This window comes from Corvus kubaryi, unplaced genomic scaffold (assembly GCF_017639235.1).
Source record: "Corvus kubaryi isolate FWS band 111438036 unplaced genomic scaffold, C.kubaryi_AGA036_p1.0 37266, whole genome shotgun sequence".
In the NCBI taxonomy this organism is placed as follows: Eukaryota; Metazoa; Chordata; class Aves; order Passeriformes; family Corvidae; genus Corvus; species Corvus kubaryi.
Genome location: NW_024581081.1, coordinates 4,663,800 through 4,807,978, shown reverse-complemented (window position 1 = coordinate 4,807,978; position 144,179 = coordinate 4,663,800). Strand labels below are relative to the sequence as shown.

The window sequence follows — 144,179 nt, the reverse complement described above, 5'->3', positions numbered from 1 at the left end:
CAGTGAGACTGTAGGGGGGTCCTGACTGCTGACCAGCTGGAGTCAGAAGTTAGGAGGAGTATCACAGGCTGCAGGCTGAACCAGAATCTGTACCAATTTTTCAAAACTTGCTGAGAAGCTATGAAATACTCAGATGACTTGCCAGTGCTGAATGTGGTCCTGTCTGCACCTGCTTCTGCAGCATACAGCAGGTGGCAACAAAAGCAGCTTTATATTGGAGTGTTGGTGACATAGATGTACAGATTGTGTCTGAAAATTGATTCACTAGGTATGATGGAGTAACTTTGACTTTCGTGGGCCCTTATGGAAGGGTCCTGAGATGCTTGTATAATGCAGGTAATTCCTGCCTCTCATGTATTCACCTTTCTCCATTCCTGCCACTGTCACATATTGATTCACTGCTGGAAGACAAGTCTTTTCCTGCTTGTGACTAAAATGTTATCACAGCAGGCTAGGGGAGAGGTAGATGTTGAAGAACATTTTGCCAGGATCCTTCTTGTTCCCAGGAGGAATTTTGGAGAGGGTTCTGCCTCGCTAGGGTCTTACACTATGCTACGGAGCAGTGACTGTTGCAGACACAAGGAATATGTTTTAATTTTTTATTTTGTTGGTGGGAATACTGTGGAATAAAGAATTCCTGGAAAGTGAAGGAGACAGCAATACAGCAGCTGTTACAAAACCACCTACCCACATCCTTGTGCACACAGGGACATTTGCTAAGCTTCTGTTCTTTAACTTCTAAGAAGAAGCTAAAGGAGAGAAAAGTGAAAAAAAAAAAAAAAACACAAAAAAACCCACAAAAAAAAAGACCCAAAAAACCCCCAACAACAACAAAAAAAAAACCCAACAAAAAAACAACAACGTAGAAGGAGAGTGAAGAGTGAGCAAAGATTCCTTCCCCAAATGAGAGACCAAATCTGTTCAGTGAGTAGCAGACTCTGCCTCTGGCCTCAATTCTGCTGAAACACCCCATATCTGGCAAATTGTGGGCTGTGGCTACAGCTTTCCCTGCTGCCAGTACATGCACCACAGGTCTCACCTCTTCAGTGCTCCTGGTGGCAGGTGATGCAGTTGATCTCCCATCCCAGCTCTTCTGTGCCTCTGTGCTTCTTTCCAGTAACTGGGTAGTGACATTCAAAGGGCATTTAGGACCACAATCACTGCAAGCCTCTAGTGCTCTGTTAACTTCAACTGGAGTTATCCAGTGGGGATCAGAGAGATTAAAAGGGCTGAGAAACACAGTATTATATAAATCTTATTTCCTTATTAATAACTTCAAAAAATTGTATTCAAATAAGCCAAAAGCATGGAGAAACAGCCTTCATGTGTTTGCCACTTGCCAGTTAGAAACCTCTGTGTGCAGTGATTTATAGTTTATTGCCAACTGCACTGTCATCAAAACTTGAAATTATTTTATACCAGTTTTTGAAGATTTTGAAAACATTTGGTTTTGGTCCGATGGGACTTCTGAATCTTTTGGGGGGTTGCTGGTTTTGCTTTTTGTTCTTTGCTTTAGAATTGCAAGCTCCATCCCTTCCATTAACCTCCCTCACAACTTGATATCATCATTTATGCAAATATAAATATTATTTTCCATGCTTATAAACAATTTTTCTTGTTATGAACCAAAATCAGAAGGGATTTCTCCATCCTTCAAGGAGCCAGCCTAGGTGGGTTTGGAATCCCTCTACTGGAGCTTGAGGTCCCCAGCTAATTCTGAGCAGTTGAAACTTAGAAGGAAAGTCCAGCTAAAGTTTCAGTTGGTTTGGGTATTTAACCAATCACATATAGGCTCAAAAACCTAGTAAGGCTGTTCCTTTACTTCTTTTGACTGTTCAAAGAAGGCAAACTTTTAACCACCTTGTTCACTCATAGCTTCAGTGTCTATATGAGATTACCCATGTGGATTTGTCCCCAAAAAGAAAAGCTACAGAAAACTTATATTAACATCCAAGAATACAGCAGGAAATGGAGTTTTAAGCATGTATATAACCTTATTTGGATTGTGCATTGTGAATCAAGCTAATTTGTACTTTGATTAAGTTTTTTATGACTGTATGTGAAAATGGTAACTTTTGGCATAATACAATTATTTTCTGACTTTTAGTCTCCCAAAACCACTGAACAAAAACAATGCCACGTGAAAATAATTTTGCTATGAAAACAATAATATTTTAAAGGTTGAAGGTAGATACCAAATATGGCATGAAACAAGCTTTCTTTTGAGAAAAGTTGATTACCACTATTTTTGTCACTGGAATAAGTATTTTCTTGTTACTACTGTAACATAGAAAACCATTTTGCTTTTTACATTATTTGTAGCTCAGTCAGTCACTCATGTTAATAATGACAAAGCTTCTGGTGATAAGAGCTAGCAAAAATATAAGTTATTTTTAGAAGTATAAACACGTTTTCTATAAAATATATCCCATTTTCAGTGATAAAACTTACAAACATGACTGTTTTGAAATTCCTTTTTTTTTTTGGGGGTGGTTTTGTTGGTTTTTGTTTTTTTTGGGGTTTTTTCAAGCACAGAATCCCCCAGGAAATTTCAGTGGAGTTGCAAAATTCACAGCAAAATGTTTGATTTGGTCAAAAAAGCCTCTTCAAGATTAGATTAAGCTATTTCAAGCAGTTTTACTGTAGACTCCAAATTGTGTCTTTAATCCAATATAAACTCTGTTAAATGAAAGCCATCTGCAAGTTGTATCATTGTTACTCCTCACCCCATTCCTATTTCTGCGTGAAGGATCTCTGTATTGGCAGTTACTGTGAGTGGCCACTGGTTTCCAGCAGAAGCCTCATAGTTAAAACGTCAGTCCAGCAGTTGTGACTTTCTGCTTTTTGTTGCCTCTCCTATCAGCTTGTGCTGCATGGTTGAGCCTGTCATGATCACTGTGCAGCTCCTTTTGCCCATCTGATAAGAGGATATTGTATCTGCCTGCCAGGTGTGTTGTAGGGACACAGTACTTAGTGTTTGCAAAGAGCTTCTGCCTGCAGAAGGGCAAAATTTCACAATGGAGTTGGAGCACAGACTCATATAACAACGCTTAATGCTTCTCCAGGCTAAAAAGTTTTGCTCAGGCTACAGTGAAATGAAATGATGGCTAAACTAATTTAAGATCACCCAAAGTCTTTGTTTCCTGTCTTGTGCCATGTCTCACAGCCCACTAACTTGTGCTAGGACCTGTTGATGGGACCACACTGTCCTTATCTATACATTGACCTGAATGAGAAACTCTGTTGGCGAGAGGAGACTTATTTTTAACTAGGTACGTTCCCTGATCTGCTTTCAGCATCTTCCAGAAAAAATCAGAGTGCAACAACTGAAAGGGCAGTGAATTGCAGTACACAGGCAGGGACAAGCAGATGAAATGGGCAGGAGTCCTTAGATTGACTTAAACCCCACCACTGAACTGTACCTCAAAGAGGCCTTCCCGTGCTTGGTGCCTTCACCGGGCTTGGTGCTCCACAGTAGTTATTCCCAGCACACTAATAAAATGCCATGTTGCAAAATATGCAAGAAAGGTGGAAGAAAGGAGTCACAGTGATTCCCTCTGTGGAGCTGGGAACTGGGCACTGGAAGTAAGTGGCTCACCGGAGTGGATTGGACAGCAGTAAGAGAGCAAATCTGAGTGCAAGTGTCCTGCACATTGATTAGAAAGCCCATTCTTCTTTCACGCTGCAGTATGCATTTTAGATACATTTCCACTCCTTCTGCATCTAAAACACAGCTCTGACTCCATTTTAATTGAAATTTCCCTTGAGTGAAGTGCTGTGGGTGCCCTGGCAAAAACTGTTTTACAAGGACTGGGGAGTCATGTATGGTACAGGAGTATGAAACTAAAGCAGGCGAGTTTAATTGGAAAAGAATTTCTTCTTGTGTGCACTTAAACTCCCACAAAGAAAAGGAGTCTTTGAAATAATTATCTCCATATATGTTGCCATTATTACAGAATACTCACATTAAAAAACTATGAGAACCTGTGAGAGTAGGTTCACAGTGAGCTTGTCTTGTGAAGGGAGCTTCAGATGTGTCCCCAAGTTCTTCTCTGGAAGACTGAGGATCTGGGCTGCGTGTATTTCTAAAGATATTCCTCCAAACGTTCCGAAAATCTTTTTCATGTTGCTGGAGGTCCGAAGGAACAGATCTTGTCTTTCAATTTGCTGCATTTCAATTTTTCTCAATGTTATTTGTGAATTTATTTTTTTTTTTTAAATTCAGGTGAGTCTCCACATGTCTGAACAGGTGACTCTAGGGTCACTTTTGTGTTTTAGTGGTTATGCATAGTTGTCTACCTCTTAACAGCATTTTCCAAGAGTTTTTTAAACAGACAAGGGCCCATATAGCAGGAACATTAGGCAATCCTCCTCTTTTTCCTTATCCCATCCCTCAAGTGAAAAGAAAAAAATGTTCATCAACCAAAGACACAAATGGTAAATTCTTCACATCACTACAATATGCTGCTGACAAGGAGGTGTACTCTTCTTCAGGAAGGGGAGTGCCTTCCCTTCCCCTGACAATAAAATGACAGCTCTAATTACCCCACACATTTGTGATTTTCTTTGGAAACTTATTTTGACACATGCAGAGCCAGAAATTGGAATAGCTTAAGGGAGAAAGGAAACCTGTCACAGATGTGAGTAGCAGAGCAAGAACAAAAGACTGTGAATTTCCTCTTTCCCACTACAGATCTCTGTGTTGCCATCTTTATTTCATAGCAAATTAGGGAAGAAGAAATTCCTGAAGCAAAGCTTTGTCTTATCAAGTGTGATAACATCTGACAAACTGTACAGATCTTCCCCACTCCCTTCTCCTCTCTTTTGCAAAGGTTGGGGCTGGGCTAAGGACAGAGTAGCAGGTCATTGACCCGTTAGCCTCCACGATCATTTTACCCCAGGCCCTGAATGATGTCTGCAGACAGGTCCATTGGGAAAGAGAGGCAATAAGGTCACCACCTCCCCATTTCCTTTTCACCGCTATCTCTGCAGCAGCAGCTTCTCTGGGCTTGACTTCTCCATGAGTAATTGATGTGTTGAAAGTTAAGCATGTGCTTAAGTGCTTTGCTGGAGTGGGGCCAGCATGTGCTGCACCTGGAAAGGTCTAGTCCCAGGCAAAGGAGGGGCTGGCTCAGAGCAGCTGCCCCTCTCTCCCCATGAAGCTGCTGAGAAGGCAGACTTGCGAACCACCTTTTACCTTGGGTGTCTTGCTGCTTGCCCAGTGCAAGGAGCTGTATGCTACCCATGCAAAATCTGCAGAAATACAAATTCTTTTAAAATATAGAATGATAGATGATTTTGTCTCTGATGTCTTAGAGAAATGAGACATTTATCCTGATCTGTGTATGTCTGGTTGTGTCTGACCACTCCTCCTGCCCCATCTCACAATGAATCCATTGATTGATTTGATAGAGGAATAATGATCTCTGAGAAAGTTAAGATCTTCCAAATTTCATTAAAGTAGCCAGCTGGAAATAGATGCTAAGGCAGAGAAAGGGTCAAGGTATTGTCCAGCTGCTGAAATATCAGAATCATCTTCAATTATATGACATGTCATTGGGAAGACATACAGTCTCAGTGCTTCCAGAACAACTTCTGGGTCCTGTTTGCCCTAAATCAGAGGGCAAATAATTAATTTTATATGTTGACCTGACTCATAGAGCTGGAACTCCTGGAAAAAAAAAATGAGAATAAGGTACGTTCTTAATTCCCCAGGGTCACTAATAAAGCCAAACAAAAGGGGGAAAAGTGTATAAATTCTCCCTGTTTGACCAGTACTCAACAATATTGTGCAAACCAGGGTAGTTCTGTGCATCATGCTAATCAAACAGCTTTTCTGAATTTGAGTAAGGATTATATGCAAATTTTGTGTTAAGGAAACAAACCAACTAAAAGATTGCTTTAAGAACCTACTTTAACATTTTAACATACACTAAGTGATTCATTCAAGTGCTCTTCTAGGAGGCTGAAGAACACCAAGAAGAGAAACAGAAAGACTGAAGTTACTCTTACTGAAGCAAACTTGAAAATAGCTTCACTGATCTTTTACTTATGGAAAATGCAATGCAATACAAATTCCTTGATGCTGCTGAAAAATAAAAAAGTGTTTTAAACCTCTCTGAACAGATCAAATGCAAACTCAAAGTCTACATTACTAGAAATTGATAGTCAAGTACTTATATTGTTTTCATGTTGTCTCTTTTTAGAGAGAAGATACTCAGGATGGTTTTGCCAACCTCATAACTTAGGTTTCCGTGGAAGTACAGTAACCTTTATGAATGGTCAAAAGAAGCTTTGGCAATTTCAAGAGTTGGAGCAGTGAGAGGTGACACCTTTGGTGTCTCACATGGAGCGGGACATTACACCAACCCTTCCTGTTAAAAGCACCAGGAATATCACTGTGGTTTGGTACGTTTCTGTGAAAGGCCAAGTGCAAGGCTTCAAAGGCCCTGGGAGAATCCAGGTGCTCCTGCAGATGCCAAGCACAGTCCAAGGGCCAGTGCTGTGCTTCAACATCATCTGTGTGATATTAGCTGGACCAAAAAATGGGGATTCATTCAGCCACTTGGTCTGTGGAGCAAAAACGTGGGAGCAAAAATAATCAGTTTTCTAAGGTTTGTTGAACATAAAGCATGCTTGAAATAAACTGTAACATGTAGCTGTGATATTACCTTTAATTGCAGAGTTGCTGCAATGAGCAGCTACTTCTCTTCCTCTTGAAAGGGAGGCAGAAGTGGAAGCAAACATAATAGTGTTTCCTTTTAATGTTACTTCTGTGTTCCTCAAATATATAGATAAGCCAGGTTCAGCCTTTGATTTCATGTCTAGGAGTCAGGGGAGACAGAGTTCTAAGGTAGATATGGGCTTGATCCAAAGTCCTCTGAAGTCAATAGCATCATTTCCACTGCCCATGGTAAATTTTAGATCAGGATGCATAGCTGTAAATAAGAAGATTCATTTGAAGATGAAACATGAAAATTCATGTGAGGTAAGTAAGCACAAAAGAAGAGAGTGAAACTAAATGACATTATCATTACCTCATAAAGTATTAATAGGAACTTATATTTTTTAAAGCACTGGGGGTTTTTTCTAGTTTCTCCCTGTGTTGCGTTGCCCTGCAGAGCACACATGGCACACTGCAGTGATTATATGTCTTAAGCCTCTGGTACCACTCACTGAGTGATAAAGAGGTCAGAGGGGGAGTCTGGGTGATGATAGTGGAGAGAAATGTTCCAGAAGAAGACTTACAAAGGGCTGTGAACTGTAGAAATTCACTCTCTCACTGTCACCAGCTATTAGCAGGGCCATTAATAATACAAGTTCCAGTGCATAGGTGCATTAGCTGCTGTCATGCTCTAGTAATGGACCTTCCATTGGACAGAGTGATCGGTGTCTTTATACTAAAGGATAGTAATACACCCGTACAACTTCTCTGTTCCCTTCACTCTGACTTGCAGAGGGAAAAGAGGCAGTTCACACGCACTTTTCTGAAGCAATCATTCCTGAGAGGTTTTTTAACTCTTTTATGCGCCAGACTTTCATATTGTTTGGGGCAAGTACTGTACCCAGTCCTTTTAACACTTCTGCTTTCAATGTTAACATACTACATATTCTCCCTTTAGGAGTTGGAAATACTCACTGTTGGGTTACTTTTGTTTGAAACTGAATCATCTGATACTATTTTTGTTCTCAATTGCATGATTTCTGTCCCAGAATAAATTGCATAATTTGTACTTAACACACACAGTGGACACTTCTCAATACCTTGGTGGTAATTCAGCTTAAGGCTTGCAAATGGGCCTATGTAAAGCCTCACAGCAGAATACCAACTTTTGAAACTTTGAAGCTTAAATTATGTGAACTGGCAACACTAAAAGTGTCCTATGCATTGACCTGGATAGAAAATTGCTGTCAAATTCAAATGAACCTTTAAAACATATTTTTATTAATTATTTATTTTTGTTCATAATTCAGCACGTTCCGTTGACAGAGTATAGTCCATTCTCTAACCAAAGCAGGTATTTTTAAATTGTCATTATAATGGTTTATTTTGATAGATTTTAAAACATTGTAACGAGAAATATGTTTTCCTTAGAAGAGAAAACTGTCATTTGGCCCTAGAAAGAAAGAGAAATAAGCAACTTGGAACAAGGCAATGATAAAATGCAAATTTGTGGTTGAAATAGAGAGATGTTTGGCATATTTCTTTGTGCATTTAGTGAACTCAGCAGAAAACCAGCCTGTAAAAAACCCCATGGCATTCCTATTTCTGTCCTACAGATCCTAGTGTTGATAACCTGAGCAGAAATACGAAGCTCCAATGGAATCTGTGAGGATATATTACAGTTCTGTGAGCAACTAAACTGAGATTTAATTCTTTGTGGGAATGGACCAATTCATGAATCTATTTCAAATTCCAGAAAATCAGAACTGAAAATATAATCCAAGAATCTTCTCTAACTGCAATGAAATATATATGCTCATGCCATTTGCTATTTCCCGTTGACCTTTCAGCCTTTCCTTAAACATTGAAGTGACTGTATTTCACCATCATGAATGCCCAGAAAAAAGGAATTAATAAAGTTGATTGAACATTCTCCCATCAGACTATTTAAAAAAATGCATGTGCAACAGTTCTTGCAGGAAATGCTTTCCTGTTTATCAAACTTAGATAACAGCAATTACATCATATGATGCCAGAACCCTGTCACAACCAGGCTCAAATTTTTGCAGATAGAAAATTTATGGAAAACAAGTTTTGAAGCAAGTACATTCAGAGGAAAGTATCAGTGTGAAAACTTCAATATTTTTGTGGGTTGTCTGAGAATCAGAAAAGAGGTCCAGAAAATTAATATTTTGTATCTTGAATAGTTAGCAAGCATCTAAAAACACAGAGTGACAGAGGAAAAACTTAGCTGGAAGTTTTTCTGAGCCTTTCCATGATGCTTGTACAGGCATGCCTGGAGCACAGTCTGAACTTACTGTTGCTGTAGTTTCCATCTATCAAACACAGGGAATGTCATGTTTGGCCATGGCAGAGGCATGGAGCTGGCACAGCAAGACAAGTCAGCAGATAGAATTTCTGTGACTAAAAGCAGTGGAAGCCTTATGGCACAGCATTTACAACAAATAAAGCTTTTGTGTTTCGTAAGGGGGGCTAGGATTTGATGAACAGGGGAAGCTAAACACTTCCTCTCATATTTTCATTAGATTTTGACCAAACACCTGGGAAGAAACCTTCCATGTATTACTTAAAATTGATCTAAATAAGCAAGACAGATATTTAGGTCTGGTGACCTGATGAGTAAAGAAAAAAGGAACAGGGATGTCCCTGGAAGGAGGCATTTCCTGACAGGAAGTCAGTGGAATGATGGTACATATATGTGCTTGTGCCTGCTCTCCTTGGGTTCTTTAGCACCTCTCCATTATGGAAAGCCACAGAGAAGAATCTGCTGATACTGCAATTTTATTTTCTCTTAGTTTTAGCTCAAGCATTTAATACTGATGACACTGTCTATTTTTCTTAGTTAACAAGGCAGGGTCTGTTCAATCCTCCTTTCACAGAAGCAGTTGTTAGAAGACAAAACCATGCCTGTCTTCCTCCACTTGATCTAGATCCTCTCTTCTTAACTGCTGTGCTGTATGTCATTGAAAAGGGATAGGTTAAATACTCTGCCATATACAGTACATGACAGTGCTCGAGTGAATGCTGGCCAAGGGCTAGAAAGAGACTTTATGTCTGGATTGCTACTTTATAGCCAAAAGCAAGCTCCATATTTTGATTCATCATATGATCCTCCTACTTAATAAGAAATGAGAGAGCTCTGTTGTGCTCCAAGCTAGAGGAAAGAAGACAAATATTTTCCTTCTTATCCTGGAAGAAAAGTAGACTGTCTTTCCACATGCTCTCTTTAACCTTTGCTGTTCACCTTTTGGTCCCTCAGCTTATTATAAGAGCTCAATTCCTCTTATGAAATCACTGTCTTATGTCTTCTGTTTGTCTGGGCCTGTGTAATGTCAGATGCTTCAGACTTTCAGGATGGCCAGGATGAAATCAAATCACAGCTTTCTCAAGCTACTCGCTCAGACTCTCTGGCTTACACAGCTGCCATTAAATAACCATTCTTTGTGAAGCTGTTAGTCCAGTACCAGTGACTGGGGAAAATCAAAACAAAATAACACTAAGTCTTGTGGTCGTGGAATGACATCACATGTGTTTGGTGTCACACTGGGCATGTTGAGTTGCAGTTTATTTCCATTCAAGTGGCTTCTTTGGCAGTCATGATGTGCTGATGTGCTGTTGGAAATGATTGTTCAAGAGAAGTCTGTGGGGATGATATTAATGAGTGATTCAGCAAGACTCAGACATTTAAGAGTTGGCCATGGTGAAGGAGAGATTATGTTTAAGGAGAGAAGAGAAATGAGGAAAGAACATGTAGTTTATGGAAAAGATGCAAACATGACCAGATGAAAGAAAATAAGCTGAGAAGAAAGGAAGTACAGAACAGAAGAAGAAAGAAGAATGATGGAATGGCACCAAAACCACCAAGAGCACAAGGACTGACACAGAAGCATTAGATCTTGCTGTCACTGAGATACTCAGAAGAGAGCAGCATACTCCTACTCTATAGTAAAAAAGCCAGAAGGAGAATGAAGCAAAATGCTCTTTTTCAAGTGGTCTATGAGACATTCATCTTGTTTACAGACCCGGACCCTGATTGCAGGTTTTGACATGAAACAACACAATTTATTACGGAAAACATTGTTTTAAGCTAAATTCATGTTAATTATATGAATTTATCTCTCACTAATTATAAATTAACTATTAATTAAACCCTAAAAAATTCCAACTATCAAAAACTTTCCAGTTTACCTCAGCTCACCTTTAAATCTTTTTTTTTTTTTTTTTAATACAACATCTGGTCTTAGCTGTGTATCACAGATCTTGATATTCCCATCTTATGAAAAATTGCATGTCATCTGCTGGCTTACCTCAGTTATGGTCTGGACACCTACAGAGTTGATAGATGGTCCTGTTGGCAGCCCATGTGGCACGTAAGTGCCTCTCATCAAGCATGATTGAGGAGATCTGCATTTATCAGTCTGCAGCTCTTTAACCTGCTAACACCCATTCTTAACAGGATAATTTTACACTTGAAGTAACTGGGTGAAAAAAGACAGTTCCTAAACTAAATTAGAGCAAAAAAAGCTCCTAAACTAAACTAGACCACGAGGTCACGTTGTTTTCTTAGAGTGCTTTGATCCTACTACAACAACTTTGAACTCTGTTTTTTCCTTCTCTGCAAAGGTATAAACCAGAATCTCAATTTCTCTGTCACTTCTCTGTAATAAAATTTATAAACCTAGGAACTAGAAACAGAAAAAACTTTCTAAATCGCAGAACAGCTGAGGTGGGAAGGGGAGTTTTAGATAGCTCTGGTTCAGCCCCCCTTCTCAGAGCAGGGTCAAGAGCAGCTCACTTAGCACCATGAATCTGTATCTTTTCCTTGCATCTGCAAAATGAACAGCCAATCCTGTGACTCACCTCCTCCAGAAACCTTTTTGGATACGTAATTACCCACCCATTTCAGCTGAAAATACTCCTACAAGTGGGTGAACGCAGAGCTCAGCTTTGAGCCCATTGCTGGGAGAAGGCAAGACAGATACCAAACTACCTCCCAGTCTTCCTCTCTTTCTTTGCAGAAGATCAGCAGGGATAGTCTTTCACCTGTCATTCTTAGCAGGGACATTTCATCATGGAAATGCCTCCTACCTACTCACCAGTAGGAGATCTGTCTGCCTGTGAGTATCATTTCCTCCATTGGTCTGCCTATATCCCAGCCTGTTGATTTTTTGGGCAGGATACATGGTTCATTTGTTTGCTCAGGCCCTTGCCTGAGGATGTGGTGGTGAACATGTCTAGTTTATCCTGGAGGGGACTCTGAGCTAAGCTGACACAGATCAATAAGCCATTTGTTTTATTTGCAAATTTCTAAGGGTAGCCAGAGGCTGTCTGGACACATTTAATAAATAATAATAAAAAAAAAGTAAATAAAATCCACTCCATTTCGTTTGAACTTAATTGGCATAGGAAGAACTCACAAGGGAGCTATGTAAGGTTTTATGGGGGGTTATTTTGACAGAAGCCAACATTTGTCAAAAGACAGAAAAAAACCCCAAACCCATTGCCAGAACTTTGTTTCTTATTCACGCTGTTCTTCTACATTACAAATCAGCAAATGATGAAATCCAGACATAAAGAAATACAAGGATTCATTTGCTCTGAATATAAATTTGTGTTTCTTTCTTGTCACTCTAATTTTTCCAATTCAAAATGTCTGCAATTATTTCAGAACACATTTAGACTGGAAGAATAGAGGAAATAAGGATATCTAGGATGCAGGGGGAAAGTAATAAGGGGGAAAGGTTAAAAATTTAGAGAAAAATGAGTGAACAATGTTAGGTGTTGGAGAGGCATGGCTGTTTTTCCATAGGCTTGTTGCTGGGTTGGTATGCTCTGTACTAATATACTGTCTTTCTTATTCTCTTGTGTCTTAAGTTGTATCAGTGGTGTTATATCAGTTACGTAAAGTTTGCAGCTAATTAAAGAAACAACATTGATCAGTTTCAGTACAGCAGACCTTTTTCAATGTGGGAGTCTTTAGCTGAAACAAGATGAGAGTTCTATCACTTTGTGCCTACAAAGGTGATCCTAGAATAGACAGCAATTTACTGTTTTCCTTCTGAATAAAAGATGCCATTCACATAAAATTCATATATTTGTACTTTAGTCTGTATTTATAACATGGTTGTCTTTTTCTTTTATTTCTTTGCGACCAGTAGACTTTTCCTGAAATGCAAAAAATTTCTTTTTCCCTGTCAATTTCTGGGAGCCTTGCTGGGCTGCCTTTTCCTTGGGCTGCAGTGACATCTAGTGCTCACGCCCTTAAGGCCAGAGAAGCCCGTGCTTTTTGACTCGCGGGTTTCGAGTATTTTCTTGTTCTTAGGGAATGCCGAACAGCAGTGTCAGCAGTCGCACCGCTGTATTTACAGTGGATTGGGTCTGCCGGGGGGGGAGGCGGGCAGCGAGAGTCCCTGCAATGGGAACTTTTGTATGCCGTTCTCTGTTGAGTGAGTGCTGGCCGAAGGGGGTCGGGGCAACAGCAGCTTTGTCTCACAGCTGGGATGTTTCTGCATCTCAGCTCAACATGAAAGTGACATTTGGGTTCCTGGCTTAGGGAGGCCTTCAATAATAAAAAAGGAAGAATTTAGAGAATCTCTAGTTCAGTTTATCATGATGTTTACAAAGTAGTAGCCCCAGCGGGATTCACTTAAGTTCTTGGTCATGATTTTTCTGCCACTGTATATGTCCGACGCTGGCTAGTGAGAAGGATCCTCAGAAAAAGCAGGACACCACTAACCAGCTGGTCTTTTCCATCTAACATCTATATAATCCACAAGAGCTGCTGGGTTTGCAACCAGAGCACTCAGTGCAGTAAAACCAATGGTTTCCCCTCTCCAGCCCAGGGCATACATTTCCATAATTTCCCTTCTGCCTGTCTCCACCAAGCAGTGCTGTGCAAGTCACCAGGAATTTGCCCAGAGCAGGCAAAAACCAACAGGGTCTCTACTCTTCCAAAAAACATTACAACCAAATTCAGGACCTCTACCTTGCCACCTTTGTTTCCTGCTATTAACAGGTGGCTGGTATCCTAAAGAGGAGGAAGGCAGGAGCACTGTAGCCTGTATAAAAAAATCATATAATCACAGATATACCATAGAAAGCATCTTCCATCTGACAGAGCAGGCAAGTCACACTGCAGGGCACTCTCTCAGTGTTACCGCAGGAATTTGCCTAACCAAGCTCTGCTTCTCTTCTATAGAAACAAAATCTCAGTGCAATATGTTTATCTCCCATGGTCAGGTGCCATTTCTTCTGATTCTGTTGTTTGGAATTAAAATCACTTCCTTCCCATGAAATTCCCTCAAAGTATTGTTACTTCATTAGTAATTTTTGATAATATAGTAGTATCTGGAAACTGGGTAGTATACCTTCAAGTAGACTGTGAACCTACTATGTGCTCTTGCATTACCTACCCAAACATCAGAGAAACAACCATTCTTGCCTGTTGACATTTTTTGTAAACTTCAACTGTGCTCAGACCATTTGCTCACACCCTAAAATTCTGAGAAAGGGACGTACTGGCCCACATCCAAAACAGGGCTCAGCCTCTCAGGAGGGCTTCTTTTTCCCCACACTCCGAGACTACTGGCTCCAGAAAGCTGTTCTGGGTTTGTAACCACCTTTTCCTCTTAGCTGGTTTGAGATGATGCCTTTTGCCACTGGTGGGTCTGAGAAGGATCTGGGCAGCTCTTAGCCGATCATGGCAATTCTGGAATCTCAGAAGGGCCCTGGAGCTCAGCCATCACATCCATGATCCTCCTGGTCCTGACTGTAGGACCTCTAACCCCCACTACCCATTTCCCCATCACACAAGTGTGGAGATGTATCTCAATTCAGACAAAAATACCCACTGCTCTGCCCCACCCCTTGCAGCAAGCATAAAATTCATCATGGCTGTGTGAAGCACACAGATACTCCTCACCTTTCACCTTCAACTGATAAACCACCTCAATACATCTGTGGGAGTGCTCCTTCCCATGGAGGAAGACCAACACATCTGTTCTTACACTGTTTCAGGTGTCAAAAGTTTCAAAACCAATTTGAAAGCCCCTTTTACTACTATGATGCTTCTACAAAATCTGTTTCTTTTTTGACAGCCTCAAAACTCAGCCTAGCATCTGGAAGCCAAGCTGCATTCCCCTGGGCTTGGGACTCCCCTTCTTAAATGTTTGGCAGGGCACTTGCTCCTTTTGTGTTAACCACTGCTGCTCAGTGCCTGATTGCCTCCCTGCATCTCCAGACAACAGCAAGGGTTGCACAGGTGTGATAAGGCACAACTTCTAACAAGGAGCAGCACCAACTGCTTCACCTACTTCACGTCAACTACATCTAAATGGTGGTACTGCCAAACCTAGGATGTTCCGAATGGGGTCCCCAGGACATGTCAGAGGGAATCCTTTCTTCCAGCCATTACTGCCCCCTAAGCATTGCAGTGTCTGCCATGTACATGGAAGAGGTTTCCAGCCTGGCCAGTCAGCAAACTAGAACCCAGACACCTGCATCGAACATCTCAGCTGGAACATATTAACAGCTCTGTGATCCAAAAGTAGCAGAAAGATCCTGTTTACTTTTCATGTTGCCCATGAAGAAAGAGATAGGGATGTTTTAAAACTTTATTCTGCTAACCAAGGGAAGCAAAAGTGACAATGAGCCAGGTGGCTATGACGAGCCTCATAGCAATCGCCTTTCCAGAAAATCCTATTTCCTTTCTGAAAGGGATTTCAGCCCTCATTCTCAAAAATAGTGATGCTTCTAATTCCAGTGGTTGTGGAGGAAAGTGAAGAACATATTTTAAGTGTATCATACAGCATCAAAAACTGGAAGGCGAAAGATACAAATACCTTTTTAAAAATAAGGACACAGTCTAAAACAATCTCTTCTTTTTGAAGACTGAATAATTAATTTCATGAATTTATGCTTTGTGTTATTGGAATTGTCAATTGTATTAGATACCTGTAAGAAGGAGATCTGAGAAGAAATGCATTTCCCTTCTCTTTTTATTGATATAAAGCAAAACACCTCTTTGTAACCTGGAAGTGTTGTTTGCCATCTCCTCCAAATTAGAAACAGTAGTTCCACAAAATGATGTTATGGAAAATAAGATATGGGCAGGTTTACTGCTTGACTTGCTTGAGTTCTGCTTCACTCTAGGGCATAAAGTATTTTTGTTTCCCAAGTGCTAACTGCTTATCTTTTCTGTGCCAATCTCCCTGGACATAAATCACAGATAAAAATTAATCAGTATTGTGAAGCTAATTACATGTTCCAGCCTTAACGATTTTATGTTCTGTGATTTACATAACTCCATGAACTCTTCCTTGAGCACCACAGATGTTCAAATCTGTGTAAAATACACTGGACATTTTTCATTCAATTGGAAGCATTGTTTTAGATTGTCCTGCTTTGGCCTCAAAGGGCTTCAACTGAGCTGTGGCAAGCACTTGTCACACAGAACATCTGGAGATTAAATAACATCCATGATGTATTTTTTCAGTTCTTGGCTGAACAAGCTGTACAAATGGCAGGCTCCATCCATGGGGTGAGAGTTACTAGCTGCCAACGATATAAGTGTGCCTTGGAGAAATCTGGTTTCACCCCTAGAAAAACCCTTGCTTGGGTATTTTAGATTTATAAAGCACCTCATTTTCTGTTATCTAATGCTATATATGATAATCAGATATGGCTACAACATGCCCTCCAGTATGGGATTGAAAAATAAGATCCATCATGATTAAAATTTAACATTTTCCATTGCCAGCACAATCAGTTTTTCTTGGTGACAATAATAGCACAGAAGAATATTCTCGGTCCTTTCAGCACAGAAAATCCTGCCCACATGTTGCACTATGATGCAGAAGACAATGAGAGAATATATGCAAAAATCCTCTCCAACATTTCTTTTTGCAGAGTACCCAAAAGTGTGAGTAGCTATGCTGTCTCCTCACAGCTGTCTTGGGAAAAAAAAAGAAAAGTTTGTAAAAAAAGGCATGTAAATACTCGGTGAGATTAGTAAAAATAGTACAGTCTGTGATTGCTACCCTTGTCAAAACTTGAAAGGGAAAATGTACTCCTTATTTCATTTTTCCTGGTATGGCTATTTAAAGCTGCCTGATTGTTTATCAAGATGTATCTAACAAGTCTTTTCATAGCTGTGTGACTCCTTTGCCGCAGAACCACATTTATCATGCCACTTTTTGTATTTTGCATTTTTAACATTTTGTTTGCGTTACTCTTGCACTAAATGAGGAAAGAAATGTTTGTTCACTTTGGGAGGTACCATCTGGTTTGAGTTTAGTCACGAGGAGGGGAAGAACGGGTCTCCAGTAGAGAAGCAACTCAGAGTGCCAGGCTAGAAGAGGTCTGTCCATGCAAAACCACCCCACCGGCCCCATCACATCACTCAAACACAGCTCACACACGGCAAAGGAGCACGGAGGGCTCCGCATTCCCGCTCCCACCAGCCTGGCTCCGGAAAGCAGTCAATCTCTTCTGCCCTCTCGTGTGCTTTTGCAAACATTGCCGCAAACGCATCGGCAGATGTGCAGGTTATATTGTTTCTGCCAGAGCTCAGAGAAGGCAAGCCCTTGCTGAAATGAAAATGCCACCAGGTTAACAAAGAATCTGGAAGCGACACTAAAGGCCTCTGTCCTCCCCTTTTGAAAGTAATGCCAGTCCCTAAGACACAAATGAGTGCTGTCTGTTGGTAGGGTGCACCAAGAGTCACACCTACTAGAACCACTATCATCTTACTGGAAGCTTGGCTATTTCAGCAGGCTCGTTTCCCCAGTGGGCTTGTGCCCTCCTTACCATGATTGCTGATGAAGTTGCATGTGCACAGCACAGCTGAAATCTCTTCCTTTTTTGTGTTTTCTCTAATTTAAGAATGTCCTAATTTTTTTTTTTTTCTGCAAGCATTTAAAAGGGAATTTAATAGGAAATTCTGTTCTTGTTACAGAATTCGACAGAGCTGACTTTTTAAAAAGCAGTCAAAGACTCCAGAGAGGATGTATTTCCCTCTGTTTTTACAATAACTCCTATGATTCTCCTGTTCATTTTATGGAATCCTTTGTTTCATCTCCATATAATTCAAGGAACACCTTCTATATTCCGTGAGAACTACCATCTTTTAAAACTGGGATAAAATGAAAACTGCATTGCCTACATATTCTATCCACCCTTGCTAATAAGTGGATTTATTAATACCATGAAAACTTTCATCTGGTAGGCTTAGTTACAGCACCAGCAAAAGCATAGCTGCTGCAGTGCCAGTGGGGACCAGAAGTTGATTCAACCCATCTAAAACCAGACTCACCCTTTTTATACTCAGGGGGATTTATTCATTTCCAGTAACTATAGAGAGGGCTTATAATGCTGCCCCAAGTGCATGTTACTCAGATAATCTTTAAATGGGACAAAACTGGAACTCGTGTGTGGAACTGCCCAGCTCTTCTCAGCATAAGGCATATCTGAAAAACTGTGCTCAGACACAATGCTGTGCAAAACATAGTCTGGCTTTCATAAGTGGCCTTTAAATTAAGTTTCTGTGGGAAGTCTGTAAACTTCAGTTCAGGGAAAAAAAACTGCTAGAAATGGGAATTCCTTTTTTTTCATCCTTGAATATTTTTCAATATGCAGAGAAACCCAATAATTATGCTGTGCTATATTAACCAACACATATGCGCTATTTCATGTGCCTTTAGTTTTCAAATGTCTTCCCCACAGTGCCCTAGCCTCCTGCCAATGTTTCCCTTCAGGCCACCAGAAGATCCTGCTTCCCAGGTTGGCACATTTCTCCTCAGCCCAGTGCCAAGAGTTTAGAGCCAGATTGCAATTACCAGAAGAGCTGTTTCGAGCCTTTCAGTCTCCAAGTAATTCTGAGGTGAAGAAAGCATTTTAAAAGTGACAGGCTAAATAAACAATTTCAGTAAAACCAAGATTGTTCTTCTGGGCTTGTGTAGGCAGACCAGAATTAGCAAGCATTTTATTGTAGTGAATGCTGCTCTGGTGAATCAACACTACATGCTTTGCAGAAGGTTTGTAAAAATGATTAGCATTTTCAGCTGTTTCCATCTGGAGAGATCCAGATGGAGGCTCATAAAGATCCCTCACATTCCAAAAGTGCTGAGTATGAAGGAAAGATGAGATCTAACTATGAAGTTCAAATGGGCTGTACATGGTTTCAAGAAGCCCCAGGGTTCAGAGCCTGTTAAAACAGAAGAACTCTTGGGTTATGTCTTGAAGAAAAGTTTGGGTGTATAGAGACCTTTAAGACAAAAATGGAGTTGTTTCGCCTCTGGGGTTAGGCAGCACCTGTGTTGTGGTTTACAGGAGGAAAAATATTACACTTGTGTACTTTAATTCTTGCTTAAACATAATTCAAGATATTAAATATTTCTTCTCATTCAATAAGTCACATACAGCTTCATCTAAAAGCAATCATAACATTCATGGAGTTAATGGAATTTCTCAACAGAATATAAAAATCCAACTGATTTTTTTTCTTCACAGAAACTTTGTGTGGTATTAACCAGTAGACAAAATTCTAAGACTCCAGCTCAGTCCACCAAGGTCATATAGAGCAGGTCACTTTTGCATAGCCTTAGTGAGGAAAACCTAGAATTAATATCATGAGGAGTGTGCAGTAACTAATTTGTATTGCTCAGCTGATAAGCTATGATTCGCAACATTTTTTTTAAATATGGCCCATTTTCCCATAACATAACTCTTTAATAGATTACACCTGAAAATATCATAAATAAATTGTTGTAATTTTGGATGAGATTTCCTCAGAGGACAAAGCAGTCTCAGGGAAGGGTACCCCCACAAAGTAATATACCAAGACTGACACCTAACAATAAAAGAACTTTCTGCTGCAAGCACTCTCCACTAGGAAAATACCAGGATAAGTAGCTTAGATACTCAACTTTTAGGTAACTGAGCCTAGGTAAGCTCAATGATACTTGTTATCATTCTGTAAATGAATCCACATATTTTTCTATATAACAGGAGCTATGTAAGTATAATTGTAGAGATATTATTAGTACTAAGAACTAGAATAGATTTTTTTACAGCTTCCTACAAAAAATTATCAGCTCACCCTTTCTGAAAAAATATTCCCAAATGTTTTTGGTGTTCTGAGGGTATCTCTTTCATAGCTTGGAAACTGGTCTTCTTGGCAGATGCTTCAATTTTCACTAGTCAAGGAGACACAGGGAATTCAGCTAGCCCTCTCATTCTCAGCATCTGATAGTGATTCAGAATTTATACAAAAATTTATACTTATTTATTTATTTATATTTTGGCTGTACCTTTGGCAGAGTTCCAGCAGTGTAGCTGTAGCCTTCACAATTTTCCTTGAGTGGGCTTGCCGTGAACAGGCCTTGGGACCCAGCTCCACTGAGAAAATCTAAGAGGCAAAATAGGAAGGGGAGCAGTGGGAAGAGCTTTCTCCTCATGCAAGGCTGTTTTGTAAGTACAAAATTATACCAGTGGGAAACACTGTACTACCACCAACTTTCAGGAAACTCTGGTAGATTCACTGACGCCGCTTATGATTCTGTATTTGTTAGAGTAAGTGTTCCAGGAAGACACAGGGTCACGAGCCAAAAGCATGTTTCCCAGGAAACTGACCCCAGTGGACAGGGAGAGACTGAACTAAGGAAGCAGGATGACAGATGGTGGGGTAGCATCCCCTATGTGCTCAAAAATTTTTCAGACTTTTTGAAGAAAACACTTAGAAGACATTTTTAATCTGTAGTAAAGCCAATAGGAGAGAACATATGCAAGCAGTAGTTAAACACTTTTGCCAAATGCATATTTCATGTTACTGCAATGCAGTTTTCAATTCCATCTATAGGATCCATATTTTATAGTTAACTTTTCATTCCAGTCTTATAATTTAAATTCCATGACAATATGTTTGATATTAAAAAAAAAAAAAAAAGCTATATTGGGCAAAATTTCTTTCCAAAATACCGTATGTATCTTAACATAAGATACATCAACTAGTCTGATTTTAAGAGCTGTTTCATGCTATCACCACCTACTGATACCTATAAAATAGGTAGAAAATAAATGCTCTGTAATTTTGAAAATTAGGTCACTGACAATTCATACATGGCCAACATATTCCAGACAATTTAGGAAAGAAAGTGAACCTCTAGGGCTTGTCCTGATTCTGTCAACAGACTGGGGATTTACATCTATGTGTAGATGTGCATACTTTGGGTGCCAAGAATCATTACAGAGAGCACTGGACACATGGTTTGTAATAAAAAAATGCTTTTATTTGTGAAGCCCGTCTTCTTTAGTATGCTCTTTGCTTGAAGTTAGGAAAATTGCTCCTTTGCCAAAGGATTTAATTAGAATTATGTCATATCCAAACCAAATTTTTAGTGTTTCTAAGTGCATTTCAATGTATATGTTAAGAGCTCCTGCCAAAATATTTTCCAAGAAAAAAGGCTTTTGACTAATAGAAACTTTATGCAAAATTTTCCATTTTTTTTCCCAAAAAAATGTTTTAATATTTCAATTTTCAATAAAAGCCAATAACTGTATTGCATAAATATGCATTATTTTAATGTCACTTGAAGGAACAGCAATTTCCTGGCCATTTCTATTTTGAAGCATCATTGAACTGATCTTAATGGGTCATTATGACCTGCAGTACATGATTTCAGTAATACTCTGACTAAAAGTTGAAATATGCTTTACTTTAAATAACATTAACCCCACCTCCTTTGATTCCTCATAGCTTATTGACTTTAGATATTCATCACTGAAATGCCTGTTTCACTCAACTGCATAGGCAAGTCAATTCCCAAGCCAGTGTTGAAGAGAAAGAAGTATTCAGGAACAGTGAAAGCATAGATACATTAGGTAGAGAGGAAAGGGTTTCTTCTTCTTCTTCACCACTACCTTCCTTTCATAACATAAGATTTATATTCAGCTGTAGGACCTGGACTATGAAGCAAGGATTCAGAAACAGAAGAGCAATGAAGCACAATATCCAAGCACTAGCTGGGATAAATAACAGATTGAATTCTGACTTGTTCCTAGCTCCTGGGCTGTATTTAATTTTCTTTACAGTAAACTATCTATGGAGGAATAAGACAAAAAAAGTATTTTCTATATTAGCTGGATACTCAGAGGTGCTTTATTAGGTTTCAGTCCTGGAAGAACCTTCTGAATGAATTCTTCAAATATTTTAGCATATATGTCTGTGGTATAATTAATATCATCTATGTCTCTAAGTCTGTGTCCTCTTGAACCTTTGATCTCTGTATTTTTGAACATGAGTTCTTTCACGACAATAGTATTTCTCACTGTCATGTTATACCCTTCTCCCCTCAAAAAAATTGCCACTCAAAATTTTTACTGCTCCATTTAATGCAGGTTGTAGTACTCAACATGTCTTTTCTTTGAAATATTTACAAATAGCAACAACAAAGCCTCAAAAATAGGTAATTGATATTTTTTTTCAAGCAAGGAGAATGAATGAAACTGTCCATACTGATGCATACAGTCTTGGTGAAAATTTTTTTCTTTTGATCCCAGGACTTCAATAAACACTTACTGAATCATACAAAAGAAGCATATTTTTTATGGGTTTCTTTTTCTATTAATATAAACAAATCTTCAGGTAATAACACCATTTTGATTGCTCTGATGTTGTGCTTTTCACAGTTTGTAAACAATTACATGTCTTTAAAAAAATAAGGCCTAGAAAACACTGTCCAACAAGAAGTCTGAGGACTAGATACAACCTGTCCTGACGTTTCAGTCCATCCTTCCCTTTTCCTTAGGATCCCAGACAGAGGGGTTCTCTTACGAGTGAACATTGCTCAGGCAGCCCAGATCTGCTTCTTATCAGCCATCAGAAAGTTGGAAGTAGGTAGGAAAGTAGACAGGAATCAGTGAAGAGGGTACAGTGTCTTCCCTCCACCGTTCCCCTCATCACGTTCCCGCTGCAGCAGCCAAAGTGCATCAGCTGGAGAGAAGAAGCTGAAGGCACAGAACCAGCCCCCGTCATTAAACACCGGTTCAGTCACTTGCTAGGAGAGGTTCAGTGCAGAACCACATCTGTGTCTTTGGAACCTTAAAAACAATACATGAGAAGTATTTCAAGGAGGGGAGAATTCAGGGCTAAAGTTTTTTGAGTACTTTTCTGGTGGAAAGACCTATATAACACAGTGCCAGAAAATGCAGTTTCTGCCAAACACAAGTTCAAAATCTGTTTTTCTGTTAATTGCCAAAAAACTAGGCTGGCTTTGGCTACAACTATTTTTACGTGTACATGCTGATAATCAGAACATCTTTCTAGAGAATGGGAAGTACCTTTCCCATTCATAAAGCTGTGAAGTACTTATCCTGGAGGACAAGTAAAAATTGAAATAAATGGCTTTATCTTTGATGTTCTGGACCTAATATGAAAAAAACCCCATAAGTATGCAACTGAGTGGCTAAGAAAAAGATGCTAAATACCCAGAAAATATATATGTTTAACATTTTGAAAATTGTCAATATTGTTTTGAAAAACAATGAATGCACACCTTTCTTAGTAAGATGCTTCTGTAAAACAAGATATAAATTCTGTCTTTTTCAAATAACAATTGAGTTTCTTGGTAAGACAACCAGAGGGAATGCAATAAACCTGAAATGATGACCACTGAACTGGGGTCCAAAGCCCTCCTTACAGAAAGAAGTCCAGTTTTCCCCCCCAGCCCAAAATACTGTGATTTCCAGTATATCTGCAACCACTGCTGCCCCTGGCTGGGTATGAGGGAGAGGGATGCTATATATCAGTGCATACACAGAGTGCTGTGTCCTTTCAGTGTCCCCTGCTCCCTTTCAGTGGCTAGCCAGGAGGTTGCCCCTTTGCCTTGCTGTGCCTGCCCTGCTCTGTGTGAAGGAGGGCCCTGAGCTGGGAAAGTTTTTTGGAGCATGAGGGCATGACCCAGTGGGGAGGAAGCCTGCAGCAAGGGCAGATATTAGCAGATGCCTGAAAGAAGCAGAAAATGACAGAGCCAAGTCTTTGAAGCAAGAGAGAAATTCTTTCTTAGTGACCCAGAGGCACCAAGGGTGCGGTTGTGCAAGACAGCTGGGTCAATCTGACAGCTTGCTGCCACCAAAAGTGAGTGTTTTGTGCTGCTTCAGAAAGCTGGGGGTGTCTGACTAACACAAGAGCTCATGAAAAAGAAGGAGCAGACAACAGTCAGAAGAGGGAAGTAAGCCTAGCCTTTGGGGCAGCCATGAGCTCAGATTTCGTAGGAATATTCAGCCTGCGTGGGGCCTGCTGCAACCCAAAATGCCACAAAGTGCTGCTGGACTGAGACAAAGAATGTGAGGAGAAAGGTCTATTATATTATTATGTTCTCACTCAGAAGAAACTGAGTTTCTGTATTTTAAACATTGACTGGCTAAATGTAAATGTAGCCTTTAGAAATTTACAGTCCTCTCAGTGATTATGGTCTGTCCACTGTGAAAAACAGGTCTAGTTAGGCACACCTCTAAGCTTTGGACAACTCAAGATCCTTTCACAGTTAGTTTAAAGATGTCCTAGTCTGGATTATTTGGGATGAAAGAGGCCAGGGAGCAGCTCCCCAAAGAAATTTGAGGGAACATTTGTCTTTGGCAGGGATGAGTGAAGGCAACAGTAGCCTATGGAGCCACGACCGAAAAAGAATGTCTGTCCTTAGTCTTTGTAAATGTAAGTGAAGTTTATCACTTCACATTGAGAAATGTATAATCACCCCCCAGAAAATACATTTTACACAGGAAATTAAAAACTAATCTGTATGAAAATGCTATATAGTTTCAGATTAGATAAAAACGATTTAGCCTTACTTTGAAAAAGCACAAATGGGGCAAGACATGAGACTGAATTATCTTCTGGAATTTTTTTATTCTCTTTAATGGGACTTGAAGTGAATACAAAGTAAGCATTTTACTAGAAAAAGATAGTTCCATGACCTATAGATGAAACTAAATAAAACAAAGGAAAAATATTTAAAACTGCGTGCCTTAGGAAGGGACTTTCATTATAGTCAAGGTTTGCAGCTTGTACACCCATAAGCATACTTAGGTCAGAAGAAGGAAATCCTTTAAGTAGCGCAACATCAGCTGAAACTGATGACTGTATTTCCAGAAGTAAATCCAAACCAGCCTGGAATGACAATTTAGTCAAAAGGAAATACAATTGACCAATTTCTGAAAAGACATTTTTAAAAAATTGGAAGAATCAGTCAAAAGAAGCAGTCTCCAAGACTAGAAGGATTTAGGTTCCATCCAAGGCATTTACTAGTTTTCAGAAGTGTTTCTGTGCAACCACTGCATTGTTTCCTAATAACCAAATCCAGTTTCATCCTTTTAACCATTGAGAGAGTCTGAGCTCATCTCCCCAAGTCATATTGCAATAATTTGTGTGAAAAAATGTTGTTTGGAAGCCAAAAGCCCTTTCCCTCTGTAGACCTGAAAGTTAGGCTGCATCCCTCTCACCTTACTCATAATTCACCACCACATCATCTAACTGAGTTGAATCTTGACGACATTTTATTTAGAATAAGTCACATAAAGCATTTTCTAGCATAGTTCTTTTAAGATTGGTTGGAAATTTGAGATGCTACAACTCAAACATCAAATTATCTCTAAAATACCTATGATATTTGCATAAGATGATTTTATACCTTTCCTGTCTGAGAAAAAAAAATCAAGTGGAGCATTAAGGGGATGTAATGCAGATAAAATATAAACGCCTTCTTTTTTCTTTTTTCTTTTTTTTTTTTTCCATCAAATATCCTGTTAAGTTGTTTCTCTAAGTGATTTGGAGAAAACGTGAATGTAACCAGTAAAACCAAATGCTGGGACTGAAAGGCATTGGAAGGGAGAGGAAAAGGGTCCAGGAGTCTGGCTCACAGGTGTGCCTATACCTCCACCCAGCACCAAGAAATTACCTACATCCTGCAATGAAGAAAGCCTGTGGAAGCACCCTCTGCCTTCCTCCATGGAACAACCCCTGCTCCTGTGCCTCCACAAAAGTCTGAAGTCGTCACTAATCTGTCATGGATATTATTGCTGTGTTATGTGCAGGCACACAATTCTGTACTGCAGCAGTGGACACTTCATCAAGCAAGAAAGACTCACCCATTTTAGGAAAGCTGGTGAGAATCATATCATCACTTCTGGTTTACAGGGGAGTCAGAGTTTTCAAAGTTTCTGGGCTGGTAAGGGACCTTAGGCTGCAAAAAAACTTTGCAGAAGAAAAAACCAAACCAACAGACCTTAAGATGTCACCTCTTTATCTTAAAAAAAAGCCTTTTGAATATTTCAGTGATTGTTTTCCATTTCTGGTCAGGCTTGCTCCCTTTTTTAACCCTTGTTCAACTTGCAGACACTGAGATTACACACTGTTTTCTGTTCTCTAGATAGCTTTTGATATTGCCATAAGTATAGGGTCTGTACTAAGTAATAGGTAAAAGTGTTGCTAATTCCAAAAATTATGGGTCATGGTGGCTTGCCTCTTTTCATCCATGGAAGCCCAGAACAAGAAGAAGTCCTGCTCTTCTGGAAATGAAACCCTACAAACCCAGAATCATCAGGTTCAAACAAACATACTTCACGCAGGGCAATTTCACGTGGGCAGCTCTTGCACAGACATTTAGAAAATCTGCCTGGGAAGCAGGCTTTGAGTGCCTCTTCAGAGCTGAATCTGCAGCACTCCCCATTATCCCTGTCACAGAGACAGGGGAGGTAGGGCATGGCAGTCAGAGCCCATCCCACTGTCCAGCCAGGTGCACAGCAGAGGGGTGCACTTGGGCAGCCCCAGCCCAGGCATCAGACACTCTCCTGGGGAAGGCGATGATGGGCTGCAGATCAGCCAGGATGTGGGTCTGTGGATGGGTCCAGGTTGGCAGGGCTGGTGGCCAGGCAGGGCAGACTGTGAGGAGCTGAAACCTGACCCTGCTGTGGCATCACTGGAGAAGCGGCTGAGAGCCTGGAACAGTGGTTGACATGGGGTCCTGGGCTGTGGGCAAGGTAGGGGCAGTCCCCAGGAGCTGTGCAGGGACAGTCAGCACTTTGACAGGGACTTAACAATTTCCCAATTTTGTTAATTACATTTGTGGTTGCTGGTTGCTCAGTATTTAATCTTAGTTCAGTGTTAAGAGTCCTGCAGGTAAATCTATCTAAGAACACAGTTCCCTCTTCCAAGGAACTGAATTCTGTTTGTCGGACAGACACTTCCTTGGCTTTTCTGGTTTTCCAAAAGACTGGTTGTGACAAGGGGTCAAGCAACACATTCTGCATAGATGTAGCAAGGACATTGACATCCGCAAGGAGGGTGTAGTGTAAGTGTATTTACACCCTGTGTAGTGTAAGTGTATTTATTGTCAGATAAATGCCACTCTCATAGTTCAGCTTGTTTAGCTTAGGGTCATCAAGGGGCTTCTTTCCTTCAATCCTCCCATTTGAATGTCACAGTTCTTCCTACTTGCCACTTACCTTCCCAGAGAGTCCAACAGGAGCAAAACACTCTAGAAAGCATATAGCTGTTCATTACTTATGAGTTCGTGGCTCTTTGAGCTTGAGAAGTTCCGCCCTTTGCCATACCAATGTGTAGAGTTTGCCAAAGTGTCAAAGGTCTTTCTGACCTGCCGACACTGTGGTAGCCATGATGGCTCTAAACCCAAACTAACATATTCTACCTGTAGACAGACATTTGGTGGTTCAGACCCACACCATATATCCATGTCAAGTCCACTCTGTGCCAGAGGAGAGGCTCTGTGTTGGTGCCTCTGCCTCACCACCAAAACCTGCAGGGGCCTCATTCACCATTTCAGGCCACAAAGCAGACACAAGGATGCCACCAGGCTGGTGCTATGATGTCTGTGCACCATCTCCCGCCTGAAAGGATGGCAGGCATTTACTTGAGGGACACACACATTTTATTTGGTTACATCAATCAAAGTACAAGTTCGAGACCAAGGGCACACCGAAGAATTACCAAATTACCAAGTCCTTGGAGGTGCCAGGTAGTTCTCAGAGGGGTTTCTCTCTTCTCTCATGGGAAGGAAAAATGGGTACTATCCACCTTTGGAGAAACACCTTTGGAACATGACTTGCTGTAATGCTATTCATTTGCTTATTTTCAGGCCTTGCAGTACACATCATATTTTATCTTTGCTGCCATCTTTGTTCCTCCTAAGGACTCTTGAAATTTCCGGAACATTTCTTCATTCTGAGCTTTAGAGAAGAGGTCTCTCCAGTTTCCAACAACCCCTGTGTACAACAAGTACCAAAAACTGAAGGAAGATGCTCCTGAGAGAAAATAATATCTAGGTGGCAATGGGGCAGAGTCATTGACTACACAAGGCAGGAAAGATCATATTTATTGCCCTGAGAGGTCTGATTGCCTCAGAGAGCAAAGATAGCAAAGATCAGAAGCAAAGGCTGTAGCCAGACAACAGGGAGCATTGCTGGTGGGCTGCCTGCAACGCCTCCTTCCCCAGAGGGGGATTTTCAAGGTGATTTTGTGAAGCTTTTACACAGAAAAAGAGGAATCTGATTTTTTCACAAAGGAAAGCTCATTTGTGAATTACTTCCTTTGAAGGGGGAAATTATTTTGTGGTAGGTGGTAGAGAGGAGAGTGGCTAAATCCCTCTTCCTCCAAGGCATGGTGAAGGAAATGGATTTTAAAAAGCTCATGCCTGCAGTATTCAGAAACGAGAGTCTTGAGGTCATGGGGAGCAGGTGGGCTGCCAGAACTCTGACCCTGGTCCCACATCTGTGAGAGACCATCTCTGGGGTCACCACTGATATGTCCATTGAGAGGAGGCATACAAAGCTCTTGCTGAGTAGGCAACAGGAAGATGCCTGTGAGGCCAGCAGAGCAGTGAGCAATGCATTCCCGTGAGGTTCAAGAGTCTCTTGTCCAATCAGCACACCTCCTCCAAAGGCTGACTTTCATGAAGTGCACATGCAGCCTCATCACCTGAACAACAGGAAAGAGCTGCACCATGACCCCTCTGCAATGAGTAACCATGGAGCCCAGGCAGAGTTGGTGTGTAATTTTTGGCATAACCTCACCATTGTTAGCCCCCACCTTTGCACCTCACTTACCTAACTAACCAGGGCTGCCACAGAAAAAGACAGCAATGGAAGCATGGAAGCAATGACTCAGGACATTAAGACTGGCACTCTGATAAGTTTCTCAAACACAGCCCCCAGACCTTATCAACAGCAGAAGCTTTTTGTACAGGTGGCACCAGAGGAGAGAGCTCACCCAGACAGTCCAGTGAGTTCATGGCTAAGTAGAGAAGCATACTCAAAACTCCTTCCAGAGTTCTGCTTCGGAAGGTACATCTCCATTTGCAGAGACTTACCTTTCCGGAAGAGGACGTCCCCAAACTTTCCATGGGTTTCATTGGATTTCTCTTTCATAGCTTTGAAACTGGTCTTCCTGGCAATTCTAGGAAAATCTTCCTCACAAAGGGAAAATCCAAAGAAGGAAGCAATCTTTTTCATCCCCACTATAGGGTCCTGCCCAAAGGAACATAGCACAGAGGTGAAACCAAAAGATTTGACACTGTGGCTGTGGCATGGAGCCAGAACCCTGTGGGAAGCCCAGCAGAGGAAGCTCCCTCCCACAGTGTCACCAAGGAATTCCAAGAGCTCCAAGAGAAAACCCTTCAGGCCAGGAAACCTACACATGCTGACCTCAGTTTCAAGGCCTTTTCTTCTTTCCTAAAATCTATGCTTCTGCCAGATTTAACCCCTTTCACAAATAGGCAAGGTTATCCTCCTCCTAACCTCCATGGGCTTCCCCCAAACATAAATTAGTAGCTCAGAAAGACACACCCTTCTAAAGCAGCAGACAGACTTGCCCCAAGAGTTTCCACTTCCCCACACCCATACATATTGGGAGGAATGCACAACACACTCATCAAGGAAGAGCTGGGTGAAATGCCACACCTCTTTGAGTTCCTCATAGCTTATTGTCATGATTGTCTCGTTGTCAATGTATTTGTTCCATTCCACTAGGTAGTCAAAGTAGGATCCCCAGGCCACTGCAGACAAAGAAGAGGCATAGCTGTCTAGAGTACTCCCCAATACAGGCCCTTAACCAAATGAGAGGAGTCAGCCCAGACAGCTTTCTAAGCGAGGCATTAGAATGGTGAAGGGTGACCAGCTCAACATGTCTGTTCTTTCTCCTGAGGTCAGTGCAGAATGCCCCAGGTCCAGCCACTTGATACTGCAATCAACAAGCTCTCTTGTGGGAAGGGAAAAGTCAGGCTAAAGCTTTCTCATGATTTCTCCATTCTAAGTGAGACAAAACTCTGGTTCTCTGCTACTCCCTGTTTCTGCCATAACAGGGGCCTGTCTGCCTGTTCTGGGAGTGCCTTGGTAAGGTATGTCACAGTATGATTCTCATGCCCAGGGCCCTGTGTATGCCACTCATGTTAGGAGAAATGCCAGGGGAGGTAGGCAAAGTACATTTTCCATTCATGAAGTCTGCAAAGAACTCATCCCAAGAGGTGGACGATGGCAGCGCTGGTAGGTTGTTGCAGAAGTGGTAATAGGAGACAGCTGAGTCCTTGGGGTTCCGAACTAGCACAAGGATCTAGAGGAAGAAAACACATAATCTGACTGACCAAAATGCCATCTTCTCAACACATCACATACAATCAATGAATCACAGAAACATAGTCCATCACTAGACCATGACCATAAGTACCAGATCTACATGTCTTTTAAATACCTCCAGGAACAGTGACTCAACCACTTCCCCGGCAGCAGTTCCAATGCTCAACAATCCTTTCTATGAAAAAAGTTTTTCTAATATCCAGATCTAAACCTCCTCTGGTACAACTTGAGGCCATTTCCTCCTGTCTTGTCACTTGTTACTCAGAGAAGAGACCAAGCCCCACCTGGCTACAACCTCCCTTTAGGTGGATGTAGAGAGTGGTAAGGTCCCCCTGAACCTCCTTTTCTGCAGACTAAACAACCCCAGCTCCCTCAGCTGCTTCTCCTAAGACTTGTGCTTCAAACGCTTCACCATCTCCATTGCCCTTCTCTGGGCATATGTCAGCACCTCAATGTCCTCCTTGTAGTGAGAGGCCCAAAACTGGACACAGGACTTAAGGTGTGTCACTCACCAATGGGAAGTACAGGGGGACAATCCTGCTGACCACACTGTTGTTGATCGAAGCCAGGATGCCATTGGCCTTCTTGTCCACCCAGGCACACTTCTGGCCACTGTTAATCAGCACCCCTAGGTCCTTTTCTACTGGGCAGCTTTCTAGCCACACTGCCCGCAGCCTTTAGTGGTGCATGGGATTGTTGTGATCCCCATTTTGTAGGACACAGTATTTACCTTATTTCACCTCATACAATTGGCCTCAGCGCATTATCTGTCCAAATCCCTCTGCAGAACCTTCCTACCCTCCAGCAAATCAACATTCCTGCCCATCTTGGTGTTGTCTGCAAGCTTACTTGTCCACTAAAATTCACCACACTATACAATTCTGGTCTAATCCCTTTTCTTGAGCAAGAAACCAGAGCTTTGGCAGATCACTTGTTGCTAATGTGAGCTTCAGGCTGAAAAGAAGAAGCTTTTCAGTGATTCCCTTGAGACAGTCCTGACCTAGTTCCAATCCAGAGAAATTAGTTCACAGTCTACTGGACAGGAGAGCCACAAACACTCTGTAAATATACCCTAGCTTCTCTCTGCAGTAATTCCCATCTAAGATTATCTTGGCCCCAGCCTGTGGTGGGCTTTCCACAGGTACCCTGGTTTTGAAGGCAAGTTAAAACAGACAGAATTACTGTTTGTCTTGCTCATTTTTCTGCCACAAACATGGAAGCATCTTTCTGAAGGAGACCTGAAGAGGCAGTGACACTCAGCAACAAGCCCACCAATAGTAACCTCTTGAGTTGGCAAAGTTGCTGCTGGGAGAGGATGATTGTTCACAGCCTTGGCACACAGAGCTGTATCTTCAACCTTGGAAATGTGGCTGCGTATTGACCAGCTCAGGTGAAAATGCGGAAAAGACATCTCACACAGAGGAAAGCTGATTTAGGGTGGAAAGCTTTTCCAGGGTGAGGCAAAGAGAAGACTCACCTTAGCCTTGCTCTGGAAAATGGATGGAGGCAGGAGATCAGGTCTCAGATGGGTCACTATAATTCTTCTGGAAGGCAGCTGCTTCATCCTCTTTAAAGAAAGTGGAAAGAAATGTGACAGGACAGAAGTAGATTATTCAGTGAGTTGTGCCTTTTCAGTAATTGTGGATTATAAGAAAAGGTGAGACCAGAGAAGTAGCTTATCTCTTGGGAAACCCACAGGGATGCACTGTAGGTGGTTTAGGCTTCTGCCAACCTCTGCCACCAAGCACCATTTCACATGACACAGGCTTGAAGACAGGACACCCAAGAAAAAGGTCTTACTAATCAAACTCACTGGACCTATGGCAGGAGGGCCCTGTGGCTTCTCAGCCCTGCCTCCCCTCCGAGGCCCTTGTGAACTACGGGCAGTAGCACATGCTACTTGTGCAGCTCACAGTTGTTGTTAAGGCTCTAGACTCTCCATTACCTCTGAGATCAGCCATTGTCTTTCAGCTATTACTACCTATAGGAAGAGCAGTGACAATATTTTCAGTTCCTGCTTACCTCATATATCCCGGGATCCCCAAATTCTAGACGCTGAAATGTCTCTAGCTTCTTCTCAGCATTTATTCTCTCTTTCATTTCCTCTTCTGTATATTTGGCATCTGCCAATTCCTTCACCATTTGTTCAAGCCAATTGGTTCCTGAAAGAATAAAGACACCAGTAGGACATCCATTCAACTTCACTTTTTCCCGTAAACCTTACTGATGGCATCCTGTCAGATTGGTTTCAAGTGAACCAGTTTGGCTCAGTGTTGTACTTTAACCTTCCAACAAGAGTGTGTGTGCTGGTTTTGGCTGCAATGGAATTAATTTTCCCCATGGTAGCTGATATGAAGCTGTGTTTTGGATCTGTGCTGAAAACAATGTTGATAACACGGAGATGTTTTAGTTATTGCTAAGCAGTGCTTACACAGTGTCAAGACCTTTTCTGCTTCTCACACTGACCTGCCAGAGTAGGTTGCAGGTGCACAAGAAATTAAAAGGGGACATAGATGGGACAGCTGACCCCAGCTAACCCAAGGAATATTCTCTCCATATAGAGTCATGCTCAACAATAAAATTTGAGGGAAGAAGAAGGAAAGAGAGATGCTGAGAGCTACAGCACTTGTTTTACCATGTCACTGGAGATGGCTGAACATTTGATTGCTGCTAGGATAGAATGAATTCCTTACTTTGCTTTGCTTGCGCACATAGCTCTTGCTTTACCTATTTAACTGTCTTTATTTCAACCCATGACTCCCCCCACTTTTACTATTCTGTTTCCTTCCCCCACCCCGCCAGGGGTGAAAGAGTGAGTGGTCCTGTGGGGCCACTGAGTTGACCTGTGAGTTGCCAGCTGAGGTTATATCACGGCCCTGGATAATAATCAACAAGGGTATGCCGAAGGTCAACAGGGGCAGAGCTATTAAGCAAATACTGTGAAGTGCTACCCTGCTTGCTTCAGAATCACATCCCATCCCACAGCAGAAGCAGACCTCTATTGCTCTTTTCAACTCTGGTACTTTTTGGTTACCTCAGACTACTCCTTGTGGAAATTACTCACAAACTGTGTGTCTCCCAGCACTGGGCCAACTGAGTCATCTTTTGGCTGTTTCTGCTCTCCTTCCGCAGTGCTGTCTTTGGGAACACTCTGTTCCCTCTTCCCAACCAGCTTCAGCTTAATGGTCTCTTCACTATTGACAGAGTTCGGCCTCATTCCCAATTCCCAGCTAGGCTTCTATAACTGGCAGCAGAAGGGTCATCAACCCAGCCACCAGACCATCACGCTCCTGACACCATCTTTGCACCAGGCTTAGTTGTCTCAGCCTCTGCAACCTGGCAAAACTGTGGGTGAGGGACTGGGCTCAGAGAGCCAAATCTCAGTTTTCAACTAACACCTCCTGCAGTGTTTAGGTGGATCCTCACGCATATAAACCATTTCTGCCTATGTTCAGCTCTAGAGGTTGCACACAAAGGTGATGTGATAAGAATCAACTTCCTCTTTTTCTGCAAATGACATATTAAGATATTTCTGTAAAGTCAATAGGAAAAAAAATTAAGGAGTCTGAAATGCCCACAGTGAAAGAGAGAGAAAATATGCAAAAAGCCTTGTGGCATTCATGTCTTTCCCTCCATTTAGATACAAAGAATCACCTGCATTCTGCTTTGCAGTAAAAATATGGAAACCACACTTCTGCTCTCATTAGCAGGATATATTCCCTGTCTTGCTCTTGCAGAGAGTAAGGTAACAACATACCTTCTTGCATTAGCAAGTGTGGTTAAAATATCAAGGGATGTGATTGTCCTGCTTTAGCTGGCACTGGTGTGTTCACCATTTGAATACTGTGTGCAGTTCCTAGACTGAACCAGAAAAGGTTTTGAGAATCTGGAGAAAGTCTGGTTGAATTGCCATGAAATTACTGGGAGCTGGAGCAAATGAACTGCATAGAAAGGCTTGGTTTACTCAGGCTAGAGATAGAAGAAAGAAGCCATGGGAGACTCTCACTGCAGTCTTCCACTACAGGAGGTTATAATGAAGACAGAACCTATCTGACAACAAGGGGATGTCTGACTTCATTGATGTAAAAACAAACAAACACAAACCCAACCTCCAAAAAACCATTATTGTAGGAAAACACTCAAAAGATTTCAGTGGATGGTAATCCTCCATCCTCAAAAGTTTCAAAATCCTTCTGGACAAGGCCTTGAGCAATGAAACCTAACTTTAGAGGTTAGATTTTTGCCCTGCTTTGAGCAGGGGGTTGTATTATTTGAACTCCAGATATGACTTACATGATTCTATGAAGTCTGATGTCATCATAAACTTTTCTCAGGAATTACTGCTGTGTTAAGTTATGGCATTAAGTAATCAACTTCTGGATTGTAGCACTGTGCACTTGACTACTGGTCACGAAGACACTTACCTGATTTAGGATAACCTACTAGAATCACATCATCACTCCTGGCTTCAAAGGATTTCAGAGCTTCCAAAGTGTCCGGGCTGCTAAGTGTAAGTGGGTATAAAATACCTCTGTAGGAAAACAGCGTGTCTTCTGGCGCCAGCTTGTCAGCCTCTGAAAAACATTTTTCCACTATTTCGATGATTCTTTCACTGTTTCTGGTCATGTTTGTATCCCTGTGTAACTCTTCCCAAACGGATACAGGCCGTCTTTCTACAATGCAGAAAAGCTCTACGCAACACACGAATTAAATAGGACAGGGTGTTCACTCAGGGGTGAAGGTGCAAGTCACTGATTAACTCTGTACTCTGTTAACCCCTTTTGGCATTACAGAACTCTATGAAGACTGACAATAGTGATATATGGTCTTTGCTGCAACTGATACTAAGAACAGGAACTATTGGGGCAACAACTAACAGAATTTAAAATGTTAAATTAAACCAAAGAAAGACCTGTAAAGGATATTTCCTGAGATATTTTTAACTGGTGAACAATGCAGTGCAATATGCCAACTGGACAAGGAGCATGTAGTGGACATCTGGACAGTGGACCTCAACCTGGCTTGCTATTGACTCCACTAATGGATACACATCCCAGAATATAGGTTCCTTACAGGCGGTGGCTCTGTCCTGCATTCAGTCACTGTAAGGCAATGTCCAGAGCTAAGGACAGGTGCCACCTAAACCAGACTTCTCCTGATGAAGTACTCACATCTGAGTATTTTATGTCATCAAATCCTACAGGGGGGTCACTTGCAGGTGAAGTTTTAACACTTATGTTCTGCATTAGTGTCATTAGTGTGAATCAAATTCGACTTGTACTACTTCACTTTAGTTTCTCTCTCCTCATGTCCATAATTTAATCTTTGGGTGAAATTGTTCCTAATGGGGCTGTTATTTGTATTCTGAATGACTCATTTTTAGAAGATAAGGAGTGCTGAGGTGGTGAAATAGGTATCTCCACTGGTCATGCCAAGAGAGAGGCAATACAGGAAGGCAAATTACCCTGTGGAGGGTCCTTTCACTCTCTTTCATGCCCTTGAATACAGTATGGGTCTTGTTCAGTACCCATATATCAAACCCTTGTATCACATCCTTGTCTCTTTCTTCATAGATGGATATTAGACACTCAGTAAACCTATACACAAGCTTAATTAGACATGACAAAGTGTCAAATCAAAGTCATAGTTGTAAGACTTGGAAGATTGCCTAAAGTTACCTATAAAGAATAATTTCAAATTATTTTTCTGATCTCGCAAAATGCAGAACCATCAAAATAGACCATTTTATTGGAAATATTTTCTCTACCATTCTAGAGAATGTAGTAAAGTTGAAGACACTGTTCGTATATTATGCTTTCTGCAAGCTTTGTATTTGTTTTTGTTTTCAGCTTTTTGTCCATGTGTTAACTTTGAGTTGCAAAGGAAAATTTCCTCCTGTTTTCCAGTACTAGAGATTAAGGGCATCAAGAAATTAACATTTTTTTCTCTGGTCAGCTGCCTGAGAAATTTTCTTTGGAGCCAGCTTCCTGAATCCTGAGGGATTTCCATCACGTTTCCTTGCCTACATTAATTTTTTGACATGGTAGCTTGCCTTTTCCATTCTTCCACCTTCTTACCCCACTGAATGCAAGGGCCCACACAGTATCTCTGAAGCAGCAAAGGCACATGAGGTTAATGCTCTGAATAACTCTGTCCTTCAGAGTGAGATTGTTAAGTGCACAAATGGACTGAATTCGAGCCTTGGGATGATACAGGAGAGGATAAACTGCAGAAACAGGTCATGGTCTGGTTCTCCATCAGATCAGCAAGGCCAGAATAAGATCTAAGCCTTTTTTTTCTAGAACTGTCACCATGTTAGTCCTTGCTGAGTGTGATTCCTCAGGTCTTTTTATGCCACCTCCTGCCTGACTGATTTACCCCCATCAAGTAACTGTGCCTTTGGCTTCCCTTTTTAAAATACAGTGGTTTATACTTACCTTTACTAAAGTTTTTGTTCCCTAATCTTCTCAATTTGTTATGTTTCAAATTGTTCTGACATTTTCCCTAGTACTTTCAGCCCTCTATTCTGATCCCCAGACTTAAATGTCAGTCGTTTATGATACAGTATATGACATTAGTCTGCCCACCAGTGTTAAAAACAATATTGAATATGACTAGGACTCACCACTAAAGGATATTGCTTTAATTGCCCTCCCATTTTTGTTGTCAACCAGTATATGAATGTGACCATGAGCATACTATTGCAACCAAGTTCATAATATCCATGTAACTAAGTGGATATTCCTGAAAGTACTGCTACTGCTGACAATGCTTCTGAATGCCTTTTATTGCTATTGTATGAATTTCTAAGAACATAAGTCTACTTTCAGTACTTTCATTAACCACATTTGTACAATTACCATCTCCACATAAATTTGTGTCTTTTTAGTCACATAATTTCAGGCCCTCCCTAATGCTAGCACCTCTTGTATTTTCTGTCAGTACCTTATTCAAGAGGTAGGTTATCTTAAGAAGGATCACAAACTGCTTTAACATGATGTATACTCACTATTTTATTATCTTCAAAATGTTTCATGGTTGGTTGCTTCGTTATTTTTGCTACTACATTTCTACGTATCAAGTTAAGGTGATCTATTTTGATTCTTCCTTCTCAAGTTTTTAAACACGGCTATCATTATGTTCTCCTCCAGGCATCTGGTACCTTTCTGTTTTATTACAGATAACCTGTAATTGTTCAAAGATGGTTTACACCAGGACTATCTGCTGCGCTGCTTTTGAATCCATCCATTTTTTCTAAATACTGTATTTAGCATATATAGCTAAACTTCTAGGAACATATATAGCAACTTCTAGCATTCCTATCTCTTTACAAAACTCAGTATGCCCACATATGTCCAGGCAGAACCAACCAGCTTTAGAAGAATGAAGCAAAAAGTCTTTGAATACTTTATTCTTTCCAAGTGTATCTTTTAGTTTTATGTCTTATCTGCTCAGGTGATGGATCTATAAACTGTTTTTTCCTGTTTATAATTCAGCTATACAGAAAGAACCTTATTTTGCTTTTTATTTACAGAACAGGTGGCTGTTGGTCTCTGGACAAGTCTGAAATACTCTGTCTAGAGAGGCAAATACCAATGGCAGTACAATAGAGCTGGGTATAGTAATGTCTCGCACCATCACTCTTGACAATCCCACTATCTCAATAAAGCCATTTTCAAGAGAGACACAGACAAACCGGAGGTGTTCCAAGGGAGGACCACAAAGTTGAGAAGGCTCAGGTACAACCTCATCACAGTTTCCAGTACTTAAAGGGCAGCTACAAAGAGGACAGAGGCTCTCTATTCATGAGACACCACGTGGAAAAGAAAACAGGCAGTGGGTTCAAGTTGCAACAGGAGAAGTTTAATCTTGACATATGAAGTAAATTCTTTACAGCAAGAACAATCATTTGCTGGAACAATGCTTCCAGGGACATGAGAGAATCCTCATCACTGGACGTTTTCAAGACATGATATCTAGATAGAATCTCATCTAGGCTCCCTTTCTCAGGCAAGCCTGTACCAGATGATTTTTCAAGGTCTCTTCCAACCTGGGCTGCTCTATGATCCTATAAAAAGCAGTGCCTCTGAGTGAATCTTGCCTATTAACATCAGCCTATAATCTGAAATCCATCTTGATGTTTTGCAGTCAGAGCGATGAAAAACCTCAAGAATATTGATCCCTATTCCCCTTCTTTCTCCTCCCTCTGTCTTTGATTTAGTTTGTGCTGAATTCATGGAAGATATCATTAGGCTTCCATCATATCCATATTTTTGCCAGTGATATCTTCTGTGAAGGTGTTGCCTGATTTGAAACATTTTTGAAGGAAAAATGATCTACATACTAAATAATTATAAATAGTCCAGAAAGATAGAATTTGGATAGAAAAAAAAAGGGCATTTCCTTCCAGGTGATAGCTACTGGAGCAGGGCTGTTGAGTTTTTGTAAATATGATTAGTTGACATGTTCTTTAGCAATTGAGTGTAGCCAAAGAGCTTGCCATAAAACAAAAGGCCATTACTCATCATTGTCACTGTAAAGGCTGCTGCAATGATTCTTACAGTAAATTCTAAGGTTCTCAGATCACTTGATCTAGTTTTCTAGCACATAGCATTCAGATGATCTGAGTATGCCTTGGAAAGGCACATTTCATTACTCCTCAGGCTTTGCAGTACAAGTCATACTTCAACTTTTTTCCGAGTTTAGTTCCTGCTACATGTTCTTCGAATGCTTTGTCCATTTTCTCATTCTGATCTTCACTGAAAATATTCTTCCAGTCACTTACAACACCGTCAAAGAAGCAAAGAAACTCTTGAACACCAAGAAATGTTATTTTTTATTCTGGAGATCTGTCATTTTTATTGCATTGTACACAGAATACTGTTAATCCATTTTCAGATAAAACATTTTTCTACACCAATATCATTTTGTGAAATCAGTGGAGCTACATATATGTGAATAATCTTTTTTCTATAATGCAAAATAACATAGTCCTCTTTAGGTGACTGTGTTGAAAAAGGCAGCCTAAAGTCCTGTTTCCCTACATCTCTCTACTCCAGTCTGTTATGACTGGCAAAGTGGAAGATAATGAAGAATTGATTAAGAATCATCTTTCAGGAGGCAGAGCTGGGTTTCTGTTTCTTTGGCAGCTTGAGGTTTTATCCAGTTACTTCTTTAATGTAAAATGCAGAAATAGATTCTGACAACCACGTTGCCCTTCTCATGTCTGTGTCCCCTACACTACACTGCAAAAGGTGTTCTCTTTTGTTTCCTCTCCTGTGTGTACCTGGATTCTTGATTGCTTGACTTACTTCCAGTGTGTAAGAGTGAACAGGAATTTGGCAGTGGCCATTTCAGGAGATTCCTATATTCTCCTAAAAAGTGTGGTCACACCACTCAGGCTGAGTTTGGCCCGGTGCTGCCTGCTCAGGTAAGCATCTAATGGCTGGATAATTGGTGATCCAGGCACAGAGGGGGAGAGGAGTTCAGACACTTGACAGTTCCTCCTTCCTGCCAGTCATCTGTGAGCCTCTAGAAGTGGCTCTGCTGTTAGAGCCTTGCTGGGTACCTTCCTCACCAGTGCTCCTTGAATAGTCTTCTCAAGAAAATCAGTGATAACCTGCTTGGTATTAACCTGCAATGCTAATATGAGTGCAAAAAAAAAGAACAAAAGGATGGCCCAAGTTCTTGAGTGACATTTCTACCCGTGAGCCACTTGGAGCTTCCTACCTTTGCGAAAGAAAACATCACCAAATGCCCCATGAGTATTCTCTGAGTTTTTCTTCATAGACTGGAAGCTGCTCCTCTCTGCCACAAACTGAAGCTCTTCCTCAGTCAGAGGAATTCCCAAGAAAGCAGCTATGTTTTTCACACCCAGGGCACGATTCTGGAAAGAGGTATGTAACATATGACATGACTTTCAAACAAATTATGCCTCTTTCCAAGGTGGTTACACTTCCCTATATCTCTCTGCTGGCTGCATATATAGGATATTCATAGACTTCACTAGGACTAAAGCGGTCCACAGTGTCGCTCTTCTCCCTAATTATTTTGGAGGAGATATGAGCTGTCTTCCTATAGATTACAAAGTATTATGCATGATTTACAGGTGAGCAAAAGCTATACTGTTGAATACATAAAAGCTCCTTCCAAAAAAATTTAGTGGGGATTTAGATTTACAATTATTTGGGCTTATATCACAGATAAATAAAAAACGAAAATCATTTTCACAAACAAAATTTTAAGAAGGTTTTGGAGTTTGAATTTCAACTTTTCTTCCCTTAAAACAAGAATCTGTCTCACACAGTTTGAATACCCCACATGAAAGTAATAGTGAATTGGCTAAGGAAAAAATGTCCCTTGAAGTATAAAATATTTGTAGCTACTGATAACCTTACCTCTTTTAGCTCTTCATAAGTTATTGTCATAATATTTTCTTCATCAATGTATTTGTTCCATTCAGAAAGGTATTCAAGGTAGCATCCCCAGGCCACTAAATAAAACAAAAGAATCCTAAGATGAAGCAAAAATGAAGATTATACGAGCTCCTTAGAAAATAAACCAAGTCTTACTCATTAAGTTGTCTCAGCCAAGGGCTTTATTAATCATATCTATGGCAGAGTTTACACCCTTCTGTGGGAATTATGGCTTTTGCTCCAGGCTCAGGCGTATGATGCCATTTGTAAGTAAGAATAGTAAAACTTGTTAGAACTTCAAGAGAACTGTGAGTCCACCCAAAAGTTTTCATCTTGCAGACCATCTTGCAGACTCCCTTAATCCGGTCTAAAACCTTGGTAAACCCTCCCTTCTGCTGGCCGTGTGCTGTGATAGACTCGTAATGTTAAACCAGTGGTATTGTTTTCTCTCTTTTTAATACATTGGACTTAGTCCACTTTTTAATTCACTAGACTTAGTCCTAATAATTCCTTTCATCCAATTTGGCATGGAGGTGATTATATGACTCCATGGACACAAGATGATGGACATGGGAGAGGAAGGGTAAAGAGGACCCAAGACAGAGATAAGGAAGAGCTGCTTCTTCCAGGAAAAATATCAGTCTGTACTACAAGTTAAAGAGTTTGTGAAAGTGCAGTTTTGACGAATATTTATCCTCAAGCAGTAAGACAAGTACAGTAAATTTCAGTTCAGATTTCTAATTCTCTGTCTTTAATCTCTGCTTTTGTACTGGAAACCAAAAAATCCTGGTGAAGCTGATTTACTGAAGTACAAGGGTTTTGAGGCAAAGACAAATCACACAGACAGATGATTCACACAGACAGAAAAATATACTGTACATTTCTTTGTCATGAAATCTGTGAAGAAATCATCCCAGGTCTCATAGGAGGGAAGAGTAGCAATGCCATTGGAAAAATGGTAAAAAGATGTAGCTACATCTTTTGGATTACGAAGCAGTAACAGTATCTAGAAAAAAGTTAAATTAATTATTTGTAGAGAAAGACATAGCAGACTATAGCATTAAAAATAATAATAATAATAATAATAATAATATACTTTATAACTGCAGTTGGGGTTTTCTAATACCTCATGTGCTACTTGCAGAAGTAGCAGTTTCATTCTGCATTCAGAAGGTGCAGTATTTAACTTTGCTTTGGTACCATGAGAAGGTGGTTGCCTATAATTATTAAAGTATCTTTTACAGATGAACCAAATTAATTATGCTCAATACAAGCATAGCTCATAATTTAGGCATCAGGGAAAAATCACAAAAATAGAAATTCTCTCTGAAATTTGACACATCAAAGTCCTCACTTGCAACAATGCCATAAAATTCCTCCCACAGGAAATCATGCCAAAATACATTTTGCCTCTGGAGGATTTGTTTAAGCCCTGCAACTCTCTTGTGGAAACTGCCACAAAGGTGCCAATAAGGACAAACTGAAGTTAAGTGAGATGAATGGCACTATTTAAACAGGCATGTAGAAATGGCCAGGCTAAACACTTAAGTATAAGAGTGATTCTGAAAATTGGCAGAAAAGTACTACACTGGCTTTTAAAAAATATCTGTTGGAGTGTTTGCTTTTAATACATTAAAATGAGCACTCACCTTGACTTTGTTTTTGAAGATAGACTTGGGAAGATTTTCAGGACGAAGATGAGTAACCATAAATCTTGGACAAGGCAATTTGGTCATTCGCTTTAAGAATTGGAAGGAGGAAAGCAGACAGTTCAGTTAGTACAAATAATCTTTTCAGTAACCTATGCTAAAATATTGCCTTGATAAACTTATCAATAGTTATTGGCTGACGGAAGTGCTTCTTTTTTTTTTTGGTGAGAGTTGCCCTGGGATATTATTGGGCTGCTCTGAGTAGCTCTAATCTTCCAAAGCCCCTGAACAATTGGAAAAAGACTATCCATTGTTAATTCTCTGCAGTGATAATTCTCTTCAGTTCTGTAAGACAAGGGATCAAATCTAGAGGTAAGGTACAGATTGGCTATGTGTGAAAGCTGAAGCAGCTCAAGGACTGAGAGAGGGGGTGAGGCAGAAGAGCTAGTAAAAGAGACAAAAGCTACTATTTCATTATTTGACATTTCATGAAGCTCTTCTTAAATACAAAAGATGCTATGTTGAATTTCTGAAGTTCTTGTGTATCTCACGGGTATGTGCTCCTCTCACTCCCACTGAAGTGTTCATTTATCCCTCAGTTTTTGGCAGTCTGAATGAGATTCACCCTGACCAGATGCCACACAAAGAGAAGTGGTAAATTTCTTATCAAACAATGGAATAGTTCATACATTGTATATTCCGTATTTGAAGCATATAATTTTGATAATTTCCATACATATTCTGTTCCTACCTCATATTTCTCAGCATCTCCAACTTCAAGGTAGGGAAATTCTCCTAGTTCTTCATCATTCACATTGCTTTCCCTACCCTATGTTTTCTTTTTAGATACAGCTATCAGGTCATTTATGATCTGACTCAGCCAGTTTGTGCCTGAAAGAAGAAAAACACAGAATTGCTTGTAAAACTTTTAGAATGACCAGAAATGGGTTTGCCGGGGAAGTCAAGAGGTGATAGTACTACCAGGTGAGTTACTTGGCCTCCTTTCATGTGATACAATCCCAGCTGACTACCTGGACAATCACCTCTCAAGGTCCTTCCTTTGCTCCTCATAAGGACCTATTTCTCCAACTTGAATGGTTCAGTACACCATAAATTAACTTGTATATTGTAAACCAACTAATGAAGGAGAAGAACCACTAAGATTCAACTAGGAAAGCCTGCATTAATGTAATAAATTTTATTGTGACAAATATAAGGGAGGCTGGGGTGGTAAACCTGTGCTTTAAAACCTAATGTATTAGGGGTTTTCTGGTGTGCTGGATTATTTTAGGAAGAAAGATGGGTCACAGTACTTCAACACGGGAACTGAACTAGATCTGAAAATTGTGCTGTATGTACTCATTTTCTTTAACAATAGGAAAAAGCTCTGTGAAGTGACATTTCCTATACCCATTTATTATGATTTTATTCAAAACATATCAAAGAGCCTCTATAGATTTCCCATCTTTAATTTACCATTTCCTGACTTCTGGACCCTGAGTTCCTACATCTTTCTCATTACAGTCTTAACAACTGCATTGAAGTGCATAACATTTCTTCAGAAAGAAAATACAGTAAAAAAGCAAAAACTTGACAATCTTGTCAGCTGTGGCTGTCTACTGTAAGGCAGTGAACCAATTGCTGGAAGAGAGAAACAGCTAGATTAAAGTGGATATGAGGCACATCTAACCCAAACCTGTGGCTCTGATGTGGACCAGTGCTTTCAGGCAGAAGGAGCAAATATGTAGGGTAAACATGTAACCCTAGCAAAGATCTCGTCTGATTTTGCAGTAATTAAAGAACAGTGTAATAACTTCAAGGACAACAGAAATATTTTTGATAGCTATTTCCTGACATCTATGTGAAATAAACTAAGGAATATTCAGCATTTGAAGGTACCAAAAGCTCCATTCTGTGTAAAAACATAAAGCTCTTAACTTTACAAATCTAAATGTGAGAACAGATCCTGTAATATCAAGAGATCTAGTTATCTCTGGCATAAAAAACTGTATTTTAATTCTCTCCAGTTTGTGCATTTAACTCCATAACTATTAAAAGTAAAGATAACAAAAACCTTTATATGCTACAGAAAAGAAAATCAGATTGTCTTTCTAAGTCTTTTGGAAAATTTCACAAATAATGTATTCATAATTAATTTGTTGTGCATTTTGAGAATGAAATCACTTTTACAAAATTTCTGAACATTCTAAATAGTATATTCTATTATAAATATATATTATTTCATAGAATATATAATATTTTGCAGTATACAACATACATTGCATATATTTAGTACAAACCTTATTACTTGCTATTACAGAACCTTATTTAAGAAAAAAAAATATATATATTCACCAGATTTAAGGTATCCCGCCAAAACTATATCATCACTTCTGGCTTCAAAAGACTCCAAGGCTTTAAATGTTTCAGGACTGCAAATGGTGATAGGGTAGCGAATTCCTTTGTAAGAAAAAAGCAGTTCATCACGATGCATTGAGTTAGCAGCTGCTACTGCCTTATCTACGAGATCTGTAAATATTTTCTTGGGCTTCTCCATTCTTCTCACACACACAGACTGTCACAATGTGAAGTGCTAGGTAGAAAGAGAAACCCACAGATTGCCCTTTATTAGGTGCTTGCTTTGTTGTTTGAGGTTTTTCTTGATCCTATGGACAATAATTTCCTACTCTTCATGAACCTGTAAAGAAATATGCAGCTCCAGTCAAAGACCTTAAGTAATTTGAACCTTTTGAAATCAATAGAAGTTGAACATTAACAAGATAAGCAGCCAAATGCAATTGCATTCTAGGATAAAGATCTTAGATAATTTTAAAACATCATGCCAAAACGTCTGTGATTACAACACAGAGTTTATGAACAGAATATAACAAAATAGAATGACATGAGTTGCAGACTGGAATTTAAATGTCATGATCAAAATCCTCAAGGTAGTTCTCTTTCCAGTACTCACTCTGCTGGGATTTTCTTTTTTTTTTAGATACATCACTCATCATTCTCACCAAAGTAAGATCAAATGTGTTGGGATTGGGAGAGAAAATGTTCAGTGCAGTAGAGACTGAGCTGTGGAAAGTCCTGAGTGTGGCTGACTGCTCCCTCCAGCTCGTGCCCAGGAGAGCACGTGCACTCCTTGGCTACACTTCAGACTGCACTGCAGAGGTGTGTTTTTCTGCTGGTTACATGAAAATTACTCATTTATACATTTCCTTAATGAGCTCAATCATTGTTTAACAACTGATTAGTCATTAGGGAGTTGGTAATAATATAACTGCAGCTACATGTTCACAGTGATCAGTGTTTGTCATGCACTTCAGATGATGATCTTCTGACTGCACCGACCTCAGCAAAAGAACTGGCTTTAGGCTCAGGTTCAATATTTAAGTCTCTGGCAAGAAGATGGATGGGTCACAACAAAACCGAGAAAATAGTTCCCCCAAAAAATTATGCCAAGCATTTACATGCTATCCTTTCTAATCTCCATCTTTTGAATGCTGCCTGTTGGGCACTTGAAGGAAGAGGACCATGCGTGCTTCTTCCATTTGCTCCCCGGAGGGATTCAAGCCTGGTGCCTGAGGCATAATGCAGTGCTCGTGGGATGATCTAGCCCTACATTTTTACATCAACTTTTTCAGTCCATACAAAATCTTTTATTTCCCTTTCATCTCCCTTTTTTCTGTAAAACTGTGTCAACATAGAAAGACTACCTATGTACAGGCATAATCTGAAACAGGTGGATATCATATGGCCTGATCCATATGTTGAAGGACACCTGTGTCAAAGAGCAGCCAGCTGGCACCACCTGCATCATTTCACTGACATCAGCTAAAAATTGCTGTCCCAAATAGCACCTTTGCTGATTCTTGATGTGAAACTGGCCACCCTAGCAAAACAAAAAGCAGATTGCTTAATTTTTCTTCCTTACCTTCCCTTGGCATTAAACTTTCATGGACTGAAGATAAGAAAATATGTTTAATTGGGTTTTTTTACCTGCTGGCAAAAAAATTAGTTGGGACAGTCCTCCCGTAAGGGTGGAAAAAGAGGGAAAATGGTATGTAAATTATCAGTGTCTTTCATGGAACAGCATAGCATTGGAGAAGGGTTTCCAAAATTCAAAAAAATATTCCAAAGAAACTTCCGGAGGATTTCCATTGTATCTTTGCAAGAAAGGGTAATAAGCCAATTATTTCTGGGAGGCATGTTTTATCCTTAGGAACCAGCAAAAAAACCCAAACCCTGTATTAGTGGAGGAAAAAACAATTAGAAGACATAAGTCATGAGGAGGGATTTTGAAGGGAATTAAATTTCTTGGAGAAAAAAAAAGAAGCAGGATCAAGATTTAGTAATGTGAGCCTTTGCTACAGCCATCCGCCATGACACCTGAGCTGGGAGGTGGGAGGAGAGTCCCTCTCTCCATCCATGTGACACAAGACCCTCTGATCCTGCCAAATACTGAACCCAGAGACTGACAGAAAACATCGCTTGATTTAAAATTCCTAAGAAGCAGCTTTAAAAATAGGGAGATTAAAAACAGATTAAAGGATTTGATTGTCTCCAGATCAATGGTATTTGTTGTTCAAGCCACCACAGTTCCTCTGAAGGTTTCTGACTTCCCATGCTTACCAGACCTGGTCTTTCCTGATTGTGGAGCTCTGTGGAAGGAGGCTGGTGACTTTTCTGTGATAGCTACAGGAAACTGTCAGCTGGCCCTTTCATTGTGGACTGATCTGCTTATGCAGATCCATTCCCTGTTAAATGAAACAGCCTCAAAAAATGAAGGCCTCAAAACATGTTCTCCCAAGTGCTGAATAAGAAGACGTATGTTTTTATAATTGTTTCTATGATCTGCATTTATCTCAGTAAAACTCTGGAGAAGGCTTCCATAAATTAGTCCTCTAAAATTACCTACTCCGTTTTAAGACAGATCCATTAAGACAGATCCATTCAAGAAGGTACCTTAAAACTCCCCTGATCATTCATCTGCAACAACAACAACAACAAAAATTCAAAAAGCAAAGCCTTCAGGGATAGGGACATTCCCTGGACTTCTCTGAATGAGCCCATGAAAAGCAGGGCTTAAAATAGAATTGGCTCTATAATGGAAATGTCATATGTGGCATTTTCCCTTTGAATAATTTAGTGTGTGTCTGATCAAAGGAGAATCAAAGCCTCCAAACAGAGCCCAGGGTGGTAGGATGCCTTAGGTTATGTGATGAAAGCTTGTCTGCACACCCACAAAGGAGCACATTAAGACAATGAAGGGGGAATCGAAAAGGTACCCTGCCCAGACACTCCCATGACATCAGCTCATCAAAGGCCTGTATCCACAAGCCCAGAGGAGCTCAGGCAGAGAGGAACACAAGTTAAGGACTCTTAAAAAGGGACTGGACCCTGTGCAGGACCCTTCCACAACTGTTCCAGGAGAGCTTCAGACCCAGTGTCCTGGTGTGAAGATGACCCATCAAAATGATCAGTGCAGAACCTTTTGAAGACTGGAAGGGGCTGCTGTCTTGGGGTATAGACACATTAAGAAATGCAGGGGAACAGCCTTTCATGATTGCACTTATTATGTCAGGATTGCATGATAGGTATGAAACAACGGCCACTAAACAAATTATTTACCAGCCTGCATGACATTACTAATGTTGACTTTACAGTATAGGAAATACTGAAACAGAGATGAAAAATAACTAATCCTCAGTACAAGATCAGGGTTGATTTTCTTGACTTCTCTAAAAAACACTTTGGGCCGAAGGACTAATCTGTTGTAAAATTTTCTAGGATTCTCCTTCATCTTTTCTTCTCCTCTTGAACTGTAGTCTTTTTTGCGATGGTCACCTTCCCTGACCAGATCAAAGCTCACCACAGCATCATATTAGACCACTATAGATTGTCTACAGAAGCATACCCCTGCTCTGTCTTTCTGCTATCCAAGATTTCCCACATCTCTTCTAAACTTTCTTCTCACAGCTTTTTTTGGGCTCAGCTTTGCTGTCTCTGGAGAGTTTCCATTCTTGTAACCCCCTCTCTGGAACAAGGTAGGAAAAAAGCAATTTTCCACAGCTTTCATCATCTCTATTAATGTATTGGCTAGTTGCCAAAGTTGAAATGGCTAACTACCCTCTCCCTCCTGTTAATACTACACAAACTAATATGAAAGAACAAGCCAGTAAATACAGAGAATGTCATTACACACAGTGCTGGAGAGATAATCGTATACTAGCCTAAAGATGCATGTTAACAATCTCCCCAAACCATCACCTGGTCTCAGTGGGTATGTAGTTAATTTTCTTTCCAGTAGCTGGTAGAGTGCTGTGTTTTGGATGAGAATAGTGTTGATAACACACTGGTGTTTTAGTTGTTGATATTAATGCTTATCCCAAGTCAAGGACTTTTCAGTTTCCCATGCTCTGCCAGCCAGCAGGTGCACAAGAAGCTGGGAGGAAGCACAGCCAGGGCAGCTGACCCAAACTGGCCAAAGGGATACTCCATACCCCATAGAGTGTCATGCCCAGTAAACAAACTGGGGGGAGTTGGCCAGGAGGGGATGATCACTGCTCAGGGACAGGATGGGCATTGGTGAGCAGGTGGCAAGGAATTGTGTTGTTAAGAGCTTGTTCCTTTTGGGCTTTATTCTCTTTTTCTTTTTTGAACAATTATTAGTTATTCGTAGTAATTATAATTTTGTTTTTATTATAATTTATTTCAAGTATTAAACTACTCTTACCTCAACCCACAAGTTTCACCTCTATTTGATTCTTCTCCCTATCCCACCAGTAGCAGGGGAGGGTGAGGAACTGAGTTAGAATTTGTGTGGTACTTAGTTGCTGGCTGGGGTTAAACCATGACACACCAAAAGAAATTTATTTCCTTGCTTGTTTGTTTTATCTGATCTTTCCCAGCTATATTAGTGATATGGATTTTAAAAGTTGGAAGTCTCTGGCAAGAACTTCTTTACTAAATAAATGTGAGGAACCAAGTCAGTGACCTGAAGAAATCATCTGTTGTCTCACTGTGTATCTATACACCTTGACATTAAAAGAGGAAGGGGAAGAAACAGGAAGAAAGAAGCAAAGAAGAATGTTGAAAAACACTCATTGATATTATGGAGGACTTTCTGATTCTTGCTAATGCACTAATGTCCTGTTTCCTTCAAACCTGTCATTAATCCCATTTTGGTCTATGCCCCTCAAAAAATCAAAGCTCTGGAGCCTTTAGTTTAGAAATAATTGTCATTTAAAGCGTAATGAGGCAATACAAACGAGGCTGAATATAAAATGCAAATGTGAAGTATGCTAAATAAAGCTGATTAAAGAGGCATTTGAAACAGGTTATCCAGATGCATTAAAATAATTAGTCTTGTCACATTCTTTGCAAACTAAGAAAGGCATTTTAATTTTCAGTATATGAATTTGAATGCAGAAATCAGGATTATCAATGCAACTTGCTCAGTAGAGCACATGAGACAGGAGTGGGTATATTCTTGCATCTTGGGTCTTAAGCATAAGGTCAAAATTAAGTATTTTCACAGAGAGAAGATAATTTAATTCTTTTTCTGAAGTCATTCTTTGAACTAGATTTTTTTCCACTTGAATTATCAAAGACATTTAGTTTTATTCAAATATCATGGTATTATGACCAGAAAATCATGCAAAAAGAACTACAAAGTGTTTTTCTCTGATTTTTCTTAAAACATGTTTCTCAGTGGCTTTTATTGAGTTCCAGTCATGGCACTGTTAATTAATACTTTAAAAAGTTTAAAGAAGAATTGACAACTAATGGCCTGTGGGCTAATTCAAATGCTAATTGCCTAGCTACCAGGCCAACATGGGCATCACCGATAACAACCTATGATCTTGACCCATGATCTACCAATTCCTTCACCTCCTGCAGCCCTCTGAAGCACCAAGAGATCTGACTGAGCTCCATATGGTGTGTTGTGGAGAAGGACAAGGGCTGAAGCAAAGCTGGGAGGAAAACACAGAGACTTGCTTCCCTTCCCTCCTGCCCTTACAGGGTACGGAGAGGAGGGAACAGGACACTTGAGTTGATGTAAAGGAACAGAGAGGGAAACAAGACTTTGAGCATCTCTTCCTTTGAAATACCTGGTTAACCACTCTCTGGTATCACCACTGTGTGATAACTGCTTTTCTGCTGCCTCCAGGGTAAACTTAGCAGCATAGATCTTTTGGTAGCATCACCTCTAACAAACCCAAGCTCACTCCAACGTTTGTGCAGCACTGAGCCTTAGCAAACAATTTTTTCTAGAAGGACCACATGGAGACCCCAATACAAAGATATCTAACCACTTCCTCAGGGACAAAGCTGATGACAAACAGGCAATTCAAGCCCTGCAAGACACAGGCTAGCAAAGCCATTGTATCAGTATCTGGCTTTCCAGTATGTCTTCTGGTAGCCATACAAACAGATTTTGCAAGTCTGAATACAGGTATCTCACAACTGTCCATCTGTCCTCTCCAGCTTCATGCAGCATCTCATCATTAACAAATGCAAAATTCCTGCACTTTATTTTCTTTCTGAGGAAACCCATTGCTAATGAATACAGAAGATTATTTCTGCAATGATATACATGTCACACTAGCTGAAATTCCTCTGCAGTGCCCAGGCAATCCCCAGAGACAAGCAGTGAGTCCATTTGTGTGCCTGATTGACTCTTGGCCTGCTTCCCAGGAGTGCTCTGCCAAGGTACTCTGCTCAGATGTGTTCACCATGGGCCAAATGTCAAGTGCTCACCATAAAGTTTAAAAAAAATTTAAAACCCACGGGTTTTTTATATCCCCTCATGATTTTCTCTTCTTTTTTCATATGGTCAGCAGGTTTGATTCATTTCATCAATTAATTACTTAGTTTGAGCTGCAGCAGGAATGCTTGGTTCTCATCTTTTCTAGTTAGATTCCATTCAATACCCCCAGATTAATTCCTAGAGGGGAAAGGGGTGTTTGTATTCCACTTGATACACCTGATACTGGACAACTGTCTCTTCAAATCTCCAATATGAGGAACTTTTATGGCTTAGTTATTCAAAATACACAGTACCCTTTGATCTCACGAAAAACACAGCCATAAAACCATGAAAGTTTCTCCCTTCTTTCTATTTCACATTACTTCTTTCTTAGTTTCAAGACTCCCTCATCTTCACCATTCACCTTTGGGATCCTAACATGATCTTTCATCTTTCTTTCCATATTCCCCAAGTCAAGTGTGTTTTCTATACTGAGATTTGCTTCTCTGTATAAAGTTGAAGGGATTTTACATCCAAAACAAGATAAAAATAGTCAGCAGTAGCACAGGTCACCAGACTCACTGATCTATTCATGAAATAAATTTCCACATAACATTTGGAAAAGACAAGATTTCTGTCTCTTTTTAAGTGAGCAATTTATCTCATTTAAGTAATTTTCTGCCAATATTTATGACTGTTCTGCTTCATAGTAACCCCAGAGTTGCTGCCTTTGAAGAGTGAATACAGATATTTAATGAGAAAGCTCCTTTTTTAAAACAGATTTTACCATCCTGTTTTACAGTATTCTTAAACTGTTTATATTTTCCTTGATGTACCAGGCATAGCATTGAGGAACTGCTTTTGAAGCTCAGTCCTCCTGGCCTTTCTCTTCCAGCCAGTAATGGAGGAGTCCTTTATGATAGTAAGATGGCATAGACACCAGTTTCAAATCTGTCCCACCGTATGGCTTGAAACCTGTGTTTCCCATTTTATATAGCGATTTTCTAACAGCTGTAGGTGCTAACTGCATTAGAATTGCTGAGATATAAAAGTCAGTGCAACAAGACAACAAAAATGCTTCTGCTAGTGTAGAGTGCCAAGTTAGTATGTTATTTTTCACTCCTCATTATTTCCAGTGCTGTTCCCACACTTTGTCTCATGACCAGCAGCAGAAGATACTTGGTAACTGGGATCCTTCAATGCCTCAGGAACGAGTAAGGCCACCGACCAGAGGCCATCAAGACTAGCTTTGCTGGATCACCCTTTTCTCCAATGAACTGGTGACATACTTTAAGGTTATGAATGGATTTTACCTGAAAGAAACACAGATAAGAATGATTACTATATCATACAAAGCACTTCAGGTTAAATAGCACATCTCCTTAATGAAGGCCTTATAATACACAGACCAGATTGTAAAGTTGGAAAATATTTCACTAACTAGGTCTTAACTGCCACACTTCCCAGATGAGTTCTCACTAACCTTTAGTAGCTGTTGACTTGGGCAAAAATAGAGTGGTCTCCAGCTAGGCTGACACATATCAAGTAAAAGCACACTGTGGAAGTGGAAGAAATGCAAAAAATATCCTTTCCCCCAAACTTGAATGCTATCAGGTTAGAGAATTGCAGGGTGAGGGAGAAATGAAAAACATAACTTTGAAGAGAGGGGTGAAGAGCTGCTCTGAAGAAATGCCCCCATGAGAGAAGCAATAGATTTTATATATCAAAGCACTCTTGTATTAAATAGCATACTTATTTTTATAAGTATTGAATTTTTAATTAATTGATTTGTGAACTTTATTTACTCCACAGAAATATTGGTGCAACACTGCAAAGAGCAGGTGGCAAAACCTGTCATCTGTTATGTGGGGAACTAACTATTGCAGAAGAATTCTTGCATAAATGCATGGCAGGTTTCTTGGAAGCACTCTCTCCTTGTCTGGAGGGAACCAGCAGGACAAAAGCATTCCTGGGACCACAGCTAAGACAGAGGTCCTATAATAAGGCTCAGAGCCATGTCTTATCTTTGTCTGCAGCAGCCAGCAGCAAGGGAAAAAAAAAAATCTTTCTCAGAATCTTTAACCCTGTTCTGGAGGAAAATGATGCTGCTCAGTCACTGCATGAGCATTGTCGATGCTGAGTTCTGTCAGGTGCCTGCGGAGGTGTCCTTCACTCCCAGGGAAGGCAGAGGTGTCCTTCAGGCCAGCACACTGACCTCACAGCATCAGCGGCTGTTCCAAGCCTTTCTGTGCTTGAACAGGGTGTGCTTGTGAAAGAATAACTGAAGGTTATCTGAGAAGTTTCTTCTGAGCTTGTATGAAAGCCCCAGAGTCCAACACCCTGAGAAAACCTCGGCAGACTTGCACAGTCTGAGCAAAGACACATCCCTCCCACAGAAAATCTCTACCTACCATACACACGCATTCTGGTTTGGTCAAATTTGGAGATATATCCTCTGAGAGAAGGCACAACCACCCCTCCCCCACCAGGTTCGGGAAAAATAAATTTTCCTCGAAGGAAAGTGAAGGAGATAAAACTATTTATTTACCAAACACACGGGAAAAGGATAATAATGCTAAATAATAAAATCTTTTGCTGTGAAGAAAAAACCTGGGCAAGTGTTAGAGTCCTCCCTTTGCTCTCCTCAGAGCTGGGGCTTGGGCCAGGCCCAGGCCCTCTGTGCCCAGTGGAAAGTCCTCCCAATGTGTTCTGATATTGAAGCAATCCATGGAAAAAGGGAAAAATCCAAAATTCCAGGGAAGGAAAAAAAGTTCAACTCTCAGTCTCTCTCCGGAGAAGAAGAAAAAAAACTGAAAAAAAACTGGCTGAAAGCTGGCTGGGAAAAAAAAAGTCACTATCTCTGTGTGACCTTGAACAAGCTGCAAACTGCTTTGAAAAAGTTTTGCTCAGGGTTTTTCCTTCCCCCTCTCAGGCTCAGTTTAAAGGCATAGAAAGCCTTAAAGGCATAGAAAGAAACAAGAATTAATTTCTGGGCATAGGGCAGCGATATGAGATGCACATCATAAAGTCACCCCAAGACAACATGGCATAGCAAGTCACCTTCCGCTCCCAGCACTGCTCAAGTGAGTCTCAGAAAACTGGGACTAGTGCCTCACTTTTGACTTCAGAGCAGACTTGAGCAGAGGGAAAAAGTAGCCAAGACCAAAGTCTAGGGCAGGAACATCTACCCATCACTCTTCCACATTCATACCAGTCGAGTAAGTATCTGCCCAGTCTGTTCCTTACAGTAATGTCTTAATGCGTAAAGCAAACGCTGGTGATTACAAAATATTCCCAACATTATCCAAAAGAGCTGTTACCTGTAGGTGACTAAATGATACCACTCAGTGATGTAAACATCAAAGTTATGGCTAAGGGTCCACCTCCTGCTTCCAGGAGCAAACCTTGTAGCAAGGCAGGTCTGGGGTATGCTAGATGATGTTAGCAATCCATGAAACAAAGGCAAAGCTGCAGTAAACTGTAGCTTTATTGTGTAGTGACAAAACCAACAACAAAAGCAAAATCTACAAATGACATGCACAAACATCATCTGTTTGGTTTATGACAACCAGTTTTATTCGGTTAAAAAAGTAAACCAGGAGGCTCAAGCTGGCATGCTATGCATGATACCTGAAAAAGAATCAGATTTCTGCTGATATAGACTTGCAAAGAAGCACATGGCCTAGCAGGGAATTTACAAAACTCTTGCTCCTAGACATGCATCAATACTGCCCAAAGCTATGAAGCCAGAGGTTGATATTCTGCCCTTAAGAACATAACCATACTTTAAACAGATTGAGCTACTAATGTGTTATGAGCTTCTTTCTTAGCAGTGTTTAATGCAGATTTAATTCAGATTTCAATTAAGTCAATACAAAACGTCCATTTATTTGAAGTGTAATTGTATGAAAGCTTAACTCCGGTAGAAATCTTTTTGCCAAGAAGTAACCTGAACTGATAGTTTTTAGAGAGGTCTCTAGGTGTAAAATACACTTCACTACTCTAAAAAGACTGAGGAATTCATTCATAAAAGGGGAAATTGAATATTCCATTAGGAAGGCATAAAGTGAAGCAGTACTGTTAGATTCCTCTGTGTGTGATTAATTATAATACTGCTCAATAAGTTAATAACTTCTCAGTAAGCCAAAGCTCTTACATTTAGCATTAACATCTGATATACGCTGTAGGTACTATAAATGCAGCTGTAGTCCAAATACACTTATCTGGAACATCGACTTTTGTCCTGTGTATCGTGATTAGGGCTCAGGAAACAATTGCTTTAACAGCTCCGGTTTATCTCTCAGGTTTTACAACACACATCATATTTTAGCATGAGTGCTTGCTACTAAGTGCCCCTCATACACTTCCTCCATTTCCAAACTATGCTTTTCCTCAAAAAAGCTTCCTCCAGTCACTAACACCACTTACAAAGAACTCTTATTGACACTGTAAGACTTGATGCAAAAAAGGGTTTTTTTATTTTCTCAGGAAGCATTATTCAGATCCCTCTATGTAGGATATAGTTTATAGGAAGGGAAAAGTCTACAACATACAGTAATACACAAGAAAATAAATTAGACAGCTTTACACCAAAGTTTATGGTGGAATTTTTTTAATTTGCATGTAAGAATATTTCTGTCCTTTCTCATTAATCTCAAATAAAATATTTAATTGTTGTAAATACAACATCATAATTACATTATTAGTAGTAATTACTATTATTATGATTGGTTTTCTTATTGTTGTTACTATTATTGCTAGTGTTATGCCTGTTGTGATTACCAGCATTATTATGACAACTCTCTTCATGCAGCAAGAAAACATACCTGATTTAGGAAAGCTTGCTGGGATAACATCATCTGTTATAGCTTCAGAGGACCTCATACCTTTGAGTACTTCAGACGTGCAAGGTCTTGTGGGGTAGGTAGAACCCTCATAGGTAGAAGACCAGGTCTGTCAGCAGCAATCACGGAATTTTCAACCCACCAGCTAAAGCTGTTTCAGACTTTTCTATTCATTTCTCTTCCCTTTTGCTTTCCAAAATTCCCCATTGATGTGTAACAACCATGGGCAGCAGAGGAAGGCAGAGGTTACCTATTTATAGGTTATTTCTTGTAGTGAGTGTTTTTAACTTGAAGGGGCCTCTCAGGTAAGGGAACGGGCAGCCCTTCACAGTCCTTTGCAGAAAAAGATCCTAAATGAGCTGCAACTGAGTCACTTAAAATGGTCTCACTGACTCCACTCCACTGAGAAATCCATAGACTCCAGAGGAAATATAAAGGAATCTGCTTTTAATGATAACTCAAAGGACAGCTAACATGCACCATATATTGTCAGGTGTTTATTCCAATTTCATCATTGTTAACATGACCTCTGGCATATGGTCATTGGGCATGAGATAATTAAGAGAAATTAGGCTTCATACTTTGCCTGTAAATGAATATGATAACATGGCTGGCTAACCTTGGAAGAATGTGGATGTTTTTCATATACTCTGAGGGAGGACATTCAGAACACCCACATTTGATAAACAGTGCAAGACTCTCCATGATGGTCTTTTCAGTTTACTTCAGTAACACCAGAGCTTTGGCCTGGGTACACAGATCAATAAAATAGAGGGTCCAGAAGAAGGAGGAAGGCAGCAGAAATATCAGCATTCTGGCAGGGTCCTGAAAAGAGATTTGCTGACTGATAAAATGGACACTCAATGCAGTGAGGTGAGGGTGAGGTCTATGGGTCACTGTGATAAAGGCAGCAGATTAACAGACTGTAAGTGCTCCTTGTGCTTTTTCAGACACCTGCCTTTCCCTAAAAAGTATGATTAGATGGAATAACTTGGGAGTTGGACTAGATGATGGTTAAAGTCCCCTTCCAACCCAAACCATCTTGTAAACTAGTCAACATTTAATGCCATTTTAGGCAAATAAAATATTCCTGGTTGGCACGGGAAGGTGATAGCAGGTCCCATATACAAAGATGGGCAAGTGTATCAGCAGTACTTTGTTCTCAGAGGTAAACTAAAATGTTTATATTCTGTAAACAATGATCCATACATAAGTGTTTTAAATGGCAAACTAACAACCTGGACTGGTATTTTATCACTAGAAGCATTATATAAATGAAGAGCTGCCATGCTAGAAGCAAGAGGAGCCATAGCTCTTGATATATCCTAAAAGTATGTAACCAGTTCAAGGAAAACCCTGCTGGAGGACACTGCCTTAAAGAAGGCTAAGAAGCTTTCAAAGGGCAGCAACAGCCTCATGAAAGATAAATTCTCAGAGGGCTGTGAAATACAAGAACTTCCAGATTCAAGATGTCTTTAGGTGACACATTGTTGGAGACTAGGAAACAATTTTGAGGAATTATTACTATGTGCTGGATATTTTGTTGTCCACACTAGGACACATGGCTAAATAGTACTTTGGTCTGTTCTATGATCCATATTCTTTAAAGACTTCATTTTAACTTGGCCTCGTGTCACAGGAGTCTAGCCAGAATCAATATTTATCCTGTAATGCATAAATAAAATAACTAATCTAAAATATTGCTTGAGCTGCAATATATGCTCTATTATGCAATGTTTGTTTAAAGTACACAGTTAAGCTCATTCTCAGGTTACAGTTGGTGAAAGCATCAGTTTTCAGGCTTTTATTTCACTGTTTCTTTGCTTAGCTGACAGTTATATTTAAAAATAGAGAGGTTTAGCCTGCTCTAGGTGGATGTACTTATAGGGCCTGTGAGTACTGTTTCATATTATTTTATGAAGAATGGATCATGTCAATTCTGTCAATCATTCCAAAGCCTCTTAGGCTTAGAATTTGACTTGTTGCCAGAGGCTATATTTTTATGAGAATTTGAGTGAAAATGATCTTGCCACTTTCAACTATGTGAAAAAATGGTTGGGAAAAAAGTTTTTCCCCTCCTTTTTATAGCCATTATGATTAGTACTTGATTACTGAAGTCATGACTGAAGCCTTGACTTACTTAGAGCTTTAATAGGCATGATATAATTCATATGAGTTTTATCCAGTTGTATTTTCTTCTGCATGCTCAAAAGAGTAAGATAACAAAAATTTTTAAGCCTTACCCTAGTTAGAGCTTTAATGAGCATAGTATAAAGCTCATGAGTTTTATCCAGTTTTATTTTCTTCCTCATGCTTAAAAGAGTAAAATAACATAAAAATTTTCCTCTACATGAAATGTTTTCATTATTTATTATCTAAATTACACAGATTTAGCAGAATGGAAACAACAGCTACCACCAGCCTGCTGTTCCCTAACCTTCATAGGTACCTGAAGTTCATCACTGGGGTAAGCAGCAGAAATTTGACCTCATTATTTGTCATTCAACACAGGGCCCTGCATAAAAGCCCAGATCACTACAGGGTATGGGAGCAGTAAGGAATAGAACTGAGTCCTGACTCCTGATAATGTTGGGCAGAGTTGCAGTCCAATCAGAAGTAACATCTCCAGACACATACTTGGTTCTTAGCATCAAAAGGGAGACCATTGTTCAACAGTTGAACTGCTGGAACAGCCAGGTAGCAGCAACATGGGAGCAGGGACTCAGCCATTTTTTAATGACAGATATTTGAGCCACTTCAATAGAGGAGATTTTAGCTACCTTTGACTGCCTTGTATCACAGAAACACAACATGCCTGCAGTTAGAGAAGGTCCAGGAGATCATTTAGTCCAACTTCATTGCCAAAGAAGTTGCCTTTGGTGACCTTGGCATGAGGTTGAGCAGGACTGTGCCCAGATGGCTTTGCAATCTGACCAAGGACAGAGATTTCCTAGATCAGATCTTCACCATCTGATGAATATAGAGAATACTTGAAATATCATAAGATGAACTCTACCTTGATGCTTATGTAATCTTACTGGTGTGAATCACAGCAAAATTACTCCATGTTTGTGCAATACAGAATGCAAATACATGGTGGAATATACATACACTGAATACCTATTTCATTTACGAGAATCTAGCCTGGAATGTAGAAAAAATTGGAATTAAGACAGTAGCATGGTTTCGGTGAATTTTTATGTAAAGATACAGAGGAAATACTATTATTATATAACTCTGGAGCTCTGGAGACATTCGGAGTACTTTCTGATCAAACTTTTTTCCATTAGAAAAGTTCTCATCTGCTGTATTGCTGACACCTAAAAGGAAAAATCAGATTACAGATGACACATTACATGAATCTTGTATTCTGAGAGGGCAGATCCACCTGCTGTCCTTCATACTGAAGACTGTGAGTTTTGAGAAAGATTCAGGTGCTTCGATTTTAAGAAGTAGTTGAAATGGAATTGGACTGAGAATACTGCCTGGTCCCAAAGATAAAATCCTAATGAATGTATTTTTATGGGAATTGAATAATTTTATGAGACACTGCTGATATAATTAGGCTTAGATTCTTTTCACGTATTGCACTTACTGGAAACCAAACTAGGTGAATGATTCTGTTGGAGCCCATTATCGTTCTGAAGCTGATACTGAGAGAAAAAAAGACACAAGGGCAAAATATTTATGAAAAACATAACTGTTTCAGCATTAAGGAAATAAATTATTTTAGTTTCTTTGCTTTCTTCTTTTTTAATCATTTTTTCCCTGAGGCCAAAAGTCTATTCCAGTTTATATGTTAATCCAATACAAGACCTTCTCCTGACAAATCTTCTTTATCTATATATAATATATGTAGAAGGCCATAATAAGAAGACTACAACCAGTCTTCTCAAAATTCTATATCTATTAATACATACCATTCCAAAAACTTCCATTTCAATAACATCTTCACAGTTTACATCACAGTTCAAAGGGACATTTTAGTGGCATGTGTGGACAGTTGTACCTGTGGTAATTTCTCTTTGCAGAAGAGAGAATATTCTCATTCTCTGTGGCTTTTCCTGGCATTTTTCCCAAAAATCAGAATTTACTACTTTCAACAATGATTTGAACACCCTTCACTGTCACTAAGATCTGAAAAAAAAAAAAAAAATCAAAAATTTTTTGATCCCCAGAATCTGGTTCTGAAAAGTAATAGGTGATATATTGCAAGCTACTGACATTGAAGATATTTTTTCTTGGTCTTTGGACAAGCTTGATGCCAGAAATGTGTTTAACAGAGTTATGGGACAATCAGTTAGATTTTCCAAAACATTTTCCAGTAGTTTGAATCTTCTTATTTGATATCCCTGCTCTTATAACTGTGCAAACAGAGGCTCAAAAATATTAACCAGACTTCAGCTCAGAAGTGTGGAGCTCTCAGAGTTTGTTCGCTTCACTAGAAATCACAAAGTGCCAGCAGAGTTCTCACAAAATTTCTCACGTCTTTCAGAAACTTTCAAAGCTCATCCCATTTTACCCCAACCTCTTCAGGAAAAAAACCCAAGGTTTTACACCAGCAGAGAAAGCACAGAAGAAAATGCACATTGGACATCCAGGGAAACTTTGGTCTCCTCTTTCTTCCAATAATTAAATGAATGTCTGCCTTGTTTTTTTCTAATTTTCTGGTATCATCTAAATTGAAAGTGGGAAAAAGGAATCCTCTGTGGTAGCCTGGGTTGGTCTCAGATTTGGGGGGGTGCAGGGAAAAACTGCATCTGTGAAACTGAACTCAAGAATCAAGGTAAGGAAGAGAATATGTGACACTAGCAAAGGAGACAGAGATGGTGAGTTTTCATGATCAGTCTGGGAAAACACATACACTACAGAACAAACACCTTGGTTGGTGACTACTGGAAAGAAGAAATAGAACAGGAGCAGTGAAACAACTTATTAATAAGATTTTGCTGTCAACAAAAAAGGCTATGTTGATCTGTGAGAATTATCAACTCATTAATACTGCTGCATCTGACAATCTATAAATGCATGACCATAGCTCCTTCAAGCTGTGAGACCTCTGGTAGGCCAGAGCTGCCACACAAGTGCAAGTTTTCCCTCTGTACTCAGTTTGACTTGTTAAACTCAGGCTTTCTCTGTACAATACAAGTTGCTATTTGTTCTGGCTTTAAAAAGCAGGCAGTGGGATTCATTTCAGCTGATGTCCTTATGAATTGCCATAGCACAGCCTCAGCTCTGTATGTGAGTTAGTTTCCCAAGGACTCCATTACAGTCAGTAGAGAGATGTAATCATTGCCAGGGCATCATTCTTCTCATCCTAAACAGACAACTAAACTGAGTCCCATGAATTGCCTCTCTGAGGTACCAATGTCTCTTGGCACACTTATGGAACAAAACAGACATTAACCACTCAAGAGCATCTCTCCACCTGAAGACCCACCTTCATCAGCCTGTCTCAGGGCTGGCAGAGACAGAGTTGCTGTCATTTGTGCTCAAGGGATGCAAAAGTAGCTCTCACTCTTGGTGGGGTAGTGAATGGGGAGGTTCAAAGAAAGGCAGAGTGCTTGTAATAACATGGGACTTCCCCAAATTTCCCAGTTCAAGATAGAAATACTCCATCTTTTCTTCATCATATTTAATTTTTCACCTGTCATCTCTTTGTTTTTCTTCACATCTGTTGCAGCTATGTACAATATTTGGAAAGTGCAATGAGACAGGTAAGAAATGGCTTTAAAAATACACCATTAAGCAACTGCACCACCTTGTGCTAAACTTTTTAAAGAGTCCCTATAGGGAAAAGAGAAACATCTGGCATGGAATTTTTCTATATAAATGTGCTGTTAAAAAACATGGATGAAATAGAAATTATGAAATAAGTATAAAAATCATAGAAAGAAGAATTATCTTGGCAGTTGCTACTTGGAGAGTATAATTCCAATCTGTCTCAAAAGTAGCTGTTGCAAAGTTTGAAAGACGGAAGAATAGGGAAGAAAAAATAAAAGAAGCAAAACCAAATGGGGACAACACTGCAACAGATTTTAAGTCTTAGCAATAATTCTTTCATCTGCTGAGAAGAAGCTTTTTCCTGTAGTGAAGAAATGTAAGTAAGGTCATGAGAACACTTCCTCTTCCTTGGAAATAATGATCCTCCTATCAGTGAACTTTTCACACTGTACTAAACTCACAGGGAGGCTGAATTTTGCATTATTAACCGGGATGGCTCTGTGTGATAGAGAAGGACATGACACTGCAGATGCTTTCAAATATAAGCTGGCTGTTTTGTCAAAAGTAGAATGTCTTCAAAGACAATGTCATCCAATTTTTGCATTATTATTTCTAATTAGTGCCCCCCATCCCATTCTTTCTGGATTTCTTGCAATGCTATGACACAGTGCTCTGGCTAAAATTACATTTCTGTATTGGCTGCTGCCTCTAGTGAAGAACTGTTTCTGGTTTTTCCCTCTAAGGGCACATCTTGCTGGAGCAGGTTCAGATGCAGTGTTTTGAAAATATTAATCAGTAAGATCTTTAATTGCAAGATTTTCAAAACAATCAAACCAAAAATGAACACACTGACATGTTCATATGCCCAATGATTTCACACAGGAACTATGGTACAAGCTGTCAAACAGAAGATGCCTTTAAGAGATCTAAGGCTGACTGCTACAGTTCCATCAGCCCTCTGCTCCCATCATTTATATTCTGGAGCTCTCATTTAAGTCTGGAATGCAAAGCTAGATTTTTTTTTTTTAACTTCGCATATGGACACCAGCTAAATACCTGGGTGCTGTTATACTGATATTCAGATGCACATTGTGCTGTTCAGCAGATGTGTTTTCTTTATATTCAGCACACACCCAACATTTCCTCTCCACAAGGTGATGGAAAAAACCCTAAACCAACTGTTTATTTACCTAATTATTTACCTAATTTATTGCTCATTTGGAGACAGTCAGTTATCATACCAAGAGGCATAGCACAAGACTCAAAGAACAACCCCTCTTCTCTTGCTGACAAGTTTTTAGACTCCAAAATCCAAAAGATTTTTGAAAAGCCCAATGAAATATTGTGAAAAACTCCTAAAAGAAGTCAGAGAAATATGAATCTCCCATTTTATGGAAAATGTAATCTTTCCCACTTATGCAAATACTGTATAATGAAAGTTACTCGATATTACTTTTATTTCTGGATTCACCTGTTCCTTTCTTAAACCCCTTAGGTGTGCAGGTTCTTAACCACAGGATTATACCATGGTTCTCTGTGTTTTGTTTTATAACTCTTGTTCTTCCTGTTTTATGTCATATTTATCTATATTTTGACAATTGTTAACACCTGACATCTTTGTTTCCTTAAGGAGAAAAGGATCAGTAATTTTTGTGCTGCTACCTAAAAATCTGTACAAGTTAGTGTTTAATATTAATTTTAAATTTACATTAAGTAAGCAGTAACATTTGAAAACTTCCCTTTCTACCAAGTAATCTCAGGGACATTCCAATTCTACAAGTACTTCAAGGGGTGAAAAATGCTCTTCAGTCAGTCAAACACTTTGAAATGAAATTGCCATAATCTGCACTTACATGTACTTGAAATGAGAAACCAAGGAATGAAGTGAAATGAAAAGACAAGAAAGAAAATATAGGGAAATGAAATTGAAAAGAATAAAAATTCTAAGCAGAAGTTAAATTATTGAAATGGAATGTAATGACATGAAGTGCAGTGAAATGAGCCAAAATTTCATGCAATGACACTCATCGGAATCACGAGATTTCATTTCCTATCACGAAAATGAAGAAATATCATTTCCATGACAGGAAGTGAAATGAGAAATCAAGAAATGAAGTGAAATGAAAAGACAGGAAAGGAAATATAAGGAAATGAAATGAAACTGAAAAAAACCCAAAATTATGAAATGAAGAGAAAAGGAATGGAATGGAATGGAATGGAATGGAATGGAATGGAATGGAATGGAATGGAACAAATGCAGTGAAATGAGCCAAAATTTTAAGAAATTATAATCATTGAAATCAAGAGATTTCATTTCCTTTCATGAAATGAAAAACTTAGGTTTCATGAAAAGAAATGAAATGAGAAATCAAGGAATGAAGTGAAATGAAAAGACAAGAAAGGAAATATAAGCAGAGGAAATGAAATTGAAAAAAACCGAAAATTCTGAAAAGAAGTGAAAACAATAAAGTGGGATGGGACGGGATGGGATGAAATGATGTGCAGTGAAATGAGCAGAATTTTCAATAAGTGATACTCACTGAAATAGTGAGATTTCATTTCCTTTCATGATTTGGAAATTTGAAATTGCACAATTTAAACGAATAAAATTTATGCAGTATTCAGTCCTTTTCGCTGCATGTCATCTCATCCTATCCCATTTCATTGTATTCATTCTATTTCAGAATTTTCTTTTGTACTTTCAATTGAATTAATTTCATCATATATCCTCTGCTGTGTCTTTCATTCAATTTGTTTCCTGATTTCGAGCTATCAATGATTAACATTTGGGCTAAATTTGGTCCTTTTAACTTATCTCATTCAGTTCTATTTAATGTGGTTCACTCAACTTATGAATTTTCTTTTTTTCAGTTGTATTTTGTTTCATCATATGTCCTGTCCTATCTGTTTCTTCCACTTCTTTCTCAGATTTCAAGATTTCAAGATTTTATTTCCATGCATAAAACGAAGAATTTCCAAGGACACGGCACCTACAAAAGACATGCAAAGGGAAGCACGACACTGCCTCAACACTGCTCCCTCCACACACCTCTCCTTGGCAAAACTCATGTGCTGGGTACCTCAGTCTCAGCAAATGCTGCTTTTATTGCTCTGCTTAGGGTAAGGAATAGGCCTAGGGTTAGGCAAGAGAAAACCACAAGGACTGGAGCTCCAGGGATGCTGCCAAGGGGAGCATGGTATGGTTTCAACATTCCTCCCTCCACACCTTGCTCCTTGGCATCACTCATGTTCTTGGCACCTAAGCCTCAGCAAAAGGCTCCTTAACTCCCTCCCTTAGGGTTAAGGTTAGGGTTAGGGTTGAGGAAACCACAAAGCCCACAGCTCCAGGGACACTGCAGCTGCAAAGGACATGTCAAGGGGAGTACAGCACTGCCCCAACATTGCTCCCTCCACACCTCCCTTTCAGATTGAAATCCCAAAATCAGGGAAGAAAAGTAAGAAAAGAGACAGGAGAAGAAATTGAAGAAATGAAATGCTAAAAAAAAAGAGAGGAAATTCTGAAACAAAGTGAAAACAATAAAAGCAAACGGGATGACATGAAGTGCAGGGAAATGGACTGAAGTTTGCCCAACTGATCCTCATTGAAACCTCAAGATTTCATTTTGATAATGAAACCTTACAATTTTAATGAGCATTAAATCAGCAAGGTTTGATCCATTTCCCTGTATTTCATCTCATCCCATGCCATTTTAGTGTTTTCACTTTGTTTCAGAATTTACTCGGGGGTTTTTTTAGCATTTTGTTTCATCACTTTCTTCTGTCTCTTTGTTTGACTTTATTCCCTGATATCAAGACTTCAGAGTATTATTTTGGCAGGTTTTGGGGTTTGGGAGTCTTGCCTGAGGGGGTGGGCTCTCCTGCTGGGAGTTTTCTTGGGAATTACAGCCTAATGCTGTGAGAGGAGTTGGGGCTAACCCGAGACCTGGCTGGGGAATGGGGGCCAGCTTCCTGCCTTTTTGCGTTCAGTGTCCCGGGCACATTGCTACGTTCTAGCTCGCTGCCCGGCTCTGCCCGCTTCCACCATTTCTGCTCACTGCTACGGAGGGCACGTGCCTGTTCCCGGGGCACTGCTATGTTGTGACTTGCTGCCAGTGGTGGTACCAAGGCCAACTGCTACCTGAGAGTTTTAAGAAAGCAGAAATCTGGTGTCCTCCCCTTTGCCTGAGCCCCCACCACCACCTGAGGAGGTTGCCGGCTCGCATCGCAGAGCCCCTGCAGCCACGGGGGAATCATCGCAGCCTCTCTGCCTCGCCTGAGCCACCACCACCACCCCTTCCGGCTGTGGTCTGTCCTGGGTTGCAGTGTATTCTATTACCATCCCCATCAGCTGTTGAAACCAGGTGGGGCAGTGTTTCCTTGCCTCCTCCCCCCAGACTATCTTTCTGTTAATGGCCCATCATTGTCCTGCCGCCTGACTCAGAGATAACTCCCTCCGGACTATCTTCTGTTAATGAGCCTAATCAACACTTTGCCTCATGACTCGTTACCCCATTGTGAGATGCTCCACCCAGAGGGAGGAACCAAGCATCCCATCGTGGATATAATCCGAGGCTGAACACCAGAGACATGGGCTTCCCACTGGATTTCCAGAGGACAGGAGCTACACAGCCACCATTGGACTTCCTGAGGAAGAGCAGACTGTTTTACTACAGGATCACTGCTTCAGAGGACTGCAGCCACCATTCCACCAGACTGCTACCACCACCCTGCCTAACAGGGTGTCAGGTTGTACCTTGACTCTGTCAGTTTGACAGTGTTTTCTTTTACCTTTTTTCCCCTTTTCTTTAATTTCCATTAAATTGTTATTCTGACTTGGTGCCTCCCACTGGTTTGTTTTCAAACTAGTACATGGTCGTACCTACACCAAAGGGGAAACTGCTGCTCAGGTGGGGAACTCCTGTTACTCTTTTGTTGGTGGTGATTCTGTCTTGTTACATATACATTTTCCAGTAAAGAACTGTTATTACTTCTCCCACATTTTTGCCTGGAAGCTGCGTAATTTTGAAATTATAATAATTTGGAGGGAAGGGGTTACTTTCCAGGAAGGTTCCCACATTCCTTGGCAGACATCTGTCTTTTAAACCAAGACAACATGTCAGTGTCTTCCATTCGCAGTCCACAGCAATGTCCATCACTGTCCCAGCTCTCCCTGCCCAAGACACAGATATGAAGGAAAGATGAACTGGTCCAGCAGTCAGAGAAAACGCTTCCTGACGTGTCCCTGGCACATGATGGGAAGGCCAGTGCAAGCCCGTTTTGGGCACATTAACTTTTTATTGCGTATTTTCTGATTTGTGCTACCTTAATTATGTATTAAAGAAAATATACTATCCAAACTCACATACACAATTTCAATGCACTAACTTATTAGCATTCACTTAGTAGTAGATTAAGATTTTTTTTAAATTTCCACTCCTTTCTATTCAATTGCATTTCAAATACGTCCTGATCACTTCATAGTACTTTCACTTGAACATGAGAAAAACTATTTACCAGATTTAGAATCTCCTGCTAATAACTCATCATCGTTCCTGACTTCAAAGGTTTAAAGAGCTTTAAAAAATTCTGGCTGCTTATCACGACAGGGTACAAAACTCCCTGGAAGGATAACATCAGCTTCTCTGGGGACAGATTAGCAGGGGCACTTATAACCTTGTCTACATGTCAATGAACTTCTGGTTGGCCTTTTTTTATGTAAACCTGTGCAAGCTGTGATATAAAGGGATGCACCTTGGTTGTTTGTTTCTCAGCAATTAAGTAAAACTTTCATGTTTATAAAGATAACACTATTAAATTGTGGATCGTTTTGATGACTTGCAACAAATTAATGTGATTTTGACCCCTTTATCAGGAGTGCTGGCAATTCCACAGCTCCTATCCTTGTACTGTTTGCATGTGGCCACGCAAGCAGCTGTCAGCTAATGCTGAGCAAGACATCTATCTCTCTTCACTGAACAGGGTGCAGTGACTCCCTGACCATCTGTGTAGGCAGGAGAATAAAAAATTTATTACCTCAGATATGATCCTGCACTAATGATTTTGGCTACAGTCTTGTCTCTGCACAGCACCACACTATCAGGTGGATGCACTAGCTTGGGTTAGAACTAGTTGGTTTCTAGACAGCAGGGCTGTCCAACAGCCATAAATTCTGGAAGCTTTAATTTTCCTCCCAGTGGGCTAGAAAGAAAACACCTGCATTTTACCAGAAGCTTGTTGAAACAAACACATTATTATAAAATGTTTCCATTGGAAAGTGTGTTGGTTTTCAAATAAGATTTGTTTCAACAAACAATCTCTGGTTGCTTCTGAGAGTTACGAGCTCCTGAGTTACGCAGCTCCTCTGTCAGTGCACTGGGCAGACACCTTCTTCTTCAAGCCCCTCTCCTTCCCATGTCTGTCTACAGCCCTGGGTATTCACTATCCTTAAAGCTCATTTTCTCACTCCCAGCTAGTTCCTGATGCACAGACACAGTCTTTAAAATGCCTGGTCTCTTCTTGCTTCTCTGCTTTTAAGATGCCACCACCTTAAAATGCACTCATTGTTCAGCATGAAAGCAACATCCCTAGCATGCCTAGTCATCCTTCCATAACTACTATTAACTTCCAAGATCCCACCTTCCTCTGCAAGGAACCTGTCTTTACAGGTCTTCACAGCCATACTCATATCTGATCCCTACCTTGGCTCAATTTTAAACACTCCAAAATCTCTGCAGGTGCCTTTTCTGGAAGCACTTCCATCTATCCCTGAGGCAGTGCCTAGTCTTAGCTTTCCATAGTAGGCAACTTATCAAAGTTTTTCTCTCCACCTTGCCCAAACAAGCTGGCCTCATATATAGGTATGGCTTTGCTCCTGATTTCCACCAGTCACTATCACCACATCTGCCCTTTCCTTTCTTCCTTCCTGCACCCCAGAAAAGCCCTTTACATAGTACAACTGCTACTCCCCTGCAGCTCACTGGAAGTCTCCTTCCTCAGAGCGGTAACATAAGCAGCTGTTGCCAGCTCCTCAGAGTAGAGGATCATAAGTGATTTCAGAGCATGAAGAAGTGCTAGAATCAATTTGGGGACAGTGTTTTGATCTAGGGCAGAAAATTTTTAATTCTCTTCATTTGAGCTGTTTTCCTCTCCCAGCCACACAATGGTGAGATCATTTGGGGAGACTCGTGAGTCCTTCAGACTGACTTATGTTTAAGGCTGTGAGATGGCAGCAGCTGTGCAGAGAGCTATAGATACACCAAAAATAACTGGCTAACTCACCAGGTCCATGTACTTGAGACCATGAGTAGACCCTGTGTGACTTCTGCTTACCCCCAAGTTCACAATCTACCGACAGGGGCGGAAGCAGGGCTGGAGTGCTGACTCCCATGTCCCAAAAAAGGAGGGGAATACCACATTGCTCTGAAAGCTGTCAGAGGTGGTTTTGTCAGGAAGTGCTTGGTCACTTCTCATAGGGATTCACTTGCTCCACCAAAACACTCACACCTAATTTTTTTTTAGGTGAAATTTCTCAGCTGCAGAATGGGGAGAGACAAAAACAGACTAGCCCACCCCAAATAGAATAATAGCTAGGGTATCCAAGGTACAGAGGAGAATGTAGAATATATATAAAGAGAATATGGAATAAGGATTTTGGGGAGATAAGAAAGAAAGGAGTTAAACATGCCTTTCCCATAACCTGGGTGTGGGGGAGCACTACATGGCAATGTATTAAAGCTCTCAAGGCTTTGTTTCCTCTCAAGGCAGAGGGAGAAAGTTCAAACCTGAAGGATACAATATCTAAAAATAAACACAGTGGAAATAGCTACAAACGTGGGGTTGTAATGTTTGCAATGTTTTTAAAACACTGTAATAAAAGTATTTTAGTAGATAGCATTTGCAGACAATTCACTTTAAAGCTGCTATAAGTGGCACCCATATAGACTGCATTTCTTTAATTTCCTCTCACACATTAGGATCCTTTTCTTCTCGGCACGCTCACCCTAAATTCTTCTGGAATTTGATCCCTATCCCGGACCTGAAAACACGGGAAGTTATCTGTCGTCTTTGCGCCATCTACTGTTTTCCACAGATCTTAGCAGTCAACTCTCATTTTTTTTTCTTGCACAGAGCACCGATTAGGTGTTTTCATAGAAAGATAGATTATAATTGTGGTGCCTTGTTCCTGAGAAGTAATGATGGCTGAGAGTCCCGACTCACTTTTCCTTTTTTTCTCCCTATTATTATCACAGCCAGACTGACCTCCAACAGCTTATTCAGGATTTCTCTAAATTATTTCCAACCCTTTAATAAATCACCTCCTTTAGGTTTTAAAATGTTCCAATACTTAATTATCCCAGCTTCAAAAAAGTATGTCTTGTTTCTGATGACTTTTATCCCCAAATGTAGTTTTTTCCTCTGAGATGGAAAGGGGTCTTTTAAGAAGTCAGCACAACAAACAGAAAGATAATATTCTTTGTCTTTCAACAGAGAGAGCCTGGAGAGCAGTTTGTGAATTCCCAAGCTACTTCCTGGATGTGAAACTACATATAATTAAACACCTTCCTCAGAGACGGAGAAAGGACTAGGGTATAAAAATGTCACCTCCAGCAGCTGGATACCAAACTCTTTGTGAGAGTAAGGCTCCTTGCCTGAGGCCTGGAGATGTTCAGCTGAAAGCTTCTTCAGAGAGCAATCAATAACCAGTAAAAGGGAGCTTGAGGGTGCCCAAAACATTACTTTTGCAGATATGCCAATTTAATAGCTATCTAAGATACTGGATATTATGTTAACATGGTCACAACAGTTAACTTAGTTATCTTTAAAATTACAGCCCACTTATACTTTAATTAAGATACGGAAGTGCTTTCCCAGTCTGAGTTCATACACTTGATACTTCAAGAAAAAAGAACCAACCTAGCTTATATTCAGCTTGTTGCTTCCGATGGAATAAAAACCAAACCAAACCCAAAACCTGGGGTTTCATGTAACAAAAATCAGCCATTAGCACACCCATAGGGGAGAGAGCAAAAAGTGCAGCTAGAGAAATACATTTCTGACAGTAACTAATACTGTAGGGTAAGGGAAATATTTTCCATAATGGCACACTCCTTTCTCCTGTTTATACACCCATTCTTTAACAACCAGCACCTGTGAGTTCTTGAGCCGATGGATGTACTCCAACTACGTTTGACAGTCACTAGTGGACCAATCCTTCATGATTTTTTCAAATCTTCTTTTGTCTAGCTATGAGAACTTTAGTTTCCACAGAATCCTATAGCAACAAGTTCCACAACTGAGTTCAGTGTTGTGCAAAAAGGATTTTTCTTGTACTGTTTCTCACCTATCATAAGCATGAAAATATTTGCCCCTAAAATCATAATGATAATATATATCACCCTACAAAGACTTTTAGGTAAAAAGGTAACCAGAAACTCTATTTCCTAATGTAAAACCTGCAAAGAAAATAATCCTTTGAAAAAGCACATATATGCCTTTTAGAAACCTCTTTTTAAAGAGAAAAATTAATTCATTTTTTCTTGATAAATTATATTTATCATGAATTTGCAAATCTAAAGGATCACAGTAGGAAAGCCACTTTCTCCCTAGGTTCACTATATGCTGCTCAGCCTTAAAGTCAGAACCAATGATTATTCATGTCCTAAGCACAAGTAAGCATTGTTTTGCTTTATGAATTCACACCAGGGATGAAAAACTTACCTTACAACTGTGTGTGCACTGTTTTTTAGGCAATGACACTCTTTAAGTGTACTACACACAACCTACTAACTGCATTTTATACACCAACACACATACATATAAGTATATAGATAGAATGCAGTTAGATTTTTTTAGTTTGGCAGTTCTGCAACTAATTTAAATGGAATATCATTCAATGTTCATTAATGCAAATAAAACACCATCAATATAAGGTAAACAGGGAAACTGCTATTTTCCTAAAAAGTTGTCTTCAATAATTTCAAAGGTTTCCTTGCTATTGTTTTCTATCATTTCAGATTACGTATTTTAAATGTTGGCCTCTTACAATTGAACACAACACAAAAAGTATTTTTTGCAACATCAATTAATGATGTCTTTACTGGTGCCTAAAAAGGACTGGACAGATTTCTAATCTAAAATTTACACAGTTCAAAAAATGATGCCACAATGCACTAGTGGTTGAAAATATTTTATGGATAATATTTTATTAGAATATGGTATTTCTGGCAAAACAATTTTGTTGAATCTTGTAGTTTTTTAATAGATGGAGTTGTATATGAAAGTGGTGCATCACATCAAACTTAAAATAGAATATTTGGGATTGACTCCCTTCTGGAACATTGTCCTCATTTCCTCCTTTAATACTGTTTAGACTTACTGATAGTTCATTAGCCTAATATATTATGTGAAATATTTTACATTTTAAGAAGCAGCTTAATTCTACCACTTCCTACCTTTAGACTATTTCCCAGCTTGATTCAGGTAATATATATCAAAATATGGCTATAAATAGTGTTTAGTTTAATGCAGTATATATGGTTTTTCACCCCTGACAGAATTTACCTTGCCCTGTCAAATGATAAGTGCTTGGCAACCCCAGCTTTTTGTCCACTTAGCTCTCCCCAGACGTGGTGCAGTCTGGTGTTGTACCATTAGATGTCACTCTGGACCACACAAAAGAAGACTAAAGCATGAACTAGCATCTTCCCATCTGCAAACTGTAACTCCAGTTTCAAAACAGGGATGCATCTTCGAAGACTGCACCTTGCCCTTGTGCCTCACTAGTATGTACACCTTGGCCTCCACCACCACGTTCCTCTGCAGCTGCTGTGCTGACACAACAGCACACAGTGGAAAGCAGGTCAGGCACCATACAGCAAAAACCTGCTCCTGTCCTCCTTTCATTTCATGAAGGAACAGTTTCCAGGGTCTGTAAAACACAGCTGTGGGGTGCCTCTTGGAGGGCCAAAGGGCTGTGCTGAGCATGGTGTCTGAGTTTAGAGCAAGCCACCAAATGAGATGTATGGTGGATTGGATCTGAAGCCAACTGACGAACATTCTATTGCTGCACCGTTTTTTTATGGCCTCTGCTTCCTTTAGTCTTTTTCATTGGTTGGTTGGTTTGCAGTTTTTTCCTGACTGAGTTGTTCCCAGCGAAGCATTTCATCAGTTTTTTGCAACTACCCCAGGGGAAGTGGGGAGTGATGGTTACCTTGATCTCTGGGGAAGTGATAGCAGTGGCAAGGTGAGGTATTCCCACATCTGTCAGGTGGATTCTGCTAATGTTGAAATCCTGGGAGAGGAAAAACCCACTTACTGACTTCTTGTGGCAGCAGGATCACAGTCCAACTGCATTTATGGTGTTTGGTACATTCCCAACCTTCCAGGCTTGGACATCTTGGTATTTTATGCATGAACTGCAGGGAGTAGAGCTGCCATGTCAAAACAGGACAAAATTTTAAGGTCCCCAGTTTTCCTGCTGTTACATGACTGTATTGCACACACTAGCTATGGAATTTTGGGCGCATCCCAGAATTTCAGCCAAAGGGAAAGTACTGCTTGGGATAAGATTTTGCCCATTGCCACATAGTTCCACTAATTCTAAGCAGCTCACAAACAGCCAAAGGTGGGGCATCTTTGAAGTACCTTGTAATCTAATCATATTTATGTCTTTTTAGGCAGAGCACCTCATATGTCACAGCAAGACAGGGTTGGATTAATTTAAAAGGAAAGGAAAGAAAGGATTATAAAACTGTAGAGGTTATTAAAGGTTCTTCTTTCTAATGGAAAAGGCATTATTCCCTCTTAGAAACCACACTGCATACACACACAGGTGGAAAGCCAAAGGAGCAGGGGTTGTGGTTATAAGATGTGATAGTCATGTAAGTAAAATTAACTTTGAACCAAGTAAGAAGCATAGCCCTGTCAGGCCAAGAGCTCACATACCAGAAATTACAGCCCTCATTGGAGAACTTAGCCCAGAAACCAGTTACAAAGAGGAGAAACTCTTAACCCTGCTCCAGAGACGAGAACCCAGAGCACAAGTTCCTGGGATCATACCACATGGCTGTGCTGTTTGAAGGGGTCCCCAGTGTGACTAAGACAAAGTGACAAGCCTGAAAGCAAACACCAAGGATTCAGGAGTGCTGCAAAAATTACCAGAGTGTTCCAAGTCCAACCTGGCGTGTAAATATTAGTATCAGCATCAGGTGAGGAGTGTTCTTGGGTAGGAGTAAAGCATCTCAAACTGAGGTGGCAGGAAACCAATACCTTTTACCTTCTGACTGTCACCATCACCTTCTCCATTACAGGGGACAAGCTGCTGATCTGAATATGGAAAAAGGAACTGCTAAATTTGCAAAGCAACTGTTCTCCAGCAAACCTCCTGTCTAATTCACATGGTGTTCTTGAAGGCTCAGAGGGTTCATCTAAGACAGTTGCTTCTCTACCTGCAAGAAAGCAAAGTGTGTCTTTTTGTCCCACCTTCATTCTCTTTGGCAACATGAGAAAGGGAAGTGAGCATTTTCTCTCCTTCATTACACCTTCTTGAGTCTCAACTTCTTTTCTCATTTTCCACATTCATCTAGGTACAATCAGAAACATATTCCAAATCTTGTCATAGGACAGCAAAGCCTGGCATCATGTCTGCATTTCACCTTATGTGGTGGAGAGATGTAATTCATTTCAACATTGCTTCCAAAGGACTAAAAGTACAAAGACTTTCTGTTGCTACTTTAATCTGATGTCCTGAGAGGGTTGGACTGCTGTCTTCTAGCCAGGGTCAATTGACACCAGAATATGCTGATTAGCAAACAGAAAATTTACACAAAGCAGATCGAGATTTCTGAATTCTCTCTAGGAAAAGCTTTACAGTATTTGCACAAGAATTCACTTGCAAGAAAGGAGATTGTAGTATCTAATTTTAAACATCCTCTTCTGTGAAGATGAAATATTTCTTTGGGTGTCCACACATGTGGAGATGCTTTGGCTTTTTGCAAGTGTTTGTCCTTAATCTGTACTACAGCTGGTGCATCAGTGTTATTTTACAGGTATTAACAACATTCAGCAGGGTAGCTGTTAGCTAAGTTTTCAGGCTCTAGATGACAGATGGCAGATGTTCTTCACTGTAGCAATGAGGATAGCAGCTGCCCCTGTTTCAGGAGAGAGAATGAAGAACTTGATCCACGCTAGTGTTTGGAGAGAGCTGATCTTAGGGTTTCTGGCATACCTAGCAAGGTTTAAAAAAACACTAATGTCTCACTTAAGGTCAGAAGAAGATGGAAAAAAAATATCTACCTTGCTGCTAGTATGGGTCTGGGCACCAGCTTCTCCACTTTTGCAAGGAAAATTCTGGGTAAGGATTTCTGCCATGTATCTACACTCTGTCAAGAAACAGCTATTGAAGAACTACATGTTCAGGAATAAAGTTAAGCCTGGGAAGGAGGTGGGTTGGGGGAAGGTATGTTTAAGATTTGCTGCACTTATGATTATCCTAATCTGATTTTGACTGGTAATAAATTAATTCCCTCAATTCAAGGTTGTTTCAACAGTAAGTGGTGAGTGATCTCTCTCTGTCCTTATCCCAACTCAAGAGCCTTCCATTATATTTTTCTCTCCCCTGTCTGTCTGAGGAGGGGAGAGAGGCTTTGGTGGGCACCTGGCATCCCGATAGGGTCAAACCTCCACAGCAGGAGGGTGTTTTACGTGCTATAGGTCAAGCTCAGACCAAACTTAATTTTTCACACTCGATTCAGGTATGCTCAAAGTGGATCCGTCCCAATAACTTTAATGGACAGATAATTTCTATGCAGGGAGTAAAGAGTCATTGCCATGTGAAATTTTCTAGTAGAGCTATAACTTCATTCCAGTACAACTTGTGCTTCTCCAGGAATTAGGGAATTTCTCTGCTGTCTCAGTCTTGATGCAGCTTTAACCCAGCACACTCTTGACGTGGGCCCCTTTCAATTCCATAAGCTCCTCTACTCCTGTCTGTTGGAGCAAACTCTCCACAATACCGTCTGAGGGTGAGTATAAGAATATTCAGCAGGAGGTGAGACTCAAGATGCTTATTTTATAGCTGACACAGGTGGGAAGAATACCTTTTATCACTGCAGCCAAAAAACCAGCAAGACAAGTAAGAGAGGCCTAGTATGTTCACATTCTTACATAGAAAAACATATGGAAAAAGAATGAGGCCATGTGAGTTTCCTGTGGTGAGGGATGAGATGTTACACATGGTAGTATGTAGACAACATAGTAGTACATATTTTGGCACAATACCAAAACATCTCATGCCCGCTTAATTCTGTTATATGTCTTTTTACAATCAAATTATGATTAAGGATTACTTGGGCATGGGATGCTTTATTAATTTATAATACTTACAGTGATTTTAAGAACCCAGTATTTGATAAAAAATTCTTGTTACGATTTCCTGGTCCCTGTCTTTCCCAGGTGTTCACATGGCAACATACTTTGCAATCAAACTAGTCTAATAAAAAATACAATTAAGAATGTAACCAAGGAATCTTCATAGGCACCTGACAAATTTGCTGAAGAGAAGTTTTAAAGATGGTGACATGGCAAAGTCAGGCCATATATAATGTATATGTGTGTTTGCATGTGTTTGTTCACAGCCCATTCACATTAAAAAAAAAATGTGAACAGAAATGTTAAACAAAGCACAAACTCCACAGCCTCATTGGCTGAGGAATTAGAGATCAGCTCTGCATCTCCCATTCATCTTCCCCATCCTGGAATGTGCAATATGTGCTTTAGCCCTTCCCACTGCTGAGCACACAGCCAGTGTCTCAGTGTGCTTGTATGTTTTCCATTTGTTTTTCCACAGCTCGCTAATGACTTGTAACTGCCCTATCACCACCCTGCTGCAAAGGTCATGATGAATTCAGCAGACCCAACATGCAAATGGAAAAACATGGAAAACACTAACTGTTGGTACTGATATGCAACTGGAGTTTTGCAAACCCACTGGTGTTGCATAACATGCTGAAAATATAGTCTCAGAAAATAAGCACCATCTTCCTGCCAGCACAGCTCTTCTGCAATATGCCTAAGAGCAAAGTATGGTAAAGTAATTCCATTTTATTCAGTAGCTAGCTTAGTTAACCTTTATAGGAAAGAAGGAAGTGAAAAAGAAATAAATATCACTATTTTAGTTTGCCACTGCTCTTTTTAGACATGACAACATGAAGCAAAGGCTTTACTGATGAGAGAAGTTTGATATCACATTGCTCCACAGATGCATTTAGCAATACTGCAGTGTTGTGATGCACACCAGTAAATTTCACCGATTTATAACACTGAAGCAATCTCTGCTATGGTTTTCTCACTGACCTAGCTACGGGGCCAAGATGGGCCCCAGCTTTAGGAAATGTAGGCATAACCATAGCTCTGTGATTAATTCTTTCAGGGTAGACTCAGCAGGAAAGCACACTCTCAAGGCATGTTTTCCATATATCTGCTCCTTCTTATAAACAGGAGCAAAGCTATGACTGGAACACAGGATTCAGTATATGGGTTTTCCTATACATCCATCCTAGTGAAAGGAAAAGGATTTAACATTATCAGAATGACACAAGAATTTGATAAGGTTTCTTCTCCTATCTCAGATGTTGCTGATACTGATGTGCTTCTGTGGGGAAGCACATATCTGCACTTTCTAAAACAGGTCATTTAAGTGGAAACATTTCCCAGTCACCACAGCGCTGTGGGATTTTTATACACCATCATATAAATACTCTTAGCTCACAAAAATATTCCCCCTAACCATTCAGGTCAGTGGTCAAAACTGGATCAGCCCCATTTTATCTTTCCTAGAAAAGAGAATGCATTTTAAAGCATGACTAATAAAATCACAGTCCTTGCAAGCCAGCATGATTTCGGCGTGCTTTTTAGTGAAAGAATGCAAAAGGGGCATGTCTATGAACATCCAGCAAGTTAAGGGTGCAGTATCTGAATGCATTCAATGCCTGTTAGTTAATAAAAGTACATTACCATGCCATCCTCTGCATTGCAGTCTAACCCCCACTACCTGCACAGATCTCCAATGCAAATAAAGATGAACACCAGCTAAATCAGCATGCTGTAAAACCGTAAGAAGAATTCCTCTTTCTTTCTTTTATCTCCTGGATATCCTTAAGCTAACTCTTTTTATCAGAAGATGTTAAGTTCTGAATGCCCTGTTGACCCAGAAATTAGAGGTATATTTGGCAAGATTAAAATTAGTGTGTCTTTAGGCTTCACTTTAGCGAGATATTAAAGCCTGTGTCAAAGTTTAAGCATAGAAATAGTGCTTTTGACTTCAGTGGGACCACTCACCTATTTAGTTAGGTGAGTGTTTACACATCTTGCTGAATAGGTGCCTTGGGGCCTTCTAACCTTATGTCCTGAAAACTTTTGCCATCCTTGACTAAGCTTGTTACAGTGCCATGAAAGGACCCTTTTCTCTTCCTCTTTTTTCTGGTATTGTGTTTTGTTCTCATTGCAAAAAGACTCTTCTGGGGTTTTTTGCACTAACTAAACTTTAAGTTACAGCTGTCCAGAAAACATGATAGTGCCCTTCCTTTGTAAGGCCTCAGAATTAATCAGCGGAATCCTGCAGTAGGGCAGGAGGAATACTTTATACTCTGGAACTGCACACTGGCATGTAACTGCTTCTGTTGAAAACACACTCCTTTTTCGAAGAAGTAGACTCAGACCTCACACGCACCAGGATTTGCTTTATTTTTCAGAGAAGTATGGAATTTTGAAAACAGAAATATCATAGACTATTACACATACACACACACAAAGAATGGTGAAAAGACAAATCCACTTGTAAATGCTGGTTAAGAATCTGATGTGAAATGTACAGTGTAAAAAAAAGCAATGGAACAATTATCTAATTGGTGTAACTAGGGCTTTGATGGATTAATTTCTTACTAATGCTCAGCAAGTAAAAGAAGAAAATTATGATTCCTTGGAGTAGGAGAAAATAAAAATGATAAACGGTTAAATCAACCAAAGAGCACTGTGATTCAAAATATTTTTAGAAGTCAGCTGTGCAATCCAAAAATATGTCCAATAATAGCAGAAAAGGCCACAAGTAAAAATAAACTCATATGTATGAATGAGAGCAGACCCTGGAATGAAGGATTACAAATCACTTGGTGTAACCTGGCATACAAAGAGAAAAGGTGGCTGCTTGGATATGCAAACGTGATCAGCTATATTAAAAAGCTGTTGAAGGGAATGAAGTAAAAGAAAAGCAATAATGAAGACGAAGAACCAAACTGGAAGGAGTGTCTGCAACTGTACTGCAACACAGATGGAATTCATATTTAATATTAACAATCAAGAAGAGGGTTTTAAACAAGATTATAATTAAATCTCTGCGTGATGTGAACTTGCTAAGCATTATGAATTATAATGAGGGCAGAAAAATATTGCTGCAGAGCCAACAGGAAATCAGGAGGACTGGAAGAAAGTAAGGTTTTCTGGGGAAAAAATGCAAGCTGAAATTGGTGGGAAGAAACACGGAGAGCAGGGAGGCTGTGAGAGAGAATTAGGTGCTAATATCAGGATTGACTAGTAGGCAGTTCTGAATTTTCATAAGGATGCCAATGAGTGAGACCCATAGGTGTTAAAGAAGGTATCACTCGATGTGGACAAACAATCATTATTCTCCTTGGCTTCTGATGTAATAGCATGAGGCAGACTGTGTCCTGGCTTTGTGTGCCTAATTTCTGGCAAGCATTCACCTGCCAGCTGTTCTCAGCAGGAGCTGAGGTGAAAAAGGGCAATCAGCACCAAGTGAGCACAATCCGGCGCAAGGCTACAAGCCGCATCAGAGGAGGGCTGGACAAGCCAAGGCTACAGGGGCATCAGAATGGTCATGCCTCTGTTTCCTCTTTGTCTGAATCCCAGCCCAAGCAGCCAGCCTGGCTCCTTCCTTCAGAACTGAGAAGGGTTTTTGACCTTTTGCTGTTCAAGTTATTTCCTAGTGCTTCACCTTCTTCCCTGCTAATTAGGATGTCAAGCCTTTATAGTCACACCAAATTGTATGACTATTTTTTTCCCCCATTTTCTATTAGGCTTCCACATCCCCCTATCTTTCTAAATACTGATGCCCCTGACCCTGTTTTCTGGCTTAACTCTTGGACTTCTGTCTCCAGACTTATTCTGGCTACTGTGTGCCACTCTTTCTGCCTACCTGAATTTCTGATCCCTTCCATTCTCCTGCATATTTTGTGCTTCTTGAGGACCCCATCCGTGCAACACTTGCTCATGTACCTCCCCAGTTTGCCTATCTACCCACCAATTTATGGATAAGCACAAATTTTCACGAGTCAAAATACGGACTTTTGGCTACAAAGATTTCAGTTGGAGGGCATAAACTGGAGAGAGACAAGAATAAGCACTTTCATGCCAAGCTTGTGACAGACCTTAGCAACGCCTCCTCTCTCCTCCCTTCCCTGCAACCCCCATCACTTTGCTGGGAGTGTCACAAGAGAATCAATCTGCAACCCCACGAAAAATAAACAGAAATAAGCACAAAAACAGATGGACATCTCTTAATCCCTGGTAGCTGAAGACAGGATTTTACTCATGTTTTTAGAGGATTCCTCCTTCTAAAGACTTCCATCAACTCAAATCTGGTTTTGTCGTAGAAGCTGCATCCGTGAGAGCTATCCTCTCACTTCCTTTTCCCTATCCATTACCATGTAAGCTATAGCTCAAAAAGTAATTTTTTTCAATTCTAAACAAATTCTCTGAATTCAACAAAGAGCCATTTACACCAGTGATTTGCTTCATTCTAATTAAATAATCCTCAAGACATCAGACCTTAAGAAGAATGTTTTCAAAGGCAGCTGTTCTGCTAATTAGACAAAATGCCTGGATGATGGCAATTTACTTAGAGTCACCTCACAGAGGGACACATACACTACGATGTATTCTCAGGCACAGAAATAACTCTACCCTGTGCAGGCAACATAAGGGTTTACTACACTTTCAGGATATTCTTAATGATCGAATTTAACATTTCCAAAAACTGGCAGAAGGCTCCAACCCACATTTTAACAGAACTGTGTACTGCTAAGCAGTGCCTCAGTCTTTTTACATAAAAGGATATGCTCAGTACATGTCTTGGGCATACAGTGAACAAGAGTGACAGGTACAAAAAATGCACTTTGCCTTATCTTGAGTAAGATAATGGCTTGTTTCAGACTTGCCTCAATCCACATGTGACTGTTCTGCATCCTCCAACTAACCTTCTAAATATCCACCAGATGTCAACAGCTCAGAAGACCCCCTTAAAGAGTGTCTCTGCATGATACCCTTACAGGATAGATGGCAAAAGGCTAGTAGAGTAAAACAACAGGACAAGAGGACAGAGAGGCTGGCTAGCAAAGTTAGGATGCTGGTGCATGCACTGAGTTTCTGTCATGTCAAGAGACAGTCCTAAACAAATAGATTCATCCTCATCTACTGCCACACTGTATTGACAATGTCAATACAGTCTAAAAGCACAACTGAAATACAGGGAATGAAGCCTATGCAGAGAGACTTTATATCCCTACATAAGGAAATGTTACTAAAAACACCCTCTGAATAATTTTTCACAACAAAACATAAGCAAATGTGGGAAGCAAACTGCAATTTAGCTCTTGAAGTTGTGTGGTACACCAAAGTATTTTGTGTACTTTGGACTCCATCCAAAGCAAACATTCAACTACTTTTCTTTTAAACACATGTGGAGGTCAATAAATATTGTCCTTTCCCTAACATTAGTCCCACACAAACTGGCTAATATGCATCCACAAAACAGGGAGTAAAGTAATTTCTGTGGTCCCATGAATTATCTGGCTTCAATTTCAATTCCTACCATAGATTTCCTGTTTGATCCTGTGTACAAGGGTTAACCTCTTTGTACATCTCCATCTGCCAAAGAGGGTAAATAACACCTGCCTCCTTTCTGGTAGTTTATGAGGCTCTGAGGGCATGTCTCTACCACAGGTGCAGGCACACCCAAGCTGTCTCCATATGAAGAACACTAATTCTATTCCTCATTTTTGTAGGGATTCAAATTAGCATGCCCAGTATTCAATTTACCAAAGTGCTGAGTGCTCAGAACTGGAAATGAAGTTAAAGGGAACTCTGTTTGGAACAATAAAGTGGATATATGTTAACTGTATAATAGTAAGTATGCTGAAAATTAAGGCCAAAGGCATCTCCAGTGGCACCCAAAATGAACGAGCATTTTTGTAATGAAACTCAGTGCCTCAGGTCCTCCCTTATTAAACAAACGCAGCTTTATACCTTTTGGGATGTTGTAAAGACACCATTCATTCACTCATTCATTCATTCTGTCAGGCACTTGATAGCTAGAATGCTAAGTATAGTTTTAAAACAGAAAAAGTTCTATGTGCAAAGCACAGCTTAAATGATCTCCAGTAAATAACGCATAGGTTGGAGCATGAGGACAGAGAACATTGAGTAGTATCTTTCATTCTATACACTTGTTGAGGTATAGACCCATGGAACAACACTGTGTAATCGTATCATACAAATCACAGCTTAAATAAGGTTATGTAGACAAATTGCTTTATTTCCTACTGTTTTGGCGTCTGATTTTGTAAACATATAATTTCTTCACTACAGCTTTTTTCATAAAATTTCTTTTACCTCAGGATCTGTAGGTGGAAAAGAGAAATCTTATTCTAAGTCTTACATAAATCAAGAGCAATGTTTCTGAAATCAATGGAATTAAAGTAACGTAAATGAAAAGTCAAACCTTTTGGTTCCTGAAAAGTGCAAGCAACATTTAAGCATTTGGATTCAGTGTGCAAAAGCTAGGCAGCAAAATAAGGTTTTACCTATAGACTGCTAACTTTTTTCAAGTAATTCTTAAAGTCTAGTGAAACTTTACAGAATATCAATATTGAACATTCTTCTCTGTAAGTAATTAAGAATAGCAGGAATTTTCTACGTCCCTGCTATGAAACTTTCACTTTTACCACTACTCTTCCCCCACATAATCACATAGTTTTAAATCTGGTGGCGATTCACACCTTTTATTCTTTCCCCCAGAAATCAGATAACACAAGGTATTTGTTGAGTATTCTGAAAAGATTAAGTGACATCATAAGGGTTCTGCAGAAGAAAGTAATCAGTATAACAGACGGGATAATAAGCTGATTAGAATAAAGATACTGCTGTGATATAGCCCACTTGGGATTTAACGTATGAAAAGATAAAAAGATGAAAGAAGAGGAAGAACAAAGAGCAAGGGATAACAGTTCCTTGCAAGAGAAAGGAAAAAAAAGAAAAATATATGACCTTATAATATCTAATTCTCCTAGCAAGTATATACTAAATGGTAGTTGTGTCGGTGACTCGTATCTGGTCATGTTAGAACACGGTTTGAATAAAATAAGGAACTGCATTTTATGTCTGTTTTAACAGGTGCCAAGCCAAGTGATTTACAAAAATGCTTCACTCCTCATACCTGCAATGGCATTTTGCAAGATTCTTGCCACATGCCGCACAGTGATGGTTGGTTGGTTCTTTGCCCCCCTCCATCTGACGGGTGGCAGAATTTCATGCTGTCTTTTGTCAGCACCTTCAAGAGCATCTCAGTGTTGAACTCAGTTTTTCTTTCCACCTTGTAGATTAATAGTTCAGTCATCACGGCACCGAGGCATTGTTCTGCACAGGGGAGTTCCATGAGATGAATGGTTAAGGAAGAGAAGCAAAGGCATTCATTAAAGAGAAAAAACCAAACCAGCAACAAAAAACATGACTAAGGTGATGTCATACAAGTCATACCACATATGCACGTTAACTAAGCACTGTACACTAACACCAGTCATTCTTGTTCCATCTGCAGCTGGAGACATTTGTGAATATTTCTACACAATTTGTCAGAGTAGGACCTCTCAGGACCCCTTTGGACACAGTTCAACTTTGCAAGGTAAATATTGTTCTCAAATGTTTAAGCTACAGGAAAACTTCTGACAGTGAAACGCTGAAAGCAAGGCTTGGGTCTTACTGAGACTGTCAAATAATGTGTTGCACAGGACTCCGTGAACAAACACATTTTCCCCTCTGCCCCCAGCAGGAGGTGGATTTGACATTGCTCTAGTACTTCTGACATTCCTAAAGCTAGAGACTGGTACAAGATAAGATGGTTGCAGTCCCAGTGGTGGACACAGCCACCCACCCGCGGTGTTGAGAAGAGACTACTTGAAGAACAGATGAGACAGCAACTGGTTCCCACTCACCCAGCTTGTATCCCAGCACAAAGACAAGTAGCATTCAAATTAAAGTGTGCCAGTTTTTAAAGATATGCCACAGAGTGAACAGAGGATAACCATGGACAGATGGGCTTTGCGTGTGATCTCTGCTTCATGGAGAATAATACACCTTTCCTGACATGTCAATCAAGAGTGTGCCACACAGTGATACTGGGATCCGTAGATGCTTCCTATTTCCATGTAGGCAGCAGAAAAATTATGTCTCCTGCAGCATAGTCTCTGCTGTGTTCATCGTACCCTTGTTATCAGTGCTTCTTCTCCCCTACTGCATCACTACAGACTACGCGTTCTGCCTTTGCTGCCTGCTAACCAACTACCTCTGAAGAAGCTGCAGCTGACTGTCCTGGGATTTAAATGCCAGCATATCTTGGTATCAACAGCACCACGGTCGTGAATTTCCATGACCAACTGTGTTTTCATGTCCCATTCAAAGCACATCCTGACCCCTTCAAACGACTTTAGGGGGGACCTCAAAAAACAGGACTCTGCCTTGCTTCCAAAGTGAGACTCAACAATTCAGTACAAGACAGCGAAGTTGTGCAGTGAGATCCCAGTTGGCTTGGTTTCTGGAGAGCAAGATGAGGAGTGCCAGTGCTGTGCCTGTGCCTGGCAGGAGGCACCACCAGCCAGGACGTGAAGGGACAGAGTCACAAACGCCACGTTCTTGCAAGGGAAGTGTTGTTACACCCGCGAGCGCTCGCCGCACCATACCCTCGCATCACTGTAATTTGCACGCGGTTGCAGCAGGACGACCGGCTCCGCTCCGGTCCCCGCAGCATCCCCGGGCTCGCTCCCGGCCGAGACGGGAGCTCTCACCCCGGCTCTAAGTGCTGGTTCGCCGGCCCCCGTCTCTGCCGGGAGAGGGCGGGCGCCCCATCCCTCTTCGCTGCTGGGTTGGGGGACGAGGCAAGGGCAGCCCCCCGGGCAGAGGCAGGGACAGGGATGGGGCAGGCAGGAGCCGCCCCCGCGCGGGGCGGAGGGAGCGCTGGGCACTGGCTCCTCTCCCCACATATCCACCCGAGAGGTGGCCCCGACGCTGCCTGGAGCCGCAGCCTCTTCCCTTCGCTCCCGCCCTCCCTCTCTCCCTCCCCCGTCCCCACCTCTCCTCCAAAACCGCAGGAGCCGCTGCGGCCGCTCTTCACTCGCTCCGGTGCCAGCGGCGGAGCGGGGCGAGCGGACCTGAGCGCAGGCACGGCCCGCGGCGGGAGCAGCCCCGCATCTTCCCCGCCGCCCCCCTGCCATGGCCGGTGTCGCGGCCCAGCGCTGACGATGCTGCTGGGCGCCCCGCGGCCGGGCGGCTGGGATCGCAGCCGGGTGGGCGAGAGGCTGCAGGCGGCCCTCGCCGGCCTCCAGGAGCTCCAGGTGCTGCGGGAGAAGCAGCGGGAGCTGGTGCGGGCCGCCCTGGCCATGCCGCAGCGGCCGGCGGCGGGCGGAGAACAGCAGCCCTCGTCCGCCCACAGCAAGGAGCACCGGCTGGAGGCCACCCTCTCCGCCCTGAAGGAACAGCTGGTAAGGGACGGGACGGGACGCCCCGCTGCCCCACTTCCCGGCTCCGTGAGCCCAGCCGCGGTGCCGAGCGCGGGCGGAGGGACGCGCCCCTGGGCTGCCAGACACCCGGGAGCTGCCGGCGCCGTGCCGGCACCGGGGGCGGGCAGGGCGCGGCAGCCGCGGCCCCTGCGCTGCTCCCGCCCCGCCGGCCGCGGCTCCCCCGCAGGCAGGGGCGAGCGGCCGGGCCGGGGAGGGTCGGGGCGAGCCCCGCCACAGCCGCTATGACGGGCGGAGCTCACCTGGGCGGCCCGGAGCGGGCAGTGCTGGTGGTGGGCGCTGTGCCAGCGGGAGCGCTGGCGAGAAGTTGTTAACCCGGCACCGCTCATTCATCGGAGCCGAGGAGTAGGCGATGATTAACTTCGGTAACACAGCGCTCAGCTCTCAATGGCAGCAGCCGTTTGCATAGGAGATCAGGAGACACGCGGGCTGAGATACACCTCCATAAGCGCTCGGGGGTTTGGGTGGGCGTGTGCGCGCACACCTCTGCGCCTTCACCTGTGTGCGCGCACCGATGCGTGCCCGCGCGGCTGTTCGCCCGTGGGAGTCGATCTGCCAGGAAACGCTTCCTGGGACGGCAGTACTTTGTTCTTTCCACGGATTGCGTGATCAAAAGGGAAAAATAACTGAATGCCAGACATTGTATTTGAAGTGCTACACCGGCCACTTCCACAGGGGTTTTTCTGAAACTAAAAAAAAAAAAAAAAACAAAAAAATCTGAATTGTAGCTGAAACGAGTTTCATAGATGAGACAACAATCAAAGGGTAAAGGGCTTTAATCTCTAGTATAGGCAATTACACACTTCAGTAAACTCAGACTTAATTCAGAATCCTTTCCCTCGCTGTACTGGTGCGAGTCTTGGCCATCAATCAGGTGTGAAAACAGCACGGTTATTTGCTCTTCGTAGGTAGCTTTATCAGGCAGCATCTCAGGATAAAATGGGCTTTAACCTTCAGGGAAACCTAGCCACCACTGTGAGAAAATACAGGAGCAGGCACTTCTTGATTAAATTAAGAAAATACTTGACAAGTGGACAGCCAGCCACTTGATAATCTTAAGTAATGGCTCTACTTTTTTATTTTTTTAATTAAACAGAAGAATTGAAGGCATTTATTGCCTGTTTGGGGCCAGTAGGATAACAGAATCACACAATGAGCTCTGATCATAGTGACTGTACTCTTTTTCATGTTAGCTGTTGTGCTTTAATTGCTCATTTGTCTTAATATTTTTCAAATAAAATATTCAAATAGAAGATTAACTGGTCAGGACTTTGCTTGCACCTTACAAGGCTTTCCAAGGACATGGGAGAAACTAGCCATTAAAATGGAAGGAAAAAAAGGTCTTTAGTTGCTGCCATTTAGAAATGTAGGAGTTGAATGGGCTTAAGAATAACTCTACACACCTCCAGAGAGGGACAGATTTCGCCAGTAGGTGCCAGTGCAATTATGGTAAACGTGTCTCTTGGGATGCCTGGGAGGGAAGTGTTCATAAAGTTTGAGAGAGATGACTCAGAACTACATAAATCATCCAGGGGCAGGTTCTTCAGTAAAAATACAGTGTGTGAATACTTAAAGTAGTGATATAAAGCTCTTCTGATTGACCCATGGCTGCTGAAGGCTTTTCAGACTGTGCTTTTCAGGCCCCCTGGTACCTTTATTGGTTTTTTTCCCCCTGCAAATTGCAGATGTAATATCTGAGTAGAGGTGCATACCTCAAAGCTCCTTAATGGCAAAGTAAACCCAGTTGAAAACAGGCTTTTCACAGTCCTGTTAGAAGTAGCTCACAGATCTAGGATCTCAGTGACCGCAGGCTGAAAACTTTCCCGTGACTCATGAGCAGTGTATTGCACTCAAAACCCATGAAAATTCTGTTCATGATCTCAGGAAATGAAGTTAAAGCTGAAAACAACAGAAAATGCAAAGCACAGCATTGCTAAATGAGTGTTAACATCTTCATCAGTGTTGTTGGCCTGTGGATGGTAGAGAATGTGATTGCTGCTCTATAAGATTTGGGATTGAGAAACTCATTAACAGGGTAAATGTGACTTTGCCTTGCAATGCACCTTGATCCAAATCTCAAGGAGGACTGTAGCCCTGAGCTTCAACATGGTCACAGTTTAATTCATGAAAAGTTTGGTCCTCACAACATGAGAAAGCTGTGTCAGCTGAAGGTGGCTCAAGGCATGGAAACAAGGCAGATAAAATATCAAGCCAGGCTTCTCCTATAATGGTAGGATGAGTAACAGAAGAGCAGAGGCAGAACCCTTGAGGACTCAAGTCTGACTAGTGGGAATAATAGAGCAGAGCCATCAGACGCCGTAGGCTCCATGTGTGGATGCCATTCCAGAATCTCAGTCCCATCCCCAACAACATTTACCAGAGACAGTGATCAGCTGGCCTTCCTAGCACTCTGCTATAGGCGGTCTGCTGCCTCTAACACATGCCCTTTTTTGCCTAACCGTGGCTCTTTTTGGTAGCCAGGGTCTTTTCTGGCAACAGCAAATTACTACAGCGCAGGTGGGGTCAACTCTGTAGCAGAAGAGGAGCAGAGTTAAATGATTGCCACCCACTATCAGAGATCCTGAAGGTGCTAAACCTCTCTTAGCTGAACGGTATCATGGTGACATACAGGAAAGAGATGCAAATTCAGGCTAATGTAAAGAAAGAAATCTATGATCGCTGTCAGTGTAGGTGGATATCAAAGGCTGCAACATCCAGTATTTTTTCAGCTCTTTCCTCGGAGGATGTATTTATAAACCTTACTTGATTTGATTTGAATCTGATGATTTTGTTTTGCAAGCTTTCAGGTGGTTTATGATGTTATAAAAATGTGACAAGGGACACATTATACTGAAGAGAAAAAGCAAACGCTTGGTACCCTGCATTTTAAACAGTTTCTTTTCCCTTTAGATAATTTTAAATAGAAGAAAACATCTTTTAAACCAGGGATTTTATGTATTTATAAATAAACAAATTCAAAATTTTGTCAGCTGAGAGAAAGAGGTCCTTCCAGAAGGAATTCATCTTGGTCTATTACAAGTGCCTGGGATAGATGAGAGTAATTTTCCTCTGAAACTGGCTGCTTTGCACCACCAGTGACAAAAAGACCCAGGGGTGACTAAATTCTAGATGGGCAAAACTAGAAAAGAATGCTATGTTTTGTGCATTCCAGTATGAAGTCACATTAATAGAATTATGGGATGCTAATCTACAACCAAGAATCAACAGGGGGGGGGGGGGGTCACCCGTTGACTGAAGAGATTATTAGTTGAGAAGAATAGTCAAGTATGACCAGTGGGTTTTGGTGCTTTGATTTGGCATGCCAGTTTGTGTTGGTGTAAACGAACCTGCTTTTCAGAGTGTGTTCTTCCTTCTAAGAAATGGCTGGTAGGATGACATCCCAGATTTGGCTCCCCAAAACTGTAGTCCATTGATAGTACAAGGTGATTGGGAAAGTTTCATCCAGAAGTCTTCACAGCTGCATTGGTCAAAGCAAACAGATGGTTTTACCTACAAGGTTTTGTCACATGTAAAATTCATGTCGTGAATTGAGAGCGTGTTTAGGGTTTACTGTTTTGAGTGCTGCCTAGCATGGGTATTGGAGCAATAACAGCTTGAAACAAACACACCGGAAAAGTCATTCTTATCCAAATGGTTTGAGGAATGCCTCTCTTCTTAGAGTGCAGAAGTAGTTAACTGAAAGATCAAAGCTATGGCAGCGGCTGGAAATGTGAAAACCCGATGGTGTGAGGCACCATAAAAGGGTTAAAAACGATGATGTAAATCATGTGTGTTGGTTAAAATGCTGTGAAAGCACAGACAGAACCTGGAGGTATAATAAATAATGTTTGAATACCTGAGAGCCTTGTGGCCTCTCTGTCATTAATCAGAAACCACAGACTGAGGGATTGGCTGGCAAAACATTAATCATTAAGCAATTAATTCCAGCCATGAAAACAAAACATTGTGATTTCCTGAGTAGGTGGGATTGAAGAAGGCACAGCATGGTTTTGCTTTTTTACCACAAAATAAAGAAGTACTGAGGAGATCTTACATTCATCATTCAGATGGAATAGAAAATCTCCTTTATTATTCAGTTCTTCCCTTCTTTTTTGTTTATGTGAAACAGGAAGAGGGAAAATCACTATGGATTTTCCTAGGAAGTAATGAGTCTCTTGAGTTTAAACTTTTCTAGATGTGTGACTAACAAGAAGGGGCTTTATTTCTTGTGTCTTACATGTTCCTCCAGTTCCCTGTAAAAGCATGATAAAAATATCTTTTTTTTTTGTTTTTTTTCTCAGCAGCATCACCAGCCCCAAGAGTTTTCTTGTGAAACACAGGACATCTGTATTTTTTTGTCTTACAATTTCTAATAATTTCCTGATTACCTTGGGATCTTAGCTTTCTTTTCTTTTAGTATTTATAGCTATGGAGAAACCTATGCAAATGTTAAAAGCTGAATAATTAGTACAAAAGAAAAGCAGGGGCAAAAATGTGATCTTGATTTTCTGCATGTCATTTAATTTTTAAGATAACTTTAATTGGTTCAAGGGACCTAGATTTTTTTTTTTATATATATTTGAGTTTGGAAATGCTGCTAGAACTGCCACTTGTGTTTTTAAATATGAAATGTACACACAAAGAAGACTCTTAATGTTTTTCTTACCATTACTGCATGGAAACCCATCCCCTTGAGGGCTTTGAGCCCAACTTTACAACCAACTTCAAGAGACCACCTTTCTGTAAAGTACTGTAGGATGGATGGTGAGGTGTGATGTAATTAGAAGCTGTCTAAATAGTGACTGGGCTTTAGATAATTTGCCAAGTGCCATGTGAGAAGTTTGTGACAGAAACCAACTGTGGTTCTTTGGCTGGTACCTAATGCCTGGCCATCTGCCTCGCCAAGCTGACGGCGTAAATACTGGGGGAGCAACTGCAGGAGCTGTTACCTCAGATCAGCCTGGTCAGTGATTGCAGCAGGGAACAGATCTAGTTGCTGGCTTCTGAAGGATTATTCACAATCTTGAGACACCATTTATTTTAAATACAGTAGTTTTCCCACTGTCTTCAAATGCCACCTTCTCCTTGCAGAAAATGCATGGAAATAACTGGCCACAAGACAACCAAGAAAAACTTGCAGTAAAATAGATGTCACAATTCTTGCAGTTTATCCTTTCAACTATAAAGATGTCATCAAAGCCAAGGTTTTACTGGAGTGGTTATGCTGCTTGTACTTGGTACAGCAATGAGATACCTCAACCACAGCGGTTTCCTTTCATCCACCAGATCTTAAGAGTTCATGAAGACTACCCGTAATGTTTATCTCCTCCGCTGCTCACAGGCAGTGTATGGCAAAGTGCAGTGCAATCAGAATATGTTAATTAGTTAAAAGACTTCTGTCCTATGCCATGGGTGTAACAAAAAAGCCAAAAGTTAAAATAAATATCTTCAGAGTGAGTTTTGAGAACATGTTGAGCTGGGCAGAAGACAATATATACTGAGAAATGAAATGTTTTGTCCTTGTCCATTAGGTCAGTGTTGTTACAGAGAGCCAACTGCAACAGTCCCTAGCTAAAGAAAACGCTTGATGAGAATAGAATCTTGCTGGCACAGGTGGCCTGAATTGATGCATTGCTGCTGAGATTCTAACAGTGATTATTCTTCATTTCCTCCTTCTTCCCTTCATTTAGTCTCGTTTGAGGAGACAGGATGTTGGCCTGAAAAGCCACCTGCATCAGCTAGACCAGCGAATAAGTGAGCTGAAATTGGACGTCAGTAAGACCTCCAGTGAATTTTTGGATAGTGACAGCCGGCCCAGCTCAGGTAATGTGCACTTGGCTGTTTATTCCCGGGGACATGGTAGGAGAACTGAAGAGTGTCAACTGCTAAGCAAAACTCTCTGTATTTTTTGGTCAGAAACAGTGCACCATGGCTGAGGTGGATAATAGTTATCTGGCACAGAGTGGGCTCACAGAGCTGCTAGGAATTCTCATGCAAAGTTGATTTAGTTGGAAAGTGCTCACTCCCTCAAGCAGTATTCTTTCTGGATTTTTAATTTTTTTTTTTTTTAATGAACCTTGTAGCCACACATGGAAGGAGAAAGAGACAGATTTACTTACTAATTACCTCGTGCAGTGTAGAAGGACCATTGGCAAAATGGCTAGAGTACTTAAAAGAAGTGAAGGAGACCAATATCAATATCAACGCTCTGCTTGAATCCAGGAAGGGTTCTGAACCTCACTGGGTCTTTGGAAATCACGACCGCAGTGCTCTAGTCAAATGAATTTATGTAGAGGCAAAACAGCACTATTAAAAGACACTGAGAAAAACTACCCCAACAGAGTAAAGCTCTCATGGACAGAAAGATACTGGGTATCGGGTTTCTGGTCTGATTCACAGAGAGAGCTGTACTGCAGACTTTTATAGCTAGGATGTCTGTTAAAACCGGTTTCTGTTATCTAGTGAGAGACAGTGAAAGTGGTTCTTTTAAAACGAATTTTTGCCTCAAGTCTTCAGTGAGAAAGGAAATATTTCTTTAATTTTTTTTTTTTTTTACAGCATATGGATTTGCAGCCTGGTACTTAGAGTGCATATAAAAAGTGCAAGTTGCTGTTATGTGTTTAAGTTCAGGAGTTGTGCACTAAGGCACATGCACATGGTTCAAAAGAAGATACTCATTCTCTGTTATAGAGAAGAATAATAAAATGTCTTACCTTGAATTTATACAAAGCCTTTTTTAATGCTTCCACAATTAATTGGAAATGATCTCGAGACCTGGAGAGAGAAGACCGTCTCCATTCTCTGCCCTTAGACATTCCAGCTATCATAGACTTGGAAGGTCTGATCACAGGCTAGTTTACTGTACTTTCCCATCCAGTCTGTGCTTGTATGCACCTAGCACAAGTTGCAGCAGTGTCAGAGGTCCCTGTCTTACACTAGTTGCATCATAGTCCCCAAATACATTCTCCAGTGAAGACCTGGGTATGATGGTGCTGCGCTTCATCCCATCCCACCCTCAGAACTAAGCAGGCATGTGCGTGCCAAGATGGCTCAGGGCCTAAGTAAATATGCAGAAGCCCAATAAATGCTGGTTGAATTAGAGTTTACCTCTGCTAATGTTACCTAAATAAATGGCCATAAATTTAGGCTTGTGGTACATAGCAAATGAAGATGTGTTTTATTTTCTGCACTTTTCTTCTACTGAGCATGTTTAGGTGCTGTAAATATGAAATGTACTGTTTATTTTAACTCTGCAGGATTCTATGACCTGAGTGACGGTGGGTCTTGCTCACTCTCCAATTCTTGCACCTCTGTGTACAGTGAGTCCATCTCCTCCTCCCACACCAGTCTCTTGCCCAGCTCTCAATACCCTAAAGCAAGGCTCAGTGTGTTTGATTACCGGCCCAAGTCTGCAGATGAAACTACTGTGCACACCACCAGCTTCCAACAGCAGGGAACCTATGTCAGCGATGGATGTCGGATTGCAGCTAGCAGAGATGTTTCTGGGACTCCTGCCAGATCCAGACCAAGGCCAGTTTCCACAGGTAATTGATGGCAAAACTGGATATTTCATTCAAGAGAAGGGCAGATTTCTGGTTATTACTTTTAGAACTTTGTTTAGCCATGTTTAATTAATATTTAGTACTCATTTTCAATACAGAAAGTGAGAATGGATCAAAACCACAGAGCCAAACTGTTTACTGTCCAACTTTCCCTCGATACTGAGCAGGGGTGTGGTAGAGAGACTGCCGACCTCCTTCAGCCCTTCTTCCTTGCTACAGCGTCTTATTTCCTTCACAGCGAGAAACAAAAGTAGTGGGGTAGTAGTGGGTATAGTCTTGAAGAAACAATTCTTACAAAGTTGGCCACATTGCAGGAAGTGAAGCAAGATTTTACTTCAGAAAATTATCATTTGGAGAGGGGAAGAAATTCTCTTTTTCTCTCCGTAGAAGAAACTGCAAGTACAGACCAATTGCCTTTTCTTTCAGTGGCAAGCAGAAAGCTTGCTGAGATACTGCAAGCACAGCATGCTTTTGACTCCTTCCTGGTTTGTCTGCACAAGAGCACACCATTACACACTGCCAACGATTTCCTAAAGAATTTTCATTATGAAATTGTTAGAGAAATCATCATCCTAACCTTTGCTGTGGCAGGCCTGTGCATAGGTAGGATGCTGCAGACTACCCCAAAATTTTGGACTCTTTTAAAAGCTTCCTGTCACAGGACACAGATAATCATCACGTGACTATTCATATAGTTTGTGAATGGTGTGGTTGAATGTGATGGTTGGGTTTTCACAATAGCATGAAGCAGCCAGGAAATTGGTTAGTGGAGGATTTATTGGCACTGAAGTCTGCACTGTAGTGCAGAGAAATCCTAGCTAACTGGTTCTAGTGTTCCCAGAGGTAACACAGCACCACAGTGCTCTCTTGAATGACATGTCTGGATGGAACAACCTTTCTTCATGCAAGAACACAGCCTCTCCTCTCTGTGCATAGGAGATGCTTCTGGGAGGAGGATGCTGCAGTCAAGAGTAAATTATAGCAACCTTGACAGTACTCCAGAATTGAAGAGATCTGAATTGGTGTCTATGAATGTCATCTTCAGGGACTAGACTTCCCACTTGCCTGAGTAGTTAGCCTCAGATTGTTTTCCCCTGCGAAAATAAAGATTCTTCATTTCATTTTTCTGTGGCTTCTCTGCTAAGAAATAAAAATAATCCCTTTTTTTTTGTCTAGTTGGGGTCCTGCTGGTCTGTGACATTTTAGAACATTTTTATATATGCGCAGATTTACTTTCATCCAAGTAGCAAAGTTTAAATTTCCTGTAAAGGTAAGTTTTATTATTGTCATTAAAAGGCATTCTAAACTCTGTTATGCTTAGGTGATAAAAGCTTTAAAGCAATTCAGTGACCTTGGAAAGCTGAAATTACGTTCTTGATCTTTTTTAGTAGAAGCTATCACATCTCTCTGAAATAGCACTTCTAGCATGAACCAGGTTGAATGTAATTGTTTGTGATTTAATTAGGTTGTTTATTTTCATCCACCGTATAGGTGACTTGGAAAGACTCATTCCAGCAGACGCTAGATTTCAAAAAGAAATGGATCCCAAGTCCATGTTGCCTCTGTGCCATAGTGGAGACATGCACTTGCTCAGCATGGACCCCAAATTCCAGAACGACTTGGTCTCTAAGAATGGCATTGATGTGTATCCTTACCCAAGCCCCCTCCATGCAGTGGCTTTACAAAGTCCCCTTTTCTCCCTGGTGGGAACATCCCCAGAATCAGACTTCCAAGCCCCTCCCAGCAAACCTTTGCCTAGTATGACAGGTCCCAGCTTGATCAAGACTAGGCCAACCACTGAGGCCAAGCCAGGGGGTTACATCAATAAATTGCTGCAGCTGACGAGGTGCAAAGGGAGCAGTCGGGCTGAGGCCAGTGAGTGGGTTTCACCAAAGAGCCAGCCAGCCACAATGCACCAGAGACTCATTATAACCCCCAGCACCGGTGGAGTGAAAATTAACAGCAGCAGTAGCCAGCTGGAAAAACAGACGAGTTCTCTGGAAAGTAACAAAGCTGAAGGGAAGCTGTCAAGAGAGGTGCCAGAGGGGGAATGTGCCAAGCAGCAGGAGATCATGAGCTGTATGAATGAAGAGCAGTCATCCACTCGGCCTGACACAGAGCCATCTGCTGTGAATAGTTGTTATCCTGCCAAGTCAGCAGCAAGGGCCTCTTCTCTGGCAGAAGCAACAGAGAGCAGCATGGAGCGCTGTTTGTCCTACTCACAGCTGTGTCAGGAGGACTCCAGCCCAGACACCTGGAATGCTAAAGGTGTCCCACCCAAAAAACTGCCCATCAAAAGGTGTGGTAATGCCAAGTTGGCTTACGCTGGGGGTCATGAACGAGTGGCACGAGCTGAGTTTGTTCATGCTCAGTTTGTCCCAGCAGAATCCCACCAAGTCCGGGTAAAGTTTGCCAGCTCCAAAACGAAGGCAGTGAAGATAAAGAGGAGGAACAGCGAAAAAGTACTTCGGCCAGGGAAGCAGGCCTTCTGCATGGAGAAGGTGAAAGGGTCTCAGGGGGCCACCAAGCTGCCTGCTGAGTGGAATCAGCTCCAAAGACCACAAGGAATGAAGAGCCTTGTGCGGAGACCTTCGTATTCTGGTGACATGGCTGGCAGGTCATGCTCGGAGTCGAGTCTGTTTCCGGTGCAGGTCAGGCTCCCCACTGTGCCATCCCGGCCAGAGCTCTACGGAGCCTCTGCCAATGCACTGTATTCCCTCGAGGCAGCTTGCGTAGACACAGCCAACAGGAAGAAGCAGCGCAAGTGGCAGTCCACAGTGGAGATCTCTGCCAAGGCACACCCGGCCAGCCTGTCTCACAGCTTTGGCCTGGGAGCACCAAGGCAGCCGGCAAGGAGAGCCGGCGTCCTGCGCACTGTCAGCATGAGGGCTCGCTCCAAGGGTCAGCACCACGGAGATTATGCCAAAAGCGAGTCAGACCACTCTGAGTACTCTGCAGAGTGCGCCTCCCTCTTTCACTCCACCATCGCAGAGACCAGCGAAGGGGAGGCCAGCGACTTCACAACCAACCGATTTGGGGACAGTGAGTCCAGTGAAAGCGATTCGGATGGCAGCAGTAACAGTAGTAGCCTTGCCCTTGACTATGATGAGGAGGATGAAAGTGAGCTGATTTGGCCTGAAGGTTCAGTCAGACAATCGGTGACTGTCCAGTCCTCTTCCAAGCCTCTTCCTCCAGTGCCCAAAATCTGTCGCATCAAAGCTTCAAAGGCACTAAAGAAGAAGATAAGGAGGTTCCAACCTGCCTCTCTGAAGGTCATGACCATGGTTTAAGGGAGAGCAAGCATCTATTTCTTACAGTGAGACATCCTGTTGGCTCTCATCTGCGAAACGAGAGGACTCATGCAGAGAAAAGGACTTTCTTAAAGGAGCTGTGAATAATCCCTGAGTCTACACAAGGGATCTTGTTCGTTAATGCCTGGACATAAATGTCACTGTATCTAATTCCCTCTTTTGCCATTTATTCTGTAAATATGAATCTCTGTGTATATTATGTGATGACTTTTTTAATTATCCAGAAGGGTCACCATGGTGAAAATGAAAACAACCTCTGCCGTAAGATTTTACAGGCAGGCCCTTGGTGGTTTTTTTAACCATATGCACCCACAGAATCAGTCCAGATGCAAAGATTTGCTAAGGAGAAAGCGTGCTTCCCTCTTGTGAGGAATTCTTTACAGTCTGAAACCTGTATTAACCATCTAGCTGTTACTGTGGTCATATGGAAAAGCTCTGTTCTGCATAGTTTTACTTTCTTTCAGATCAACCATCCCATACCTTCTCCCAAACATCAGGAGGTTGAGTCTGTTCTCCATAAAAACATAGTGTGTTTAATCAAGAAGGCAAGTGTATTTGTGAATGAGAACAAGACTTCAGTTTGCTTCCTTTTTTCAAAACAGTATAGGGTTGTTTTTTCAATCCCCCTTTTTATGATGTTCCATGTGATTGTTCATTTGTTCAATGGATGAAAGAACAGGAGGGCGACGTGCCACAGTGTGTGATTAACTGGGACTGAGATTATAGCTTTGCCCCTGAAATTGCAAACTCAATAAATACTATTTAATGTACTTCTGAAAATTATGCTTGTCTGACTTTGATGTCTAAAGAAAATTATTTTGGTCTCTAATGGTGAAACAGACTTGTGTTTTTATGATCACTGTGCAGAGGGGTCCTTTTATATTTTCAGAGGATCACTGTAGCTCAGTCAGAACCAGGGTCTGCTCACCTTCTAAATCAGGAATTTCAGCACCTCCTTCTAAATGAAAGAATTTGAAAATGGTATTTTTATTGAGGACAGGGTAGTGTTTAACTCACTTAAACTGATGCAATTTAGTCACAAGACACTCTTAATTTAAAACATATATTTATGTATATGTAATGTGTTTCGAATGCATTTGAGGGCACTGATATGAAGCTGTGTATCAATGCCTAAATTGAAGAAGTCAATTTTTTGTGTTCAGACAAGCAGTCCTAATTCTTTCCTCTGAGCACAGAAATCTGTAAGCTGAGCTGAAGTTCACCTGAATTTACAAAAGAGCAGGTATTGTCCCCCTACCCTATTTCAGTGCTCAGTCTGGGTACATTCCTGGCCTAGGAGATAAAGGCATTACCTCATTCAGCTGCCTGTACTGGGTCTGAAACAAAAGGCAAGTGCTTTGCAGAAACTGGGTAAAAGAGTGCTTGTTTACTCCAAGGATTCAGTAGAAAACAGAAATATTGAAAGACTAAACTTTTACCCAATGCTTTCTATTCTTTGGAAGCTATGTTATGTTTTTAAACCACTCTGTTTTCAAATAACTTTTGGAAAATGAGGAGCAAAGTGAAAGGTATGTAAAGTCATTTAATTCAAGCATTCTAACTAGCTCATATTATCATCCTTACTGTAACTAGGAAAATACTACATTTTAGTCAGTGGAATATGTTTAAACATTTTTTCATTGTTCCAAGAGTATGGGACCTAATCACTTTGGTAGGATTCACAGGTCTGGCGGTGGTTTCTTGTTCAGCGTGTCTAGCAACAGAACAAACAAAATAGTGATTTATGCTTTGTTGACTTTCTACACCATGAAAGGATTCTTATTTCCATTTACACAAAAGGTTTCATTTGGGGGAGTGTGTCAAAAGTTACATATGATCCTTTAATCCAGGGATTTTCTGTGTTGGGGTGGGGTTTATTGTTAGATAGGAATTTTGAGGGTGTTTTTTTCATGAAGGAGGAAATTTTTTTCAAGTAGAAAACTGCTCTGGTTAGGAGTGTTTGGAAACCTGGTAAAAACTGCCACCCAGTAGCTCCCCGCCTTTTTATCAGAGTAGGCTGAAACAATAAGTTTGTGGTCCCACAACTCAGTAAATCCTGCTTTAGGGCTGTTAATACTTTGTCAGAAATGTTGCCAGACACATGATGAAAGTGCTGATCCAGAATGAACTCAGGCTGCCAATTCAAATAAAGAAAAATGATGACTTAATTTTGTACTAACAGGTTTTATGCCAGGTGAGGTATCACTGCCTCTACAACTCATACTTTCTGCCAGGTCAGATACTGTCTCTCCTCCCAGAGCCAGCATAAACCCACCATAAAAGCATAAAGCTGGCCCAAACATCATCCTGTGCCTTGGCTAATTTGACAGAAATACGATTATGTGCCCACACTTGATCCAGGGGAAACCTGTAGTGCTGGAGGACCTGAGCAGTGCAGAGAACTCACTGTTAGATGTTGACAAGAGGCTTTGCTATGTGCAGTAATGCTGCTGAGCTGTGACTTTTTGGCAAGGGCAGAACAGGTGGTGCTTCTCCTCTCTACTCCAGGACATTGGATGTTCTCCCTAGCACTGCCCTTTGGAAACACTGCTTTCATCTGCTGGAGCAGAAACTGCACTGGGACCAGAACTCTGGAGTGAAGAAGTAGGACAAAGCAAAACAGGGCAGGAGACTTGTGTGGCCAGTAGTTCAGGTATACTGACACCAAAAAATGGTAGTTCAGTAGACTGTACTGTGTTTTGTTGGCAAGTACACTGAGAATTTTGATAACCACGGGGTACAAGTGTGATGCCTCTGTTCATCGGAGACTGGGCTAGCTCAGCTGACAGGACCCCAGAATACCTGCCACCTAAGCAAACAGAGCTGAAACATACTTAAAATCAACAAATGATGCACTATTCTTAGTATATATACACATGTACTAAACACCATAAAAATATCTTTCAGCCTCATCATGAAAATAAGGGATGCCCAACCATGGGACCATGGCCATACAAAATAGAACTATCCACTTTATTTTCATTTTCAGAAGAAATCTACAAAACCTTTTTACCTCACAGCTTCCTGTACTATAAAGGCCCAAGAGAATGCAAAAAATGTCAATTGGTGATACAATTAGAAGTCTAGCACCAAACCTGATAAACTTCGGGAATGAGAAGCTTAGCACTTTAACTGTGACTTGATTAGCAAGTGTATGGATCTGATGACTGCTTCAGAGCAGCTTTATGCAGAGTCTCTGTTGCAGGAGCTAACATCTGTCATCATCATTCCAAGCTCTAGTGAAACAAAATCATCTACTGCTGAAATCCATGTGCCAGATCAGCAGTTTCCTTCTGTCCTAGGCAGACATTTGCACTTCAGTGTAGCAGCAAATTGCTCCTAAACCACAAAGAAGAGAAAGTAAAACAGAGAACAGAAAGGGAATTAAGGAAACTTTAGGAGCAATTTGCAGAATAGATCATAATTATGATTAAAAAAAAACTTTGTTAATCCTTTTATTGCTCAAACAATTTTGGAACTGGGTAATTACCAGTTTTCTTGGCCTTGACGCAATCTTAGATTTTCAAGTCCACATGCATTAACCAAACCATGGGATAGAGTCAGAGAACCGGTGTTTTGTCAGAGACATCAGCCTTCAGACCTTCGTTTGAAGTGACTTCTGGTCAGGCAGGACACTGGACAAAAGAAAGGCAGTGGTAAGTCTCAAAATCAGCTGTGGATGATTCTCATGCTGATGAACTTGAGCCCAGTGGACATAAGGCTATGCTGAAGTCTGTTTTGTGTTTTCTTCCTCATCCTACTCTGAAGCTCTGAAGGTGAGAACTGAAGGAGAGAGGTGCTCCAGGAGCTGATGAAAGGCAGGTGGTGACAGCAGCTCCTTGTGGAATGAGTTGTTGCCAGCAGGATGAGGCAGGCTGAGCATGGCACCAAAGGGCTCTGGTGGTTCCAGCCCCACCAGCCTTTGCTAGGTTCTTTACGGTCCTCTTAGGGCTGTAACCCAACCCCACCACTGCTCATGTGGCAGTGCTGCAATTTGGATGCTGCACTTCAAATACAGGGCACCAGCACCCATGAGGCCACCACAGGCCCATCACTCATGAGTTACAAGATGAGGTGGTATCCCAATCCAGAGTCCTTTCAGACTACCAAGTACAAAATCCCCAATTAGGCAAAGATTGTTTGAAAGAAGTGTGCAGCAAAATAAGGCATCTGTGACTGCTGTCTGACAGGGAACAAGAAAACAGCATGCCAGGGAAGGACTATCTTACAGCTGCTATTCTGAAGCAGTGGCTTTCGTTTTCCAGCCCCTTTTGAGCCCTCCTCAACCCCACTGAGGCTGAAGGGTTCCCTGCAGCTGTGCTCAGTGGAAGAGGGTAGCTCAACTTTTAAGTACAGCCCCCCTCTGCCCTCCACACCACAGCAAAGCCTTTGACTCCTGCAGAGAGCTGTAGTACCTATTGCTCCCTGACCACAAACCCAATCCTCCTCACTGAATGTGCTCCCAAGGAAGTGGTGCTGATGTGAGCAGCTGGAATGACCTGTGAAGGGAAGAACATCATTAATCTGGAAAACAAGTACTCCTATATCTGAAACTTGCCTGTGAGGAATGCAAACATACAACGACACCAAGACAGAATCTAGGCAGTTTTCGTGTGTCTTATATGGACAGTGAGGAGACCTGGAATTCCACCATTAGCTGCTACTCTGCTGTTATACATCAGTTACAGGTGAAGAGTGATCAACAGCAAAATGCTCAGCTAAGGCTCATTCTTTGGTATTTATACTTATGTTTGAAGCCATCACAGTATGCCTGCTTATATTGCAGTGCAGAACATCAGCAGAATAACAGTTGAAATGAGCAGAAGTCCAGCCTCCATCAATTCTATTAACTCCATGTGTTGTCATTGAGACTATTGTTACCTCATACTGATTTTTTTTCCCCAAGCATTCTAGTGTTTTTCCTGCCTCAGTAATTATATCTAGAGGTGGAGGGCATCAAATTCATGCATGGCACAATTCCTGGGGTGTCACTAGAGCTACCCCACAGATTCATTTATCCTCCTCATGCTGTTCTCAAGATGTCAGCAAGTGGGATGAGTGGCATGACAGGTGGAAAATTAGGAGGATTTCAGACCTCACTTTCACTCTTGATGGTGCTGCAGTCTGTGGAAGTAACTCTGTTCATGGCTGTCTTGGCTGGGGAGAATGCTGCTGCCGCATCACATCTGTGTTGGTGACGGATCAGGGAGATGGTTAGGGCTTTGCACAGTGATAGAATTTCATGTTTATTCTGGTTTTCAAAACACAAACTGAAAGAGTATCAGCAGTCTGCTGACCGTGTAAAGCTACAAATCAAGAGGAGAAAGGCCACTGATCAAACTGACCAGGCAGGGTTAATCAGGCAATGTTGAACCCGAACTGTAGTCTTAGAAGCTCCAAATGAAGAATCTTAGTTCCAGCAGACTTGGGCAGCTGGATGTGCTCAGAAGCTCTATCAAATCACTCTGGGTGCCTGCTGTTCAGCCCAAGATGGATATGTCAGGCTAGCAAGTTGCTCTGAGGAAATATGCGTTACTGCGAACTTTCACTCTTACATTTACATGCAATATTTTCTCTCCATTCCTAGTGTCCCAGAAATGACTCTAAAAAGCTAAAGGTTCTAACTCATGCAATGTGTTACTATGTTTAAGACTCCACCAAATTCTACAATTTGCAAGATGGAATAATATGGATACACTGACTCTCTAGACAATAAGAACTATGGTTCATCCGGAATCCAGAAACTAGACTTGAGCCCTGTAAGAAAAGCTGTAGCATCAACAGTGAAGCTTTCCTTCAAGACTGTTCTGACCACTGTAATGCCAAAACACAAGTAAAATCTTACATCTTCTAAGATTATTAGCTCATTCAGTAGTGAAAGCCAAAAAGTTCAATTATGAAAAGAGTTTCACCACTGTCTGGACGTACAGAATTTGGCAGGAAATGCCAGTAGTATGGTTTTCTATGCATTTTCCCCTGTTTTCTACTTAACTTTCCCTAAAGAATACAATGAAGAGAACTAGAAGTTCATTGTCATGCTCTTCATTAGAAGGGTCATCTGACTTAACACACAGAAGGGCAAGAGCAGAGACAGTTGCAGTCAGGATGAAAATTGGTTGTACCTTAAAAATGCAATGCAGAAAGCCACTTTTAACATATTCAATGGCAAAAAAGTGGAAGAAGTTAATGTCTAGGGCATACCCAAAGCTTCCTATGCTGAGATCATTGCAGTTAAACAAATTCCTTATCTCAGATGCAATTTATGGCTACATGAAGGGCTTCGTGAAGAAAAATTATTCCCAAAGGGAAGATTTTCCTGCTTCTATACTCAGTGTGCTCACTGACTGTGTTGCTCAACATTCTTCTGTGCATAACCAAATCAGTATCTGTTGTCTTCCCAGTATTTCTATTCCACTGTGCATTAGTGGAAGAACAAGGTGCTTACCAGCCACACTGTGACTTCTGACTGCTGAGAATTTCACCTTGGCATATAACTCTCTATTCGTCATAAGTATTCAGGTTTATGAAGTTATTGCTTGAAATGGAAATTTGGCATACATCTTAGCATTAGATGTATATACAGATATTTGGGAAGAGGCAGTTCATGGAATGGGTGGGTGTGATTATGTCCACAAATGGAATCAAAGCAGAAATGGTTTTGGACTACTCTGTGTCTTGCCACTGACTCTGACTGTTATTTTCCAAAGAAACAAGGTCACAAAACTGAAGAGGTACTAAGAATGAGATGTTGCTGATTAAAATTAATACTGTGACCATTCCCTTTTTCTGTTTTAATCACATCTGCAGAAGCTAATGAGTTTGGGGATGGTTCTATTAAATATGACTTTGGAGTGGGCTGAATTTCTTGAAAATAATTTGGTGATTTTTTTTGTTAAACCAAGATGTTCAGGAAAGCTTCCTCTGTGCTTAACTTATTTATACCTGAAATCTGAATCATCTGAAATGTTCTTTAAACTATCTGTTAGAAATTTCTGACCCTTTCACTCCCTCTATCAAAAAAGTGGGCTTATGTTGCACATGTACAAACTACCTCTAATAAAATGGGTATGGTTGTACAATGGCTTTTCTAGCTCTTCACGCTACATTTAGATTCTGTGATTTTGATTATGTTTCATCCTGGGTCTCCTTTGTTGTCACTGGGGCACTGAAATTGATGTAATACTGGTATGCCTACAACCCCAGCTATATAACCAGTATTTATAGTGCACAGCCTGCTTCTAGAAGGTCAAAGAAAGGTAACTACAAATAGTAAGCCTAATGCCAGCAGGCCTAACTACACTGTACCACAGTATGAACTTACATTACAAATTTTTAGGAGCTCACAAATCAAAAAAGGCTGAAAACTCACATGTTGTCTCCTAGGTGCCCAGGATGAAGAGGACTTCAGAACAAATCTACAAAACCAGAAATAGGAAGCATTCCTGGAGAACTGAGATGAAAATAATTTCACAGTCTGATGATAAGTTACTACAAATCAAGGGGAAAAGCTCTCCACAGATGGTGTTAAATAAGTACAGAGGACTGACACAGGCTGCAAGATAGGCAGGGAGGGTGATAAAAAGGGACAATTTAAAGCTCTGTTATTATATGAGGGTTAATAATTTTCTAGCACTGTGGTTAGTATGTAATCACAGCAGCCTCTCACGTTAAGTAACAGCATGTGATTGTCAGAGAGGTGTGTGTGCCACGGAAAGATGCCAGGGTTAGGAGCCAACTATCCCAAATGTGTTTGCATCATCTGCAGCCAAAGGCACACTCCCAAGCCCTGCCTGTGGTGTCAGCTGCCTGGGGGTCACCTTCCCTCCAGGCTGCTCCTGTATCCCAACCCCTCCACCCAGCCTTTGTCACTTCCCTGGCCACCGTGTCCTGTGCCTGCAGCCAAGAACCTTCCTCCAGAGGAATTCCTCTTCTTTTTTTTTTTTTTTTTTCTTTTTTTTTTTTCAGAAGAATCGTCAGGTCATAAAATTTAACCTCAGAGCATGCAGAGAACTTTTAATGAGAAAATGTTTGGCCATCTCACCACAACTAGCCTGCAGAAATGTACTGTTATGGCTCATGTTCATTGGTATGGATGTCTCTGGGGTATGTAATTTGGGGACACTAGAAAGCAAGGGAATCTACTGCAGAGAAGGATGCAGCTGGGACTAAAAATCAAAACCTAAAAGGCAATAAACAGATCCTCCACTGTCCCTTTTTTCAGGTGCAACCAAATACTTCATGCAAGGCAGCCACCTCACACCTCGGGTCGCACATTTGGGACTGTGTAATGCAGGGGAGAATGACCCCACTTAACACACCATCCCTCAGTGTCCTCACTCACCACATCAGTTCAGCTCCTTGACACAGGTATACGTGATCTTCACCTTTACTAATTGGAGGAATATCAAGGCCTTTGTGGTTGGTATAAGCTGAAAGCTCCACAGAGAGCCAGGAGAAAGAATAGAAAAAAAATACATCTATTTTATACAAACTGTTCTCTATACCATTACCTGCAATTACATACTATAATTCAAGAGCTAATTTCACCCACTTTCCCCTTTCCACGATGCTTTCCCTGACTTTTCTGAGATGGCCACCACAGGCTCAGAGGTAAGAGTGTGCCCTGGGGAGCCAGGCTCCGTACCTTCTGGTGTCTGTCTGTCCTAACATGTGCTAAGAAGCAGAGACACGACCTGCAGTTTCCTTTGTGACAGCAGACTTTGCTTCCTGAGTGGCCTCTCTCTAAATATGAAGTTGACACTGCCTGATTCTCTGATCCAGAATGCTATTTTTTGCATATTCCACGACCAATTTGAGCCCAAATTGCACTGAATAAAATAATTGCTATAATAAAATTCAATATGATAATGTGGTTTGCAACAAAGGGCCACTGTTTGTATTTCCCTATGGATTCAGATCACATCAGCTTTCCATGTACAAGAAGGCCAAGTCTGTATGCAGGCTAAAAAGGCTATACTATATATATATATAAGGTAGTAAATACTTATGCAGGACTTACACAGGACTGAAAGGAAGGCAGCTAGGACAATTACTGTCTTCACTGGATGTATATTGCTAAGAGAAATCCACAGCAGGAGTACAGCAAATAAAGTGTCTATTGTAATATATAATACAGTCATTGTATGTTTGGCCTGAGTAGCTGCACAATGCCATGTCAGTTTTAATTGCTCTCATTTACTCAAATGCCGGTAGCAAAAGCATCTACTTCCTGTAAAGCTGGAGGTTCGTCTTTGAGATACAAAGTCTCCTGTCTATGATTTACTGGGCTTCCTTCAATAAAAAGCTGTGGATAATGACTGCACTTTCCTTTGAATATTCATCTGAGAAGTTAGAAAACTATGTTTAAAAAAGCAAACAGATCATTGAATCTTCCCCGAAACAAACCTGATTTTTAAAGAGACTCAGAGCCAAAATTATCTCTGCGTTTTATACTCGCTTCTAGCATTTGAGTAAGCATTTGTGAATTCAAGCCAGATCAAACCAAATCTCTAGAAGAATATACTGCTTTTTCTAGGGAGAAGACTATAAAGCGAAGTTGTATGTTGCCAGGAATTTGCCTTCAATGGAAATTACTCCATTATTTCGTTAAAAGACCTTTTTACTCTAAAAGTAATACTTTCCACATTGTCATTCAGAAAAAAAGAAAAAATCTTTATTATCTCCTCTGTAGTCTGTGGCTTGTAATGTGCAGGAGGTCAGACTAAATCCTTCTATAATCCTTTTGCACTTCAGTCCATGAACTCTTTTTTTTTTTATTGTTTCCTATAAAGTATTTCCGTTTTAAGGGAAGAGCAATGCTTACATCACAAAGCAGTTTTAAAATTTCCCAGCAAGCTAGGGGAAGAAGTCTCTTCTAATGCCTTAAAGGAAAATAGCAATGGATTTAGGAAGGAATTTGTTACATCTGTCTAAAGGCATCTAAAATTTAGGAATCTGGGCTAAACCGGTCTTCTAGGCACCTCGTATTGCCTGCAGAGAGTGAATAGCACTGGTGCCACCAAGGAAATTACCTCATTCCAAACAAGGTCTCCCAGATAGGTGGGCTGAATCGTTTTCGGGAAGAACTGACTGTGAGAAGCCAACATGACTCAGTTCAGCAATACCTGACTTTTGAATAAGTAACATCAGATTAGACGAATGTGATTTCTGACGGTGTGCGTAGCTTCTCTTGATTGTATATGGCTTTCACTGAGCTATCTAAGGAATTTTTAGAAGAAATGGAAGAGGATTAATATGTTTGGGGGGGATTTTTATAAAGAAGTTACTTTAGAGAGTGCTGGCAATGCTGGTAATATGTTTCAGGGTAGACACGGCACATAAATGTACAGATGATACAAGTAAGGGCAAGCCATACCACATGCACAGTATGGAGCTGTGTTGTTGTTGTAAATTATGTCCAAACCCTAGATTAATCTAAGAATAAAGAAATAAAACAGGAATCTATCAATCAAAAATTGTTACATTAAAAAATCCCTTGGACCTGTGCTTTTCTTTCTTCTTCTACTTTTGCAGAGATAAGGAATTATTTTTTACTCCAGAAGACATTAAATCTTGAACAGACTTGCAAAAACTCAGCAATACCTAATAGTGTCAGGAAAGTTGCAGCATCTACCTTTTTGGACTTTAGCACGTAGTGCTGTGTCCCTCTTTCTTTGGGCCTTTAGTTACTGTTCTGCTTAATAATCTGTTTAAGAATCAAATAGGCCAGATTACCATTCCTGTGCACCTTATGTAGACACTTAAATAAAATCAAAGGGAATTTTCACATAATTGGTTTTCACAGGCTTTGAAAAGCTCAGCTGATTTTTAAAATGGATGTTTCTCACATGACTTTACACTGTTCCAGAAGAAAAGAAATGAAAAATTACATTCTTTCCATGAGGGAAAGAAGAAGAAGAAAAAAAAAAAAAAACCAACCAGACTTTCTCTATGAATGACAGTTAAATACCAAACATCCTTTAATTCAGGGTAAAAGAAGCAAAAACTAAAATAAAAAAAATTCTCAGAATTTGTTGTTTTCCAAAATCCAATGCATGACCAATGTTCCATTCTCCACTTACATAAAACTGTTCAGTAGAAAGAGAGGATCTGTCTTTGGTAGCCTGGGTGTCTACTAGTCCCACATATACTCTAACATGAAAAGTACCTATTTTACAGGGATCTCCCCACAAGTATGACAATTCTAATTCCTTCACAGAACTGATCTGTTTTCATACTCTTTGGAGTAGTCTGAATTACCATCAAGCCTCTGTAGATTTACCCAAACACACAGTTTCATGCAATGAACTCAGATCTCCTGTCACAAACATCCACGTGAAAAGTGGACTCTAAGCATGAAGTACTGCATCTCTCATTTCATTTGCTGACACTAAATGTGTAAGTAACTAAATTTACAATAAAGTTTACTCTGGCATGAACATGTACTCAGCTTTTGAAGCCCTGTGACGAAATTTAAAGTAAAAATGAAAAAGCAAACTTTGAAGAAAAGAAGTTTAAAGGGGAAAAGCTTATGGGCCCAGAGACAGGGATTTTACCAGGAGGATATTCCTTTGGGTTGGGCTGAATAAAGGTAACAGGCATTCTTTTTCCTTTAGTAAGAGGTGCACTTTCGTAACTTGTAAGGGAAATTGCTGAATAGTTTTGAGTGTTGCACTGCTGTGTTGGTTTCAGCTCTGGAATGTAGTTCGGATATTGTTCGAGAGTTTAAGAAAAAATAACAACAAACCTCAGAGCAAGTTCCTGCAAGCTCCATGAGCTCCTAGTGTACATATGAATGGGGAGGGACAATTTTCCTGCATGCCAGAGGAGAAGGGCAGCTTTTGATGGCAGGTCATTCAGCTATAGGGTGCCACAGGAATTAACTGTATCTTATGCAAGAGATAGCTTCCCCTGGTCTAAACTGAAAGCTCCCACCCAGGGGGTCTGGCAGGAATCTCGGTAGCATTTCTATTTTGTTCAGCAGTATTTGGTTGACCCGTTCAAATGCACCTGTTTTCATAGAGTCTGCTCTCTTTGTTCAGTGTACATTCCAGCACAGTGTTAAAAACCACCAAACATGGTCAAAAGATCACTGCTTGTGTCTCAATGTAGCTTGTGTTCCCCTCTACAGACTGATTCAAAACTGCCTTTTCTCTCGAGTGTGCCGCAGAGCTTCTAGATCATAGTAAGGAAGCTGCACATGCTTGCATGGGAATACTGGGGAGGAGCAGTTTTCCAATCAGCTTTGCCATTGCACCAGATGCAGAGTGCCTGGGATAACCAAACCTCAGCCCAGTCAGTAATTTATTGACACATTATAATTATTCTTCAGATGGTTTTTTTTGCTGTCTGTTGACAAAGCCTCTGCTCTCCTCCAGAAATTTCTCAGTTGGTGTGATTTCATGCTGAGGGTCTGACAGATTTGTTTCCCCACACACCACCTTTCCTGTGTCTGGACAAACCTGCCTTTGGTTTAATTACATGCTGTTGGATATGCCCAGCCTCTATTGCAGTGCTCCATGAGGCACTGGTAGACTCTGTGTGGCTTTAATTGCATAGTCAGCAGGTGTAGGAGCAAGTCTTTCCTGTAACCAATCAGGGTCTAGATGCATTTTATGTCTCACTTCCTCTTCCCATGTTCTGCAGCTACAAGTAATTCCACAAGGCAATAGTCTTCACACTCAGCTCAGTGCTCAATGAGACAACAGAGTTTGGAAAGGCTGAAGTGAAGTTAAAAGCAAAAGACCTAATAAAACAAATTACAGTAGCCAAACTGCTGTGCGCAGAGACCCTGTATTTTCAGAGCTGCTTTGATAGCTCTGCCCTACCCAAAATTTCTCATGTGCTCTGAATGAGCTAGTTCCTGCTCTAAAAGATCTACAGATCTCAGCCTCCCTCAGATGCTTGCTAAATTTTTGGCATCCTCTACTTTTCTCATGCATTTCCCTGGCATCTGCCCAAGCTCTCCTGTGACGTGGTTGGTGCAGAGACCCCCTCTTCCTCTTTGCCCGCACCTACCTCTGTCTGCGTGGTTTTGCTTGTGGCTGGCACGTTCCTGCCATCACAGTCAGCATCCATGTAATAAAAATAATAACAACAACAGGGATTTGATGAAAGATGAAAAGGGATTGTTATTGGAGTAAGCAAACATAACAACCTTAGATCTGCCTTGCTGCTTCAGTAAAACTTGCCCTTGCCTTGCCTTGCCTTGCCTGACTTGCATAACAGTCCTGTATTTCATACTCACACTCCTGTACTGCATTTGGTGTGCAATTTATATTGAAAAGAAAAAGGGTCCAGCCACAGCCTGTTTGTAATAAGCTACTGAAAGCTTTAGAAACCCCATTAATCGCTGGACCTTTGTTCCACATCCCCAGTGTCCTGATGACTAGTGCCTTTCCTATGGTATCTTCACTAGTTCTCACCTTCCTGCTACAGTGAGGTAGAGGACTGAAATATCCAATAGTCCCATTTTGACAAACTGAGGGATAGAAAATCCCTTAAAATAAGTCTAAATCTCCAAGTGAGCACAGTCTACCTCTGCACTGTTGCCAAGACCCGCTGTGTAAACCCTAGACAGCCCCACCCAAGCCGGGAAAGAAGGGTTCGGGGCTTTTAATGAGTGTCATGATCATTCCTTCACGGGAAAACCCAACGCTTTCCCTACTTTGTAGCGAGCTCATTGTATGTCTGCATGGCACGGAGTCTTTTCCAGTGCATAATGGTATCCCTAAGTGGATGCCTGGTTGTTGTTCGTAAATTAAGCATCTTTTGTTTTTCCACCAGGAATCTTGGAGTGTTGCACTGATTGTCTGTTATCTGTCAAGGCATCAGTCAGCAACCCAGCAACTCTCTGCTGGAGACTGCCCTGCTTTTACAATTAGCAATAAAAAGCTTTTGTCGCTGCACAATGATGCTTCTGAGGTCTGGTGCAGGGTTTTAGGAGGGTTTTCTTAATCAACAATAAGATAAAAAGCATACATATTCTATTTGCTTTAACAGTGAACTGGAAAAGAAAATATTTAGCTCAAAAATGAAGAAACACTTCTACATGCTAGAGTAATTATACTGATGCATATGAATAAGGTTTCTCATTTCCTACGTTTTCGTGCATTGCCTCACCATCTCTATTAAATTTAATGTGAAATGTTTTGAAGTACACTTCTACAAGATACAAGAATAACTGAAACTGTAATTTACACCATGTTTAAAAGAAACTTAACCAGAACAAGATCAGCTTCCCTTCACTGTGTTATTTATATAAACAACTCTTTCAGAAAAAGATCAAGCACTTAAATATACAAGCTGGATAAAATTAGGGTCACTTGATCCTTCTCCTAAGCAATATTAAAGCTCACACATACTAATCATGAAACAGTCAGGGGATAGCAATGTTAATCCTAATTATGTATAGCTTGTTTGAGTACATTAAAAATGCAATTTAAGGCTACATCTGCCGTGACAGTTCTAGGTACATTACTAGTTCATGTGCAGCATTAAGCCTTCTCGTTTCTATCAGCTGTGGTCACAGGATCTTCTATATGTCAAAATATAGGTTATGCAGACTTTAATTCTGTCTTTAAAGAGCCTCTTATTTTGTGAAGGCTTAAATTTGTATTAGATGCCTGGAGCTGAGGAAGGATTTGACAGAGTAGTAGACTTCATTTTCTTCTCCTCTCAATGTGTTATATTTTTGCCATGAAAAAAGCATGAGTAGAGTGTGTGTACTGGGGGCATAAATAACGGGAAAATTTATAAACAACAAGACTGAGGAGAAGTAACAAGAAAATGTCAGAAGATATTAATAGTATGTTACACCAGGTAAAAAGGATATATGGTAGGAAGGTGGGAAAGTGTAGAAGAGGAAAGACACAGCTTGATTTAGACAACATTACATAGTAGAACTTGTGAAAATAAAAAACCAGTCACACCTTTTATTTTTTACGTTTGTAATCACCTACAAAAGGAATAACTATTAAAAAAATGTAATTTACATAAAACAATCCTTGTAAATCTGGTTCATGTTCACACATTATCTAGGAGAGTGGTGTATTCATCTAAACTCTACTGACTGTGTCCATTAAAAAAAATGTGGCTTTCATGGGAGTACTGCACATAAATGTAATTTATTGAGGAATTTTAAAAATGTTCTTTGAGACATCTGTCTCTTTTAAGGGGTTCCAAATTCTATCAAAAATCTGTTGTATTCTGTGTAATAGTAGCAGAAATTCAAGTGAGCAAAAAAAGTGTTAGAATGCACTGCAGTTATTCAAATATAAAACACTTAGTTGGGATTATAATGAGTTTCCAACAAATGCAGCAGCTGCAGTTTTTAAATCAGCTTGACAGGAAAAAAGCTTTTATTAAACACAGAAAGTCTCCTCTAGATAATATATTGTCCATTCTGGGCCAGAGCTATCACTCATTTTTAGCTTAGAACAGTTTAGAACAGTTATATGTGTGTATATATATATATATATACACACGGGTATATGAGTTCTGCATTTTAACACTTACTATTCAATGACTCCCCCAGATTTGTTTAGGACTAATCATAGTTTTCAAAGTATTTGCATATGTAAGGAAGGTTCACAGACAAAAACTAAATTTTGTTTATTTACACAAAGTTTTTTCACCCCATGTAGTGGACACGGGGCAGGAAGCATTTGACGTAATTATGAAGAAAAATAGAATGTTTAGAGCATTCAAACTGCACATAGCAAAATCTTTGTCTCAGTGAAACTGCATCTGAATTTGGTTTAATTTATTATGTTTTGCCTCTAGTATTTGAATATGTAAGTAATGTAAGTAAGATTTTTCCTACATAGTCTCTAGTAACTTTCAGTCAAGCATTGTATGTGATATTAATAGTCAAGTTTCCTATAAAATGTACTCCCTGAAGAATATCCTTTGTTTCAGTAAAACTTACCCAAGCCAAGAATTCTAACATTAAATTAATTTCCAGCTTGAAAACACTTGATCTGCCTCAGGAAAAGACACTCAAAACACCTCCAACTAAGTATCAATATGTCAATTTTGGGGAGCAGAGGACCTGGCCTCTGAGAGTTAATGCTTAAAGGGCAGCAGCAAATCCTCAGATTTCACATGAAAATAGGCCTGACATATAAAATCCACACCTATGACCACCTTCAGCTCTTTCCTCATCAGCACTTACCTATCCTTACGTATTTCTTTTCATCTGTCCAAGATTCACATCCCCCCTCCTTGGCCCATCACTTACATGCTTTTTTATGTGGGAAACCATTTTTGTGTGTTGCAAGTATGCCTTAAGCACCTTGGGGTGCACCAGTTCTGCCAGCTAAGTGTGGCTGGGAACCTGCTCTGCAAATTGGCCTCTTTCACTCCCCACACTGAAGATCCCCAAGACCTCACTCAGCAGGATGGCTCACCTGGGCTTCAGCCCTCCCTTTCATGGGTATATGATACAACACTGCAGTCCCACTTTTCACTCACGTGGGCTGGCAAGGACACATCCACTTGTATTTCCATGTGCTTTGACAGGAAATACACCAAGGTCTACTTTTCCTACAAACAGAGTGGATCCTCTGAGCAGAAGCTGCAAAAGCAGAGAGGCTATCAGCAATTTTGGGCTTGCTTTCCATGTCTTGGTGCAAAAGTTAGATGAGTGTTTCAGGCCCCTTAGGATGCCTGCAAATAGAGCTGGATTATATTGATAACAAGTGCTGATGAAGCAGAGATGCAATGGCCAGGCTCTTTACCTTGTATCGAGCAGCTTTAAGGTGATTTAATGATGATGTGGAAGAGTAACTGCGCCAGGGCTGACTTTGCAGCTGGGATTGCCCATGCATTTTTTACAAAGAACTACCTGAGGCTTGTAGTAAATTATTAACTCATAAACGAAAAGCAGTTTTTGAAGTAGAAAGGGATGATGTTGTAACACCTTTTGAGGGGAAACCATTAGGCAGTTGAAAGGAAATAGGTAAGGACCAGAAAAGCAGATTTTTGGTTTTGACTTAGCCTATTAAGAGATCATTGTGCTCATTAAACTACATAGGACTCCTGAATTTAGAAGCAGCTACTTCAATTTATAAATATTATATTAAATTCACAGTCCTCTCTTTTTTTTCTTCTTTCTTCTTTTGTTTTTTAATGTAGCATAACAAGACATCTGTGCTAGGTTGTCATGAGGGTCACGAGAGACTATTGTCTAAGTTTTATCTTTCAGAAATTCCTCTCCCAGATCAATAAGATGGTTTTCTTCTGTAAACAAATAACCTCACTTATTTTCCATTTCCTGGCTGTAGTCCTCCTTCTGAAATTCTACTGTCTAAGGCTAGCCCTGAAGCCAGAGTTTTAGAGAAAGCTACACAAGGCTGCTCTCATTTGCCTGTGAAATACTCACTGCGAAGAAGTGTTGTCTTAGAAACGTGTAGAAGCGGTGGGATGCTGCTGCTGGGTCTCAGCCCTTCCCTGCAACCTGCAACCTACCCATGGCATGGACTGCCCTTTTTTCAATCCAGTCCTGAAATAAATTAAGCTATGAGGTTTGCTTGATCAAACATGTGCCGTGGTGTTTCTATGTTGTCTCTCCTATCGGCTCCTCCTGTCCAGCCACATCCTGCTCCAGAGGGTACTCAATCCCAGGCCAAAGACCAATCATTATTTGTTTCAGTTAATTTAACTGGATCACTCTGTTCTTGGCCAAGGTGAGCACTGTCACTGCTGGGTGCTTGGCTCTTCTGGAGAGTTTCTCCTTCCTTCTCTGAGCTGAAAGTACTTCTCTGTCACTGATGTCCCAAGGAAACTTAGCTAAAGCGAGTGCATTACAATAGAAATTCTGTTTTGATAAGCTGGCATTTTCCACTGAAAAAAAAGTGCCATTGTCACTTATGGTGAGAAGAAAACCTGCTAAATGCAAATATAGACCAAACTACCGTGGTAGTGCACAAGATAACTTCATTCCTCTGCTCTTTCTTAGCATTTGTACTGTCCCTTGATCCTGACTGCCGAATTGAGGCTGTGCTGGGTTCCACAGAAACTCTTCTCTGGTTTGAACATAGTTTTCTTGCTTAAGGCAGTAATTGTCTTTGGACAGATGATTCTTCTGACTGTACTTAAACTGAGTAGACTCAGTTGCTTTTCAGATGGGTTGGTCACTCAGAGGAAGTGTGCAATATAGTTCCCAACAGTACTGTGCTTCCCTTGCATCCTGTCTCATTAATGGAGTTGTCTGTAAATTTTTTAAAGGCTTTTACCCTCAGAAACACCTACAATTAAAATGTCTGGTTGTGTGCTTATTTTTAATAATGGTTTCTAAGATGACCCAGATACATGCAAATACTTCAGCCATCACTGACCATGGATGGCTCTCATCTTCCTGCTTGGGAGTATTTGGAGGCTCAGGGCACAAGAAAACAATGAAGCAATTCTTGCAATTTATAGCAGAAGATAATGTCCCTGGCATACCCTATGAGACTTTAGCCTGTTATTAAGATATTAAAAAGATGAGAAATGTTCTTGATATATTCAGACTACCTTCAATAATGGTCTCAGACCTTGAAAAGTCTGTGAACTGCACCCAGAGAGCTTGCTGGGAGGGAGCACAGCAGCTATGGTGTGTGGAGACACTTACTTATTCTGGGGAATTTATGTGTTTAATATTTGCTTATTTTCCTGGGGTTTTTTTCCTTTCTGCTACTAATGTTTAGGGAGCAGAAATTGAAGTTTGCCTCCTTCTACCCTTCATTTAAACAACTGTGATATTAGTCCTTTACATCTCAAATCAACCTACCAGGCCAGTGTGAGACTGAATGTATAAACTGGATAACTTATCTTTCATATAATAACACTACAGCTTTTAAAGAAGGAGTGTTCTTTCTTGTATTTTTCCTTCTCTGTACAGAGAAGAAGCACAGGAGCAAAGACTGGGCAGCGTAAGGCCTCATGACAATAAAAATGTGTGTGTTTAATTTGAAGTTATTTACAGAGTGATTTCACAGTAGCACAGGAGTGGGGTAATATTCTCTGGATTCAAAGTCCAGTCCCAGGCTATTGCAACCATATCACCATATCATCCCCTGGTGCTGTGCAATGTTTCCCCTCCTACTTCCACACAAAGCTGTTCCCCCTGGGTACCTCCTTATCACTACTTACCTGGTGTGTACATACATGTCCTTGTGTCAATATTGCCCTTTTGTTTAAAGGCTTAGAGGGATTATATCTAAGATTTGGTCAGTCTCTCAGTTTTCTTTGAAAAAAAAAGACAACTGTGAAAGTCTTATTAAAAATAGCCTGGATCAATCGCGTGATTATCTTTTAAAGCAAACACAGAAGGAGACTTTCCTGAATCAATGATAAACTCTAACATGGCTGCTAAAGTGTTTTTAAGATCCCATTTGTGGTCAGGTCAGACTATACTCGGTATACTAAGTTAATATTTTATATAAACCTATGCAAGGTCAGTATTTCAGCTGTTACATGATGCATGCCTTTTTTTCTCTTCCTCCCCTTTTTTCTCTTCCTCCCTTTCAAAGCAAGTCAATAACAAGGAAAGGAGGAAGGGCTTTAAGTCATTTTCCTTATATGCCCCATGCTGCTCTATAGCAGAAAGTTTACAGGATGGGCTCAGGTTTCCTGACACCACCAAATGGATGCCTTGTGTTGTTGGGGCTGTGTGATGCAGCCATGATTTGCTATTGCATCATCCCTTGCCACTGGTGTCTGCATTTAGATCAGTGAGCCAAGCAGGGCCAGGGCACTGGCTCAGGCAGTGGTGTGTGCATATCAGGCTTCCCAGCTAGGCCTGCTCTAAGGCTGTTCAGCCTCTCTCAGAAAAGTGATGGACATATTATGGGGAGGCAGAATGGGCCAGAGTCTGTTCCAAGTAGAAAATTTAGACCTGAAAAACCTTTTAAGGATAGAAGAGTTTAGCCCTTGGCCCCAAGCCATGTGCCCTTTTCCTGGTCTGTTTAATTCACCTTTGAACTATAGCTACTACATTCAACTAAGTCAACATTTGTTCCACCAGCTAAAAAAATAATTCTTTTCTCATTTATGGCCAAAGTTTTGAAAACAGCTGTCTGATTCCACAGCTGCACCTGTGAATGCCAGCAATGTGTTTAGTGCTTGGACACATCACTTTTGCAGCCATCCGAGTTTTGGAAAGCATGAAACTGCCCTGAAAGGTTAATTTGTGATTTCCAGTGTCTAATTGCAGGCACAGATGAGAAACACCAATTTGCAAAGCTGCTTGTAGGGGTCAGTCTGGAGTGTGCTGCCTTCTTTTGCTACATAAACCTGAAAAAAAACAAAGCAGGCCATGTTACAGTGCTGAGGGTGCAGCAGTGAGTAGATAGGTCAGAGGCAAATTTAAAACAACTGTGATTCTTTAAAATTCTAAGCCAAAATTATTCTTCACATCATAAAATCATTCTTCATTCTTTTCTACATAACACTTGTGCTCTTTTAAAGTGTATATATGTATACTGAGAAACTCATCTGAAATATGACTGCAATTTGTTGGTTCTGTTCTTCTGTTCCACTTTACTTAGAACCACTCAAAGCTTATAAAATTACGGCTGAAATCCTCAGTTGGATGTTCATTACATCCCATAATTCATGCACATGAATCTTCAGTAGACAACCATAGTGGTATAGATTTTAGCTGCCTTATATTCTCATCTTCTCCCATTGATCCTTCTGCACTGCTGAACTTTTCTGTTAGTTGCATGCAGAAATAACTTGTGCTTGTTCTAGTGAAATCAGTCATTCTAACATTTCAACTGTTTTCCCTTAGCTGGAACAAGATCTTTATTTGAGAGATAAATCTTTTTGAAAACTTTCAGCTGCAAAGTTCTCTAGTACTTCACATTTAGAGAGTAGTCAAGGTAAGCTAGTAGCTCACAAACTCACTGTGTAATCTACCTATCTGAAATTTTATTGCTGGTCTGCTTCAAATCAGAACTGCATCTGAAAGCCTTGCAAATGTTTCTGTGCAACATCTCAGTTTTGGGGGAGGTATTATCCCTCCCGTTTTAGAAAGAAAATGCCCTGGGACATATTCACGGTGTTTGGATGGCAGAAATTTCACTGTGTCCATGCTGCAAAACAGACTGATGCTGAAGAGATGCATTAATATAGCTCCAGGCCCAGGTTTAGTAATCTGTAATTCAACTGGGATGTGAATGATTTGGGCTGCCTTCAGCAGCATCCTAACCAGACTTCTGCAGCTTCAGGGTAAGAGAGACTTCCATCTCCCAGAAAAGATCCCTTATAAATACACCTTTTGTGTTCCTTTAAGATCAGGGCTGTTGTTACGGACTGAGAGTGTAACAAGACATGGAGAGGGATGCGAGGGTCAGCTCAGGCCGTGGCAGGAGGCAGCAACTCTGTGCATAACTAGGGATAAGGTTGGCTGCAGATGGCCAGAATATCAAAGCAGAGCTTGGTATATTCAGTCATCCACAAACTGATCTCCTATTTGTCATCAAAGTGAGTATCATGTGAGTATCATGGAGCAGACCTTTGAGTTAAAATGACAACAGAGCAGTTTTGGCTGAGAAAAAAAAGCAGCCAGGAATGAAGCCATTGCTTAGCTCAGAAACTTGTGGCAACCACTCAGCTTGCTGGCAACAAGGAACAGCTCAGAGGCTGGGAAACACCTAAAGGTCCTGCTCTTCACTGTCCCTTCACCTCAGCTTCCTGTCCTTCCTGCCTGAGAAAAGACTTGAGCTAGTGCCCTGCAGAACACAGAGCAAAGCACAGCTTCACAGAGGGCTGGTGCAGAAATCCAGGCTCCCTGTGCTTCTTTCTTTGCCAGTAAAATGCCAAGGACCCCAAGCACTTAATGACCATATAAAAGTCAGTCAGTAAAATGAGTATGGTTTGTTTAACTGCAACTTTCAGGCAGACATATATTAATATAGATTTTATACTCAAGACTGTTCATGGTTGAATTTCCATACCAAGAAATTCTCCCTGTGAATTGCCTGCAGCATTACTCAATTTCTACCAGCTCAGCCACACTGCATGATTCAGAGTCAAAAGCACAGCTGTAGTAATGGTCATCACTGACTGCTGGGAAAGCTTCCATATATGCAATCTATTCACAGACTACCACTGAGAAAACCAGAGCAAAAGCTCATAATTTCTGGTGAGGAGAATGTGCTTTACAGCAGTTTAAAAGGAGAGCCCCAGTTGATGCTGCTGCTGGGGAAGGCAGCAAGATCGACTCTGCATTGCTAAGCATGGCATGGGCTTGGGACCCTATGCATGCTCTACCCACTTCGATTAAAAAAAAAAAATGTGAGAAGTGATGAGTATTCCTGCTAATCCCATTCTGCAAAGAGGTTTGTGGGCTGCAGTCAATGGTGCAGATAACAGCAGGGACTGGAATTTCAAAGGGCAATGAAAGGTGAGAAGGCACCTCCTAGACATCTCTTTCTAAGCCCAGGAATCAGCCCTTGAGCTATGGCTGATACACAATTTGGAGTAGTAGCAGTCTTCTTCATATTGATTCTGATTATCAGAATAGCCAAAATACATTTCAGTTTTAAGGGAGATGAAAAAGCTGAGACAAAGGAAAACTACAGCAGGATCAATTTTAAAAGTGAAGAAGTTTTATTACCGCTGAAATTAAAGTCTCAGGTTTTAAACAAAACTGCCATTTGTCTTTTCCATGAGGTATAATTCCCCAGCCAGAGAATCTGAACCAGTTCATTCAAAATCTCATTCATGAACAAATAGACAGGTGCTGGGTGGCACCACTACTGTGTGGTACTAAGAGTAGCTATAAGCAGAGTCTTAGGAAAAAGACAGTAAACATTTGAAAGATCTCCATTTCAGAAAGGACTCAAATATTTCAATAGGAGGCATGTCTCCCTCCTATTTTCACTCAAGTGGTGTTTACTTCAGCTAATGGAAATAGTCTAGCTATGCAGCCTTTTCGTATGCAGGGTGTCGAGTGTGCAGAGCAACTGGGTCAGGGTGTGCCTCATGCCTTTTCAATGAAGTGTGCTTTTGTTTATATTGTATTGCCAAATTAGTCAGAGAAATTGTGTGTATGTGTCTGACACTGATCGGGACAGCCTCCTCCCAGCCTGGTCCTCTGCGATTAAAAGAATTCTCTTAAAGGTCAGAAGTATGACAACAGGGAAGCCTGGAGGCTCAGGGACAGCCCCAGAGATGGATGCTCTCCTCACTCAACACTAACTGAACCATACTGATTTGAGAATCCATGTATAAATATGTTAATGTCATTGCTAGACAGTGGAGTGCTAGACAGTGGAGCGCAAGGAGTTGCCTCACCTCTCCGGAGACTGGGAGAGTTGTTTTCACTGAGGGTTCATGATGAGGTTTTGGGTAGGAGTGGAGAAGAAGGAATTTCTTATCTGCACCTAAAGAGATAACTTAGATGAAGAAACTGCTTTGCATATTTTCAGTGAGTTGTTTCCAGGTTAGTTTATAATTTATTTTTACAACTTCATCCAACAGATACAGTGACAGTCTCAATATTTGAAAGTATAGTGGAACCTCCATTCAGATTGAAACTGTAGTATTTTCTATAAAAAACTTTGAATAACAACTTACTCTTGTGCTGCCCTGTAGAGCTTCAGGATGCTCTTCCTGCTATGTAGCCCTTCATGAACTTCCTGTCTGAATCCTCTGCAGGACCATGCAGGAGAGGATGCTCTGGCCTCACCCAAGCTCCTGACTTGGAGCCTGACTTAGAGGTCTTGGGTGTACACAATTTTCCCAAATGTCTGAGCAAAAAAACCCAGGCATGCAGTGTGCAAGCAGTTAGAACACACTGCATTCATACCAAGACAGACCCACAGACTAGATGTAGTCAAATTTATGCATATCTCCATATCACCTGCACTGAAAATGAGATAGTGGAGCCTCATTATCAGCAAGCAGGAGACAATTGTCCCCACCTAGTTCCAGGACTTAAGTTAATGTGAGATAAAATGTTGGACCCTTTAAGGGAAAAAGAAAATTGAATGCATAACTTCATCAGCAAAGATAGTAAACATAGGCATGTGTGCACTCAGCTCTGTAAAGAAATGTTCCCTAAAAAATGGCTGTGCAGCTCTCTGGCATGTGATGTTTAATACTTTTTGAATACATTTCCTAGCTTGTACGGCTGGATGCACCAGATAAGAGACCTTGCCTATGAAAGAAACTGACAAATAAGCTTATAAATATATTCAGTCAAGTCCAAGCAAACCCATGCATTAGGTCATGCTTGTACACTGGTTTTTGCTTTTATGATCAGCTAAACCCCTGCTTCCTATCAGGTTAGCCAGATCACTTCTAGGCTTCTGCTACAGTCGTACCTAGGGCACAGCGGAGAGACAATCCTTTATTTTGCAGATGGAGAAGAAATGAGGCGCCAGAGCATGTCCAGAGGGAGTCTGCTAAAGAAGGGTTCAATTTTTAGCTCTAAATCCTATGATAATACATTACTCACTGAACTATCTTCTAATTATTCCTTTATTAAATAAATGGGCATCCAAATACTGTGTTTCCTGAAGTCCAAAACCATTTCAAGTAATGATCTCACAGTGTCAGCAAACCCTTCCAGTGTCTTGTATAAGACTATCCTTCATGCACAAATGTGATTTTTTGATGTTAAGAGTCTCTTTTTAATCAAGGACTGACAAACAAACTTGAGAGTGAGAGAAAACAGAAACGAGCATGTGTTTCTAACAGAAAAGCACACCTGGTCACAGGTATGAAAGAGCAGGTCCACAAAAGAGATCACTCTGATGCCTTAAATCAGTATTTTCTTGGATCCAGCTTTAGACATTTGCTCAGATCCTGTGAGATCAATTGATTCTTGAACATCCCTAAACTCCCATTACTTTCTCCATCAACACGGACAAGTTGCATTCTGACACTGACAAGCTGTGCAGAGACCAGACAAATGCCTAAGGTCTGGAGGGATGATCAGACTCTGCTTTTCCTAGTCAGTTGCTCAAAGGGCACTCTCTACTTCATCTTCTCAGATATCTCCCTCATAACAAGCAGCTGCTGTCACTGTTTTCCCTCCTAACTTAAGGCGCTCTTCTGCAACCCAGGAGACCCCATTTTACCTTGGTCAGAAAGGGACCAGAATGCAGATCTGGTGGGAGATGTAGCATTTGGGCTACCAGACATGAGCTTTTCCTTTGAAGTAAGTCCACCCTTCAAGAGCAATAAACATTAATCAGATCAGAAAACTTAATAGCACAATGGTTACAGCACTTGACAGAGATGCAACATGACAAACCAAGTATCTTATCCTGAGCTGCACAAACTGGAAACAGATTCAACCAAGAGGATAGAATATCCAGCATGCAGAAGTGAGGGTACTTCCTGTCAACATGTGAAATCTGGAATCAAGGTTTTGATTCAAAGTCAGTGGAATTGGGAATTCCTGCACAGCTAGATCTTTGTGAAGTAGAGCCCTCCCTCTGTAGGAGAGATGTCTCTTTTCCCTTTGAGTCCTTTATGGGACCTGTGGGTTGAGGAATCGCTGGTGAAAACAGATGCTTTGCACATACAGTGTGTGCCCATACCTAGGCACCCACTATCTTCTTGACAAATATTCCTGCCTAGGTTTGCAGGTTACTTGCTGAGGTCTCAGAGTAGGACTTCCTGCTCTGGTACGGAAATCTCTGACAGACCAAAGCAGTCAAGCTGCAGCATTCACCAGAGAATGAAGCCCAGCAAAATGCTCTCTGTTTAGACAAGATACCTGTCCAATCTGCATAAAGCAGACCTGCTCAGCAGATAGGTTGAAGCAAGTTTGGGCAAGTGTATGTGTAGCAATATCAGGTGCACTATAGACAGTCCAGCTCTGCCTGCACAGCATATGGGGAGGTACAGGGCTAGGAATTTCCCAGAGTGTCAGGCATGAAGCGTCACAGTGTCACACAAGGCTGTGTGATCTGGCTGCAAGTGCAGATATCTCCAGGTCCAGCTGATTTACCAGCCTACTTCTGCGTGTGGCTATCTGTGCATGGCAGCACTATGTTTTGTTGCCTTCATGGCTCTCACTCATCTGCTGACAGGGGATGCTGCTGCTGCCTCTGTATGGCTCTGAACAGTGGGTGCTGCCTGTCACAAGCTGCAGCCCCACCAGAACGTTTCTATTTATGCTGCCTGTCACAAGCTGCAGCCCCACCAGAACATTTCTATTTATGAGAGGAGCAGGCTGGCATTTAACTTGACAGAAGTGTTAGGCAGAAGAGCTTTTGAAAATTAAGTTCTTTACCAGACTTAATCTTCCTAACTTCTTGACAACAAGAATGTAAAGAAAGGCTGGAACAATTGTTGCCTAGACTCGGACAACTCCTCCTGGTCCTGCTAGCAAGCATCAAACCCTCTGTACCAGGGCGTGAGCAGCTGTGCAATGTCTGGCCTCACACAAGCTCTGACACTGCCTAGCAATTGTACAAAGGCTTGGGAATGACTTTAAGCCTGGAACAGAAATTATAAATAAAGTGACTTCAGAGAGCCTTCGATCAACTTTCATGTACTGACACCCTGGAGACAAACTGGGAGGGTTTGCCTGCCTTCACCAGTGATTATAGCCTGGAGTCAATCACTTTTGTCAGCCTTTTTCTTGTCAGAGGAGACAACAGCCATAGGCCATATTTTTAAAATGTCTTGTCTCAGTGATGACATCGCCTCTGGCCATCTTTTCCCTCCCCTCGTGCTCCCCCTCTGCCCATTGGACACCAAAGCAGGCTATCAGTTCAAAGAGTAGCTCAAAAACTTAGCTCTGTGAATCAGTGTTCGGTGATTATTTTTCGTAGTCCATTTTTAAAAATACAAAGTTCTGTGATGATGTGTGAGCCTTCCCTTCTGGCCTCAGCCTCAGATACCCCTGTGGGGTGCTCAGGTGGGCAGGTGGTGTGTTTCTGTCCTTCTGACCCAGGTCAGCTTTCTTCAAGCCAGTTCTTCAGTTAGTACTCGGAGACAAATGTGGGGAATAAAAGAAGAAAGGAAAAAAAGCCTCTCAAGATTTAATCATCCCCAAGGGTAAACCAGTGTGCAATTGGTAAGAAAGGTCACTGAGGGTCAAGAGGATTCAGGGACGAAAGTGCCTTTCATGAGGAATTGCAAATGTTTACTTTAAACAAGTATTTAAAAAGTCAAGATCCTGAAAGAAGCCATATGTTTCGATTTTGAGACCAATTAGTCTGCCTCATCTGCAGTTTATTCTGTGGACTTTTAGCCTTTCAATTCTTCTGAAGGCAAGGAGGCTAATGTGACAGTGCAACTTCTGATAGGCAAGGGAAAGTTGGGGCAGCTGCCTGAAATGATTTTGAGAGATGCACTTGAGAATGCTTTTCAGAAATGATACAAAGATTGACTAGGCAAAGGAAAGACAAATTTGACTGTGCCTCTTTAGTGGAGAGCTCTGGCTGTCGCACACCACAGCACTGATCTGTTTGTGTTGTGTAATGCACTTTGATAATGAGAGTCTTTAAGAATTCATTAGGGCTTTGTTTGTATATGTTTGCATATATAACCATTCTCTTTTCTCTATTTCTGCCTTTCCACAAGGATTATTTGACTTTTTTTAACTTCAGGAAGGTGTTTTTCAGCAAGCAGAATGTCAAGAGGAAATGAAAACATGTCATGAATAACACGTCACTCCATGAAGTCCACTAGCAGCAATATATTTGATATGTGGCCCCTGTCAGAACATATAGCCTCTAAAAACAACTAAGGACAAGACAAAGCCAACCTGAAACAATTGTTCTCTTCATATATAGATGTTTCTGTTACTCTCTTCACCTGGATCACTGTTCATGTCTACCACAGTCAGCATTTAACGCCGTGGGAGCAGGGACCAGGGACAATTGCTGCTCTTCCTACTGCTCTTAACCCATCCAACAACAGAGATACATAGCATGCATCCGATGATTTGTACAGCAGGAGCAGAAAATTCCACAGCACCAAGCACTTAAGCATGCTGCACCATCACCATTTCTTCAGCAAAAGTATTCTGGGATAGAGCGGCAGTCTTGGCTATAAGTCTCTTCAGTCCAGGTATCCAAATTCATCCTCAGCCATATTAATTCATCACAATCCTTTTCTTGAATTCAGATGTAACTCAAGGTTGAGAACAGAAGTAAAGTCTTGGTCCCACTCAAGTCCACAACAAAATGGGGTAGAGCATGACCTGGATTTCACTCAACATCCCACTTCCCTGACTGCCAGTCCTGTATCATATATTACGTTGCACTTTACCACTCAGAACAATCACCAGAGCAAGGACAAAATTCATAACAGATTTGAAACCTCAGTATTTAACAGGTTTGCTGATGTTAGAGGAAATAAATATGAATCTCTCATTTAGAGGAGAAAACAAATGAAAATCTCTGGCTTTCCTATTGTTTGGAATTGAATATCTGAAACCTTATCAAAATTCATACTAAAAACTGGAATGTGTTTTATCAGCAAATAAAGGGTGGTGGTTTGTCTGAAATACTAAAATTCCCACGAAGCAGGAATCCACATAAACTGCTTGTTTCTTCTCATCAAAATAAAAATGAAAAAAGTCCTTGATTTTTCAGTGCCCAGCAAATATATGAGACCTACTAGCTTCTCCATTGAGAATTATTCTAACATTTTTTCATCTGAGGAATCCTGAACTCACCAAAGCTTAAAATAACATATGTCTATAAATTACTACATGAAAGAGCTCTTCCTGTAAAACTGATATTTATTACATGTATAGAGACAGCAAAATGAAACTGAATTGAAGGAACACCTCAGACTAACATTAAACATAGGATTTCTAGCTTAACATTTTACAGAGTCTGACAGTATTGAGGACTGAAATGAAATGGAACAAAGTATGTATTTACTACAATTCCAGAGATGTGGATGGAATAGTATAGCATCACCTAGACGTAAGTATTTTGTTAAAATAGGGACAGATAGTCTGGAGAGGCAGGAATCCCCCAAGATCTTCTGGCAGTGATGTACACTTTTAATTGCAGTATCTATTTTATCCTAGATTCTCCATCTTATACCTTTGAGAGCAATGGCATGTCTGAAACAGGAAAAAAGCCACCATCTCTTTTAGCAAAAATAACTTGCTCTGAAATATTTTTTTTTAAATGGATACTGACTTGAGGCATTCATTCATTAAGGTAAAATTGAGTGAATGATTTCCAGCTTAATTGAAAAATAAAACAACTTATTGCAGAAAGATAATAGGTTTGTTTCTCATTCACTCATTTAATAAATTAAGCGTGAGAGATTATTTTTCTCCCCAAGTCACTTTACAGTATGTTCTGAACCTTGCCCAGTTCATGAAATTGTATCATAAATCCAGCAACTGTGACTTCCACTTCAAGGAAATGCTGTTGTATAAGCACTAAATATGATGGTGCTGAATGGTACGTGACAGCTTCCAAAAGCAAAATACCTTAAGGGTTCATCCATTTGCCCTGGTGTCTGAGGAGACCTGATGAAGTTCCTGAAAGGGACACTGTATTTTGGACAACTTTTGTTAAACCAGATGCTTCCTAACTTGGTTTGAAGCATTTGGAAGATGTTTCCAAATGCCTGGGCTTAGTTTCCTAATATTTCTGGGCATCGTGGGTTTAGTCCTGCAAATTTTACAAAGCGGATCTCAGTAGTCCTTCCACACTCAGAAGAGGTTTTCCCATGCTAAGGTTCTGCTCTGCAATGTTTCCAAAGGGACCAACAACCTTCACACAAGTGTGCTAAAGAGACAATTAGAACTGTGGGATCTTATGATGCAAAAAAATTACAGAAGAAAATGGGAAGCATTGGCTAAGTTAAAAAAATACATGTATATTATTTAATATAAAATAATCTGAATTGCAATGAGTACAAATTCCTTGGGGCTCGAAATGTGATCGCAGTTCATGGCTGTATTCCTGTTAGATTCCTGTTAGAGGCTGCAAACTGAAACGGTTTCTTCCCTTATCCTGAGACTTTCTGTTCATGGCAAGAGGACACACCAGAGGAGATCAGCCAAGTGTGCTTTTATGCCTGCAGCCACCTCTTTGCCTCCCTTTCACAAGCATCACCACCAGCAAGGCCAGGAGCGCTGTCTCTGCGTCCCACGGCAGCTGGGTGGTACACACGGCACAGCCTGGAACACGCGCACAGAGCAGCACCGCATCGCACAGACCGTGTTCACCAGTCCAGGCTGTTGCATGTCTGCTAGCCATGATAGCCAGATGTCAAGGAATCTGCCAGATCATCCCACTGGAAGAGCAGTGGGTTTTCACTGAGCACAGGTGGTAGCTGGCAGACAGGGCAGCTGGTACAGTTTAGGAATACCATGCTCCATCAGTGACCAAAGCCAGCTGCCTGTGGTGAACAGCAATGATCCCAAGTGCCAAGTGCTTGCTGCCTCCCACCCAGTCTGTCTTTGCTTTAACCATCTTCAGTCTGAAAGGAGTCCAGATCAACAAGATAATTCTGGTCACTGTGACAGCGCATGCTGGAGCATCCCAGGCACCGTAACCCAGCGAGTACTTTTGCTGCTCATCTGCCCTGAAATACTTGTGCACCTGATTTGCGCTGAAATTAATGATGCTGTCAACTCATAGGGCACTCTTCTGACCCATAGCTCAAACTGCTTTACAGGTACAGCCGTGTTATCCCATTTTACCGAATGAGTTGTGTAAGGTATGAGGTGCTGAAATGACCTGTTCCCATCACTGGCAGGAAGGAAATCAGCCCTTCTCCAGAGCTGTAAGCCCTTTGCTTTCTCTGACAGACCCCCCTACCCAAGCTGTACTTCTCACAGCACCGCAGTGCTCAGGTTCCCTGCATGAAGAGTAAACAATAAAATGAATGAAAGCTAGTATGACTGCTTCACTAATGACTGTTGAAATTGCTGATGAGTTACAGACACACTCTGTAAGGTCTAGAAGAGACAAGCTTTAGGCACACACTCCTGTTGTCTTGGCATGTGTGTGACTTGCAGTGAGTTGTATTCATTGACTGCTGCTTTTCTTTGAATTCTAGTATTATCCTTGTCCACAAACCTTAAAGAATTTATACACAGATAATGTTTGGAGTACATAAATGTTCTGCTATTGGTTTTGAATCTGTCCCGATGCTTAGATATATTATTATGATGGTTCCTCTCTTTCATATTTCCCTCACTTTTCTACTTGCCACTACAACCTTAATCTGTCTCTTCTCTTGTGTAGCTCTGAGCAAATCCAGCAGGGGTTTACACCAGCTTCTTTTGCTCTAGTGAGTATGAGAAGGCGCAGGGGCCACTCTTGCTTCTCCGCCCCTCAATGCATGCCCTTGCCCATCATGGTCATATTCATACTGACAGCCTCTATTTTCTTCCCTGGTCACTTCTGTGTGACGGACCTGCTTTCCTTCCTTTTCCCAGCTGAAGAAAGATCAACTGCTGTACTGGTAAATCTGTTTCACTGCTTCTGCTTACAACCCTCCCCCAGACACTGAGAAATGCCATCACTTCATTTTTTTTCCCCACTCTTTCGTTAGCCACATCTTCCCCACCCTGGTGTTATTTATACAATAAACTTGCAGCCAAGGGTTTCCTTGGCAACACACATGCCTTTCTGCTATCTATTTTACAACAGGCTTGAATTGTCCCACAATAGCTTAGAGGCAGCAATTTAACACAGCTGGTGGCACAATACTTCTATTCTGAGTAAACGTTTCCTCACCAGAGGTAACTCCTGTGCTGGTAACTGAGCTTTCATTCATCCGTAAGGGCAAGTAAAGGAACATATTACTTTGTGAGAACAGAAGTAAAGTGAAAGCATGATGGGAGCAGCCAGAACAAAGCATCCCAGGAGGTGCACTTATTTTATACTGCAAACTAATCAGTTACTGAACAGCAATAACTGAGGTACCCAAGTTTATTTCTTTTCATGAATGAAAGAAGACTTTGTGCTAACTCAGCTTGCACAAGGGCATGATAGGTCTCTACTGGGTACTTATGCTACAACATCCTCAGTAGTTGTAATTCTTGCCTTTTTTTTTCCTCTCTGTACCTTTGTTCATAAGCAAAGCAAGGTTGGCAAGGGCAAATTATATTTTTCTTAAGCTCTTTAACATACTAGACACAATAGAGAACTCTTGAGTGCACACTTGTACACATCAGAGCAAGCAGATGAGAGAAATATGTTGCCACAGACCTTCTTTGGTCTCTAGTCAGTCAGTCTCTGGAATAGACATCACTGAGGTCTGGATAGGAGTGTCTACTTTATCTGCCTTCTAATCACTGAATCAGAGAAGAAATTGAGGTTTGGGGGTTCATGGGTGCATGTACAAACTATAACCTGTATATTCCTGTACCTCAGAGTAATCCTTCCCTAAAATGGAGGGAGATTTTGACTATTGAAAAGTCGTACATCTTCACCATACCCTGCAATGAGGTAATTTCCTACTTTTGCCTCCATTTCTCTTGACATTCTATTGACCAGTTCTGAAAGAACTAAGGAAGCTTTATTGTACTGCTAATGCTGCATTTGCAATAACTGCTTTAATAAATGCAGCTTCTTCCTCTAACAAATTGTCTGAAAACGACCTCTATTGCCTGTGTGTGTGGAAATCCATAAAACATTACTTGAGTAGCTTTCCATGCAGAGTAAGTTCAGTCAATAATTTTGCAAGAAAGCTTGTGATTTTTGTAAGCAAAAACAAGTGATTTTCACTGTGTCCAGCATCCAGTGCTGCTCTGTAATTGAAGATGAGTAAATTTTGCTGACAAAAATTTGAAGCCAGGAGCAAGTGAGGTCTGCCAGTGCTCCCAACTGAGCAAAAACCTTCAAACTCAGGTAGCACAGAGAGCCAGGACTGCCAAGCCTTGCTGTGGGACTGAGCATCTCTAGCCAGACCCAGTGTCTTGGAGTGACTTTATGATGTGTATCCCCTATCACTGCTCTATGCCCAGAAATTAATTTTGTGCCTTTCTGTGCCTTTAAACTGAGCTTGAGAGGGGGGACAGAAAAAAACTGAGCAAACTTTTCAAAGCAGTTGTTCAAGGACACACATACACAGACTCCTCTGCATTCTTCTGCTGCAGCAGCAAGAGCAGAGGAAGCACCCTTCTTGCTTTTCAGCCAGCTTTCGGCTCCTTTTCTCCGGAGGGAGACGGAGAGTTGAACTTTGTTTTCCTGGGACTTCGGTTTTTCCCAGGACTTTGTTTTTTCCCTTCTTCTCTTCTGGACTGTTTCAACATCAGAACACATCGGGAGAATTTTCCACCAAGGCACTGGAGGTGGCCACACACCGACCCAGCTCTGAGGAGGAGGAGAGAGACCACACCTACAGAAGGACTCTGAAATTTTCCCAGGTTTCTCTCCACAGCAAGAGGTTTTATTATTTAGCATTGTTATCCTTTTCCTGTGTATTTGTTAAATAAATAGTTTTTATCTCTTTCACTTTCCTCCAAGGAATTTTTTTTTTCTCTCCTGAACCTGGTTGGGGAGGGATGGTTGTAACCTGCCTTCTATCAGAGGACTCCAAATTTGTCCAAACCAGCACACCCAGCTAACATGCCAAGGTGAAGCCTGCATGGAGCAGGTTGACATTTGGGGACAAAATACCAAGCACTTTAACAAATTAAAGATTCCAGCTAGTCTAATTCTCTCAAGTGTGCCTACACAAGTGCTTGCAACAATTCTAACAGTCTTGGGAGGTCTGTGAGGATGTGGTCACATATTTTGTGGGAGATATGTCCTTGTCTATCTGTTATCAAGACTTGTAGTACTGTGAAATGGGCTTCTGCTTGCTTTCTTGAATGAAGTCTTGGCACTAGACACATGAAGAAGTCCTTGGTACTGTATTTTTCTTGATGACTGTTGTAGCAAATATAACCTATTCCTGTAAGTGAAAAGGGAACAAAAGTTGTTGCAAGCACCATCAATACTGATTCACTTACTTTTAAAAATATTCTCCAATGGGCAGATTCTTACTTCTAAACACCAAGTGTTCTCACCAAAACCAATTCTACAGCAAACAATTGGTATAATGCAGCATACAGCAGAAGAACATGCCTAACTACTTTACCCAGAAATATTGCCTCTGTATTCTTAAATGTGAAATGAACTGTAAACCAAACTGTAACATGTTTTAATAATAAATCAAATAACAGATCCAAATAATGACTGAAAAGATGAAAGAAAAAGTGGTTTTTTTACAATATACCCTTTTTGGAAATATTGAAATTATATTGTCTGCCCACCTTGACAACAGCGGTGCATGGTGATTTATTGGTAGCAATTAAAGCCCGTGATTTTTATTTTGTTTGTCTCCAGACTGATAGGAAATTCAAACAGAGGTCTATTTACTTAAGAGATAGGTATGCTTTCTAGCAGCATATTCAGCTGGGAAGGTTTTCTCCCCCTTAAAATGATAAATCTGATGGAGAATACAGTCGTCTCTCACTGGTATCAAACCCCACTCACAAGCAACAGATGTTCCGATCTGAGCTCCAAAGGTGGGACACTAACAGTTTGCAGATGAGCTTTTGTGCTGGAGAGGAGATTGATAAAAGCAAGAGCAGAATATTAATAAAAAACTAGTGCAGTACTTCCAGAACTTGGATCTGCATGAAAGCTGGGAAAAACATTCTCTTCAGCTGAGTTGGTTCAAAAAGTCATACCTTGCAGATTTTTGCTTTTAAATCAGAAAAAGTATTGCTTGTTAGGAAATGGAGAACATGCAACTATTTGGGGATGTTCTTGCCTCAGGGCAGTTGGGATTAAGAATATACAGCAAATCTACAGCAGTAGAAGTTCATTCACATCAGTGGGAATTTTGCCATTATCAGGAACTACAAAAAAGGATTCTCAGACACGTTTCTCTCCCGTCATCCCTTTGAGCCTTTTCAGGCAGAGCTAAAAGCTTCAAGAAAGGCTTTGATTTGCAAGGGGTGAAAATGAAAGGAGAAGAGATGGCATCTTATGTGTGCGTTGAAAACTTTACTCATTCCTTTTCTGCAGCTGAAGCAACCAGTGAACACTTACAATGCCCAGGAAATCAACCCAGGAGTGGTAAAGGCACCCGCTCCACCCACACGTACTGCAGCTCTCCATTCTGCTCAGACTTTACTACTTACAGCTACATGATCTTTCAAGGTCTGTTTTCTTAGGGGGACTTGGGCTATGCCTCTACTAGTAAATTAAACAGTGCCAAGGAACATTCCTGAGCAATGTAATTCAACAGTTCAGTGTTACATTGTTAGAGCACTCCTCAGGGCTTTGTGTGAGATGAAAAGAGCAGTAGGACTCTATTTTCAGTGTTTCTTAGAACAAATCAGGGAGGCTACCCAGTGTTCAATGTGCACAGCAGATAGGCAAAAATCACCTGGCCAATTTGGCTGTTCATTCAGTGCTACAAGTGTTCTGTTTTCTCTTTTCTCCAGGCAAGAACTGCTAATGCACATGAAGAAGACACCTTTCTCTGTCAGCAGTGACACTGTGCAGGACTGGCATCATTTTGATGTTTCAAAGGGTTAGTGATAAATGCTAAAGCACTTCATGTGCACTCTCAACAGGCCAGGTGCTTAGATAGTGTAAAGATAAATTACTTACTTGTCTTCTAAGTACATTGAATCTCTCAGGATTAAAAAGTGTGATATATAAGTACCGATTTTAGCACTTTGTTCAAAAATGAGCTTGTGAAGAGTCCTCATTAGAGGCATAAGATGAAACTGGGTCACTGTGAGCGTTGTGTAGGCTTAATTCCCCCTCATTATAGTTTCTGCCTCAGAAGCTACCCTAGAATGAGCAACGGAAGCAGTGTTTCATGCCAGCCCTTTATCATGGTACCTTTACTTCTGACAATGAAAGTCCAGTGACAAAGAGCTGCTTGCCACTTTCTTCTCTGAGTGTTGCTGCTTAAATTGTTCAGTTGCAGTCACAAAAGGCCACAGAGGTTACTTTCTTCTGTAACACCATGTACAGAATAGATCCATGTCTGTGCACTCAGGAACTTGAGTCCTTTCACATATACTCGTGGTTGTCCTTGGTGTGGTTTTAGTGCATATCTGTAGCAAAACCAAGGAAAAACTCTGTCTGGATGGTCTGTGTGGACCAGGATCAAGAGGTGCAGGCTTTATCCCTCCCTGTCTGTATTGTAAACTGTTCTTTGTTGACAGCGTGGAATGGGACTGCAGGTATTCACCTAGTCCAGTACAAGAGCTTGACCATATTCTTGTTGCCATCTATATTCAGAGGCACATGACCTGAAGTTCCTTCATGCAAGAATAAAAATCTCTTACATTATTAAGGGGAGAAAACCATGTGTTTGCACAGGTAATAACTGAGTAATGGCAATTCAGTCTTGCAACAGACCAACTATCAAATTGACGTGGTTTGCCCATTTTGTTTTCTTATCTTGACTATGTTTTAATGAGTTTTCTCCCATCAACATCTGACTCACCTTGTTTTTCATAATGCAAAGTCTTGCTTTTACACTAATTGTGAATCATAGACACATTTGTGTGGTAGTCAATAAAATAAATGTCAGTCTAGCAGTCAGCAGTTGATTCTTCATACACCATCCAAATCAAGCACAGGGAAAAAGCTGTCAGCTATCAAAGAAATTGATATTGTTTAGAAATCAATACACCTTTGACTCAAAAGGAACAGGCATACTATTTTCTAGCATCTTGTCAGCAGACTGTGAAGGTAAATAGATATAAAACATAAAAAATGTGTGATAGTCATCCAGAAAATAAACACTGTGGTAGTAAAAGGAACAATTAAGCATTATCAGCTGAGGCACAGAGCACATGGAAAAGAGCGTTCCAGGCATGTATCAATAACCTTCTTCCATGAGGCTAGCTGCAGATTTAAAGTCTGTATTACGGGGGGGGGGGGGTTGGGTGTTTTTCTTTCCATAACATTTTTCTTGCAGTGAAGTCTGTCTGAGGTCTGAGAAATGTTTCCTGGTTTATGATCAAAGTCATTCAAGCTTTCCCAGAGTTGTATGTTAGAGCAATACAGTAAACTATCCCTCATGTTTTTGCCTGTGGAAAATATGAAAGAGAATTCTCATAGGGAACAATGAATGAAATGCAGCCAAATACACCTGGCTGAAATTTACAGAGCATGGTGCTGTATTTTCAAAGTCAAATCTCATATATTAGATTTTTCAGTGACAGGCTGCATCTCTCGGGATTAGACAGACATATTTAGTGAAAGGCAAAGGTTCATACCTAGCAACATGCTTCCCTACAGGCCCCCTCACTAACCATGCAAGTCCTGCCCAGTACTACTGACAGTAAGTCAAAGCCAGCCTGTGGGACAGGTGTACCCAGCCCAGTCCTGACCTGGTAGAGACACAAGCCTGCAGTCAGGAAGCAGATGACTCATCCCTGCCCATGTCACCTCATCCAGATGGCATGACTCTACTTTTCCAGACCACAGCTTCATTCCTAGTTGTCACTGGGTAGATGTGCTTCTTCAATAACAGAAAAGAAGAACAAAACTTCTGTAAAATCTGACAGTGTAAGCAAGTTTAATAATCTGAAATTGTGATTTTACTGATCACCTGTTTTTGATACAAATCCAAACATCAGACAATGAGCCTGGTTCTGTCATGCTAGTCAGCAGCTCTACCTTTGGAAAAATGAGGGTTTGCCTGTTTTAGACTTAACTCCACAGTTCTTCTTGATGCTGAGTACTGAAATACTGACCCATCTTCTGTGAGTTAATGGTACAGAGGGTTTCTAAGTTGCATAGCCTTCTCGGTTTTGATTAATTTTTAAACAATTCAGTAAAAAAAAGGCTCAGCCTCAAGATTTGGTTGGGGTGGGATGTATAGAGATTTTTTCTTATGAGAGCTGATAGCTCTAAAAAGTTTTTTTTCAGTCTTGAAATGGGAGCTGTGAGGACTCAAATGAGCTGTGGTCTTGCAAGTCAGTTACTGGTAAAATGCAGCCTTGTTCTGTGAGAGCTGATCCTGGAGACAGAGGGTAGGTTGTGGCAGACCAACTGGAGAGCTTGCAAAGATTACAGTGACCCTCAGGCCATTTCATACCCATTTGGTGTTGCAGCAGTTATGGGAGGGGAATAGCCACAGACCTGCACAGCCATCCTATAAGAGAGATGTCTGCAGAGGATATAACCAGTTGGCCAGGCATCCTTTCAGGAATGAGGCAGAGCAGAGAGCTGTCTGATGTCCCCTTAGTGAAAAAGTTTAGCCTAGATCCTTTTTCTCAGAGCCTATGGCTGGAGGCTCTTAAAATGCTTTACAAATGCTAACCCTCTCTGGCTCATCCCTGTGCCTGGGGCTCCAAGTTTGCTGCTGGGTCTGAGACAAGTTTCCAAGACCCAGGCAGATTATTTTGATGTTTCTCCCTTGTCCTTCATGTATGCAACAGGGATAATATTGGCTCCTGGGTTACACTAACCTGAAGTTAGTGATTTGGAGAAAGTACATCTGCAAGATAGAAAGCAGACACTTGGATCAGCTCAGGAATAAAGGGAGGAAGTGTAAACTAAGCAAGATAGTGGTGGAATTGAAAATCCTCCAAACTGGCAAACTTCCTTCACTCTCCAGTACTCTTTGAATGTGTAAAGTACATAGCTACATTAAAAGGCAAACTATCAGGTGTAAAAGAGTGATAAAGCTATTAGTTGTGTTGCATACCTACAGGCCAGTTAAGTGCTTGGTCCAAGGCGTGTGTGCTGGAAACCCCCACTTCCAGTTATAACTCCAGTTTGTCACCTCAGTTTTAATTCCTTGCTGGCTGAACAGTATTTATTTCCCATAACATTCCAGGTGAGAATTTATTTTCCAAGGCTACAAAAGCACTGAACCTTCTGCTACTTAATTTTAACTATTTGTAATACTTTAAACACTAGTTCCTTGAAAAGAACCTTACTCTAAATTGTCTTTTGCCGTTCTTTGAGCATTGGAGGCTGGATTAACTTTCTGAAAAGTCTCCATAAACCTTAACAATAATTTAGCCTCTGGCTTGCTCCCTTGTCTATGCAATTCACCAGAAATTACTTGGGTTTGCTGCCCTGTTGTTACCTACTGGCTTTAAGTTAGGCTGACTACTCTTCCCACAAGATGCTGACTCTGTCTCCAGGGCACAGCTGTGAGCACAGGGTTGTTCTGATCTCCCTCAGGAGCTTCAAGTCACCCTTGGAACAAAAATGAGTTTTCAGCTTAGAAAAGTCTCTTGTGGACCATGAAAGTGGGTTAGAAGCTCTAGAGATTTGAAACATACATTTACACCTGGCTGCCATCATACAAAAATCCAGGGAGAATAAATAATTATGTGTTGAGACTGTCTGAAGCACAGCCACAGCTCCTAAGGAGAAAAACCTGTTTCCAAACATCTGTTCTGCTCATGCCTATGTTACAATGACAGTTTTGTTCTGATTTAGTGGCATTTAGAATGGATTATAAAAAATTAAGTGTTAAACAAGAGAGGATGCATTGCATCCTGTAAGTGCAGTAGCAGCTGAGAAGTTCGTGACAGCTGTGGTCAGCCCATCACTCTTCCCACCAAAGAAAGATGAAGTGGAAAAAATCAGGGGTGGCACACATTCCTGGCACTTGCTATGCTCTCATGGGCCACAGCATTACCTTATCTGCACCCTCCTCCTTCTGCCTTCCTGCTGCTAACAGACTACTCTCAGGTTTTCATCTGAACTGGACTAAGGGCTTCTTCTGGGGTTCAGCTACTGCTGTCCCCTGTCCTCAGCCAGCAAGCACAGAGCAGTCTGGGTCTGTGTCACTGAACACTCTCAACACAGGGGTTGCAGCAGCACTGCATGGATGGCACCAGCACCAGCCCCCTGCCAGTGCTGAACGGAGCCTGGGAACAAGTGTTGATTGTCAGACCTCAAAACCACCCCTGAACCCTTTCAATGATGTATAGCCCCAGGGACTAGAGCACTCCTTACTGGAAGGGACACCGACCTGGGGTGGGACAAAGAAGGGAGGTGGGGGATGGAATCACTGAGGCTGTAATCACCACTGGTGTCTGCCCCAAGCGACTTATCTGTCAGAAGCCAGCCAGTCTGGTATACCTATAAACACCTCAGAGCTGCATTTTGCTCTTTGGCCGACTTGTGGGCTGCCAGGAGCGGGTGCAGGACTGGCCATGGCTGTGGTGTTACTGTCAGGTGTGATGCAGCCCCTTAAGCACAGATGCCAGTGTAGCCATAACCTCATCACAAATTCAGCACAATCCACAACTGGTACCACTACCAAAATACTTGCAGAAGGAACATTTTTAAAAACCTTGGTACTTTGAAAACCTCGCTACAGATCCAAGAAAGAATGTAATTTCACAGAATTTTGACAAACCAAAAATTGCTTCCAGCATCACACACCTAGCCAATAAAAACACAGATATTTGCAGAGGGTTTTAGAGGAAGTAGTTTCAGATGTTTTAAAGTGCTGAATAATCTTTTAATAATATTTTCACTAAGAATTTAGTACCTTTCAGCAATAAAAGTATTTTGTTTCTTATTCTCTCTTTTTTAGATCTCTTTTAGATCTCAGTGATGCTCACAGGTAGGAAACACTTGTGCATTCACAGATCATGTGTAGTGTGTCTGGGAAGGACTAAACACATCATATTTCTACTGTAGTATCTATACTGTAGAAAGTGCAATAATAATAATAATCATCATCTTCTTCTTTTATTAGTAAATCTGGAAGAAAATAGTATAATAAGATGAGCTCAGATAAAGTCCTCAACATGTACTATAACCTTTCCTCTCCGACAGTTAAAAATTTAAAAGGTTAGTAAGGGCTTTATTTTGGCGTAATAAGTCATTTATTCAGGTTTGACATGTTTATAGAGGGTACATGCACCCCATTTTTTTGTACAGAAATACAAATGTACCCACAACTCTGAGCTTTGTCCATGCACAGTGTGAGCCTTTCCTGGAAACTGACTTATTTACTCATTTTGAGAAATTTGAACTTCTCAGGAAATGTCAGCTCATTGCATTTCTGTAGCTGACTGAGAAGACTTCCTGTTACTGACATCCTTGTCCTGGTCTGATGCGGACTAAGGATCCAGTTGTGTCTATTCATGTACAGAAAGCAAGAATCTACCCAATGTCTGGAAAATGTTAACTTATTACTGCACTCTACACTTTAGCAGGGGTCTGCATCTCAAAAGCTGATGAGTATGACTTAGAAAATTGCAACCTGGGAGGAAGTAAAATTCCTAATTAGCAGCTACTATCACAAACAGGTAACACTGAATGACCTGCTTTTCACAGCAGCTCAATAATTCATTGAGATGATAGAATCAGCAGAAGATCTTTAAGACTTTTTTTTCAGATTTCTTTTAACAGATTGATGGTCAAATGAATGTCTCATATCTGTCGAAATTAATTTGGAAGGAGCTTTTGTCTCAGATCAGCTAATTTAGTCCTTTATTGAATTTATTTTTATCATGTTTCACTGGCAGGTTCACATTAATCTGGACTGTTTGGATTCAGTCTCACAGCTGAAAATAAATATATTTATCGTTTTGGGGTTTTTTGGTTTGGTTTGGTTTGGTTTGGGGTTCTTTTTGTTTGCCTTTTTGGTTTGTTGGGTTTTTTTTTATCTTGTCACCCAATTTCATCAGGGGTCAAGTAACCTGCTTAGAGATCAACAAACTGACTAGTGATCTGGTACATATGACACAAAAACTATAATTTAATTAATTGCTGGTTACCTCATTTTATTTCAGAAACAGGATGTGCTTCTGCAACAGAACTACAAACTCCAACAGCCTAACCTCTAAAAGTAACTTAAAAGTAAAAAAATAATACCTTAGAATATAGCCTTTTTTCCCCTTTCTTTTCAAGCACATGTGCCATCTTTTCCTTTTTTTCCCCTTCTGCTTTTCAGTTCTAGTGAGGATGCCATCTAACTTTGGACACAATGAAAAGCCGGTCCTATTGTGCTACCTCACCTTATTTTCAGAGGCAGAATTTCACTGGAACACCTCAAAAATAAGCTGTTTCTCTAAAATTACATTTCCTCCTTTTCAATGTGCTCATTCACAGCAGAGATGCTGTGAGCAACATGCAGCATAAGAGTGTGGACTGTTTTTCAGCCCACTCTAAATAAGAAATAACTCCTAGCCATGTTCTTTAAAATATGATCTACTCACTCTGAAGAGTTTAAGAGGACTTGAAGCACTGCACGACTGTGTTGATTTCTTTGAACCAGATGACACGGTGTTCCTTCCCACAACATCTATATTATAAACAGTGGCATCGCAGCCGTGATAGGGTAGAGATACGAGTCAGTCAAAGTCAGAAGCTTGGAGCAAATACTTTAGCATGGATGCTTCCTTGCCCTGCAGACTTACTTCGCTTATCTACTACTCTCTTCAAGACACCTGCGACTTTTCGTCACCGCTTCCCGGCAGAAGCTGTGACAATCACGGTTCCCGCCACCATCAAAGCTGCGGTTCTGTGATGTGTACTGTGGTGTTAGCCCAAAACACAGCCAAGAGTTTGCTGAGTGTTTGAAGCCTTGCTTTTTTGTGGATTTAAAAACTACTCTCAAATCCTCTGCCTAAGTGTCCATTAGTACGCTCTTTTAAACATTAAACAAACCCCTTTATTTACCTTCCCTGCTGCCCGATAGTCGTCCTCAAGAGGCAAAGCTGCTTCTGCCTTAGCGACTTGAACCTATGTGACCTGAACAGTCATTTGAGATGTTAATTCACTGAAGAATGAAGCTGAACAATGATGGATCGAAGAATTTCCCCCACCCGGAAGAAAACATGGTTGCATAAGCTTTGTGTATTGATCAGCTAAATTCAGTTTAATTTTCTCCAGAGCCTCAGTGCTAGCCCGTTTCTAACACAAAAGGAAATTATAATCTCTGGTATTTTAGGAAAGAACTCTAATTCTCTGTGATGGCAGTCTAGTCGGGAGTGTTTTCCGTGGAAGTGCTCCAGAAGAGCAAGACCCTTTGTGCCTGGTGCCTTTAACTCAGAAAATCGATTTATTCATTTAGGTTACAGAATGCTACTGATATTTCCCACTGTGACTTTCCTGTCAACATGAAGAGGTCAAAATAAACCAAACTCCAAACTTAAATTTTTTTTCTGCTAGCTGCAGGTTTCTACAAACTCTTCAAATATAATATCAAAGGGAAAAAGTGTCCTTAGGAAGAAGGGAACAGTACATTGAACTCAATCATGTGCTGTTTTGCTGCTTTAAAGTTGTGATGGTGGGATCCCATTGACCTCATCAGCAAAATTCATGCTGTTATTGAATTACAGTCCTGCCTTACACACTCAGCTAGTACAAAATCAGGGAGGCGGTATAAATTTTCCTAACTGTTTGGAAATATGCAGAACTATCCTAATTTATCACAGTTCAGAATACGAACCTACTTCCTACAATGGTCATTAAACCCTTAAAACCTTATTGAAGTCTGGAACACGAATCCTGCTCCTCCTCATCACACCACATTCTCTAGTGATGGCTCTGACTGACATCTGAACCTGGCTGGTTCTCCTGCATCTCAGTAAGTGTAATGAGGAATGAACAGACTTGAAAAACATAGTGAATCTGCAGGTGAGTATTACTGGATGATGATATTATCCTGTGCCATTTGATAGCTTCAAAGGGCCTTACAGACTTTTAGAAGTTCAGTAGTAGCCTTTTACAGAAAAACCTTTTGTTTTTAAAAGCCTGCTTATAAATAAGCATAGAGCTGGAGTCTCATGACTGCTCAGCGGATAAATCAAAACTACATTAGGAAGGCACTCAGAGCTGTATTCTTGCCCTGCTCCCTGAGAGCAGAGCTCACATCTCTCTGGAGTGTGCGAGGCAGCCCAGGAGCATGAGGGCTTGTGAAGGGAAACATCTCACATTCCCCTGCTTAGGCCTTGAGGACACAGCCTCTATCACAGCCTCCCCAGGTCCTGGTGGTACACCTCTGGACAGATTGTGCTGGTTAAGCAGCCTCAGAGCAATCTTTGTGCAAAACAAAGCATTTGGTGAGATATCCAGTGGAAAACTCAGACACGGGAAGAGAAAAAGGACAAGTGTGCACCCAGCAAAACCTCTCAAATCTGTGTTTCACTTAGGATCTCTGTAGTCTGCTCTCTGTTTAGTCTTCAGAAAGCTGGGGAATAGCCCTAATAAATGGAGAACAAGTGCATTGTGCCTATTTGGGGTTCTATTGAATTGTAGTCAGTGTCTCTGTCCCCTTGCATTCCTGTCACAGGTAGGATCCTCAGCATGGGGAAGATGGGAAAGAAGAGAGGTGAGATGTGCCCTGACCTACCCAAGGAAGGGAGAGAACTTGGCCATGTGTGACTGCCTGCACCTTGGCACTAGGAACATCTTCTTATTTACCAGGTTACTTAGAGCTCTTTGTCTTAGTATAAAAATCTTTCTCTTCTCCCCCAACAACCTCATTAGTGTACATTCAGAGCAGAGTGCATACTATGCACCTCCGTTTGTAAATGCCCTGAATTCAGTTTATAAATGCTCACTCCAGTTTACAAACACCTTAAAAGGGTACTGCATTGCATGAATTAAAATTCATGAGAAAAAGCATAAAACAAATCTTCATACAGTCTGAGCTGAAAGTCCCTCCATTTCAGTGAGCTCGGCAAGCTCTAGCCATGCTGTAACTGGCATACAGGAACTTCTTCCTCTGCTCCAAATGTTGAGGGAAGGGTAGGACAACACAACTCTGGCTCAGCAGCACGAGCCCAGGGCAAATCCCTTACCCCCCTCTTCCACCTGACCCAGGTAGCTCACAGACGTGCAACAGCTGAGCCTGACCCAAGGTATCCGGCATCTGTTTTGCAGCCTTGGCTTCCACAGGCTGTACCCATTTGGGAAAGTAACCTCGCTGCCAGGTCTCTGCCTGCAAAATGAAAATTACGTCTCTGCAGGGAGCCTCCACATCCATAAATGAGAGTGGATGGTGCTAGTGAAACACAAAGCATCTTACCCTCCTTCTGCAGAGGCATTACATGACCTTCAAAAGCAGCTGGTGCTGATACATTTTGCGCAAGGTGGGGCTTGCCTGGACCAGTTGGGTAGTGAAATCACAGACAAGTGTGTGGCTGTTTTTAAATAATTTGGGGTGAGAAGGGAGGCAGAAAGGACAACTTACTGGATTGTCAATGGGAATTGTGATAATACATTAATACAAGGCATTTCTTAATTTCCAAGTATCTCATCTTCATCCTGTTGACCTTTATATTAATTTTGTATCTTCAGAAAACTTACACTCCTCTATTTCTCTTTGGAACTTCTCTATATTTCTTTTCCTTCTCATTTAATTTTAAGTTATGGATGCTAATAACACAGTAGAAATAATGTTTCCATATTGAGTGCCATCCAGTCTTTCCCAAATTACCCTTGCCAAGGAAGCAGACGACAGCTTAAGTGCCATTCAGATGGCATATTTAATGCAAAGCTTTTGAACATTGAAGAGGGTCAGTTGCTGCCTGGAATTATTTCTGAAATCATTAAATAAAAATACAGATCTCTAAGGCTAGAGGATGCCACTAGCCTGAGTCTTTCAATGGAGGAAAATAAAAGCACAATGAAGGTCTGTGATAAAATATGTCCCCCACTGCAGATGTAACTGTTATTGTACAAGGACATGAAAAGTTTTTGCAGTGAAAATAACTTTCCTAACCATATAGAGAGGTTAACTCATATCTCTGAGTCAGCACTGTTGGAAAAATGCAGTTCTTTCCAAACTTTTATCCATTGAGTATTGTACTGAATTAGGATGGCATGCTTATTTTTCAGTCTGACAGTCTTCATGAACTATTTTCTTTAATATTTCCTGCAGAAAATTATGCAAGTTCATTACACACTGTTCATGAATAACTGTTTTTCTATTTCAAAACTGTTAGTTTTCACCAGTTTCTTCTCTTTCTTGTGTTAAAGCTGTTTTATTTAAAACTGATGAGCATTCCTTTATTTCTCATGAGCCTCTCAGCTTCTGTTCCTTCTTATTAATGTCTCCATTGATCTTTCTTAGTCTCTGGAAATATTTCCTTGTTGGAGATCATATCTGCTGCTTTTTACATGGAACTGATTTCCTTCACTGGCTGCACTTTGATGAGGATTGGCAGACTACAATTGCAAAGATTATTAACAGTGAGGGGGTGATAAGGACTGAAATATGACAGTCATGTAGAATTCTGCCCTGCTCTTGTTGCCCCTTTTTTAATCAAAACCCTTTCTCTTTCATCGGTATTAAGCAGAGGTTTCTTCTGGGCCATCTGTAATAACTTGCAATTCTTGCACTGAAACTGTTATCACTTCATTTAGAATACAGTCCAGAGCTACAAGGAACTTCACAGTTTCTTTCAATGCTTATGACTTTGGTTTGGATCAAACAAAATAAAAGAAAACCAGAACAAGAATCAAACTCATATACATTGCCTGGTGGCTTCATTTTTCATGTCTCCATATCTGAATCCCTGACTGATCTGAATCACTTAGCTTCATCTGCAAGTTTTGCTGCTATGCCCTGCTGTGAGATTATTAATAAACAGACTCAGTCGCAGCAGATGCATTGCAAACACTTCACTATTGATCTCATATCTAGATGAAAGCTCACTCTTTATCCTTTGAATTTTTCTGTCTTCTAGCCTACTTCCAAAGCACAGCAGAACATTACCTTTTACCCTCTTGGTGCCTGGTTTTCTTTAATAGTCTCACTGAGGGACTTTAGGAAAAATCTGAATAATTATATATGCAAGTGCTTTTTTACTCACTAATTTGTTGACACTTTAATGAATCATTATAGTTGGAAGGAAGGTTTTCCTTTGGCATAAATCAGCACCATTACTGTAATCATCTAATTTTCATCTAGGTGGTTTTATAAGAGCTATTTAAAATAGCATGCCACCCACTGAAGACTCATCACTCTATTACTGCTCCAACTACCCCACAAATTTCAATTTCAAATTCACTGCTCTTCAGGCCTGCAGTTTAGCAATTGACTTTAAGGCTTGCTTTTTTAAAGAAGCTTAACAACTTCTTTTACAATGTCCTCTGCATCCTTAGAGGGTTATATTTCTAGTCACATTAGTTTCAGCTTGTCAGTATAAGCATTTAACTCCTGTCCTTCATGATGCCTTTTAGTCATGCATGCACTGATGCAGGGAAATTCCCACCCAATTCTATGCATTCAGTGCAATGTTCATGCACAGCTGAAAAATTAGTTTGAATAACCTGTTGAACATCTTCTACTTTAACTGCAGGCTTTGTCTGTAACTGTCTGGCAGGTACACCTAGTGTCTTTTTCTCTAATTCAGCTTAACTCCCCCCACTTTTCCCTACCTTCTATCTTGCGACAACCAGTCAGGCAGCAGAGCTGACTGGCTAGACTGATGTTCCCCAGAGCACCTCACAGCACTTCTGCAGGGGCACGTAGCAGCCAACAGTTGCTTTTCAACACACAACCCTGCTGCACAGCCCTGAGCAGAGAGTCTGTCTGAAGACCATCTCTTTTCCTGGTATTGTTTTCCTGTCAGAGCAGATTCCTCCATCCTCGGTCACCTTCACCGCTGACTGCGCACACACACCCACCATGGGCTTTACGGTGGAGGCACCTGATGTAACTTTCATGACAATTTAGTTCTCACTTCTCTCATGGGTGCTTGTGTATCCCAGTTGGATTCCTTTTACATATCCCATAGGCTGAGCAGGTTACAACCTCAAAGCTATTATCACATTCTGCTTTACTCTTACGTATCCTTATGGCCTTCATCTGGACATTTTCCAAAACCAAGGACATAAA

General features: G+C 41.0%; 3 protein-coding genes and 1 long non-coding RNA gene across 6 annotated transcripts; 1 reads left to right on the top strand and 3 right to left on the bottom strand.

Moving 5' to 3' along the window:
- Window positions 1-27,606: 27,606 nt before the first annotated feature.
- LOC121663168 (sulfotransferase 6B1-like) lies at window positions 27,607-35,018 on the bottom strand. Its single transcript, XM_042025158.1, has 7 exons — window positions 34,747-35,018; window positions 32,345-32,484; window positions 31,800-31,889; window positions 30,173-30,299; window positions 29,651-29,745; window positions 29,062-29,218; window positions 27,607-27,958 (listed from the first exon to the last, which is right to left on the bottom strand). Exons 1-7 carry the CDS (start codon window positions 34,946-34,948, stop codon window positions 27,828-27,830), a joined length of 942 nt encoding a protein of 313 aa, XP_041881092.1. The 5' UTR covers window positions 34,949-35,018; the 3' UTR covers window positions 27,607-27,827.
- Window positions 35,019-38,163: 3,145 nt separating this feature from the next.
- LOC121663169 (sulfotransferase 6B1-like) lies at window positions 38,164-44,947 on the bottom strand. The gene is given in 7 exon segments (XM_042025159.1): window positions 38,164-39,113; window positions 40,053-40,208; window positions 40,720-40,814; window positions 41,617-41,743; window positions 42,387-42,476; window positions 43,138-43,277; window positions 44,742-44,947. Coding segments are annotated over 7 exon segments (942 nt in total). The 5' UTR covers window positions 44,944-44,947; the 3' UTR covers window positions 38,164-38,981.
- Window positions 44,948-84,609: 39,662 nt separating this feature from the next.
- Window positions 84,610-97,223, top strand: DACT2 (dishevelled binding antagonist of beta catenin 2). The gene is made up of 4 exons (XM_042025157.1): window positions 84,610-85,534; window positions 91,261-91,393; window positions 92,827-93,114; window positions 94,624-97,223. The coding sequence occupies exons 1-4, from the start codon at window positions 84,968-84,970 to the stop codon at window positions 96,420-96,422; spliced, it is 2,787 nt and encodes a 928-aa protein (XP_041881091.1). The 5' UTR covers window positions 84,610-84,967; the 3' UTR covers window positions 96,423-97,223.
- Window positions 97,224-99,402: 2,179 nt separating this feature from the next.
- LOC121663171 lies at window positions 99,403-114,026 on the bottom strand. 3 transcript variants are annotated; one of them, XR_006015553.1, is made up of 5 exons: window positions 113,827-114,026; window positions 112,853-113,019; window positions 109,461-109,497; window positions 99,934-100,078; window positions 99,403-99,782 (listed from the first exon to the last, which is right to left on the bottom strand). It is a non-coding gene; the product is annotated as an uncharacterized LOC121663171 (long non-coding RNA). The 3 variants fall into 3 exon arrangements; XR_006015552.1 differs by lacking the exon at window positions 109,461-109,497; XR_006015554.1 differs by lacking the exons at window positions 109,461-109,497; window positions 113,827-114,026 and adding an exon at window positions 113,183-113,400.
- Between the last annotated feature and the right edge of the window lie 30,153 nt (window positions 114,027-144,179).

Excerpts from the sequence above, each read along its gene's own strand:
- DACT2 (XM_042025157.1), top strand. The coding sequence starts at position 84,968 with ATGGGGCAGGCAGGAGCCGCCCCCGCGCGGGGCGGAGGGAGCGCTGGG. Across the intron at positions 85,535-91,260 it reads CCGCCCTGAAGGAACAGCTG|TCTCGTTTGAGGAGACAGGA; the intron begins GTAAGGGACGGG and ends CCCTTCATTTAG. Across the intron at positions 91,394-92,826 it reads TGACAGCCGGCCCAGCTCAG|GATTCTATGACCTGAGTGAC; the intron begins GTAATGTGCACT and ends TTAACTCTGCAG.
- LOC121663168 (XM_042025158.1), bottom strand. The coding sequence starts at position 34,948 with ATGACCAGAAACAGTGAAAGAATCATCGAAATAGTGGAAAAATGTTTT. Across the intron at positions 29,746-30,172 it reads AGACTTCATGAATGGAAAAT|TGGCCTGGGGATCCTACTTT; the intron begins GTACTTTGCCTA and ends CTTTGTCTGCAG. Across the intron at positions 29,219-29,650 it reads GCTATGAGGAACTCAAAGAG|GACCCTATAGTGGGGATGAA; the intron begins GTGTGGCATTTC and ends TCCTTTGGGCAG.